Raw genomic sequence first — 121,125 nt, 5'->3', positions numbered from 1 at the left:
TCGTGCCCTTCACTGGGCTGTAGGGCCTTGCAGAGCAGGACTGCTGTTCTCAGAAGGACACAGCCAGGTTTGCGTGTGGAGATGTCCCTCTGATGTGGAAAGCAGACTGAAGCAGCCAAGAAGCTTGGAGGCCTTGTCCCTGGAGACTGGAGCCCACAGGGAGCCACTGGGACAAGCTGGTGTGGTGGGAGGTGGCAGAAAGCAGAGCTACAGTTCCATCTGCCCTGGGATTTGGGGGGCCCAGGGCTTCGTACAGGGCTCCAGGCCCGTCCCCAGCCCCGGTGGGGCTCACCCTGGCCCTGCCCGGCTATCTTTGCCACATTCCCAGCGCCCCCCACCCCCCCCCCCCGCCGCCCCGGTCCTGTCTTTCCAGGTGTGCTGGACACTCTGGGTCCCTCCTTCCAGGCCCTTCTTCACAAACAGGCCCCCATGAGCCCCTTTGAGGACCCTGGTGCCAGGATGGGTCTCCAGTGGTGGGCCCAGCAGGGCACAGATCACAAAGCCCTTGTCCACCATCTCACCTCGCCTGGCTGCCGCGGGGAGGGAGGCAGGACAGGCCCCGTGGTTCCCACCTGCCCCCAAGCCTTCCCTGCAGAGGAAGTGCCTGCGGCCCCCCACCAGATTCCCACTTACCACCCGCGGCCCATGAGTGACCCCGATGTCCTCTCCTCAACCCTCCCCAGGTGCAGAGGGCCCAGTGGGGAACTGAATCCTGTGTGGACACTGCGTGGGAGGAAGGGGAAGGGGCTGGGTGGGTCCTCAGACCCCCCAGGGTAGAGCACGTCCAGCTCAGGCCCTGCGGGGGGGGGGGGGATGCTGAGAGGATGCACCTTCTTGGTGGGGTGCTCTCTACCTTTGACCTTGCAATGACTATGGGACCACGCCAAGGGACCTGGCCTCATCCACACGACTTCCTCAGAACCATCAGAGCTGGGGCCCAAGTGGTCAGCCCCTCTCCTTTCCTTGTGCACCCCCGCGCCTGTGTGTTTGCTGCTCCCACTTCCTGTCTGGGCCACCAGTGGCCAGATGGGCGCTAGGACAGTAATTGCGCAGTACTGACAATCATAAAGAGATAAGGACCGTGGCCAAGCCCAGCGGTCTGTACAATTCCACTCGCATCTCATGAGTTCTTTGTACATCTTGTGGGAGGCTCAGAGCGGCAGACAGCTCGCCCAAGCTCACCCAGCCACGAGGGGCCAGGACAGACAGCCCAGGACAGACGTCAGCCCAGGCCTGACCAACCCCCAAGCCCATGCTCCTGGACACCCTGTCCCACCTCTCCTGTTACGCAGTCTGGGCAGGGAAGGCTGGGGCCCACGGAGCTGGTCCTCCTCTCCTCCTAGGGCCCCAGCAGACGTGGGCTTAATCTCAGTCCTGTTCAACCCATAGGCATGAGTGAAGGAGCATGAGCACCACCCACATCCCTGTAGCCAGGCTTCTGCCTGGCATGTTGCAGGTCTCCTCAAACCCCAACATGGCCCTACATGGCAGCCCTGTTGCTGTATCTGCTTCACAGAAGAAGAAACCGAGGATCAGAGAGGTCCCCGGCTACTGAGGGGAGGGTCTGATTTGGGTGTGCCTGACTCCAAAGCCTGTGCTCGTCACCATTCCCCAGGGGTCTGCTTGGGTGTGGAGGCCTCTCTGGCCGCTGGACCCCAACTTCACAGCCCCCAGAAGCATCCCTGGGTGAGCTCAGCAGCCGCCTCTGTGGGCGGTCATGGGGTGGGGTGAGACAGGAACGCAGCCCAGTTCCCCACACTTGCCTTTCACAACCCAACCGGTGGTGGCGTGGAGCAGGAAGGCCGAGAAAGGCCACAGGAAGTGCTGGGGGGGGGGGGGAGGATAGGGAGGGGGGGCAGGCCACACCACAGAGACTGGGACCAGAGGGACACTCAGACGCAGGGCTCTGCCAGCGTGGGCAAGGCTGCCCAAGGATGATGACACCCAGGGTCCTGGGGGTCCTGCTTCTCTCACGCCTCCTGCTCTGGGCCTCAGGTGAGCAGCTGGTTCCTTATCCGCTGGGAGACCCAGGGAAGTTGATATGGGTGGGGGTGTCTAGAGCATGTCCGTCCAAGGAGCCCACCCCAATGGCCTCGGCACCTTCTCTCACCTCGTCCTCTGCGTTGTCGTCCTGATAAACTTGGGTCAGCGCTGGGTCTCAGGGGTCTTGTGCTCCCCACAGAGCTCCCCGCTCCCCTACTCTGGCTGTGGCTCCCTGCCAGGCCTGGCTCTGGGACACAGGTGGGCCCCGGACACACTCTTACCCAGCTGGCCTCCAAGCTTCTGGGGAAGGGGGTCAGGGTGCTCTGGAGGCTGAGGCCAGTTGGGGCTTGTACTGTCCTCCCTCACCCCCTTGTCTGGCTCCCTCCAACTTGACTCCCCCCCCCCAACTCCCCTCTCCTTGTCCCAGCAATGGCCCCCCGGTCCCCAGTTTCCCGGAACAAGACCCCACCCCAACTGTCAGCCTTGCACACACACGTGCGGTGGCTCTCCAGAGCAGTTTGAGGACCCTAGGCCTTGCTCTTGGCTACCCTTCGCCCGGGAAAGCCGAGCCCACCCCTGGCCCACCTGGTCAGCTCTCGCCTACCCTCCTTGGGGCCCTGTGATGTCGGCAGTGACCCCCTCAGGCAGAGGAAGTGCTCCCACCGCCGTGCCCTGAGTGCTCCTCCTGTTTTGTTCTTAATCCGTGAGCATCCTATCTGCTTGCCAAGCAGGGGGTCATGCGGCTCTGGGCACACGGGTCAACCTCTTTGGGCTTCAAAGAACCTTCTTCTCAGGATGCCTGGGGGGCTTAGTCGGTTAAGCGTCTGCCTTCAGCTCAGGTCATGATCTCAGTCCTGCGATCGAGCCCCACATCGGGCTCCCTGCTCAGCGGGGCATCTGCTTCTCCCCTCTCCTTCTGCCCTCCCCGCCCCCCGCTCATGATGTCTCTCTCTCTCTCTCTCTCATGCTCTCTCTCTCAAATAAATAAATAACATCTTAAACGCACACACACACAAAGAAACTTCAAATGTTGCGAGATTCGGTGAAATGCAAAGTTCAGTCCCTGGCTCAGAAAAAGGGCCAAATGGCGGTGTTGTCTTCCTGGCAGAGCCGGCCGTCGGGCAACACTTGACAGATTCAGTAACTCAGTCACCAGTGGTGGCTATTGTCCAGTCCCAGAGGGCATCATAGGGACACTGGGCCCTGCACAAAAGCCGTGAGTACACTGGTTGGGACTTCTAGGCTCCCCGAGTGACTGAGTTTACCTATGGTGATGTGGGTGTGTGGGCAAAGTGCCAGCCATTTGAATCGCCCGAAGAGCCTTGAGAGGCTTATACGTAGAGGTAAGTCTGCCTCTTTGGTGGACATTTATGGGTCTGCCCATTGGTTCATTCATTCTGAAACCACTGCTGGGGACCCCTGTGCCGTGCCAGGCTCTGTGCTGAGGTGGCTGTGGCTATGGCGGAGGGAAGCAGGCCCCTGGTGGTGAGCCCTAAGGAATGGGCAGGTACCACCCCTGACTTCTGGGCCGCTCCCCACTTGAACCTGGATTGAGGTGGTCCCTGGAGGCCAGCTGCTGGGGCAGAGCAGGATGGGGGAGGGTAGCGCGGGTCTTGAGGTGGGGACTGGCAGCATCCTGCCCAGGCCCGGGCCAGGCTCTCTCTGTCTGGGCTAAATGCTTCCAACATCTTCAAAAAATAATCACAAAAAAGATCTTTTCTGTACTTGCCAAAAGCTTCACCTATATGACTGCGCTGAAATTTCATGGTAGGCCAGGAGGGAGGCTCTGTTAACACCGGTCCGGGTGCCCACCGGCACCCATTTGTAACCCCTCGGGCATACAGAGGGTTAGGATTATGCGGAGAATGGCAACCCCCCCTTTTCCTCTCCCTCATCTCTCTCCCTCTTCCTCCTTTATTTAAAAAGCAAACGTGGATCCTATTACATACATGCTCATCTAGCATTTGCTTCTTCCCATTAAACAGTGTCATGAATATCTTCTTTTTTAAAGATTTATTTATTTATTTGAGAGAAAGAGAAAGCATGCGCACATGGGGGGGGAGGGGCAGAGAGAGAGAATCGGAAGCAGACTCCCCGCTGAGCACAGAGCCTGACTCAGGGCTCAGCCCCAGGACCCTGAGATCATGACCTGAGCCGAAAGCAAGAGTCCGACACTTAACCGACTGAGCCACCCAGGCGCCGTTTACCTACCCCTTTTTTAAAAAGGTCATACATTTTGACCCAGAAATTCCTAGGATCGTAATGTTTTCTGTGAATTCTTAACCCAAGCTGACAAAGATGTAAGCAGTGTTGTTCAAAATAGGAAAAAAAAAAAAAAAAAGAGTGATGATCCTAAAAGTCCACCAACAGAGGACCAAATTGAAAAAGTGTTACAACACCCACATAGTGGAATAGTGTGCAAGCGTATCAAGGAGGGGGATCAGTAGGTGCTGATATGGAAAGCTCCTCAAGATATCTTACTAAGTGATCCCGTTCATGTAAATTTTTAAGTGATTTACACCAAAATACTTGCCTACGTATAGAAAATGTCCCCAAGGTTGTGCATTGAGCTGCTGCAGGTGGTGAACTCTAGAGTGTGAGCTGGGAGCTGTGGGGACTTTTACTTTTCATTTTGTGGTCTTGTGTCCGGTTTAAAAAAAAAACCACTCTGCATTGTATTAATTTTGTTGAGAGAGAGGTAACTATGTAGACATATGCATACATCCAATGTAAATACACAAATATATAAATAGTTTTACAATGACATTCTCACCTCCTGGAGTAAATGATACTGGCTCTTTGAACATTTATGATGACCTATATCCTTTATGTACGTGGATGTTCCTAATCTTCCCCCAAACTCACAAGGAAGGTATTATTAGTCCCATTTGGCTGACGAGAAGAGGGAGACTCAGAGAGTTTAAGTAACTTGCCTGAGGCCACACAGCTGGTAAGTGACTCCAAGCTTCCATTCCATCCCCATACCAGGTGAAAGGGGAACTGAACTGGAAGTCACGAAAGCTGGTCTGTCGTCCTGGAGCTGCCTCCTGCTAGCTGGTGCCCTTGCTCAAGTCCCCGTGCTCCAGGGGCCCTCAGTGTGCTATGTTCTCTCCCTCCCCCAGGAGGCAGCCTGTGAGGGTCATATGAGAATGTAGGAGAAAGAGTCAAACTGAGACAGAATATGCCCAAGAGTTATACCACGAGGCCACAGTTGCAAGGGCTTTGGAATGTCTGATATGGAACAACTGTGGAAAGCCCAGCAGACTCCCTGGAGGAGGCAGTAAAGGGCAATAGGACTAACATATGAATGCTTTAATCTACAGAGCCATGTGCCAAGCCCTTTGTACACACTTTCCCCAAAGCATCCCACTGGCCCTATGAAGTGGGAGGTCATATCTCCTTCTGCCTCGGAAACTGAGGCCCCGGGAGAGTGAGTCCAGCTCAGGTACACATAGTGTGAATGGATGGAACTGTAATTCTAGCCCACATCGCCAGACCCTGGGGCCTGAGCATCTTGCCCCCAACACCCTGCCCTTACTGCCTCCCCACCCAGCCCATTCACACCTTCTGCATCCCTCCTTCAGGTATGGAATATTCTAGCAACAAACAGGAGCAAGCGAGGAGGCAACCTGAGCAACCAAGAAACGTCTGCCTGGGGCTCATCAATAAGGGCCAGTATGAATCTTTCCACCTGGAGAACACTGCTAGCTGCTTCACAAAGTGCACGCAGTCAGGGAATGAAGGCTGTAACCTGGAAAACTTGCAGAGGTAAGAGGACCCTCTGACCTAGAACAGGGATCTGGGGATCCTTCGAGGGTGGCAGGGAGGCTGTTAGGAAGGGACCAAGCTCTCAGCCCCTACGGCTTCTGAAAATGCTGCTCCTAACTCATCTTTCCACCCTCTTGTTTGACACCCACATTCCCTCCGCTCCACTCACTGAGAATTTTCTGATCCAGGGGAGGCAGAGATGAACCAGCCCCCATCCCTACCATTGTGGAAGGTCAGACATGGGTCCAAATGATGATGATTCTAGAGTGCGATCATAGAAAAGGGTGGACGAGGTGCCAGGTTCGCTCAAAGAAAGGAAGACTGCCAAGGCTTCATGGAGGAGGCGACTCACAAAAAGGCTTTGAAGACTGCATAGGAATTCTCTAGTTGGATCCAAGCAATGTTAGGGGCTACAGGTATCAGAACTTCAGGGAGTATTGGGGGAGAACGACAGTGCTTTGAAATGTGAAAAGGTGAAGTGCTGGGGATGGAGGCAATGATGGGGAGGTGGGTTGGGTAGGGGATAGGCTAGAAATATAAGCAGGGACCAAAGTGTGAAGGGTCAGGTAAGCTATACCAATGTGGGAGGGGGCAGAGCAAGGACATATTTTAAACAGAGGAAGAACGTGGTCAATTTTGCATTTGAGAAAGATTGCTCAGGTTTCAGGGAAGGGCACAAGGGTGGTGATGCCAGAGACGTGACCAGGTAGGATGCAACCACAGTGGTCTGGGTAGGAGTGAAGGCTGAACCACCACCATCACCACCAATGGGCACTGTACATCTGGTAAGGAGGGATGGATTAGAAATATCATATGATGTAGAATCAATAAGACCGAGACTGATAAGACCAAAAGGTTAAGAGATAGGGGGTGAGAGAGAAGAAGGGGTTTAGAATACAACACCTCGAAGAATCAGCTCCAAAAATATTTTTGCCTCTCTTTCCTCCTCTGCCTTTGAATCAAAGCTGGCCATGATTCCAAGATACTCGGGACAAGCTCATAGTTGGCACTCAATGCATGTTTGTTGAAAAAAATGAATGAAAACCCTGTGTTCTCAGGCTCAGTGTTCGGACAGCAATCTGATAGAGCTACATCATTTCCGTGGCCTGAAAACACTGCTCTCCCCACCTGAAACTGCTTCAGTAGGCTTCTTAGCTCTGGGAGGCTGTTCTGGAAGCTCCTCTCTGTGCTGCCTTACGGTGGGGATAAGCACTTTGGAAAAAGCGAGGCTCTGGGGTCAGAAGATGTGGATTCTGTTCCCACATCTAACATTTAACCAAATTACCTTCTTTACCTTCACAACCCCATGAGGCCGGTCTGGGCTTCAACCCATTTCAACATATGAATTTGCGGGGAGGGCACAAATATTTCGTCCCTAACAGGAGCTCTTATGAATAAAGTTGCCATGAACATTTTTGTACATGTCTTTTCCTGAACACACATGTTCATTTCTCTTGGGTAAATACTCCGAGGTGGCATTGATGTCAAAGTCAGACGTATGATGAATCTTAATACTCTCCCTGCCAACCTGTGAGAGTCCCAGTTACCCCACATCCTTGCGAAGCTTGGTATTATTGGTCATTTAATTTTCGCCATTCTGGAAAGGATATAGTGGTATCTCATTTCTTTTTATTAACTTTGATAGCTTTATGAAGGTACAATTTACATACTATCCAGTCTATACATTGTTAGAGGACAGTTGAATTGGTATATGGTACCGTGTATGGAACCATTAAGACAATCATTTTAAAAACACTGACATCAGCCCCCAGAGGACCCTCATGCCTGTTTGCAAGCAATCCCTGCTCGCATACCCAGCCACAGTCAAGCAGTGATCTCCTTTCTACTCTATAGATTTGCCTTTTCTGGGTATTTTCTATAAGGGAATCATACAACATGCTGTCTTTTGAGTCTTGTTTCCTTCACTTACCATGTTTTTGAGTTATAGTCATGCATTAGCATGTATCAGTAGTTTGTCCTTTTTTATTACTGAGTAATATTCCATTGTGTGGACGTACTACCTTTTGTTTATTCATTCATCAGTCGATGGAAATTTGAATTGTTTCCAGTTTGGTGATTGTGAATAATGCTGCCATGAACATTTGACTTCAAATCTTTGTAGATGTATGTTTTCATTTCTTTTGGGTAAATGCCTAGGAACAGAATTGCTGGGATATCTGATATGCTTCGCTTTATAAATAACGCCCAACTGTTCCTCAAAGTGTATCATTTGCTTTTCCATCAGCATGAAAAACGGCTGTAGTTCTATTACATTTTTGCAACATTGTCAGTCTTTTGACTATTAAGCCCTCCCGGGAGTGTCAGTGGTAGCTCACTGCGGTTTTAATTTGTGTTTCACAAATGACCAGTGATGTTGAGTATCTTTTCATGTGCTGATGAACCATTTGTATCTTTTCTTTGGTGAAATGACTACTCAAATCTTTCCCTCTTCTTTTAAATTGAGTTTTGTCTTCTCACCACTGAGTTTTAAGAATTCTTTTTTTTTAAAGATTTTATTTATTTATTTGAGAGAGAGAGAGAGAGCACAAGCAGGTGGAGGGGGGGCAGAGGGAGAGGGAGAAGCAGACTCCTCGTTGAGCAGGGAGCCCGATGCGGGGCTCGATCCCAGGACCCTGAGATCATGACCTGAGCCGAAGGCAGATGCTTAACAGACTGAGCCACCCAGGTGCCCCAAGTTTTAAGAATTCTTTATGTATTCTGGAGGCAACTCTTTTATCAGATGTCAATTTGCAAATATTTTCTCTCAGTGTATGTCTTGTCTCTTTGTTTTCCCAATGATGTCTTTTGAAGATCAAAAGCCCTTAATTTTGAGGAAGTCAAATTTAAATGTGTGTTTGTGTTTGATATCATATCAAAGAAATGTTCATCCAGCTACAGATTTTCTAAGTTTTCTTCTGTAAGTGTATGTGGTTTTAGCTCTTATAATTTGGTTATACATTTGGAGTCAATTTTTTATACACAGTGTGAGGTAGATGTCTAACTATATTATTATTATGATTTGCATTTGGATGTCTAATTGTTTCAGCACCATTTGTTGAAAAGAATGCTTTCTCCATTTAATTGCCTCTGGGAGGGCATTCCATTGATGGGCTAAATGGAAGCTCCTGGAATGTCTTCTTACCAAGATAGTAAACAGAAACCAAAGTACATCCCTGGGGACAACTGCAGAGAATAATGCCACCAATAAAGGACTTGAGAGATTCAGGGGTGGTGATGCCTATGACCGTCTATCTTAACTCACCAGAAGTTAGGCGGATGTTGGGGAATGGCTGTGAACTAGCCTACACTTAATCAGGTGGTGAGTCCAATTGCGGCTGCTGTCCCAGAGGAAATCAACACAACCCCCGGCAATCGATACATTCCATGGCTAATGCACTGTTCTCTAAACCAGCTTTCAAGGGCTCCTGGAAATGGTTTACTTTGACCTGGCAGAGTCAACAATAGACTGTCACGGTTTCCTGTGGGCTCTGTCAATTCTCCTGATCTCTGTCATCACTTAGTTCACAGAGACCTTATTAATCTTGACACTCTACATAGCATCGCTCTGGTCCACTATATTGGCAACATCATGTGGATTGGAGCTGATGAGTAGAAAGTGGCAAGTAGTTAAGATGCCTTCGGACAACAAATGTGAACTAGAGGATGAGAAATAAACCCCACAAGAGTTCAGGGGCCCATCACCTCGGGGAATTTTCTGGGTGTTCAGAGATCTGGAGAACATCAAGATATCTCCTCCTAGGTAGAAGACAAGTTGTTGGATCTCACACCACTTACAATGTAAAAAAAAAGGGACAGTGGGGACAAACGCATATCATGGAAACAGGAACCAAAGATACCTGCGTAGCTATGTCAGACAAAGAAGATGATGTTTAAGTGGATGTCAAATTTCTCACTGAAAATTCAACTGTACATCTATGCCTTAGACTTTCTGACTATATGTTCCATTTCACAACTAAAACAATTTTTTAAGTGCTCTGAGAACCAGATCAAGAAATCTTCCCTCAAGAAAGGGCATTGTGTTGTTTTGTGAGGCCAAAGAATTTTTTAAGTGCATATATCTATGTGTATATATATATATATATATATATATATATATATATATGTCTGTGTGTGTATCTATATATAGAGAGAAATACAATTAAGTACATATATATATACAGTTATAATTCACTATATTTGGTGAAAGTCACAATAGTTTGTTTAGATTTTTAAAAGGTAAATAAAAGCTGGACTCTTCATGTAGCTCAATCAACAGATTTCAACAATCTCATCCTGCTGTTTCTGGCTGGATGGTGTTCTAATGGTCCACCCCACCCAAGCACATTTGCACATATTTGCATGGTTTACTCTTTATACTGTAGAATATTTTTTCTGTGGTTTCTTTGGGTTTCTTCCCTTGGTAACTGCGACTGTTCAAAAAACATGAAAATACAAGCCTCCCTTTTGCCTCCCTGTCAAGCCCTCCATAGCCACTCCTTTCCAACAGCCTTGATCTGGCTGTATCTGCTTTCTTCCCCTTCTTTCCCATTGCTACCTCAGCCCTCACCTGTTGAGAATTGCTAAGGGGAGGTAGGCGGTACATCTTAGGATCCTAGCTTGGGAAAAGGAACTCTGGCCACGGAGAAGTTTCAATACCATGGAGAGCAGGGTGGAGGGTGGGGCGTGGTGGGGGAGTGTTGCTTTTAGCTGATGGCACAGGGGCCGTGATAAAATAAATGGCAAATAGCTTTTGTGTTCCCTGTGCTTCCACCAGTTCAGTTGCCGTAAGTCATTTGCCGCAGAGTTCAGCCTTCAAAGGGTGAATTCCCAGTATGCCGTTAGCACTCAATAAGTGCAAGTTGGCACTCATATCACACAATTATCATCCCACAGTTGGGGATACTCAGAGGAATATATAAAGGTATATAAAGGCCAATCAGTACATGAAAAGATGCTTGATATCATGAGTCATAAGGGAAATGCAAATTCAAACCACAATGAGATACCACTTCACAATTACTAAGATGACAGCAATTGCAAACAAAACAAGACAAAATGGGGAACGTCAAGCGTTGGTGTGGATGTGGGGAAACGGGCACCCTCAAACGTGGGTGGTGAAAATATCAATTGGTACAGCTGCTGTGGAAGGCAGTTCGACAGTTCCTCGAGAAGTTAAGCATAGAATGACCGTGTGACCCAGCAATTCCACTCCTCAGTATATGGCCCAAAGAATTCCAAACAAGTCTTCAAGCAAAAGCTTGGACTTGAATATAAGCAGCCCTGTTCAGGACAGCCAAAAAGCAGAAACAACCCAAATGCCCATCAGTGGATAAATGTATTCACAAAGTGTGGTCTCTCCACACAACGGCGTATTCATCCCTAACAAGGAATAGAATACCCACACGTGCTTATGCAACCGAGATGAATCTTGAGAACATGCTAAATGCAAGAAGCCAGACACAAAGACCAGAGACCGTACAATTCCATTTATATGAAACTTCTAGAATAGGCAGATTCATAGCTCGGTGTTTGCCAGGGGCTGGGGGAGGAGAAGAAAGGTGACTGCTTCATGGGGTCAGGGGTGATGAGGATGTTCTGCAATTAGATAGTGGTGATGGTCACCCAACACTGTGAATGTATTCAATGTCACTGCATTGTACAGTTTAAAATGGCTAAAATGGTAAACTTTATGTTATATATATTTTGTTACAAAAAAAGACAAACACAAACACTATTCAGAGGGACCCCTGGCTGAAATCCCCCCAAACCAGCCTGGCTTGCTCCCATGCCACCCTTCTGCAGTGATCCCAGGGTCCTTCCTTTGATATTCTGGGTCACCCCTCCTACCCCAAGAGCCTGATGGTGGCTGCCCATGGCATCTCTTCTCCCATCATCCAGGCTGGGGGCCAGGGGAGTGGGTAACTCAGCCTGCAAGACCCTACCTGTCCCCTCTTCCCCGGCCCTTTGCAGGTACTGGCTGGAATTTGAGCACCATCTGCTGGAGAGTCAGTCGGGCATAGTGAACATGTCTTTTTTGAAGGCTGCTGTCCAGAATGTCAGCACCAACGTCTCAGAAGACCTGTTCTTCTCTCTGACGCCCTCCCAGGTGAAGAGTTCCCGATCCCTGTTGGCGGGTTCTGGCTCCATTTCCTTCAGACGTATTTTTCCGAATTCTGAGAGACTCCTGGTCTGCGCTTGGTGCCCACCAAAACTTATCCCTTGCATGTCCCATTTGATAGTGCTCTGCCACTTTGCTAACAGGTGCTACTGAGCTGCTTGGATGGGTGGATCCGGGTGACAGACGACCCAGGGCACGAGGCTGGTACAATTTGGAAGATCACCAAATTGAGAGTCAGGGGATCTGGATTCCAGGCCTGGACTGGTGTCTTCCAGGAAACCCCTTCCCCTTGCTGGGCCCCAGAGCCCTCATCCGTAAGATGAGCTCTGGATTTACACGGGTCTGGATTCAAGTCCCAGCTCTGCTCCTTACCAGCTAATGTGACGTTGGGCGCATGACCGAAATTTTATGAGCCTCGGTTGCCCCCTCTGTAAAATGGTGCCGGTATTGCCCACCTTCAAGGTTATGGGAGTTAATGTACAGGGAGTGCTGGGTGCAGGGAGGGTGCAGCCCCCCTTTAAGGGGTGAAGCTGAGGGTGGAAGTTCAGGCGGCAGGCGAGTTGGCTATCATCGAGGTCCTTCTAGGTCTGTCTGGAAAAGGGGACATGAAAGATAGCGCCTTTATTGATGTGACCCAAGGGGCTGAGCCCTCTGCGTGGGGGCACCCGTTGGCCGCAGAGACAGTCCCACGTCCTTTGACAAGGGTCCAGCCTGGGAAGGAGGAAGTTGGGTCCCTTGCCTCCAACCTTAGCTCCTCCTGTTCCAGCGCCCATGGGATGCCTTTGAGGCAAGACCCGGTGGGACCAGGCTGCAGCCCCAATGTAGCAACGAGGTCAAGAATGAACAAATTACCAGTGAGATTTATTTTACTATTTTAACCATTCTTAGCTTTTACAAAATTTGCTGTTGGGCGGAGGTGGAAATCACATTCCGCGTAAAGTTTTGTCATTTCTGCCTCTGCTCTCGCGGTCTCTCTTCCTGGGAGCTTTATTATTTCCAGTTATTCCCAGGTCAGAACCCAGACACCATGACCCTAAAGCCCTGTGTAAGCACAGGGGCTGGCAGGATGCTGGCCTAAAGTGCACCACAGCTGACCCTCCCCCCACACTTGCAAACTGACCTTCACAGCCCACTTTGAGCCTGACCCCGATGCGTAGTCATGCAGGCACCTGGTTAGCCCCATTCTCCTTAGTGGGAAAACTGAGGGTCCATGAGCACTGTGGTTTGTCTAGGGGCTCACAGCCTGGAGAGAGCTGAGCTTGCAGTGTGCCCCCGAGTGTCCTGCCTCTCAGAGTGATGCTCTAAGGTGCTGCCCCTCCACCCAGTGCCTCAGTTTCCCCTCCCAAGTGGGGGAATGGCAAGAACCCTGTGTCGGGGGCTGGAACCCTGGGGTAAGATGGGAGCTCCGGGGTCTGTGGTTCCAGGTTCCAGGGCAGGTGACAGAGGATGAGCGTGAACACCCCGACAGAGTCCGGCTGCCCAGGAGCCTCTTTGAATCCCTGCAGAGCAACAGGTCGGAGGTCTTGCTGGCCATCACTGTCCTGGACACCAGTCCGGGGAATCTCTTCAAGGTGAGGAGAGGACTGGAGGAGGCTCAGGGCAGCTCAGTGGATCAATGCTCAGTTCACCAGGGACCTGTGCCCCAGCTTGCTTTCTCTGGAGTCTTCACTGTGGGTCCCCATGCGGATGGAGGAGGTGATGAGCCTGAGGAGAGCGTTTCTAAATCAGCCCGAGGTCACCCCGGACTTCTGTCTCTGGAGTCTGTGCACTGCAGACTCACACTGGTCACACACACTCAGATGTTTGGATCCCACACACCAGTGTCCTTGGACTTATATGTGCATCCCAAGCGTTCGTGTCCCCTTGTGTGTCCTTGTGCATGGACAAACATGCATATTCGTTCATAGTCCTGGAGTACATGCAGTCATGTGTGTTCCTGTATGACCGTGACCTTGCAAATGTGTCCCAGGCAGGCATCCCCAGAGGTGTGTGATCCACTCAGGTGTAGATACAGTGCACCATGAGTGCTGGTGTAGGCACCCACTGCCCTCCATTTGGGGCTGATCTTTCTTCCAGCCCTGCGCTCCTCCAGCTAAGAGGGCAGAGGAGCTCTGGGGCCAGCAAAGGAGAGCTGTTGGGTGCATGGCTTTGCGACCAGTCGGCCTGGGGTGTAGGGCCCACAGTGATCCAGCCTGGGCAGGAGACTGCAGGGGGCAGCAGGAAGAAGGTTGCTCATGACCCCTTGGTCCCCTGGTCCCCCAGCCACAGACTTTACTCTCCAGGCAAGGGCCATGGGTCCTGGAGGTTCCTAGGAACTCCCAACAGGACTGGGTTGGGACAGTGCCTTCTGAAGCCTGACCCCTCCATCTCCCTCCACAGGGCCCCCAGCTCAGCCTGGAGGATGGCAGCCGCGTGTTGAACAATCGCCTGGTGGGCTTGAGTTTGGGAGGAATATCTGTCAGCAGGCTGGCTGAGCCTTTGGAGATCACTTTCTCCCACCAGCACCTACCCTCCGTGAGCCCCCGACCCAAGCCTGGCAGCTACTGAGGGGCAGACAGGCGGGTGGTCACCCACAAGCATATGGGCAGACAGGTGTAGGATTCTGCACCTCCCAGTCTTCCACATCCCCCCGGCCATTAAGACCATACACACAGGTGCACCCAGGGACACATGCCACCTGCCCACGAACGTCCCCTCAACCCCCAGACACCCTCCCACTTGTGCTTACAGAGGCCCACCGAGGACCTGGCAAACCCATGAGTGCGCACACGGGATCACACACCCACCCACGTACATGGTCCCCTAAAGGCACGCATACACAGACATGCTACCCAGCCCCCTGCAGCCCCACACCATGTCCACACCTCTCATATGCTGATCCATGCACACCAAATGGGGCACTTCATGTTCCTGCGTGATCTACGGGGTGAGCCTTGCTTTCTACCCAATGCACACTCGGGGCAGGGGCTGGGCACGCTGTCCTCTCCCTTCCCCTCCCCCCACTCTCCTCTCCTCTCTCCCAACCTCCCCCTGCCTCCACCCTGACTCCCACTCTCTGGTTGCAGAACATGTCCCTCAGCTGTGTGTTCTGGGATGTGACTAAAGGTAGGCAGAGCCTCTCCCCTCCCTTCCTTCCTCTCCGGTCCCGTCTACTCCCCCACATTCCCATACACTCTCCTATGTTCCCCTCCCTCCCCCTCTAGGGTCAGCAGGAGACTGGTCTTCCACAGGCTGCTCCACGGAGCTCAGAGCCAAGAGGACTGTCTGTCGCTGTGACCATCTGACCTTCTTTGCTTTGCTGCTGGTAACAGCCCACCCACCCTGATCCCAGCAGTTCTGGAGGCACTGAGGCTTCCTGGCAGGGGCCAGGGCCTCTGGGATGTGTGGGACCTGGCCTCCAACTGATGGGGTCCCGGTTCGGGGGGGGTTGCCCACAGAAGCCGATCTTGGACCGGGCCACCGTGCAGTTCCTCGTTCGCATTTCCCAGGCTGGCTGTGGAGCCTCTATGATCTTCCTGGCCTTTACCATTGTCCTCTACGCTGTCCTAAGGTGGGTGATCCCCCACCCCCACCCCGCGTCTCCCTCTTTTCCTCAAGGGTGGGAGCAGAACAGGCCGGAAAGCCCCCTGCTTGTGCAGCATTATACCAATATCCTCTCCAAAGCTTACTTTCCTCATCTATAAGATGGGGTTGGGGGTTGAAATGTGTCAGAGCCATTTCAGTTGGAAGTGGCAGAAACTGAACTCAAATTCACTTAAACACAATGGGGAATATGTGGTTTATGGAATGGCGCTCCCTTCAGGCATGGCTGGATCCAGGGGCTCCAAGGATGCCCCCAGGCCTTGCTGTCCCTCTGCTTCTCCCAACTTTGCTTTCTCCTTTGTCAGCCATGTCAAGCAGCTTCTTCACCCTCAGGGGCCTTGGGGAGCCCTGGGCTTGCCTCACAGCTTCTTAGCTGCCTAGGCGGCGAATTTTCTAAATGAAATTCCAACATTGAAGCCTTTTTCTTTTAGCATTTTATTTTGAAATAATTATAGACTAACAGGAAATTACAAAAATACTGTATAGAGTCCCCTGGCTCCTTTATCCAGCTTTTCCCGGTGATAACATTTTCTATAACTGTAGTATCATATCAAAACCAGGAAATTGACATTGGTACAGTGCTAGTAACTAGAATACAACTTCCATAATTTTTTACAGGCATTTGTGTGTGTGTGTGTGTGTGTGTGGTTCTATGCAATTTTATCCCGTGTATACCAGAGTGGAGTTTTGCTGGTCTAACTTGGGTCATGTGCCCATGACTGAACAGGCCACTGTGGTCAAGGGATGGATTACACTGATTGGCCAGGCCAGGTCATGTGCCTGCTTTTGGGTTTGAGCTAACAAAGGGCCGACCTCACCCAAACATCAGGGCTGTGAGCAGGAAAGTGTGCTCCTCGGGGAGACCCAAGTCTGTTTCCAGAAGGAGGAGCAGGGGCAGGACAGGCAGAGATCAGTGTGGCCTGTGCTCAGGCTGTCTGGGTCCCAGCCAGGGCTGAGGGACCCACAGGAACGGCCAGCTTGAAGGAGCCTGTGAGAGCAGCCCCATGCCCTAGGCGGCCTTGGCCCCCCGGCTTCTGACTCGGGGCTGAATAGGGCAGCCCTGGGATCTCCTGCGTTCGTCTGGAGCTCTCCCACGGCCTTTCTCCACGTGCCTCTTTGCCTCTGTCCCCATCTGGCCCTGGGCTGCAGCCCCCTCTAGCCTCACCCCCTCCATCTCAGACTAAAGTATGAGTGTGAGCAGTGCCACCCCTGCCCCCCACCAAGCCCGGGCCTGGAGCAGAAACCCCACCCCCAACAAGCTGAGCATGACTTGCCAGCCGGCCGCACTGCTGGACCTAGCGAGCCGGGCTTGGCGTGCCGGGAGGACTCATCACCGACTGTCACGGGTGGGCCCTGGCATCTCAGGTGAGGCGGACACGAGCCCTCCGCTCCCGTCCAGGCACCCGGGGCTCCCATCCCTCCAGTGAGAGCCGTTGGGATCCAGTTTGCTAGGAATTCTGACATACGTCCCGGCCTCCTGCCTCTCTGCCCAGTAGGTAGGTCCGTCCACTCACTCAACCAAGGCACACAGGGCCGATTGTACTAGCCCGAGGTCACAGCCAGAGGGGAGGGGAGGGGGCTACCCTGCGCTGCAGGAAACTTCCAAATCAGCCTGGCTAAGTGGCATTCAGAGACAGCTCCCTGAGAAGGAAATGCCCAGGGAAGTTTTGAAGGCATTGAGAGCGGAGAGAAGAGCAGAGGCCAAGTCTGGGAGGGGTGGAAAAGCAGAATGCATTCAGGGACTTGCAAAGTGTGCGGTTTGGCTAGAGCATGGAGTGGAGGCATACGGCCGGCAGCATGTGGGTCCCCCAGGGCCGTGTGGGCCAGGAGAGAGAGCGCTCCTAACCCTGAGCCTGACAGCACTCACCCGCCGGCTGCTGGCAGGGGCGGACCAGGGGAGGTGGGGTGGGGACGCTGGGGTGCAGGTCCTCCCCGAGAGGAGCTGTGGCCCAGCTCTTGCCGCCTCTCATCAGCCCTTCCCACTGCAGGTTCTACCGGCAGAGGTTCAAGTCGGAAGATGCCCCCAAGATCCACGTGGCCCTGAGCATGAGCTTGTTTCTCCTGAATCTCGCCTTCTTTGTCAGTGTGGGGCATGGCCCCGAGCAGTCGGATGCCACCTGCTGGGTCCGGGGAGCCGTCTTCCACTACTTCCTACTCTGCACCTTCACCTGGATGGGCCTGGAAGCCTTCCACCTCTACCTGCTCGTCATCAAGGTCTTCAACACCTACTTCGGCCACTACTTCCTGAAGCTGAGCCTCGTGGGCTGGGGTAGGTGCAGCTCGGGTGGGCGGAGAGCATGGCTGGCCGTGGGAGGGGTGGGACAGAGAGCTGCCGACGGCCCGGAGGGGTCTCCCTCTCTCACACAGGCTCAGGGCTTGAGGGGCGGGCGGCTGGAGGGGCTTTGGGAGGAGGGCGTGCCAAGGGAGCCCCAGCGATGCCATACCTCCTCCCGCTGTGCCCAGGCCTGCCTGCCCTAATCGTCTTTGGCACTGGGAGTGCAGGCAGCTACGGCCTCTATGCCATCCGCGACGAGAGCGACGTCACCACGCTGGAGCTGTGAGTGGGGGCTGGGCGAGCAGGGGTGGCGTCCGGCTCCTGGCCGCACAGGTCCGGGTCAGCGGGGTGTGGGGAGAGGCGGGAAAGCTGGGAAGAGAGACTACGTCAAGGCAAAGGGTCCTCCAGCCAGCTCATGGTCTGGAGGGGTAAACTGAGGACCGGAAGGAAAAGGTGCAATGAGACAGGGGGTCTGAGAAGGGAGAGAGCGAGCTGAGGCAGGATGCCTTGCTCTAGCCTGGGCCACCACCAGCCCATATGGCACCTTTGGGCAAATTTTAGAAGATACCCCCACCCCCCCCGACTCTGCCAACCTGCCATGCCAGGGGCTCAGCCTGGGGAGTGGAGGGCGAGCCGGATTCCAGCCTCACCTGTCCCCTCAGCCAGGTGCCCTTGTGCAGGACACAATCTGCTCAGCCTTGGTGGCAGGCCTGGTTCTAGCTAGGCTAGGCTTCTGAGTTTGCCGTGTGGGCTAGCCTGGCCTCTCGCAGGGCCTCAGTCTCCTTATCTGTACAATGGGGGGTGACGGACATACTCTTTCAGGCCTTTTGCCCTGCAACGCAGGAAGCATGGAGCTGAGCTGAGCCTCTCCCAGGGTGCCTGCCCCGGGCCCATGGCTCTGTGCTGAGGGAAGCTGGTGGGGTCTTGGTCCTGTCCCTAGGGCCTCAAGTGCAGGGGCCACAGGGGCTGGGGAGGTAACATATGTGCACATGGTGGCCCAGGTGGGGAGTGTAGTAGACAGGCAGTCACATACCCATCTAATGTCCCTCGGGAGGGCATCCATAGAGCTGCCAGGTGTATGCTTTTATAAGAAAAGCAAAGGGACGCCTGGGCGGCTCAGTGGTTAAGCGTCTGCCTTCGGCTCAGGTCATGATCCCGGGGTCCTGGGATCAAGCCCCGCATCCTGCTCAGCGGGGAGTCTGCTTCTCCCTCTGCCTCTCCATTCCCCCACCCCCACTTCCCGCCACTCACTCTCTCTCAAATAAATAAAATCTTAAAAAATAAAAGAAAGCATAAATCTGGATGCTTATGCCAAACCTCCCACTTTTTAAAGGGTGGTCATTAATCCAGTTGTTTTACAACATGATATAGGGTAAACAAAACATGTCTTGGGGGCTAAATTGGCCCCTTTGCACTCCCCGGTCTAAAGAGATGGCAGCCTGGAGCCTCATGACAGCCCCTTCCCAGGAGAATGGGGGATTGGTGGGTGGCAGTGAGGGGAAGGGGTCTTTTTGGTCACAGAAGGTCGGTTAGGGAAGACTGCCGGGGGCTGGCTGGGCGGGGGCACGTCTCCAGCCCCGGCAGCCATCTGCCTCCTCCAGGTGCTGGTTCCGGGAGAAGGCAACTGCCTCTGCCCTCTACACCACCGTCCATGGCTACTTCCTTGTCACCTTCCTCTTCGGCGCCGTGGTCCTGGGCCTGGTGGCCTGGAAGATCTTCACTCTGCCGAGTGCCACAGCAGGCAAGGGGCAGGGACCGAACTGGAAGGGGGTCTTCACGGTGCTGGGCCTCTCGAGCCTGGTGGGTGTGACCTGGTGGTTGGCCATCCTCACTCCGCTGGGCCGGTCCACCATCTATGTCTTCGCAGTCTTCAACTCCCTGCAAGGTGAGGCTCCTGGGCCAGGGAGGTGATGGGTGGCCTCGTCTGCGAGGGGGTCTTTTGGGGGTATGGGGTGGGGGTGGAAACAGGATTCCACTCAGGCTGGCTCGAATCAAGGGTACCGGCTTCAAATATCCAGGGCTGTCTCAAGGACCCCAGGGCGGGAAGGCTGGCTGACCTCTTGGCAGCTGATACCAGGGCCAGGAAAAGCCACCCAAACCAAAGCAGATACTTTATTTTTGCTCTGGAGCTGTATGTAGTCTCTCACCTTCTTCTCTCTGTGGACTCTCCTTCCTTCTCTCTGCTGGCCCCTTCCTACCCAGGCTCCCAAATGGCTTCTTCCATTCGACATGACCTTCTCTAGCTGGGGAGGGTGGTCTGATTCAGCCTGGTCCATGTTCTTAGGAGAGTCAAGAATCGGATCAGGCCATCGTGGGCAAGGTGTCCATCTCTGGTCCAATCAGCTGTGACCAGGAGGGCAGGGGCACGTGACATGACGGCCACATGACATGGACAGTCTGTAAGGAGTTGGGTTTGCAGAGGGACGTGATTAGCGGAGGAAACGATCAACAGGGGTCCTCTCTGACCCTCTCAGGGGTGTGGGTGATGGCTCCCCCTTCTTCGTTCCTCTTTGCTTCCTGTGTCATACACACTGCTTTAAGAAGCATCACAGCCTGACTAAGAGAAACTGCTGAGAAGGCAGGGACAAGGTGCGTTTTGCCTTTGAGTCAAAGTCTCACAGCCAGTGGGTGGGGGCCCACCCAAACAGGGCTGGCTCCCAGAGCCTCGTGAGGCTATGTGGCATCATGGTTTGGTAGCCCTGGGGATAAGCAGACCCAGACCTGAACCCTGGTTCCACTTACCACCTCAGCAAATCGCTCAGCCCCTCTGATCATCTTTTTTTTTTTTTAAGATTTTATTTATTTATTCATGAGAGACAGAGACAGAGAGAGAGAGGCAGAGGGAGAAGCAGGCTCCCAAGGAGCAGGGAGCCCGATGTGGGACTCGATCCCAGGACCCTGGGATCAAGACCCGAGCCGAAGGCAGATGCTTAACCATCTGAGCCACCCAGGCTCATCTCTGATCATCTTTAAAGCTGGGACAACGCTGGTATTTTTCTCACCAGATTTTGTGATGAGTAACCAAGCTAATGCTTGTGGGGGACATAGACGGTCCCCGGGGGAAGAATCATGAGTCCACATCCAGGACATCCCGGGATTGGGGAGGAACGCATCTTGAAACTAGACTGTGTCGTTGTTCTTCCAGAGGTCACCCTTAATATTTAAGCCTGAACACTTCTTCACTCTACTGAGTTGTCTCAACTGCGTGTGAGGGCTTCAGTACATCTCTCTTCCTCCCAAACCCGACGGTCCTTAGTACACTTGAACGCGTCTCAATAGGTCTATGGTTGCTTCAAGTTTGAGTTGTAAATTCCTTTTAAGCCCACACGGCGTTTTGACTTTTCTATCGGTTTCTGTGCTTACTGTAATTTTTCTACCTGCCACCTTCCCGCTTCTCCCTGCTGGCGCGCGTCCCGTAACAACCCTCTCCTTCCCAACAGGTGTCTTCATCTTCTGCTGGTTCACCACGCTCTACTTCCCCAGCCGGAGCGCCAGAGCCTCCTCTTCTGGCACGGGCCGAGCCGACCAAGTCCACACCATGTCTCACGAATAGGAGGCCTCTGTGGGGTCAGGTTGGGAGCCGGCCGCACATTCCGGACTCAGCTCTGACTCCCCGTGTGACCTCAGGCTGCTCCCCGTCTCCCTCTGGGCTTCAGTTTCCGTGTTTGTACAATGTGGCTGGGGAGGGAGGAGATGGGGACCAGGCTGGACCACCGGGCCTCAAAGGTTCCATCCAGATACTTCGATCGGTGCTAAAGTCTACAAATCCAGGAGAGCAGGAGTCTAAGGTTCCGAAACCCCCAAAAGCCCTGACAGCGCAGAGCGGTGCTCCCGCCCCACCCCTACCCCCACCCAAAGACCCCTGCCAGAACCGCCCCCTTTCCCCACCCCCACCTTCTGCCTTCATAGCAAAGCAGCTCATGTCTGCCACTGGCCACCCCCTGGTCTCAGTACCCGCGGAGTCTGTTGCTGGCGCTGCCCCTTGAAGGAGCCCAGCCTCTCCCCTTCCTCCCTCTGGCCACTGCCCTCCCACACCCCCACCCTCTGGCGGCCTGCCCTCATCCCCTCAGGCACTGGGGCAGCTGTGGACTAGAGCTTTGGGCCTGTCTTCACGCATGAGCCCCCACCGTTCAGGGGGCTGCCAACACTCTGGCTGTCCGGGGACACAGAATTTCAGAGAATGCCACTTCTTCAGTAGTGGGGACTAGCAGCCCCCTCCCCACTCTGACGGCTGCATGTGTGGCCCGACCTCTCATCTGCCGTCACCGTCACCGTCACCGTCGGCTGGAGGGCAAATGTTCCAGAGCTCTGCACACTCGAGGGCCGAGGGGCAGGGCAGGGGGGCAGCGGGCAGGGCTGAGCAGAGAGAGGGCAGGCTTTCCCCCCCGGATCTGAGCTCCAATCGAGGAGGCAGATCAGCCTCACTCACCAGTTCAGCCCAGCCCGAGCCTGGTACTGTTCAGGCCCTGAGTAAACACCTGTTGGCTGAATAGCTGGAGGAGTGAGTTTGGCATCGGCCGGGCAAGGTTCTGAGCCAGGGGAGTGTCTCAGGCCAGACCCGGCGGGGGTATGTGTCACCTCCCGCGGCTGGGCCTCCGTTTCGCAACATCGTGTTGGTTTCCTCAGTAGGAAACAGAAGGGGCAGAGATAAGAGAGAGAGAGAGAGAGAGAAGGAATGAATAGGTAAACTAACACAGGGAAAGAAAAAAAGAGTGGAGGGGACAGAAAGACAGCAGCCCCCTGGCTGGCCCCGCCCCACACGATCATGCCCCACCTCTAGCCTTAAGTTCCCCACCACTGGGGCCATCTCACCTTCCCTACTCACCCCTGTCCTTGCCAGTGTGCTTTGCCGAGGTCAAGCACCTGCCGAGGTGAGAAGCCACTATTACGAGACCGTCCCCCACAGCCTCTGGGCTTGCAGCCCTCCTCCTGCTCCCCGATGCCCGTGCCGAGTGAATGCCCTCTCTTCTTCCTTCTCCCACCCAGCAAACGGATGCAAGGCAGGAAGGCAGAGGCCCCTGCTTTATGCAAGTCGAAGAGAAATTCTAGGGTGTGGACAATTGCAAAAGTGGAGCCACATTGTATCAGGTTTTGTGGACAAGCTTGGTGGGTTTGGAGACTTACTTTTACAGACATCTATTTCTCACGCTGGAGGGCTGGGCTCCCTTACCCCAAAGTCTCAGAGTCTCTGAACACAAACCTGTGTGGTCCACAGCTGCTTCTGTGTCTGACAGGCCTGGGTTCAAATCCTGACTCTGCTACTTAGGGGCTGTGTGATGCTGGGCATGTCTCCTCACCTCTCTGAGTCTCAGTGGCTCCGCCCATAAAATGGGGATCATCAAGTTTTTGCCTTGACCTGAGAGCTTTAAGTGAGGTGACATAAGTAAAGAGCCTGGTATTAGAGACCCCCATGGCTTAAAGAAAGAGTAGGTGGCCCCTTTGTGTGAACCATGGACCTTTGAGACCTGTGTGTAACATGGAAGGGGTATGAAGGGTTAAAGCTCCCTTCCAGATTCCTTGTACAGCCCTGCCAAGTGGGCCAGCCCTGTGTGGGAGGAGGAAATGGAGGCCCAGAGAGGTCCAGCAACTTGCCCAGGGCTACTCTGCACGGGGGCTGATGCAGAGCTGGGCTTCCCTGGGCTGCCCATGCTTCCTCCCAGAGCATTTCCTGGGTTCTAGAATTATTGCCTCAGCCCCGAACCCTGAGTCTCCAGGGAAACGCTGGGCTCTGGCTTTCCCAGTTGGATGCAGGGGCAACAAAACCACAGCGGCTGAATGGCCTGGGTTTCCTGGTGCTGATGGAGAGGGAAGATGGGGAGATGTGGTTAATGGTGGGGATGTGTCCATTTCCACTGGCTGTCTAGTCCAGGACCAGGCAGGGGCAGAGGGGCTGGCATCCCTCATTACCTGGGGTCACCCTAAAAGTGGCTCCGAGTGCCAAGCTGAGCACATGCTAAGGCGAGGTGGAGCTCTGGCAAAAAAACACCCCAAGGCCCAGTGCGGATGGATGGGGTTCCGCTCTCGCTGCACGACCATAGCAGCAATCTAAGAGGTGGGCAGCACCAGCCTAAAGGCACAAACTCTGAGGTCAGCCTGTCTGGACCACATTCTTCCTCTGCAACTTGCATTGGGCCAGTTCCTCACCTACTGAGCCCAGAAAGCAGGCATAGCAGTAACTGCCCCACAGAATGAATGAAGGCTTCAGGGAGATCCTGGCTGGGAGGGCTGCCTGGTGTCTGGACCCCTGGCCCAGCGTGAAAGTGACTGAGCCACAGGTTTGCTCCAGACTACCGTGGTCATCTGCAAGGAGGACCCCCCACCATGCCTCCCTGCCTGGTTCTTTCTGCTCCACCCCATCTTCTTCATTCCTTGTATTTTTCATTACGTTATAACAAATGTACAGGAAATAAGAAGACTTACTGGCTCTGTGCTCCCAGATGGATAACTTAATATCAAAAGACAACAATTCTTCACAAATTAACCTATGAATACAATGCAGTTCCAATAAAGATTTCAAATGATTTTTTTTTTAGATTTCCCCAAAATGTACTTGAACTTTCGTACGGAGGCATATCGGCCTCAAATAGCTAAGTCAACCTTAATGAAAGGAGTAGAAAGAAGACTTGACCTGCAGATGTAAAGATATTATGAGGCCATAGTGGTAAATCCAACATGGGGTCTGAGCAGGGATAGGCAAGAAGACCAGTGGAACAGAACAAAGGGCTCAGAGGCAGATTTATACACACCTAGGGTCTTATGGCACAACAATAGTGGCATCACCAATAAGGGACAGATAGTCTGATGATGATGGTGGAAAACTGACTCATTATATGAAGGAAAATAAAACAGAATCCCTACCTAACTCCTCATTCAGAGATGGGCTCCAGGCAGAGTAAACGTTCTCGATGGAATGGCAAAACGATAAAGTTAATGTAGTAAAATATTTTTGTGACCTAAGGACAAGGAAAGACTTCTCAAACAAAAAATCACAAGCACAAAACATCAGACCAAAAGCTGGTACATTTAATTACATCAAAATTAAAGTTTTCTGTTCCATGGAAGACACCATAGGCAATGTTAGCAGGCATGGGACAGAATGGGGGAAGGTATTTGCAACATCTGAAACCAGGGATTAACATCAGGAAGGCCTGCAAATCAAAACAAGGGTACTTCCCTAATAGAGAAAAATGGGCTGAGGTTTTAAATGGCAATTTCAGAGAATGAACTTTCTACATGTAACAAGCTAGCCCATGAAGACACACTTAAAATCATCAGCAATCACAGAGTTGCCCTTTAAGATGACAGGGGGACCTCACTGTATCTTCATTGTATGAAACCGGCAAAGGGCAGGTTAGGAAGCTGGATAATGTCAACTGCTGGGTAGGGGGCGAGGGTACTAGGCTCTCTCAGGGCTTGAGGAAGTTGGGTAGAGTGTAGCTTTCATGGCCTGGAGAAAAACGGGGTGCCGCCACTCACTTAGCAATCAGCTCCTGGTTCTGTACCCCAGAAGAACTTTTTTTTTTTAAAGATTTTATCTGTTTATTTGACAGAGAGAGAGAGAGCAAGAGAGGGAACACAAGCAGGGGGAGTGGGAGAGGGAGAAGCAGGCTTCCCGCTGAGCAGGGAGCCCGATGCGGGGCTCGATCCCAGGACCCTGGGACCACGACCTGAGCCGAAGGCAGACGCTTAATGACTGAGCCACCCAGGCGCCCCTCCCAGAGGAACACTCTTACAGGTCTAAAAGGGACATGGCCGATGACATGTGTGGCATTATCTGTAGTGGAAAAGAAGGGGTTGGTGGCAAAGGGGTTTGGGGGTGGGGTCCATCACTGGGAGAAGAGAGTGGGTCCCTACTGTGGACACACAGCAACATGGATGGATCTAAAAACACAGTTCTTAGTGAAAATAAAAGAAACAGAGGTGGTATTAACACAATATGCTGTACACGAGTTAAAAACAGCAGCATGCAAAATAGTGTTCATTTTGGGGAAAAAAAATGGATCAGAATGGGTGCCTATGAAGGTCAGAGAATGGGATTGGGTATAGGGATAAAAGGGAATAAATAAATATACAGAAGAATGAGATCAGCCTGACACACCACCCGCTTACCTTTCCCCCTCCTTGTTCACCCTCACCCCAAGGCAAATTCCCAGAAGTAATCGTAGGACGCACTGCCCCGTGACCTTTCCCTCAGTTTAATTTAGCCTTCACACTGTCTTTTTCATGACTGAGTAATATTCTGGCCAGAATTTAAAATCATTATTTACTGTTGAGAATTGAGGTGATTGCCATGTCTCCCCTAAGTAGCAGCAACTGTCCGACCTTGTCAGGGTGGTGTTTCTCCAGACACCCCCTCCCACCACACCCCACAGGGCTGCTTTACGACATTCATGGGCCCCTTCCCCCGGTAACAAAAAAGTAAAAAAATATATTTTTTTACTGCATTGGTACAATGATGAATATAACCCAGGGTGGACTCATAATTATATACTTATCATTAGTTTATTCATTTTTTCTTCTGAATTTGAAAGATTAAAATTAATTTCCATGGGCCACTAACCTTCTGGATAAGTTTTCTCTGTCTCATGAGTTATAAACGAAATCAGAGGCCCAGCCTGGAGGAGAACACAAGACTCCACCATGATAAACAGATACGCTAGGACCCACACTGGTTTCCATCCGTCTTGATGAAGGCCACACAGACCATGCATGGGGCAGAGGCAGAGGCGTGTCCTGGTAAGTGCTTAACAATGAGCTCAGTGAGGGGAAAATCCCTGGTCTATAACATTTGCTTATTTTATTTTTTAAGTAGGCTCTATGCCTAGCGTGGAGCCCAACGTGGGGCCTGAACTCACAACCCTGAGATCAAGACCTGAGCTGAAATCAAGAGTCGGACCCCCAACCAACTGAGCCACCCAGGCATCCCAACATTTGCTAATTTTAAGTTATCGACATGACATCACTGAAGAGAAGCTGGGAAGAAATTCAGAGTAGCTCGCCATTATGTAACATTTCCACTATACAGATACAGTAGTCATGAGAAACTTCAAGAACATACCTGCTGGTAAAATGTAGTCAAATATTTAACAAGTGATGAGTTTTAATTACCTTTGCTTTTAACATCATCTATTTATTTATGTTTTTATAATTTAATGAGTGATCATGGCAGTTTGTCAACTGGCTTGCAAACATTTCTGAAATTTTAACAATCAGCTCTTGCAAGTGGGCACAAACTGCCTCCAGCCAGTCACTTGCTGAGGGACCTACCACAGATGGTGTTCTGGGCCCAGACCTGGACAGTGACAGAAGACTACATTTCCCAGAAGCCTCCTCTCCCAGAACCCGCCCTCTGCTTCGAAAGCTGTTACCATGGAGATGGGCTAACAGATGGCACGGGCTGTCCTCAGAGGGGTGAGGAGGGAGCAGAGGACCTGAGGTAGCTGGTGGCAGGGTAAGAAGTAGGGTGGAGGTGGGAAGGGGTTTTTTTTCTGATTGGGGGCTTCCAGCCCTGATCTTTCTGGGGAAGGCGTGTGTGTGTGTGTGTGTGTGTGTGTGTGTGTGTGTGTGTGTGTGTGTGTGTGTCCATGTGTGTGGGAGGGATTGCTGCTAAGGAGGGGTGCAGAAAAGGGCCTGTGGGGTGGGGAGGGTCTCTGGGCAGGGTCTGTCCTCCCCAAACTGGGCTGTAGCGGACAGGGCAGCCTGGTGTGGGGAATACGTGTGGCAGGTTCGGGCCCAGCTCCACCTCTGATAAAGGTGTTCTGTGACCTTGGGCTCGGGGCCCGTCTCAGTGCCTGTCACAGCTGTAACCCCCTGCTGCCCACAGACACCTTGGCCTTCTCCCCACACCCTTCTTTACTTACCTCTCCCCTCCCCCCCCCTTGTAGGGCTTCCCTATGTCAGTAGGCCCTGAAGTGTGTGGTTTCCAGAGCCATAAATATATGGGCTCAAACTCCAGATCTGCTACTTAATAGCTCTGAAACCTTAGGCACTGCACTTAACCTCTCTAGGTCTCAATTTTCTCATCTGCAAAGTGGGTACCAAAGCAGTGACTGCCTCTTAGAGTCTGTAATGGAAGAACTCAGTTCAGTGTCTTATCGCCTTTACTTCTCACACAGGACACTTCAGCCCTGACACTTCTGGTCACCAAATGTGTGGGGGTTTCTCCCCACACCAAGCCATTCTCTGTGACCTCTGTCCTGTGGGCCGACACAGGGCTTGGCCTGACAGGCTATGTCAATCCCCACACACCTGCCCCTTGTCCAGGTGCCTGGTGGCAACCTGCCCTTGCCTTCTCCGTGTCTCGGTTCCAAGTTTGGTGATGTTACCTTTCTTTCCTTCCTTTTTTCTCTAATCCCTACCGCATTAGTGTCACTTGCCATAAAGGGAAAATACTGTTGAATGAATAAAATAAATAAAGCAGCGTTGGTAAGTTTGGGCCACCTGCTCCAGCCCTGACCATAGCTTTCAACCTGCCGCCTGCTCTGTCTTTGTCTTAGCGGGAGATCTGCAAATGTCAGAAAGGTGTTACAGACGTGCTGGCACCAAGCAAGACTTTCTGCGTGATGGAAGGAGAGTTTCAGAGGGGCTTGCTTCCCCCCTCTAAACCGCCTCCCAGAGACACAGGTGGTCTTGGTGGCAGAAGGGGGCCATTCTGAGTGCATTTCTCCTTCCCACGGGGACTCTGTCTCGAGACAGCCGGGGACGTGCTGGGATGGAGGTCCTGAAGGAGAAAGTGGAGGAGGAGGAGGAGGCCGAGCGGGAAGAGGCAGCCGAGAGGGGCGAGAAGGTTATGAGGCCCGTGGAGATGCGGAGGGAGGAACCGCCCATGACGCAGGAGATGCTCAGAGACCTAGAGAAGAAGCTGTCAGAGATTGAGATCGTCATCCCGGAGCAGCCCTCGTGCGTGTCAGGGGTGGGGGTGGGGGTGGGGGTGGGGGCGGGGGCTCTGGGCCGGGTGGCCCTGCGGAGAGTCAGACCAGGGCCAGGCAAAAGAAGAGCCAGATAGAATAGTGGCTCCAGGGTTGGGAGGCAGGATTGGATGTAGAGGGAAGCAGATTTGAGTGAGGGCTCTGCTTTCCATCTGCCTGGGCTGAGTCCCCTCTCTGCCCCTCAGGAGCTATGTGACCCCGGGCGAGTCACTCAGCCTCTCTGGGCCTCTGTTCCCTTCTCTATTTAAAAGGGCACATGATAATAATGCTATCCCTTCTGGGCAGTTGTGAGGAGTACATGAGGAAGGGATAGAGCCAGCTACGGTGGGCGGATGGTTGGCTCCCTGTGAACCAGGCCTAGCCTCACCTGGGCTAATGCCTCCCCTCTTGCGGGCACAGGATCATTACCAGGGACACTTTCGACATCTCCAAGCTCCCCCTCTCCTACCAAAGCAACACGCTCAAGGAGGAACACTTGCTGCAGGTGGCAGACAATTTCGCCCGCCAGTATAGCCACCTGTGCCCGGACCGTGTGCCCCTCTTCCTGCACCCGCTGAACGAGTGCGAAGTGCCCGTAAGGCTGGGTTGTGGAGGGGAGGGCAGGGGCCGGAGAGCAGAGGGTGGAGGGAGGTGGGCCAAAGCTCGTGGGTCAGAGCTTATATCTGGGGATGGCATAAACTCAAATGCCAGTGGGCCCCAGCAGGCTCGATGTGAATCACCCCGGGGGGCTTGTGGTGGCCTGGAGACCCCACGTCCCACGAAGGGGCGGCTGGACCCCTGGCGCAGTTTCCAACCCCCGACACCAGCTGTGTCCCAGGAAGGGCAGAGAAATAAGATGAAATGGACCGGGACCTGAGCACTGGCCTCCTTCCTTCCAGCCCTGTGACCCAGGCACGTCCTGAGTCTCTCCGGGCCTCAGTTTCTCTCCATCAGTAGATGAAATGGCAGAGGATAAAAGCAAGGTTTGCAAAACAGCCGCCCATAGGCTGACAGGGACTCACAGCCTGTTTTCCTTGGTCCACATGGTGGTTTTTAACATTTGTATGAGCTGCCAGCATGTGAAACTCAGCGACTCCCATACAGGTCCCTGCTCCCCACTTCTCTTGAGCCGGTAATCCCGCATGCGTTTCCCCTGCTGCAGTCAGCCGGCCTGCCCGGGTGGGGCCCTGGGAGCTCCTGTGCCGGCAGGCCTTCCTCACATCTACAGGGAGACCCTGGAGGTGCCGTTTGGGACCCCAGACCACAGGGCCCGGGGGGACAGAAGCCCCTCGAGGGCCCTGGTAGCACTAGTTCTCCCACCCTGGGTGGCAGTCGAGAGCCAGACAGACCAGTGCTGCTATTGCCTGTGAACCTGAGCAAGTCAGCTCACCTCCCAGAGCCTCAGTGTCCCCACCTGCCAGTGGGCCTGACATACAGGGCCGTTGGGGTGTGAGGAGGTGGTGCCTGGTCCGGCAGCGCTCAGTAGGGCACAAGTATGAATAAGAATATGAACAAGCTGGAGGGGTGTTGAGGGAGCCCTTTCTCCAACTCCTGAGGCACTGAGGGGAGCCTGAGGCCCAGAGAGGCCTAGAGAGCCGTCTCCACTCCCTCCCCACCCAGGGCCCCGGCTTCCAGGGAGCACCGGCCTCCCCCGGGTAGAATGCCCTCTCTGGGGCCTGTGGTCTCTCCCCTTGCAGAAGTTCGTGAGCACAACCATCCGGCCCACGCTGATGCCCTACCCCGAGCTCTACAACTGGGACAGCTGTGCCCAGTTTGTCTCAGACTTCCTCTCCATGGTGCCCCTGCCTGACCCCCTTCAGCCGGTAAGTGCCACCCCAGGCTGCATCCTTAGGCCCTTGAGGCTTAGGATGAGAAGCCAGGGAGGTAGGGAGAAGGAGGCTCAGTGAGGCTCAGGCCACAGCCCATAGTCTATCTGGTCTGAGTCCCTCAGAGCTCACCCCCCACGGGGGTGGGGAGTGGGGAAATGGGCCCAGAGAGGGATGGCCACTTGCCTGAGGTCACACAGCAAGCCTGGTCTCCTGGCTCCTACCTCTTTGCCTCCTTTGCTTCCTTCTGCCTTCGGAGTCTTCCTTTCAAGACTTCAGGAGATGGGGAAAGGAGAGAGGGGGAGGACCCTGCTGCCCGGGTCCCCTGGCCCTATCTTTGGCCTTCTGTCCAGCTCAGTCTGTTTCCCAACTGAGAATGGAGGGAGCAAGGGAGAAACGGATAGGTACACAGTGGAGAGCTGAGAAAGGGAAGAGAAGGAAAGGATCAGAAAAGAAGGTGAGGAGGACTTTGGAACAAAAACCATTAAATGATCAATCAGAGAGCATTAGACGAGAAGCTTCCATCATCCAGAGGGTCTTTCCCATCAGGAAGTCCATGGCCACTAAAAATTACAGGCAAATGTGGAATGTATTTTCTACACACGGGCCGTGGCTCCCCTCCCATTCTTAGCAGGCTCCCCAACCTGACAAAGCAGGGGAGCCCGGGGAGGGGTGGGGGTCCAGCCTGCGCACTGGCCCTAGTGCCCAGCTGCTGGCTGGTGGGGAGGACGGCTGGGGGCCGCGGGGCTGGCCGTACTGACCAGCCGTCTGCGGCCAGCCCTCGCACCTGTATTCCTCGACCACGGTGCTCAAGCACCAGAAGGGGAACTGCTTCGACTTCAGCACGCTGCTCTGCTCCCTGCTCATCGGCGCCGGCTACGACGCCTACTGCATCAACGGCTATGGCTCTCGGGACCTGTGCCAAATGGACCTGACGCGGGACGTGTGCCCGCTCACCATGAAGCACAAGGAGGTACGCGGGGCTCGTGCTGCCCTGGGAGGGCGCAGGTGCTCTGCTGGAGGGAGGCACCAGGGGGGAGTCTTGCTCCCTCAGGTCCATTGTCCCAACTCCTGTCCCAACAGGAGTTAACTCCTTATCGCAGTGCGTCCCCGCGGCTCCCGGCCATGCGCCGAGCACCTGCAGGCTGCCCCGGTGGGTCTGTCCCGGGCACCTAGGCACACAGAGCCCAGCTCTCCAGACCGCTGTCCCCCATTCCCTTGTCATACCCCACCTTCAGCTACCGTTCCCCACGGGGTGCATGCTGTCAGTGCTGCATGGCTTGTCTTACTTCTGTCAGTCTGGCCCACATTCACCCGACTTGTGGGATAAAAATCCACGCAGCCGCTTTCATGTAAGGAAAAACCAGACAAATAGACAGACATTTTTGTTTGCTCCTTTTTCCCTCCACCCCCTCAATTTAAAAGCCCCCCTCGCTTTAAAAAAAGCTTTATTTATTTATCTGAGAGAGAGTGGCGGGGGGAGAGGGGCAGAGGGAGAGAGAGAATCCCAAGCAGACTCCCCACTGAGCACGGAGCCTGATGCGAGGCTCAATCTCGAGACCCTGCGACCATGACAGCCAAAAACAAGAGTTGGATGCTTAACCCACCCAGGCACCCCCTCAAAAGGCCCCTTTTTAAGAGCAAAAAATTATCACCAACCCTCCAGCAGGTGCAGGTCGTGTTTTTCTCTCTGCTGACCGACAGCCCCGAAATGGCCAGAGGCTGCTGTGGACACAGGAAACACTTCTTTTAAAAAAAGATTTTATTTATTCATCTGAGAGAGAGAGAGCACGCATAAGCAGGGGGAGAGGCAGGCAGAGGGAGAAGCAGACTCCCTGCTGAGGGGCGCTCGATCCCAGGACCTGGAGATCATGACCTGAGCCGAAAGCAGATGCTTAACCATCTGAGCCATCCAGGTGCTCCAAGAAACACTCTTAAATTAATTTAATTTTAGGAATCAAAAAGCAACTTTTTGCATTTGAGAAAAAGCCACAGTACAGACAAAAATGCTGTTTGTGGACTGGACTGACTCCAGGACTCTGTGATCAGAGTCAAGCCCCTGGAGGTGTCTGCATCTCAGGGCAGATGACCCAGGGGCCTGGGGCATCCAGCAGGTTGCAGGTGCAACTGTGTCACACCTGGGTGAGCACCCCGGGGGCCCTGGCGCAGGTGCTCTGCTGGAGGGAGGCACCAGGGGGGAGTCTTGCTCCCTCAGGTCCGCCTCCCCCAGGAAGATGGAACAAAACCTCACTGCGTTTGGCTGCACTGTGAACTCACACATGGGCCTCTTACATCAGCCAAAATTTTAATAACTCAAATGATATAATAGCCACTAGATGCCAAGAACTTTCGGGTTTATAAACCACTTTTGTATCCATTGACTTGGTTGGTCCTCCCAATAGCGCTGTGTGGTGGGTATTATCACTCCTATTTTGCAGACGAGTATGTAGAGATTGACAGAGAGATGGGACAACGTGGCCGAAGCTGCCCAGCTGGTCGATGGAGACCCACGGGCTGAGGCCCCACCTGGCTGACTCTAAGCTGCAGAGATTCACCATTTTCCCCTCCTCACTATCACAGGCCCCCGTGACACCTGCAGCCTCTGTGATGTTCTTCCCTGGACACTTTTCTTGCCACCTAGCACACGTTCGTATGCACATGCACGCACACACACATGCACACAGGCTTTCTTCTCCTTCCTAGCCCAGCAAACTCTAAGTCAGCATGTGAAACCCTCCAGTGACAGAATCTGGGAAATCCAACTCCCCACAATTCGCCTGCTTTCTAGGTCAGATCCAGACCGTAGTTTGTAAGGGCCGTGGGCAACAAAGGGGAGAAAATCACATCCCCCGGTCTCTGCTGTGCCTGGCACCTCACATGGGCGTGTTCCTGTCTTTGCTTCTCCGAACAAGCCTGGGGAGAAGGTTCTTACTGGTCCCATCCCATTCTACAGAAGGGCCTGAAGTTAGGTTAGTGGGAGCTGAGACTCCTGCATTTAGGGCCAGAAAGCCTGTTGGGGGTGGGGTGTTGCTCCAGAGCAGCTGTGACCTCCTGGTCTGAGGGGCGGGCGATGCAGGGCGGCTGATCCTCTTCCTCTCGTTGGGTGACAGGTGGTCCAGGAGGAAGAAAAGGTACCACCTAAGAAGTACGCCATTAAACCGCCCAGAGACCTGAGCAGCAGGTTCGAGCAGGAGCAGGAAATGAAGAAGCAGCAGGAGATCAAAGCGGAGGAGGAGAAGCGGCGGAAGGAGGAGGAACAGCGCCTCCTGGTGGGTCCACATCCTCAGCCCCTGGGCTCAGCTCCCCAGGAGAGGCGGCTCGCGACTGACAACTGACACAGGTTGCGGAGGGGATGTGTTCGTGGACCCCAGGTCCAAATCCCAATCCCCCCTCCTCCGTACCCTGCCATCCCCCCAACTCTGCCCAGCAATGTGGGGATCTCTCACTGGTGGTTAGCCAGCTTCTGCGGTGGATTTCTAATATCAGCTCTGTTTCCTGAGGCTGCCCATTCATTCTATGCTGGGCTCTGATATTCTCCTGGTTCCAGACTCTCTCCCTAAAGACCTACCTGCAAACACTCCCCATCCATCCTCCCAGCTCTGCACCCTCCCCTCCATTCTCCCGGCTCTCCTTTCATCCATCCATACTCTCCTCTCTCCCCCTCTCCCACTCTTTTCCTCCCTCCCTCCCTTTCCTTTCCTTCCATGTAGTATTTGCTGAGCATCTCCTCTCGTCCAGGCTCTGTGGATGTAATAATGAACAGGACACAGTCACCCTTCTTCCGGAGGGAAGCAGACAAGGAAGCCACACAGTGCCCCCTACCTTCCTTTGGATAAAATCTCACCCAGAATGGCAATGCAGAAAGCCAGTAAATCCCAGATACTCTAGGGCTCCAAAGGGCCCAGTTTGTAAACTACAGATAAACTCAGACTCTCCCACTGTATCAATAAGACGACAGGCTCAGAAGCTGGGTGATGTCCTCAAGGTCATGCAGCCAGCCAAACCTGCACCCTGGACCAGAACTCAGCGCTCCTGCTGGTTCCCCAGCCCTGGGGAGATGTTTGTGCCCCTGACACCCCCCTTCCCACCCATCGGCCCATGGTCACCCACCTTTCCTGTGCAGGAGGTGGAGAAAGCAAAGATCGACCCCTTGCATGGCCTACGGGTACACGCCTGGGTCCTGGTGCTGTCGGGGAAGCGTGAGGTGCCTGAGAGCTTTTTCATCGATCCGTTCACGGGGCGCAGCTACAGCACCCAGCATGACCACTTCCTGGGCATTGAGAGCCTCTGGAACCATAAGAACTACTGGGTCAACATGCAGGACTGCTGGAACGGCTGCAAGGTACTGGGCCTGGGGCGGGGCGGGTGTGACAGGCAGTCCTGGGGTGGGGATGGGGGGGTCCCCGGTGGGGTGAGCTGGCTGCCACAGAGTTCCAGACTTTCCCCATAGCTGAGCCCCATAGCCCACTCCTTTGTCCATACATAACGATCTGAATATGATTAGTGTCTCTCTTTTGATGTGTGTAGCCTTATAAAATGTGGATTGTTAGTTTGTATGAATGATTTTTTTTAAAAAACAATGTATTGAAGTGCAACATACATGCAGAAAAGTGCACTCATCCTAAGTGTACATTTCAATGAATTCCCATAAATTTATATATGCATGTACACATACAATGTGTCTGTGTGTATACATATATATATATAAAACTCAGTCCACTTAACATACATTAGAAATACACGCACACGTTTGGGGGAGGTCATAACTGGACACAAGAGGGCTTTCGGGAATGTGGGCAATGTGTTATTTCTTGATCTGGGTGCAGGGAACCAGGGTGTGTCCAATTTACGGAAATTCATTGAGCCGTACACCTGAGTTCAGGTAGGCTGGATGAAAGGCAGGTGGGAGCCCCACCCCACGGAAGAGACATTCCCACCTGCCGCCTCCGCGCAATTCCTCGTGTGCCTGCCTACTTCCCTCCTCCCCGGCACGGGTAAAAACCGTGAGGCGGCCCTTTTTCAAACCCTCCATTTCCCTGTCGCGTAAAATCCTGCTGACTTCCATCTGCTCTGAACACTGCTTGCGACGCTCCCCTGACCATGCAGGATAACCTCCACACCCAGGCCTGTCTCAGGCTAGAGAGTTGTCAAGTCTCACGGAGAGCAACAGCAGGATTTCTTCACGGGGAGTCTGGACGATGGGGTGGGCCTCAGTTTCCCTGTTGAAATGAGGAGGATGGGCGTGGGCTCTCGGAGGCTGCCAGGAGCCGACATTCTGCTCCTCCGAGACCCAGGCCCGGGTCCCTCCTCTACTCTGGGTGCGGCTGTTCCTTGTGGAACAGGAGGGGGTGTGCTGGCTGTGGGGCGCGCTCAACTGGTCCTTCCCCCATCAGGACTTGGTGTTTGACCTGGGAGACCCTGTGAGGTGGGAGTACCTGCTCCTGGGGACAGATAAGGCCCACCTGTCTATGGCTGAGGACGAGGAGGACGGAATGAATGATGATGAAGATGTGGAGAACCTGGTGGGTCTCAGCGGTGCGGGGCCGGGCAGTGGGATGGGGCTTTATACCCTGTCCCGCTTCAGGCCAACCTGACCAATTCCCCACCCTGTGTATGTGTATTGGGGGGTGGGGGGATGGGCCAGAGAGACTGATTATAGATTCCCCAAAGCAGAGGGGCCTGGACCATGCTCTCATTTTATATAGATGGGCAAACTAAGACCCAGACAGGTCCACTGACCTGCCCAGGACCCCCCCCCCCCAGTGGGGTAGGGAAGGGCTGGGGACTTGCATCTGGGTCTCCAGGCCCACATAGAGTCCACCCTGGTTGATGGTTGCCCTGTTTCTGTAAAGAGCAGGTCGCCAGCAATAGGGGTGCTAAGACCTTGACCACAAGCCCTGGGCTCACTTCCAGGCCTTCCTGCATAGCCACCGTGGTCCCCCTCACATGCTTCCAGGCTTTTGTCTGTCCTCTCAGCCCTTCATTGGCCTTGGGCCTTCCGCATGGCATCAGCATCCTTCTCCTATCTCCTAGTCGGGAGCCCTTCCAGGAGGTCCCCTCGAGAACCTGTGCCTGGGGGTCAGGGGCCCAGAGGCCTTAGCTCTTGGCTATGACATCTTGGGCAAATTCCCAATCACGGAGAGCTTCATCATACATCATCTGTATGTAAAATGGGAGGGGGGGTTGGCGAATGGGATCAATTATATCCACAGGAACAGGACCAGGGGTATCAGGTGGCTAGAGTTGCCTTAACCAAGTGCCACCCACTGAGGGGCTTAAACAACAGATATTAATTTTCTCATGGTCCTGGAGGCTGGAGGTCCAAGATCAAGGTGTCAGCGTGCTGGCTTCTTCTGACGTACCTCTCCTTAGCTTGCAGATGGTTGTCTTTGTTTCTTCACATGATCTTTCCGTGTGTCTTAATCTCCTCTTCAAGCAAGGACACCAGTCACACTGGATTATGGCCCTAGTTAAAATGAGGACAGACCCTAATGACCTCATTTTAACTTTACCTCTTGAAAGATCCTATCTCCAAATATAGTTACCTTCTGCAGTCCTGGGGCTCAGGACATGATTAGGGGGACAAAATTCAGCCCAGTAGGCACTTAACCTGAATTAGCAGGAGCTTAGCCTGAATTAACTTGTCCAAATCTTTACAACCACCTGGTGAGGGGGGTGTTAGTATTATTGTTTATGATTATCATCATCCCGTTTTACAGATGGGAAGACTTACACACAGAGGGGGAAGTAACTTACCCAAAGGTCAATGGCCAGTGAGTGGCAGAGCTGGGGCTTGAACCTGAGATCTGACTGGCTCCCAAGGCTGGGTTCTGAACAGTGACTCTGTTCTCTATCCTTCGGACAGCTCGGGGATAAAATGAGACCATTGCTGTGGGGAGCTTGATGCAGCGTCCTCATTTCTGGAGACCAGAGAGCCTCCCTGGCAGTAAATCTCAGGGCACAGGCGCCCCCTGCTGGCCTCCAGATGTGAGCAATGTTTGTGGAACAGTTTTAAATTGGGAAAAACTCTTCGAGGTTTCTGTGGACCATTTGTGTAAAGCGGGCCTTATTTTACAGATGGGCAAACTAAGGCTCGAAAAGGAAAACAAAACCAAAAAAACAGTAGCAAGGCAGTGTCTCAAGTGGTTTATATACGTTCTATCAGTTAATCCTCCCCTGGGTCTGGTTAACAGGTAGGAAACAGGCTCGGGGCTGTTGCGGGACTTACTGGCCCAGGACCCCTAGCTGGCGTGGGCTGGGTCCTGGAGGGTGGGGCTTGGGGGCACCTGACTCCAGAAGCCTCTGTCTTAAGGAAGGACCTGTGGCTGTGCCCGGTGCCCATGCTGACTGACCGAACATTGGGCATGCAGGGCAGGGGATGGCTGTCCTAGTCAGGTGGGTCAAGGGAGGGCTCCTGCGCCTCCTCCCCTTCCTCCCTACCAGGTCAGAACTGCCCGGGACCTCTGGCTCCCCTGGGGGAGCTGACAGCCACCCGTGGCTTGGCCCTGGGGGGCAAGACAGAGGCTCTGCCTCTAGCTTCCCCTGCAAGGCCCAGCCCTGACAAGAGCCTGCCCCCTCCCCACCTCTCCCAACAGGGCAAGGAGGATGAAGATAAGAGTTTCGACATGCCATCCTCATGGGTAGAGAAGATTGAGATCTCTCCGGAAGGTATTTGTGCATTTGTATTCCCCCGCCTCCCCAGGACCAGTTCAGGGGGAGTCAGCAGAGGCTGCCCCAGCCCCTCATTTCCACCCCTCCTGCCTTCTGTTGCACCCGGGTGCACCCTGGTCTGAGTGGGGACTCTGTTCCACCTCCTTCCTGCCTCACGCACTCAGCCCTGTGGCTGAGGGCCTGACACGGGTCTGGTGTGCAGGAGGGGGCTCGGTTAACCTGAGCTGGGTGATGGGGTGTGGGTAATGAGGGAGGACCAGGACATGGTCATTCCCCTCACCAGGAGGAGGCCAAGCAGCGTAGTACCCAGATGGCACAGGTGAGTGGAGGTGTCAGGACCAGGGAGGAGCGGGCCGAGAAAGCAGCAGGGCAGCGACACTGGAGTTCCATGCCGGCATCTACTGGCTGTTGAGGCTCCTGTCTGGGAGTGCCTTGGCCCACAGGGAGGGCACAGGCTATTCCAACTGAGTGGGAAGAGCTAGAGAGGGCATCATGGGAACCAGGGGAGGAGCACCCAGCCCAGCCCCCTGCTTTCGGGGGGGGGGGGGGGTGCTGGGCGTAGGTGGGCAGGAAGGGCTTCCAAGAGGAGGAGGAGTCTGAGCTAAGTTTTGAGGGATCAGAAGTCAGCCCAATAAGGGCAGGAGGGGATGGTGTTTCCGGCAGAGAGAGCTACCTGGGCAGAGGCTAGGCAGTGAGTGAGTGCCGTGGTCGGGCACTGCTCCTGCACTCAGGCTCAAACCTGAGAACTGCCCCAGGGCAGGAGCTACCCTGCTGGCCACCTCCCTCTGCCGCCCTGGGGCGGGCCTAGGGCCCGGAGGAGTTTAGCGCAATGATCGGATGAGCGGCTGGGTGGGGTCGGCCCTCCGGTCCCCCGATGTGGGGAGGAGGGACCCCAGCCCACTCTGTGTCTGCAGTGTTCGAGACCCGCTGCCCAAATGGGAAGAAGGTGATCCAGTACAAGAGGGCGAAGCTGGAGAAGTGGGCACCGTATCTCAACAGCAACGGCCTCGTGTGCCGCCTCACCACCTACGAGGACTTGGAGTGTAAGGCAGGCAGCCCCGGCTGCGGGGGCAGGAGAACTGGGTTCCCCAGCACTCTGTGTGACCTTGGGCACGTCACTGCCAGTCTCTTGGTGTGAGTGTGGGCCCCACTGGCCTCCGTGTGCTGGGAAGCGCGGGGGGAACGGAGGCTGGGGGAGCTGGCCTGGCTGCAGCAAGCACCGATTGGGCCCCACAGGTACCAAGACTTTGGAGATAAAGGAGTGGTACCAGAACCGGGAGGACATGCTAGAGCTGAAACACATCAACAAGAGCACGGGCCTGAATATCGACTACTTCAAGCCAGGCCATCCCCAGGCTCTGCGTGGTGAGTGGGCCCCACTGCCAGTCCAGCTGGGAGCCCAGGATGTGGCAAGCAACAGAAACCGCCCCACCTGCCTAAGCAAATCAGATGTGTGGGAGGTGAGGGGAAGCGCAGAAAATCCAGGGAAATGTGACAAATGTCCCTCCAGGAAAGTCAAAAACCAGGGCCACATGCCCATTCTGTGGTTAGGGCTGGGCACACAGTAGGGGCCACATTTAAAGGGGTCAGAATGCTGAGCAACAAAACCAACAAATGTCCCCACGAGGGCGATGCAGAGGGCAGAGGTGTGGCCATGAGCCCAACAGGCAGGGAAGTGAAGGAAGGACATGTCTTGAGAGAGAATCGACAGCCTTAACCAAGGATGCACAAAAGAAAAACATAGTGTCAATATATATCTTAAAAAATGATCAGTCTCACTTGGTGGTTGAAATATAAGGAAGGAACGAAGGAAGGAAATCGGTAAGGGACCGTCTCATAAGCCTCATGTTGCAAAGATGACAAAAGTAGTCTCACAAGGCATGAGCAAAGCAGCAGAAGGCTGCTCCCTGGCCCTACTGATGGGACAGCAAATTGGCGCAACTTTTCTGGAAAGCAGTTGGGCAAAATAATAATAGCTTTAACATATGTACGCTTTGGAGAGCCCGGGGGGCTCAGGTCATGATCCCGGAGTCCTGGGATCGAGCCCCACATTGGGCTCCCTGCTCAGCAGAGAGTCTGCTTCTCCCTCTGCCCCTCACCCCATTCATGCTCTCCCTCTCTCTCTCTCTCTCTCTCTCTCTCTCTCAAATAAATAAAATCTTAAAAAAAATATATGTATGCTTTTTGACCAGCAGCGCTACTGCCAAGAATTTGTCCCAAGCAAATAATGGGCAAGAATTTAAAAATGCGGGCGCCTGTGTGGCTCAGTTGGTTAAGCGACTGCCTTCGGCTCAGGTCATGATCCTGGAGTCCCTGGATGGAGTCCTGCATCGGGCTCCCTGCTCAGCGGGGAGTCTGCTTCTCCCTCTGACCCTCCCCCCTCTCATGTGCTCTCTCTCTCTCACTCTCTCTCTCAAATAAATAAATAAAATCTTTAAAAAAAAAGAATTTAAAAATGCATGCTGCAGATGTTCACCACTGTATTGTTTATAATAACAAAAAGGTTAGAAACAACCTAAACACCCAGCAGTGGGGCATTGGTTACATAACTCCTGCTCATCCATGAGCATTCATGGACAATGCCTTCCCCCTGGGGCTGGGGTCGTGTTCTCCAGCTAGGGGCCAGCGCGCCTGGTCTCACTGCGCTGACTTTCGGGACCCCGCCTCCCACCGCAGTGCACTCGTACAAGTCCATGCAACCTGAGATGGACCGCGTCATGGAGTTTTACGAAACGGCCCGTGTGGATGGCCTGATAAAGCGGGAGGAGACACCCAAGACAATGACGGAGTATTACCAGGGACGGACTGACTTCCTCTCCTACCGCCACGTGGATTTCGGGGAGAGGGTCAAGAAGTTGGCTCTGAACAGCGCGGAGTCAAACCCCCGGCCAATGGTGGTGAGCTCTCGTTGGGCCTGGGGACAGGGTGCCCATGCTCTCTGGCAAGCTAAGGTCACCCTGGGATGGGGACAGCTCCAACTCTGGAGCCGCATCTTTCCCAAGGGCCCTGTCCGGTTTTACAGTCCTGAGGCTGCCTGATGCCAGACTGCGCCCTCCGCCACTGGGCCAGGAGTGTGTTATTTCCTTACTATTATAATAAGGCACACTCAGAAGGGTGTCTCTCAAATATTATCATGTCTTAATAGGTTTGGTTTGGGGAGACTTTTCTAACTTATTTGAAATGTGTGTGTGTGTGTGTGTGTGTGTGTGTGTGTGTGTGTGTGTGTGTGTGTGAAGGTAGAATCCCTGTGTCACTCCCTTAACATTAAATTGTGCACTTTTTTCTCCACATCGTTACAAATGGATGGTTTGGCAACTGTGTTTAATGGCTCCTATATACCAAAGGAGCTCTTCCTAGCAGTAAGGAATGTTTAGTGATACAGCAGGGTGCCTGGAGGGGTGGTGAGCTCCCCATCTCTGGAGTTGAGCAAAGAGACTCCTGTGGAGAGAGCTAGAGAAGAAATGCAGCCCCACACAGGGCCGAGGTGGCCGGGCCACGGGAGCCCGTTGTCTGGCTAGGAAGGGCTGCTTCACATAAACTCCCCCAAAGACCCCAGAGCCCAGTGTCCCTGAGTGTCCTTTACTTCCGCCCTCAGGGGCACACACAGAAATCCCCTTTCCCACCTCCCATCCTATGATGTTCTGGCCTCCCAGAAAATCACAGAGCGGTTCTCCCGCAACCCTGAGAAGCCCGCAGACGAGGACGTAGCCGAGCGCGTGTTTCTGATCCCGGAGGAGCGCATCCGGCTGTGCTACCACTGCTGGGACGACCGCATCACGGCCTCCAAGCGCGAGTTCCTGCGGCACACGGAGGTGGACAGCAAGGGCAACAAGATCATCATGACGCCCGACATGTGCATCGGCTTTGAGGTGGGCCTGGGGGCTGGGCCAGGCAGGGTGGGCTGGGGCGGGCGGGGAGAAGGTCCCGGGGCCCTCTGTGCTGTCCCCGCAACTTGGGAACACTGGGATGGAAACGCGTGGTTCCCAGCCCGGAAGTTCACCTCCGCTCCGTGGGAAAATCAGGAGCTCCCATCCGGGGACCCTTGTCTCTGCAGCTCCTTTGAAAACCTTCCCCTTTCCTACCAAGAAAGACCACCCAGCAGGCCAAGACGACTCCTTATTGTCCCTTGCCCCCCGGTCCTGGACAGAGCCGTCCCCAGGTCCCGGGACCAACACTGGAGTAGGAGAGGGTCTTAGTCCTACCACCTCTGCGGGGCTGGCTTTCCTCATTGAAACCCTCTCGCTCCCACCACATTCCTTAGTCCCTCTGAGGCCCCAGTTTGTCGTCTTTTATTATCTGTGTTGTTATAGATGAAGAAACTGAGGCCCAGAGAGGTTAAGTCAGTTGCTTGTTGTCACACAGCTAGAAAATGGCAGCGGGAGATTTGAACCCAAGCAGTCTGGCTCCAGAGTCCGCCTACCACCTTAGCCATTGCTGTGTCCCCCATCACTGTGTCACTGTGCTTGTTGTTGTCCCAGGTGGAACCCATGGAGCACACCAAGAAGCTGCTCTACCAGTACGAGGCCATGATGAAGCTGAAGAACGAGGAGAAGCTGTCCAGACATCAGGCCTGGGAGTCGGAGCTGGAGGTGGTCCCATGGGAGTGTGGGCAGGTGGGAGATGGCGAGGGTGGAGGGTGTCTTAACCATGCCCTCCCCCACTTCCTGATTCAGGTGCTGGAGATCCTGAAGCTTCGAGAGGAGGAGGAGGAGGTGCACACCCTGACCATCTCCATCTATGACGCCAAGCGCAATGAGAAGAGCAAAGAGTATCGGGAGGCCATGGTGAGCCTTACTCCCTGGCCCCGGCCTTGGCTTTTCCTGGACCCTCCCCCCGCACCCCCCAGTCCTCCAGGGTGGTGAGGATGATTAGGGACTCTGCCAGGAAGCCCTTTATAGGGGATGATGCTCCTGATGTCAGTGTGGTCATCCATCCACAAGGTCACCCTTGTGGTCATCCCTGCTGAGTGGCCATTTCTCCGATGAACACCAAAGAGCATGCAGGATCCAGACCAGGTCTCCCCCACACCCCTGCCACCTCCAGGGGTTATGGCCAAGCCAAGGCCTCTACTGCATGGGGACAGAAGGAAAATCCTGTACCCACCTCCACCTAGGCCTCCCCTCAAGTTCAGGACCTGGGCCTGTAACCCCAGCGAGCAGACTCTGGCCACAGCCTGAGTTCTCGGGCACCTGCAGCACAGGACATCTGGGTTACACCCCCAAGCTGCAAGGCCCAGCTGGGGTTTTCAAGGCCAGCTTCTAAATCCCCTACACCAACCAAGTAGAGATTTCTAAAAATAGTTTGGGGTTGGCGTGGCAGGACAGGGCATAGATAACTGGTTCTCAGACTCCCGGGGATGGGGGCTGACCCGCCCATCTCCAACCTCACTGGCCCCTATCTGCCGACACAGGCCATAAGGGGGGCAGTGAAAAAGGAGGGGGGCTTTACTGGCAGCTTTTGATTTAACATTGCTATAACCACCATTTATTACCATTTATTGCTCAAGCATCTGCCGAGCGTGAGTGACGCGCTGAGGCTCAGGCAGAGAGACGTGAATTCACGTAAGACAGAGTTGGCTATGAGGGACAGCACAGAGGTCCCCTCTGATGCCTAGTCCCAGAGGTGCCAGGCTCCGGGATCTGGATTTAAGGCCTCGTGTGGGGTCGTCACATGTTGCGGAGCTGGTCTGGGGGGTCTCTGCAGCCTGCGCTGGCGCCCTGACTCTGCCGACACCGCCCACAGGAGCGCGTGATGCACGAGGAGCACCTGCGGCAGGTGGAGGCCCAGCTGGACTACCTGGCCCCGTTCCTGGCCCAGCTCCCTCCGGGAGAGAAGCTGACGCGCTGGCAGGCCATGCGGGTCAAGGACGAGTGCCTCAGTGACTTCAAGCAGCGGCTCATCGACAAGGCCAACCTCATCCAGGCCCGTTTTGAAAAGGTGCGGCCTGGGCCCCCCGCCTGGGGCAGGGGAGGGAACCTCCAGGTCCGCAACCAGAGAATGGACCCGGGGCGGTCTGCTCACCATCTCCAACACTTGGGAGGGACTGGTGAGGGGATGAATATTATCAGTGCTCAGAGTGGCCAAAAGGCAGAGTTGTCCTTCCTCGTCCTTGCTTGTTGGGAGGAAAGGTAGATGGCGGGCTGGATGGCATGGGTGGGTGGGTGGCAGGGGGGTACATTACAACAACTCCTAGTCTTTGTCCCATTTCTTTCCGCTACATACCATGTGATTTGCACGCATTATCCCACTTAATCTTCACAACAAGCTCTATGCTGTGCACCAGGGGCGTGTAATGCCCTTCATTTGCAGACAAGCTCCGAAAACATTAGAAACTTGTTCACAAGGCCGTCTCTGTCTTGAGCTTTGCTCCTCCTGGACACGATATCCCTCTAAACATGTCCCCACTGGCTCCCACGCAAGATATTTTGTGGCCCCCGCCTCTGCCGCTCTGGCTCCTGTGGGTGGTGGCGGCGGGGCCAGCCCTCCTGAGGCTGTCCGGGGACCAACAGGATTTCGGCGGGCAGCCTGGGTGAGGGCCAGCCCTCTTCAACCCCACCTGCTCTCTCCTCCCCTCATCCGCAGGAGACCCAGGAGCTGCAGAAGAAGCAGCAGTGGTACCAGGAGAACCAGGTGACCTTGACGGCCGAGGTCGAGGACTGGTACCTGAGTTACTGCTCTCAGGCCATGTTCCGCATCCGCATCCTGGAGCAGCGGCTCCACCGGTGAGGGGGAGCGGAGAGCCGGGAGAGGACCCTCGGGAGGCTGGGGTGGAGCTCTGTGAGCCCTCACCACCTCCTGTTCCTCCCTCTGATTTCAGCCACAAGGAGCTGGCCCCGCTCAAGTACCTGGCTCTGGAGGAAAAGCTCCACAAGGACCCACGCCTGGTGGAGTTCCTGAAAGTCTTCGTCTGATGCTCGGCCGAAGCCGAAGCTGCCAGAGCAAGAACCCGCCTCCACGGCCTGGCCCCTGTGCTCTCTACAGCCAGCAAATGACCGTCCCCTCCAGTGCCTGACCTCACTGCCACCCCGCCTCCCAGCAGCCCTGTCTCTCCTGCTTCTCATGACTTTCCTGTAAATAAACACACTTTCCTTTCATTCTTTTTTATTATGTTCAGTTAGCCAACATATGGTACATCATCAGTTTTTGATGTAGTGTTCAACGATTCATTAGTTGCATATAAACACACTTTTCATTTGCCGTCCATACCTCATGTTTCACAAGTTCTAGCGGAGGCTTCTTCTCCTTCCCTTCTTTATCTATAGCCTGAGACTCCCCCGGTCCCCACCCACCTTGGCCCCTTTCCTCAATTGCTCCCTCTCCTTTGGAATTCTCACCATTGGAATGTTCAGTCTTTGCAGCCCCCCTGCAGATGGTCCCATGGCCACCTTCAAACAACTGGTTAGATCTCAACAACGTGGCTAGGGTGGCCCAGATGACAGAGGGTGAGTGGCAAGGCCAAGGTGCATGCTCCAGAACTTGGGAGCTCCACATTAGACTGCAAAGAACAGCATCCCAGCTCTGCATCTTACCAGCCACTATTTAGCCATCTGTGAAATGGGATGGTCCTGTTGTTGTCTTAAATAAGACTTGTAGGGCGCCTGGGTGGCTCAGTCGGTTAAGCGACTGCCTTCGGCTCAGGTCATGATCCTGGGGTCCCGGGATCGAGTCCCACATCGGGCTCCCTGCTCAGCAAGGAGCCTGCTTCTCCCTCTAACCCTCCCCCCTCTCATGTACTCTCTCTCTCTCTCATTCTCACTCTCTCAAAATAAATAAATCTCTTTAAAAAAAAAAAAAAAAGACTTGTAAAGCAGTGAGGACCGGAAATGGCACGTAAAAAGCACTCAATGTTAGCTTAAAAAATGGCCAATAAACACATGAAAGTGTCAAACTCATTAATCAACCGAGATATAAAATGCCACCACACACCTGCTAGTATGCATAAAATGAGTAAGAGTTGGGAGGATGAGAAGCAACTGGAACTCTCAAATAGCTTTCCCAGTGGAAGGGTCAATCTATACAACCCCTTTGGAAAACTGGCCATATCTAGTAAAACTAAACTTTGGCTCAACAATTCTGCTCCTAGGTTCTGCTCCATCCACCCATCCATCCACCCTCCCCCATCCATTTCTTCATCCATCCATTCAGTGAACAAGAACGATGAACAACTCAACCAAGATGCACATATACATCCACTAAAAGGCATGTACTAGAATGTTCATCGGCAGCAGCGGTATTAGTACCAAGCTGGAAACGACCCAGATGCCCATCAAGAGTAGAAGGGAGACATAAATTGTGGTCTTGAGACATATTTGGTTGTCACAACTGGTATGAGAGTGGTACTGGCATCTAGTGTGTAGGGGCTGGGTGTGCTGCTAAACATCCTGCAAACATCTATAAGGCACAGGACAGCTCCCTGAAAAAAAAGTGATCTAGCCTAAAATATCAGTCATAGGTTACACAACATGAATGAACTATAACCACAAGGAGTAACACATCGGATTCCTCATATGCAATATCAAAAGATCCCAGATACAGAAAAGTACATGCTGCATGAGTCCATTTATATAGAAAAAAAAAAAAAAAAAAAAAGCAGGCAAATTAATTAACTGATGGCATCAGAATAGTTGTCTCTCTTGGGGTGTAAGGGAGCACAATGGGGGCTTCTGGGATGCTAGGAATGTTCTTCTGGACCTGAGCATGTTCAGTTTGTGAAAACTCACTTTTACACTTACGGTACATGCCCTGTGGGGTAGATGTATTATACTTCAATATGAAGGGTTTTAAAATGCTGATCCTGAACCTAATCAAGCTTTAACTTCCATTCAGCAAAAAATTCAGAGGGAAAGAAACAAGGTAAATGACACTAGCAGGAAACAGTGAGACAAAAATCATAATATAGAGCAATCTACAAGGTAAAAGGCCCAATCAATCTCTTCAAAAGATCAATGTCATTAAAAAAAATGGGGGACTGAAACAGAATGAGCTTAAAAGAGCCAAGTGTGGTGAATATTGTTTCCTAGTTATGAAAAAAAAAAAAGCTTTATATAGCTTTTGGGGATGATTGGGGAAATCTGGACTGGATTTCAGAGAATTCGGTTTTCTTTTGTGTGGGGATACGACGGTTGTGTAGGACAAGAGCCTTATTTTTAAGAGGTACATGCTCAGTATTTCGTGTCATTTAGGGGTAAAATGTCTTGATGTTGACAACTTCCAAATCGCTCAGAGAAAACCCCTACATGGTGCAAAGCAAATATGGAAAAATTAGCAAGTGTTGGGTTATCCACCAGGTGGACTGTACCATTAAACTATTATACATCATCGTAGAATTCTTTCAAGTTTCTCTGTGGAGCTTTTCACAATGAAAAGTTGAGGGGGAAATACAGAGTGGACAGGGTTGATCAGATTTTATTCTGCTAATCTAGTTCTCTTTTGATAGTGCCCACATATGTCTCTCGACCCACTCCCCAAAAGCACAACGTGAGGGGTGAACCCTCTGCCTCTCTCTGGGGGTGAGTGCAGTTCAGTGGAGAAACCCACAGACTTTGCTTTAACACCAAGGGTTCAAGTCCGACAGTATTCTTTTTGGTCGTGTGGCCTATTACAAGCGCCTTAATCTAGGCCTCAGCTTTCTTATCCGTAAATGGGAACAGGATTCCTGCTCTTAGGGTCGTCGGAGGCGTTACGAGCGATCAGGCTGCCCTGAGCTGCAGTGATAGGCTGGCAGATAAACGGGGAGCTTCGGAGGTCTTTAGGCACCAGGCCCTGGGCACCTCCTGTGGGGTCCAGTCCCTCCTAAGCGGCTCCCGGGCGGCCCAACCACGTGTGGGGCCCAGGCTCCCGCCAGTTACGGCCCTTCCCTAAGCCCACCATACCACGAGTCCAATAAAGCCGGACTTTCTCGGATTGCTAGTTGGTGGTCCTTTTAAAGGAGCAGCCCACTCATCCATTCACCGACGCCGCAGCCGTGGTGCAGCGCTCCGGGGCTCTGCTCCCGGCTCGGACCCGGGATCAGTCTCCGTCTCCCTGAAGGTCTCCTGTCAGAGCCAAAGAGGAGGGGCAAAGTCCTGAGACCACTGCAGCACCCCTCCCGACTAAAGAGAAGTAGTAGGAACTATAGCAAAGGGCGAAGACCTCGTCTCCGCCTTTCCCCACTCCAAGATGGAAGGGCCGCCGCTTCACGCTGCTCCTGACGTACCCTTTCCATTGGCTACCTGGGAATTGGTTTTCCAATAAGGCGAGCGCTTATTGGTTAAATAGGGATGGTTACAAAGCGATTGGCGCAGACGGCATCGGAGGGTCGTCTGGCGAGGGAGAGGCAAGAAAGGGGAGGAAAAGGAAAGCTTGAGACGGAGGCGGGACCAAAGAAATGGCAGCCCTCATTGGTTCATTAGAAGCCGAGGGGCGGCTCTTGAAGTCTCCTTCCTCATGATTAGTCCAATTCAGGAAAAGGGGGCGAGTACCTAGGAAGAGCGGCAGAAGCGCCTGCTTCGATTGGTCAAACCTGGCTGGAGGTGGAGCGCTCGCGGCGGCTGATTGGTGCGGGAGGTGAGGGGGCGGGGCTCTGAGCCGGAGGTTTTGTTGTGAGGGTCGGTTGTCAAGCAGCGGCCAATCAGGGCAGGGGATGGAGGCAAGTGGGGGTCGCGCCAGGAGGAGAGCCTCGGCCTCCGGAGCCTCAGCTGCAGGTGGAGTGGGCGAGGGGGCGAGGAGGCGAGGGGGACTATGGGCCTAATACTGGGCCGAGCCAGGCGGGGCCGAGCCGGGCTGTGGCGGAGAGGGCTCCGGGGGAGTGGGGGGGGAGTTGGATCCCGTGCCCCGCGAGCTGAGAGGAGTGGGAGGATCAGGCGAGGCCGAGGGACCAGCCCCAGCCTCGGGACGGGCGAGACGGGCGGCACGGGCGTGGGGGCCGGAGGGGAAAACCAGGGAAGCCGGAAGAGGAGCCGGGGGTCAGGCTGAGTGATGAATGCGGATACTGGAAGCAGGAGAGTGAATGAATGGGGGGTACTGATAGCAGAAGAGGAAAGGGAATAAAGCGGGCCTGGCGAGGCAGGAGTCAAGTTAAGGAGCCCAGGAGACAGGATGTGCACGAATGGGGGACACAGGCGGCAAGGAGAAGGGGAATGAACAGAGGACTAGAGAGGCAGAACTGGGGACCCCAGGAGAGAAGGGGCGAAGAGAGCGTTCATGGGAAAGAGGCTTGGAAGAAGGGGGTAGAGGCTTCATGAGGTGACCTTTTAGAGTTGGGGACGCATACTGACTCAGGGTTCCCAGGACTGTCTTTGGGAATTGCGGGGACCACGAGTAGTTCCCTTGCCGCCAACGGAGGGATTGGACCCTCAGGGCCCTCTTTGACATTCTTCCCAGAGAAGACTTAAATGCCTGCCTCTGGAGTGCCTCTCCTGGGCCCCAAAGCTTTGCTTCTGACTCCACCCCCTTCCCGCAGTGTCAGACGAAACAGTGACTCCCAGAAATCTCTGAACGGCAGACATGTGGTCTTCCCCGCCCCACTGCGGCGGCTGCTGCACTTCGGGCAGCCAGCCTCCCGAAACAGCCTCCTCCCATCCCATCATCCTGGCCTCTGGGAGGACCTTCCTTCCCCTGTGGTCCAAACCACCCTGCCTGAGGTGCCCCCCTCCAGATTCTCAAACACGACTTGCAGTGCAGCTCCTGGCTCTGATGGGTGGCTCTCCTCTCTCCAGTAGCTTTGGTGATCCGGGGAGCTGCGCTCTAGTTCTGCAAGCCCAGAGTTCCCCGAACTCTCACCAAGTGTTTTCTGACAAGCCATCGCCTCTGTTTGTGTTCCAGCCCAGTGCTGAACTGACATGGCTGGAGCCTGACCTTCCAGAATTCGGAATCCACACGGGCGCACACAGGCCATTGCTGTGGCTGCTGTGAATGATCTAAAACCACGAGGCGGTCCGGGGCTGAGACAGGAGGCATTCCCTCTGCCTGGATGTGTGGGAACTCCCTGCCAACTTGATTGGCGGGTCTGGGGGGGGATCCACCCCCACCCCACAAGCGAAGCACCGTCTAATTAGTGGGTGGAGCTTCAGGTGCCAGCCAACTGAAGGATGGCAACCCCTGTGGTCACCAAGACGGCCTGGAAGTTACGTGAGTGATTTTTTTTTTTTCCCTTTCTCACTCGATTTATCCTATTAGCTGCTTGTTGCTGGCTGGCCTGAACCCCCGGCTTTATCTCCTATTCTTGGCACAGAGGGAGACTCCCAGCCTTGGAGTGAGATAGACCAGGATGCAAATCATGACTTTGGCACTTCTTAGAGGGGTGACACTGGGCAGGTGACTTAACCTCTCTGAGGCTCAATTTCCTATCTGTACAATGAGCTAATCACACCTGCATTGTGGAGCTGCTGGGAGACCCACGCGGGGTGGTGAACGTAGAGAAGCACTTAGTGCAATTAGGCTGATGGGCAGGACTGGGGGAGAGATGCTGAGAGGTGTCCTGGCATTTGCAGACCTCTCACAAGTCAGCTTCCCCCCGTGAGATGGGGGAATCTTGGGCTGGGGGTGGGGGTGGTGAGAGGGTAGGCTGAGAGATGTTGGCAGTGCTCTGGAATGTCACTGAGCACCAGCACCACCCACCCTCACATTATTCTCCACTAGCAGCTCTAAACTTTCTGATCTTAGGACCTCTTTATACTTTGAAAAATTATTAAGGACCCCAACGAGTTTTTGTTCATGGGAGTTGTCAGTATTTCCATGTTAGAAGTCAATACGCAGGCATTTTAAGACACAAGAGTGTACAGTCAAACATATCATTAGAGATGGTGTCATCACATGCCTTGTATCTTCCCGAAAACCCCCCTGTATGCTTGTGAGCAAACCAGAGTGTAAAAGTCAAATACCACCTTGGTATTTTATTATGAAAGTAGTTTAGTTTTCTTGGACCCCCAGAAAGGATCTTCAGGATTCCAAGGTCCCCCGGATCATATTTTGGGAAGTGCCTTACCCCACCTATAATAACTGCTTGGCGTAAATTCGGTGTGCCCAAACTGGTCACCTTCTGCTATGAGCTGTCCCTGAGTGGTTTTCAGAAGCTGGGCAAGGCTCCTCCACTCTTTAACTGTGAGAACCTGGACAAAGCCCTTTGCTGGACGTCAGTGTGCTCACAGGTAAAATGAGAGGTTTGGGTAGTTTCAAATTGTTTCTTAGCCCTAGGGTTCTGAGAGAACCCTGTTATGGGCTCCCAAGGAGAACAGGGTGGCTTTGTATTGATTGGTGTTATGTAGTCCCTCAATAGCTGGTCTTTCCTGAGCATAGAACCAAGCACTGGGGAGATAGTTTGGGGGTGGGGAGGAGCAGGTTGCAAAATAGATGAGGTCCCTGTGCAATGGGGCGCAGAGCCTGGGAGAGCAAGAGGCAGAAATCAGGTAGCCACACCCCTCCAATTCTCCTTGTCTGATTCCAAGCTGGGACATGTGCTTTGAATCAATTAACTAGCTGCTGGCCGGTGGGGTAGGGGAGTGCTGTAGGCTGCCTAAACAGCATATACAAAGGCCCTGGGGCAGGAAGCTCAGCATGTTGGAAGGGCTTAAAGGGTCTATAGGCTGCCACACATCAGTGGAAAGAATGTGCCACATGAGGCTGTTGGGGTCTTCAGGGGCATATGTCCACAGGACCCCAGCCTTTCTGAGGCCTTGGCTCTATCTTCAAGGCAAAGGCAAGCCATCAGGGTGTTCAAACAAGAGGTAATATGATCAGGCATGTTGGACCCTGCTGACAAGTTCATGTGCATAGCAGTCTCCATGAGTATAAGCTATCTGAAGAGCCCAAAGCCAAATGACCCCTGGCTCCTTGTGCCTATAGAGTCCAGCAAGGATCAGAAGGTGCTAGGCCAACTTGAGTCATTGAAGCCTGGTTCTCTGCACCTTCCATTAAGGATGCAAATCCTCAGCACCCCTGACCGAATGCAGTGTCCCCAGCTCTGGCTGGGATGTGGGGCCCAGGTTGTACCAGGTGAGCTTGGGAAGCTGGTACAGGCCTGCAGCCATCAGCCTGGCCTGGCCAAGAGATGCTGTGAGGAATTGTGTTTGTTTGCACTCGAATTCAGTACCCAGGCCTGGGCCACTGGTGGATGCTGTCATTCAGGCTAGAGGGGGGGACTGGGGCTGGGGCCCCTGCCGAGGCCTCCTCTGCCTGGTGCCCATGGCCTACCTCCCTCTTCCCGCGGTCCCTGGCCCCTCTAGGGGCTTCAGGCAGGCTGGAGACCCTAGGCAGGCTACTTAGAGGGGAGTGATCTGAGCCCCTCTAGAAGGGCCTAGCCTACAGATCCTTCTCACCCCAATGTCTGTGGGTCCTCAGCTGGATGACCTGTCCCAGGACCCATCTGATCAGGCTGTAGCATGAACACAGGAACCTTCTCGCTGTCTTTCCCCACTGGCTCCCCAGTGCTGGGCCTAGAGCAGACACCCAGAAAACAACGTATATTATGAATTAAGGGCTGTCTCCAGGGGCAGTAGTCCTGAGGCCCAGAGAGGAGTAGCAGTGTGCCCAAGGAGGCCTGGTGAGGTGGGGCCCAGCCGGCACTTTCCCTGGGAAGGGTGAGAGCCAGGGTAGACACCCAGACCTTATAGGTAGGTCACAACTGGGGGGCAGTGCATGCAGGAAGTGTTTTCAGAGAAGGAGAGAGGGCCCAAGGCTTGGGAACAGAGTGCTCAGAGAGAAGGTGGTTTGCCCTCTGATTTGGCCAGCCAAATCTGGGGCCCAACAGAAGCTCTTGAACTGATGAGAGTCTATGGCCAAAGCCCCAGAGCACCCCAGGCATCTGTCCCTACAGTGTCCAGAGGACAGAAGGCTCCATAGTTGGGATGAGGACTAGGGAGGGGCTCAGCGCCCTTGGGTCCAGTGATGGGGTCCCCGAGGCCCCCACTGACGTTTGGGCCTGCAGGAGACTCTCACCTCTGCTGGGGCTGGGCGCTGCCCATCCCTGGCTTTGGCCAGGCCGGGCCCTGAGGTGGGGTGTCATCTGTGAGGTCAAGCCTGGGGTCTGGCCCCCTGGGCAGTTTTGACAACCCCTCTGAGCCACGCTGCCTGACAGACAGCCTTTCTGGGCCCTGTTTCCCAGTCTGAAGCCCGTGCCACAGAGACCCCCACGCAGGGTGGAAGCCAGAGCTGGAGCGCAGGAGAGGCCTTCTGTGGAACAACAGCAAGCCCTTTCCCTCCGAGTCAAGCCAGGCTCCCAGTTGCCTCAGGGTGTCGGCATGTTGGGAGTTTCCCTTTGCTGGGACGGGGAGACCTTTTTGTCCTCCCTGTTCCCAGGAGGAACTCACTTAGGGCCTGGCCTGGAGGCCTGGGCTGCCTCTTGGTTCCTTGCTCATGTCTTCTCTTTGGAGCCCTGACGAGACCCTCCGTGGTCCATGTTGGCTGCTCCCCGCTGCTTCCCCAGCAGCCCGGGTCAGGGGCCCTCACGGCTGCCCACCGTGGCCATACCACCCACTCTGTCTGGTCAGCCCTCACTCCCGCCCCTCCTCTCCAGGCCTCTCAGTCGGCCGCCTCCTGCCTCCCACCCTCATGCAGTCCACCCTCCTAGGCCTGCCGGGGTCCCCATCACCCACCGTCTGTGCCTTAGCCTTACTAACAACACCGAGCACAGCCTACAGCATGTTCTCGGTGGGTCCGCAGCAACTCAGTGAGGCAGGCACTGTTATTATCCCCGTTTACCAGATGAGGGGGAGTGACCACAGAGAGGGTGAGTGACTGGTCCAAGGCCACACAGCCTGCAGTAGCAGAGCTCAGACCAGCTCCAGCAGAGCTCAGAACCTCGTCCATGATTCTGAAGCTGTGGGCTGAAGCCCTGGGTGAGCTCACTTGGAGACAGCGTGTCGAGAGTGGACCCGAATGGTTCTCAAAGTGTGTTCCCCAAAGTGGGTTTACGTGGATAGCAAGCAGCAGCAGAGAGATGCTTAGGTGGTTACATGAGTCAATATTTTTCATTATAATAATTGTTTTTCGTTTTGTATTCTAGAAAAAGCATAATGAACGTATCAGTCTTGTAATTTATGGATTTTATTGCTTGTCTATGTAGACAGAGCTAAATACAGAAGGCAAGTCAGTGTTTTAAATTGAGCAGAGTAAGCATAATAATATTGCCGTTGACGTGCAGAGAAAAGAGCAAACCTTGTGGCCTGAGGGTAGGACAGGAATACCCGAAGTTGGGAAGTAGTCGTTCCTGCCTCGGGTGCAAGGCCTGCCCTCACAGCCGGGCTTCTGGGTCGTGCCAGCGTGTCTGGCACCAAAGGGGAGCTGAAGCGGGCAGAGCCTTCCACCTGGGCTTCGGGTGCCAGGACCAGGGGCCACGCTGGGCAGCGCCCAGCCTTCCTCCCCAAGGCTGCGACTAGCCCTCTGACTGCCTTCTCCTCCTGTCCTTCCTTGTGTAGAGGAGATTGTCGCCCATGCCAGCAATGTGTCCTCGCTGGTCCTGGGCAAGGCCTCCGGGCGGCTGCTGGCTACCGGTGGGGACGACTGCCGTGTCAACCTGTGGTCCATCAACAAACCCAACTGCATCATGGTGAGCCTCGCCGGCCCGTGGGGAACAGGGCAGAGGTCCAGGGAGGGGGCTGCAGGCGGGGTTGGGGTGAGGCGCACATGGCTCTGCAGGCTCTGTCGGGCCCAGGGCACCGAGCAGGAGGCTAGGGGGACACAACACAGCATCAGTGCCCGCAGGATGGCTGGGACCGTGGCCAGCCCTCATATATTTGGAAGTCCCCTGGTGGTGGACAGAGTTCCAGGGAGCCTGTGTGAGAAAGCTAAAATAAGCCCATGGGCCCGAGATGGAGGCTCACCCACTGGCCCATCCGCCCACCTATCAGCAGCACTTGGAGGTTACTTTGAACCATCTCCTCTCTGGTTCCACAAAAAAAGGATTTGAGGGCGCCTGGCTGAAGCTGGTTAGAGAGCTGGTTCTTTAATAGCACTTTCCCCTGGTCACACAACGAATTCCTTGTCAAAAAACTGTCTTCCAAAACAGGAAAATATAAAGGAGGAAAAAATGCAAAAATGAATTCTATCTATTTCCATCATCCAAAGACCACTACAGTTGGTATTTTGGTCTGTGTCCGTCCAGGTGCTGGTATAGATCCATGTGCGTGCACACGCGTGTACACAGACACGTGCAAACACCTACCCACGTGCACCACGTGGATGTAGAACAATATATTTTTGGAACACTGTCTTAACTCTCCTGTAGTCTGGGTTTTGAAGAGAACAATCTCTATTGTTTGCGAGCATTTTCCAGTGTCAACAAATACCCTTCTACAACATGGTTTTTAATGGCTTCGTGGTCCATTGTAGGGATGAGCCGGAATTAGCTTTGCCACGCCCTGTTCCCAGCATAAAAGTGGTTTCCAGCGTTTTGGCTCTACTCAGCCAGAGGTGAACGTCCTCATCTCCCTCAATCTTTGAGCAGATTTGTGATGGTTGCATTATCTGAGGGTGTGCACTTCTTTTTTAAAAAGCTTTCAAAACATATTGCCAAATTGCCCTCCAGAAATCAATTTTCATTCTCTCCAGCAGCATAGGCACCTGCCCTCTCCCCCTTCGTGACCTTGCCAGCACAGGGTATTAACATTCTTTTGATTCTTGGCCACGAAAGATAAAGATAAAAAAGGGATGGGAAGTGATTTTTTTTTTTAGTAGCAACTTAATCACCTCAGTAATTCTGTGAGATGCAGCCAAGGACTGAGATCCCAGCTGAACTGGGGCCCAGGTGAAGAACAGAATTGAAATTGCTTTGTTTTGTTTCGCTGCTTTGTTTTCAGGCTTCCAATGTGTCCCACCCCGGCAAAATGCCAAAGTAACATACAGATGGAAAACGAGCCAACAAACACTGGCCAAAACGGGCCCGAAGTGTCCCCATGCTCTCGTCCCACTTCTTACTCGGGGGTCAGCCTGCAGGCCTCTGAGTGCCGCAGACCCAGCGACTTCCTGCTCACCCCCAGATTTAGACATCTACTAGTCCCCTCTATGTGGTCCACGTCTAATGGTCTCTGTGTGTTCTGAGCACACGTGAGCTCATATAGCTCAGTGTCCAAGGGACACGGGGTAAGAAGTGAGAGGTCTTCTTTCCTCCACTGACCCCCACATCCCTCTCTGGGGACAGCCACGCCCCTGATTACCCTGTGTCCTTCCAGAACTATTTTCTACATCTGTGAGCAAATACGTAGATCTGTTTCCTTCCCCGTCCCCCTACCTTTTTTCTTGTTTATACAAACAGTATCCTATATACACCGTTCTCCACCTTTTTTCACCTAAAAGTGTCATGGAGATCAGTATTTATCATCTTCAGACGGTCGCCTCGTTCATTTTTATAGCCAAATAGTATTCTGTTGTGAGGGTGACTGCAGCTTAGCAGACCAGTTTCCTCTGGTGGGCATTTATATAGCCTCTGGTCTTTTGTGAGAAAGATTCCCTGTGGTGAATGACCTTGGGTCTGTTTGGCTTGCCTTGTGCTTGAGCGTGTGCGGGGTAGGCTCCCTGGGGTGGAGTTGCTGGCGTGCGGTGGATGTGGATTTCTAAATGTGGACCGATTTTGCCCAGTTGCCCCCCATGGAGTTTATACCCATTTATACTCCCGCCGGTGATGGCCGGGAGTCACGCCGCTGCTTGTGACTGGCCTTTGGGCAGTTCTGCTGGGGAGCGGTTTCCCCTACCGCCGCCCCCCCCAGAACGTTGTCTTGGCAAACGATGATGGCGTCTCTGCTGTGCTTTGGGGTGACCAGTGCTGGGCGGGGAGTGACAGATGCCATGGACTTCAGATCCCGGCCTTTTCTCCCACCCCTCTCAGGGGCTGGGCCAGGAGCTGGCTCAGCCCTGCTCCGGCTCTGGCCTGCCCTGAGTTGGGTGACAGTTACTTTTTTCCAGTAAAGTCACTATAGGATCTCTCCGGGTTCCACAATTCCCTGCCTGGGAACATGCCAGGGACCTCTACCAGGGACAGCCCCCGGGGACCCAGGCACTCCAGAGGGGTGAGATGTGTGCCATTGTGAGCCAGGCCTCGGTTCTGTCAGGGGTTCTCCCACCGAGGGGCTTGGCCAGGCAGAGTGGAGACGGAAGCAGAGCCTAGGTGAGCAGTGCTTTGGACTCAGGGCTGGAGGGTCAGCTGCTACCCCCCTCCAAGGGGCCCAGGGCCACTTTGGCAAATGATGCCCACATCAGGGGCACAGTAGGCCGTGGGAAGGGGTTGGGGCAGGACAGGGGTCTGGCCCACTTTTAACCCTGGAGGCTGAGACCAAGAGAAGCAGCTGCCCAGCCTGTCCGCAGAAAAGCCTAGATGTGGCTCCATGGAGCACAGCCTCCCTGCTTGAGCCACTTCTTGCTGATGCCCTTCCCAGGGAGCCAGAATATGGGGCAGCAGCTGGGGGTTTTTCCACGCAAGGCACTGAAACTGCTACCCTCTCTCCACAGAGCCTGACGGGTCACACGTCCCCAGTGGAGAGTGTCCGCCTCAATACCCCAGAGGAGCTCATCGTGGCCGGCTCCCAGTCAGGCTCCATCCGCGTCTGGGACCTAGAAGCTGCCAAAAGTAGGCATCTGCACTTGCCTTCCCCACATGCACGCCTGTGGCCGTGTTGTCTCAGGCTCTGCTATTGAGATGCTTCCTCTGGGAAGCCTGTCCTGACTACATGGGGTGCTTCCCTCCTGGAGACTCTGACCAGACAGTGTGGTGACTGCCCACCCCCTTGAGCCTAGCAGCAGCAACATACTCTTGCTGTCTCTGAGTGCTGATAACCCAGGAGGCACCAGGAAAGGTCCAGATGAACTACTATGGATGGATGGGTGGGTGTTTGTGTAGATTCAGAACCTGGAAGAATAACACGTGCCACCAGGGGCCATGCAGGACACGTAAACAAGTGAGGGAGCCTTTGGGGAGAACTGGGGGGGTTATGCCCTGACTTGGGGCAGCCACCTCTTAGCCTCGGCTAACTATTGCCTGCACGAACGGGGCCTCGGGTGGCCAGATCCTCTGTCTCCTTGAGCTTTGTTTGTTTTCATTTTTATAGAAGTTGTACATAGTTTAAAAAAAGTCAAATGCCAGCCATTCTACAAATAATCACGATGGAAATGAGAAGCCTTCACCCCATTCCTTCCCATTCTCCAGGCACCTCAGCCTTCTGTCTTGCTACCTCCCTTTCCTAAGCAACATGGTATTATGGCAATTCCTATCTCTTGCTGCCTTCCCCCCATGTGAGACAAGAAATTAGTTCTCCTGGGGGCGCCTGGCTGGCTCAGTCGGTGGAGCATATGACTCCTGGTCTTGGTGTTGTGAGTTTGAGCCCCACACCGGGTGTAGAGATTACTTAAAAAAAATAAAATTTTAAACAAAAAAGAAGTTAGCTTTCTTAGAGCTGCTGGCCCACCCTTGTCACCCCCAGCGTTGCCCCCTCCGTTCTCCCAATTGCACCGTGTAAACCGTCAGTATTTATAGGACCAGGCCCATAGAGCTGTTCCTCACAGCTGATTGTGTTTCTTCTAGAGTTAATAGCTGTTCTTTTTCCATCTGTCTGTGTTTTACATCTGTTACTAATTCGTCCCCAGATTCTCTGCCAGAATAGTAAGGCTCCTCCTTGAGCTACCCTCAAAGCCATCCCATAATTGAGGCGGCTCTTCTAGAGCCTCTGTCCCCTGGGTCCCAGTGGCGGGGGGAGCACCCAGGCCTGCAGCCCAGCCACCATCTTGGGGCCGTCTTGTCTTCGGGGAACTCTCTCGTCTCTCTGCTGGGCCAGAGTCCGCGTTATCATCTTTCTCGGTTTTCTGCCTCTTTTTTTGCTGGAGCACATTCTTTCATAGCTTGCTGAGAAAGGGTGTGTGCCCGGCACAGTTTTAGAGACCATTGGTGGCTGAAAATGACTTTATTCTACCCTCATCCTTTTTTATTTACTTTTTCTTAGAGTCTGTAGCGGTCTAGATTGGCAATTGTTTTCCCTCAGAATGAGAAGGTGCAGCTGCGTTGCATGTGAGGCTCCTGTTTGGTGGCCGTTGGGAGGTCCGTGCTGTCTCCTCCTCCCTCGCGTGGGACTTGCTGCTTCCATCTGTCTGCAAGCTCGTAGGCTGTTTGTCCCAGCATTCTGGGGTTTTGCAGTGATGACCCTTGGTCCTATGCTAGATCCTGACCAGGTTCTTTCTGTGTGTCAACTCGTGCCTTTGGTTCTGGGCCATGTGGGGAGTCTCGCCTTCCCCAAAACGGGGGGCTCTCAGCCTCCACGGGTGCGGCCACATGGCAGGGTGGGCCCAGTGTGGACAGGCGTATGGATTTTTCAAGAGAAGCTGGGAATCTGGACATTTAAATGGAAATCCGCCCGCCTCCCCCCCATTTCTAAATGTTGACAGCTAATTCAACATTTTTTTCAGAACACTATGCAGAGCAGCCCGTAAAACCAGTTTGCTGGCTGCTTCGTGCCGGCGTCTAGCCTGGACCTTCCAGCGCACCAGGCGGGAGGCCCTCCGCTGCCCGCAGGACGGGAGGGGAAGCAGTGGTGGGGGTTTTGCGGAGGCTGCTTTGTCCAAACGGGAGCCCCCTTGCCAGGCTGAGACTCCGAGTCTCCTCAGGCCTCTCCTGGGGTATGTGCTCTACTGCTGTTGCAGGACGGCAGGCGTCAGCCACACATGGCTAGTGGCCGGATTCTCTCTGCTCAGGGACAGCGCTCTTGCTGCACAGATGGTCCTCAAGAGAGATATCGCCCCTGAGCCTCTCGGGTGAGGCTTGCCCGCCCCCTCCCCCCGGTGACGGGTGCACATGTGAGATAGGCGGTGAGGTGACAAACCGGGGCCACGTGCTTAGCGTCTCAGCACGCCCTCCCGCTCCCTGGGCACACGTGAGGGAGCAGAAAGGCCCCGCCAGAAGGCAGTGTGCTTCCTGGGATGCCTCTGCTTGGATCTGAGTCCCCGTGGATGGCACCAGCCATTCACCACTCCCTGAGGAGCAAGGGACAAAAGAGAGAAGCCGAGGGCGCCACGCTTTCTCAGCCATGACTACTTCACACATAAGGGAAACGTGAGGAGTTCCTTGAGGCGGGCAGAGAATGAAAACCAGACACCTGTGGGATTCCTGGGCCCTGGGGTCTCAGGGTTGGCCACTCTACAAGGAGTTCGTTTCAAACACTTGGGACACACCCCACGCCCAGGGAACCTGATTCAGTAATGGCGGAGGCCCCAAATCTGGCTTTTAGTAAGCTTCCAGATGATTCTGATGCAGAGCCGGGTTGGCAGGGCCCCCTTATTTGACACATGGGCAAACTGGGGCCCAAGAAGGGCCCCCGACCTTGATAAGGATCCCGTGGCTGGGATGGTGGAAGCTGGGACGCAAATCCTGGCGTCAGGATTCCCACCCCAGTGCCGTTCGCTCTGCCACTCGAGGGGTTCGGTGACGGAACGGAGACTTGCCCTCAGCAGCCTTGGCGGGAAGAGCTAAGACCACAGGCCGACCTCCACTCCCACCCACCACAGCTTGAGTGAAAATGAGGGGCAGCTGGGCACCCAGGTGCTTAGGGGCTTCTAAAAGGGCTGGCTGAGCATCACGTGGGTTGTATTGACGGCAGCCCGTTGCTGGAGGGTTTGGGCGGAGGTCGTGACCCACTGTGAGCTATCAACTGGGAGGGTTTGGAAGTTCCCACGCGGGGTGGACAGCTCCAGGATGCCCCTCCAGCCTGCAACTCCTGGATCCTGCGACTGAGCTTCCAAGGGCCCTCCCAGGACAGAAGAGCAAGGGCAGAAGTCACACTGGAAGAATGTGGTCCTGCCTGCTTTCCACGGTGCAGCCAGAGGGCAGGGGTGGGTCAGCCCAGCCATCCCACAGGAAGGTAGCCTGCGTTTCATGGATCTGGCCCACACAGGGGTGGAACCTGCCGCATCCTCTCGGGGCAGGGCAGGATTTTGGAAGCCTTCCTGTGGGATGCAAGGCAGTGGCCTGGGAGGTGGGCACGGACTGGAGCAGGGACCAGCATGTGTGTGCCCCCTCTGGGCCCCGGACTTGGCCAGCAAAGCTGTGTGTGAGCCCCTGGTGGCGTATGACTGCTCCAGAATGTCGGGCGGAGCAGCTGAGGTTTTGGTGTGGTTGAATTAGCTACTGGACAGACGTGGCAGGCACCTCGTCACACTCTGGGAAGAATGTAAAGGCGGCTCAGTCCCAGCTCGGCAGAGGACGGGTGCCTGCTGTGGAGTGGCCCCAAGTAGGATGGGTGGATGTGGTGAGCTGTGGGCAGAGGGGTGCACTTTGTCCTGGAGGCAGAGAACCACCAGAGAAGCTCACTTTTTCCTGCCTTTAGGTGTGCCTGGCTCTGTCTTAGGAGCCCGAGACGGATGAGCTCCCTTGACTTCAGTAAAGGGTCACATGGTAAAGCCTGCTTGTCAGGACTCCGATGCCTGCTTTAAATTCCGGCTCTGGGCCCTGCTGACCGGCCTGAGGCAGGCTGCTTCACCCTCTGAGCCTTAGGCCCTTGCCCGCTTCCTGGTGCTGTTTGGGGGGGTGGGGAGCTAATGTGCTGACGTCATTCAGGCTGGCCTCCGCACCTCAGACGTGCTCAGCAGCCGTCCTGGGGACGAGGGAGGCGCCCAAATGGCCGTGGCACTGAGTAGTGGTCATCACTGGTGCCAGAAGACCGAGAACCAGGACAGGTGCTCTGAGGCCGGAGGAGAGGAGAAGGTTCGCTTTGGGAGACAGAGGAAGCAGCTCTCATGCAGAAAGGAATGACAGCAAGAATAACTAACTGGTATTCATTGAGCACTTAACTGTGTGCACGCCCATGCTAATCACCTTATGTCCCACTTTCTTGCTTAACTCTGGTCGTGACCCACTGTGAGGCTCAGAGAGGGTCAGGGACTGCCCGGGGTCACATAACAAGCGAGGAGCAGAGCAGAACTGCTACCATTTCTGTCTGGCTCCAGAGCCCTGGACCTGCGTGAGGGATGGAGACATTCGTACAGTAGAGTTTGTTTAAATCACTCAATGGTTGGAGCTCAACTCTCTTGTCCCTAAAGCATTACATTTGGAGTTCGCTTGAACACCTCCTCCAGTGGACAGCTCATCGCCTCACAAGGCAACTGTTTCACCTTGGCTCAAACCTAAGGACGGCTGGATTCCCACACCCTTGGTCCCTATACTTATGGGATGATCAGTTTCAGACAGCAGAATTATAATTCTTCTAAAAAGCGAGACACTTGAGGCCAGAGAGAAGAGGCGAACTTCAGTGTTACCAGGGAACACTCTGAGATGGAAACACAAGGTTTGCTTGTGGGCCGGGCTGGGCTTGGCCACGGAGCTGCAAGCAAAACCTGGAGGGATGGGAGCTGAGGTTTCCCAGGGCAGCAGGAGCTGACTTGCCCTAGTCACGTCCTCTGTGTGTTCTCTCGGTTCTCACAGCACCTCATCTCGTCCTCACAGCTATCCTCAAGATCCCTTGGACAGGGGGCGGGTGTGCGCACCACAGCCACTCCAGGCATGCCCTCCACGCTGCCCTCCTTGGGGCCTTTGCCCACCATTTTACTCTGCCTGGTATCCTCCCTCACCCTCCACTGACTGACATCCTGTTCGAATACAGCCTCCTCCAAAAAGCCTTCCTGGATTTCTCTTTTCAACCAAGCAGGTTCTCTCCCAGCATGGACCTCTCCTGCCTCCCTCTTCTGTCTCAGCTGCGGCGGGATGGCCAGCAGAACATAAGCTGTCTGTCTGGCCATGAACTGAGTGCAGTAGTTTTCCAGCTCTGCTGTCCAGGGCAGCACCCTTGTGAGAGCCCACTGGGACGAGCCCGGGGGCACAAGCTACAGGGGGCTCGGGTCATGACAGAAATGGCTGTCATCTCTCGGGACAAAAATAGGAAGGCCAGGTGTTGGGGTGGCAGGACTCCGGTTGAGTTGTTTCCGTGTTTCTAAAATCGCTGCTGTTTTGGTTCTCTGCTCAGTTACCATGGAAGCACACCCCCGGGGACCACCACAGCCCCCGCTCTGCCAGGTGCCTGGCTTGCCCCTCACGCCCCTGTCTCTGCTCTCTTCCTCGGCAGTTCTTCGCACGCTTATGGGCCACAAAGCCAACATCTGCAGCCTGGACTTCCACCCATACGGCGAGTTCGTAGCCTCGGGCTCCCAGGACACGAACATCAAGGTGAGACCCTGTCTGTGCCCCGTGTCCCCCACTGGGCCGGCCGTGAGCCCTAGGCTGTGCGTCCAACCTGAGGAGCGGGCCTTTTGGCGCCGTGGGAGGGCCTCTTCCCTCTGTGGAAAAGTTCGCCAGACGTTTCTGCTCAGAATGCCCAGCTTTCACGAGCAGTTTCCAGATTCCTGTCATTTTGGGGTGTAATGACCTGGGGTGCCTGGAACCCCTCTCTGCTCGTGGCCGCATACCACCCTCTGACCCAGGCTCCCAGACGGGGCTTGGCGAGGCCTCTGCAGCCCAAGCCCACCTTGGTCGTGACCTGTCCTGACTCTGCCCCCCTGCTCTTCTCCCCGCAGCTATGGGACATCAGGAGGAAAGGCTGCGTCTTCCGATACAAGGTAAGGAAGGAGGCCTTTGGCGATCATTCCGTGAGCAGCATGCAGGCGTGGACGCTGGGGTAGTGCCCAGACCCTGGCCGGGGCTGGCAGGGATCACCGTCCAACATGGGGGAGAATGTGAGAAACGAGAGTCCAAGTGAGAAGCGGGAATCTCGAGCAGAGCATGAGTGCTGTGGGTCCCCCGCTTTCCATGAATCCTCCCAGCACCGTGTTTACCAAACTGTGCTCCACGCTCTGGTTCCATAGGCAGATAACTGGTGTCGTTAGGTGAAGAGGGTTCCTGTTCCTGTGTCTTTGGAAGCGCTGAGTTGAATATGTAATTCTGGTGGTTTTTAGATCCTTGACATTAGGGAAGACCCCTAACTCTCCAAAAAGAGGCATAAGATACGTCGTTTCCCAGACTATCTGAGCAGGAAATCGGGATTTCCTGGAGCATCCTGCAGCACTGGGACTGGTGACTGCATGGGGTGGTGTCCGTCTATGACCTCTCCAGCACACAGCCGTCTGGTTCTGCCTCACCTGCTGGTCAAGGGCAGGGCGGAGCAGGGTGGGGAGGAGGGCAGCCCATCGGGCCAAGGCCCCTCGGGTGAGCTCAGTGCTCTGTCCTCTGCCCAGGGACACAGCCAGGCTGTGCGGTGCCTCCGTTTCAGCCCTGATGGGAAGTGGCTGGCATCGGCTGCGGATGACCACACAGTGAAGGTAGCTCCTGGCCTGACCTGGGCCCGGGAACTGGGGACTGGGGTCTGCTGAGCACACTCAGGCCAGGTCCTCACCTCCCTCCTGATCAGGTTCATGTATCCCAGGCCTGTCCACAGTGGAAGGCGGCTTGTAGATCAAGGGCAGGCCGGGGGCAGTGGTGGGGGGCAGGGGGAGCGGCAGGAGTTGAGGGAGGAGTGGGCAGCTGAGATCCCGAGCCTGGTCCTGACCTTCCGCCCGCCCTGCCCCAGCTCTGGGATCTGACTGCTGGCAAGATGATGTCCGAGTTCCCTGGCCACACGGGGCCTGTCAACGTGGTGGAGTTTCACCCCAATGAGTACCTCCTGGCTTCTGGCAGCTCGGACAGGTGAGGAGGAGGAGCAAGGCCTGTCACCCGTGACTGCCATCTCTCGCATCTCTGTCCCGAGGTGTTCTCTGCCCCACGATGCTATGTAGACTGACCTGATATCCAGCCAAGCCAGGATGGGGCCATGGTCCCATCTCTGCCTGAACCGGGGTTTCCCCAGCCCCAGTGTTTTGGCCTGTCATGGCGTGTCCAGATCCAAAGCCCATGTTCACCTCCCACCGGCCAAGTCCCTCCGCCTGCCGCGCAGGGTCAGCCCCTGGCCCTAAGCATTGCTCTTAGTTGTCCCAAGCCTGGGGGAGAGGCGTTTGCAGAGAAGTGGGCTTCCCGGGCCACGGGCCGGCATGGAGGCTACCACAGGGACCCTGGCTTCCCAGCACAGCCTGACTGCCTTTGCAGGACCATCCGGTTCTGGGATCTGGAGAAGTTCCAGGTGGTGAGCTGCATCGAAGGAGAGCCAGGGCCTGTCAGGTACGCAGGCAGCTGGGTGGTGGGTCTGGGTCCTCCCCCCCCGCCCCCCAGGCAGTTGGATGTGGGTATGGGCTGTGTGGGTGGGCCTTCCCCATCCCGGCCCCTGCTCCCTCTGTCCGGGGCTCCCCACAGCTTCCCTGGATTTCTCGGGACCCACGGCCCGCTCTTGCCTGGCCCAGGAGCGTCCTCTTCAACCCCGACGGTTGCTGCCTATTCAGCGGCTGCCAGGACTCGCTGCGCGTCTACGGCTGGGAGCCTGAGCGCTGCTTTGACGTGGTCCTAGTCAGCTGGGGCAAGGTGGCCGACCTGGCTGTCTGCAACGACCAGCTGGTGAGAGAGCCGCCGCCTGCCCTTCCCCTGGCCGCCCGCCACCTCCCCCTCAGGCCCCCACGCCGCCGCCCCCCCCCCAGGCCTGCTGGGGTCCTGCCCGCCCATACCCCAGCTCTGCTGCTTCCTGCAGATAGGTGTGGCCTTCTCACAGAGCAACGTCTCCTCTTACGTGGTGGACCTGACGCGGGTCACCAGGACAGGCACGGTGGCCCAGGACCCCGTGCGGGACAGCCGGCCCCCGGCCCAGCAGCCGGCCCACCCCAGTGCCCCTCTTCGGCGCATCTATGAGCGTCCCAGCACAGCCTGCAGCAAGCCTCAGAGGTGGGGTGCTAGGAGGCGGGCCGGCACCGGGAAGGCTTTGGGGGGCCCGGCCCCGGCTCACCGGGCCGGCCTCCCGTCGGCTTGGCGCCGCCCCACAGGGTGAAGCAGAACTCGGAGAGCGAGCGCCGCAGCCCCAGCAGCGAGGATGACCGGGACGAGCGGGAGTCCCGGGCCGAGATCCAGAACGCCGAAGAGTACAACGAGATCTTCCAGCCCAAGAACAGCATCAGTGAGGCCTGCCCCCTGCCCCCGACCCCGACCCTGACCCAGCCCGGCATAGCCCCATCTGGGCGTGGAGGCAGATGATGCTTTGTGGGCACAGCGGCTAGTCGCTCTGCTTCCGGGTCTGGATTCCCAGCTCACACCTTGGGCCCCAGGCTCTGCTCCCAGGTCCTCAGCAGAAGCCCAGGAGCCACTCAGTGCCCCAGCCCAGCGAGCAAAGGAAGGCCCCACGAGGGCAAGTAGATGGGCGGGGCAGGCCTAAGGGTTCTGGGACTGGGAACAGGGTCATGGGCCTGCAGCTGTGTGTGTACCTGGGAACCACCTTCCACCTCCCCACCCATGTCCCAGGCCAGCCCGGGCCAATGTGAGTCCCCAGCCCCCTTTGCCTCTGCAGGTCGGACACCACCCCGAAAAAGTGAGCCCTTCCCGGCACCCCCCGAGGATGGTGAGTCGGGGAGCAAGAGCCTGGCCTCCCAAGGTCACCAGCTCCCCAGGCCTCCCCTGCCCTGGCATCATCTCCAGCCTCTCTCCCACTAGATCTTTTCCCTCTGCTCACCCAGAAGCACCTCACTGTGCGCCGGGCCCCACACTAGGCCCTAGCGCTGGAGCCTGAGCAAGGCAGTAGGTGCTCCCCTCAGGAGCCCGCACCCTAGTGAGCAGAGAGATGGCAGACAGCCACCCAGCTGCATCTGCAGAGGGGACAGTGCTGCAGAGGCAAGGGCCGGGCAGGGTGAGTGAGGGCCGTGGAGGGCCCGCAGTAGACGCAGGAGCTGGGGAGAGCTGCAGGTGGGAAGGGGGCGGGAGGAGGGCAGGGCCTGGGGCCCAGGAGCAGGAGGCCAGGGCCTGGCTGGGGGCTTGGGTTTTGCTACCTTACGATTGGAGAAGCCAGGGTGGGGCACCCTTGTCCTGTAGATTGGCTCTCCTTTCCCCCTGGCTTTCTCTTCAAGGAGCCATCTTATTCTCCCTCCAGGTGGGGTTTCCTGTGCTTCCTACTCACCATCCACTCCCTGCCACCCCTCCCATCCCCCCACCCCCCCCCACCCCCCCGCCACACACACTCCATTCCCAGGGAGGTGATGGGATGGCCACTCCTGGGAGCTCCCTGGGTCCCATCCACATGCGGTGCTGGACATCTTTCTGCCAGGTGGTTGAGTGGGTAGAAAGGGAGGGGACAGGTCCAGCTTCCAGGAGGCCTCCCCAGGAGTCCCCGACCCCCTCACCCCCCACATACACACTGCTGATGTCTCCTTCCTCAGTTGCCCCACTGGCTCCTGCTCCATTCCCCCTCCCCCCCCCCAGTTACAGGTGCCCCCCAGAGGCCCACCACAAGCCCTGCCTTCTTCCTGCCATTCCCTTCTGGCCTGACCTGACCCAGAGATCTTTCCCTTTTGCCTCCAGACATGGTCTCAGCCAAGGAGGCGGCCAAGACCAACCCCGCCATGGACCCGCAGTTCCCGGTGCCAAATGTAGGTCTAGGTGGAGAGGTGCGGCACAGTGTGGGGCTGGGAGAGGGGCTGCAGTCCTGAACCCAGGTTGGGGCCCTCCATGCCAGGGTGGGCAGAGAGGGTGGCCTCGGGCTGGCTCCCCACTGAGCTCCGGACCCCACCAGCTCGAGGTCCCGCCCCAGCCCCTGGCTGTCACTTCCACTCCTGCGCCCAAGGCCGAGCCCACCATCATCCCTGCCACCCGGAACGAGCCCATCGGGCTGAAGGCCTCTGACTTCCTGCCCGTGAGTGGGGGTCCAGCCTGAGGGCAGGGTGGGGGCCCAGGGGGCAAAGGCGGAACTTTACCGGCAGCACCTGGGCCCTCATCACGCACAGGCCGTGAAGCTCCCCCAGCAGGCGGAGCTGGTCGACGAGGACGCCATGTCACAGATCCGCAAAGGCCATGACACCATGTGCGTGGTACTCACCAGCCGCCACAAGAACCTGGACACTGTGCGGGCCGTGTGGACCACAGGCGACATCAAGGCAAGCGCTTCCCCCCCAGGCTCTGGGCTGTCCCCAGAAGAAAGCTGCGCCAGGGCGGGCCGTGGGGCTGGGTGGCCCCTGCCACCACGCAGTGGCTGACTTCGCGTCCGTTTCTGCCATTGTCATCATCTCAAGCTGCCATTTACTGAGCGCCTCTTTATGGGCCTGGCCTCACACTCGTCCTTGTGGCTGCGGTCTTGTTAACACCCCACAACAAAGCCCGTCATCATGCCGCGCGGGCAGGGGCCGGGCCGTCCCCTCTGACAGGCGCTCTGTTTGCACAGACGTCGGTGGACTCGGCTGTGGCCATCAATGACCTGTCGGTGGTAGTGGACCTCCTGAACATTGTCAACCAGAAAGCGTGAGTAGTCGCGGTGGGCGGCGCCGGCCCGGTGGGCGGAGCCGGCTGCTAAAGGCCCCTGGCCCTGGCCCTCTCCCCAGCTCCCTGTGGAAGCTGGACCTGTGCACCACCGTCTTGCCACAGATCGAGAAGCTTCTGCAGAGCAAGTATGAGAGGTATGTGTGGGGAAGCCATACTGGCCTCACGGCAGGGACGGAAAGGGGCAGGACGCTCCTCAGGGACAATGGGAAGGACCCCCAGGGCTGGCGCCCACGTGAATGTGCGGCACCGCGGCCACCGCCAAGTCGGAGAGGCCACAGTGGAAACGAGCCTGTGCTGGTCCCGGCCCTCTGCCTACCACCTCTGTCTTTGTGTACCTTGCTCTCTATCCTTCTATCTGTGGCTCCATCTGTCTGCCCCTGAAGCTATGTGCAGACCGGCTGCACCTCCCTGAAACTGATCCTGCAGCGGTTTCTGCCCCTGATCACTGACATCCTGGCAGCCCCCCCCTCTGTGGGTGTGGACATCAGCCGGGAGGAGAGGTGAGGGTCCAAGCAGTGTGCCAGTGTTGGGGTGTGGGGGTACACAGGTGTGGGGGCCCAGCCTGCTTGCTGATGAGGAAGTTGTGCCTCGGACAGTAGCTTGGGACATAGGCTGGGGGTGGCTGAAGCCGGGGCTCTTCCGTGGCCTGGCTCTGCCCTGCGCCTTGGCGTGTGGCCTGGGTGGGTCCTGCATCCGGGGCCTCGGCCTGGGGGAGGTGTGGCGGGGAAGGCCCTAGCACCTGTGCCAGACCTCTGTGCCCACAGGCTCCACAAGTGCCGGTTCTGCTACAAGCAGCTTAAGAGCATCAGTGGCCTCGTGAAGAGCAAGTCGGGTTTGAGCGGCCGCCACGGCAGTGCCTTTCGAGAGCTGCACCTGCTCATGGCCAGTTTGGACTGAGGAGCGCTCGGGTCTGGCCTCAGCCCCCGTTCCTGTTCCCTGTGCTCTCCTGGGCCCGTGAGCCTCTGCCCGGCCCCCTCTGCAGCCCGGTGGCCATCCTGGAGGCGGCGGCTCTGGCCCACTGGCCACCTGCACAGCCCTGAGCTCTCAAACAACTTCTCCCTGGCAGCGGCTGCCCAGCTTGGCCAACTCCCGCTTCTTGGGGCAGCAAAGAGCACCCTAGGGCTGCTGCTATAATTTATAAGGCGAATTTTATTAAATTTGTAACTATTCCCTGGTTTCTTTGCCTGGAGGGGCATTCTGTGGCCGCGCGCCTCTCTATGGCCCAGGCCAGCCTGCCTGGGGCCCCTCAGAGACCAACGGCTACCCCTCCAGGCCTGAGGCAGTGTGGCCAGCAGGGGGCAGCGGAGTGCCAAGCCTGCAGGAAGAGGCAAGCTCAGGGCACTGCTGGGGGAGGCGGTGGCGGCAACCCCCCCTTTCACGGCTAAGGGAGACAGGTGAGGGGCGGGCCCCACCAGCCCATCCCCTCTGTCTCAGCCACACTCCCAGCTGTCCGGTGGACGCCTCCAGGGCCAGCCGACAGCTGTATACTTCGTGGTGCCAGGACCCCAGCCTCGCAGGCTTGGCCGCCAGAGCCCACCACCCTCCCTGCTGCCCTCCTGGAGGCCTCCAGGGACAGGGGCAGCGGCCCTCTCTTCCAGTGAGGGCTCTGACCAGCTTTCCCTCCCTGCAGGATCGCCCAGTGCGGATCCCTTCTGTTCCTGTGGCAGCAGCTGGTAGATTTGCCACAGTTGGAGGGCCCCACTGAGCCCCTGTGCACATTCCCCCCCCCCCCCCCGCCAAGGCTGAGACCAGGTGCAGGCCAGCACAACCCCCATGGCGGGGCGGGGGGCCGGCGGCGGGGAGGTGTCACTGAGCTTTGTGCTTGGGGGTCTTGTAGCACTGGGGGGGGGGGGGGGGATGCTCACCTACAGCCAGTTCACTACAGGGCAAGGCCAGGGCCTAGGGCAGGCAGGGGAGCCAGGCCAGGCCAGCCCTGCAGGCTGTGGTTCTCAAGCCAGTTTCCCAGCTATAGGATAGCGTGTTGCTGGGTAGGTCAGTCTGATAAGGGGGGCCGGGGGTTAGGGCTCGTCCCTGTGGTCTGACCAGGGGCTCAGGAGACCAACTCTTGCAGACTGTACTTGTGTAAAAAGGTTTTTATTTTAACAAGTAAAAATGGCTAAGCTTCCAAAAGTTCTTAAATAGGATTTCAGAAGGGGGAAAATGTCAAGAGGCCAGTGAGCAAGGAGAGAGCCTGGTGCCAGGCCGATGAGGGGAGCAGCAGAATCCCCGCCCACTGGCCTCCCTCCAGCCATAAATACAGCCCAGCCCTCGGCAGGGAAGGCCACGCTCCTATGTACACCTAGGAACACTATATACAAATCGATCACGGGGGCCTGCCTTGGAGGGGAGTGGGGCCAGGGCTGCCCCAGGATGTCCACCAACTGCCCCGATCCCATGGTCCCTGTGCCTCCCGGGGGAGCTCCTCAGCCCACCCGTTACAGACAGGTCTGGGCAGGCTGGGAGAGGCCTGGCCTGCCAGGCAGAGTGGGCCATCCCTGCCCTTCCAGCCCATGCCTTTTGCACCCACAGCCACTGCCAAGAGACACCATTTCCTTCTGACCAGGTTTTCTCATCTCTGAGCAGATACGAGGCAGAAGGGCTGCCTCCACTCCGGCCTGCAGCTCTTGGGCTCCTGGTGTTACAGGAGCAGGCCGGCAAGGCCTCAGGCCCCCGTCCCCGGGCTGGCAGGGGGGCCACGTCCGTCACACAGGCACCGGCCTAGACTTCCCTGCAGGAGGGGGAGAGAGCCTTCGTGAGCCTCGGCGTATGCGGACGGGAGGGAGCCAGGCAGAAGCACGCAGACAGCAGGACAGGCCCCGCCCTGAGCAGCCCTCTCCCCGGCACAGCCCTGCAACCCAAGGGGGCCAGGCGGGCGGGGGGCGGGGGGGCTGGCCCCACACTCACCTGGAGACTCTGCAGCCCCAGCCGTCAGGCTGAAATCAAAGCAACAGGTGTCTCACTGGTGGGCTTGCCTGGGGCCAGGACTCCCCGGGACCCTAAGGCCCCTGCCTCCTTGGATCCAGCCCTGGCCAGGCCCCTCTGTGAGTGGGACCACACAGGGGGCTGGGGCTCTGGATTCCAGTCCTGGGGCTGGGCTCACTCCTCACCTGGGACATGGGTGGGCCCTACCCCCCACCCTCCCCAGGAACCAAGGCCCAGGGCAGGGGTGCCTGGCCTGCTTTGGGAGATGTGTGGCTTGAGCCCAGCCTCAGAGAATTGCATTCTGGGCCCCAAGGGCTGGGTTCCTCCTCACATTACTCCCTCTCCAAGGAGCCTTTGGTTTTCCCATCTGTAAAATGGGCCTAGCGCTGCCTGCCCTAACTACTTCCCAGGGCCAGAGAAGGTTGTAAAACAGGTTCTGCATGAGTTTTTATAAACTTGAAAAGGAAAACAAAAAGTTCATTCAGGCAAGGGCAGTCCGGTGGCTATCCACCCGTTGGGGAGGCTCACCCACCACCCCCCCCCACACACACACACACACTGGCCCACTCCCCAAAGGCTCACCCAAGGGCTGCAGCTTCCTCCGCATTGAGCCTGGGCGGCTGGTGGTCCCAGAGCCGGGGGCTGAGTGTGCTCGTGCTGAGGGCTGTGGGGTCTGGCAAGCTGGCTCCCACTGTGGGCAGGGGCAAGCAGGTGGGCGGGGGCCATGCTGCCCTGGCTCCCCACCTCCACCGTGCTCCCCCCACCCCCGTTCCCCTCTCCAGCCTCCTGAAACTGCTCATCTGCAAAATGGGCATGATGAGGATAGCCCCGCCTCAGTTACTGCAAGAATTAACCTGAGATAATGTACGGAAAGAAGGGAATGAGTTACTCCTGAGCACCCGTGTGCCAGCCTTAAGCCCCGCTGATCCCCCCCGCCCCCGCCCAGCCAGCTGAGGACGGCCATGGGTATTTCTGAGGCCAAGAAGTATTGAGACTAAAGAGGCTCCTGGCTGGGACGCCTGGGGCGCCCGGGTGGCTCAGTCGGTTAAGCGTCTGCCTTCGGCTCAGGTCATGATCCCAGGGTCCTGGGATCGAGCCCCGCATCGGGCTCCCTGCTCAGCGGGAAGCATGCTTCTCCCTCTTCCCAGCCCTGTGCTCGTGCTCTCTCAAATAAAAAAAATTGTTAAATAGAGACTCCTGGGTTCAAGTTCTGGCTCCTCCCCCTCTGGCATCTTCCCTTCGGCTGTTCCCCACCCCAGACCCTCCCTCCTGCCCATGACCGGGACATGCCAGCCCAAGATGCAGCTGTGGTGGTCACCATACCTCCAGATGCTCCTGGCTGGACCAGGACCCGAGCTCTGCCCTGCGGGACCCAGGGCCCAGCTCCACAGAGCGCACCCTCTCAGCAAACTTCAGGGAGTACAGCGTCTCGCTGGTGTTCTTCTCCACGGGGGACACCTAGGGGACACGAGAGCTCACTCCCCACCCAGGCCAGCGGGCCTCCCCCTCAGAACTGGAAGGGGCAGCATGCACATGGACTTTGGAGCTGCTGAAGTTCAAGGTCCCTTCCCCGCACCACCCGGGGTATGTGAGCCACAGGCGAAGGGGGTCCCCGGTTGTGGTGCCGGCCAGCCCGCCTGGCCCGGCGGAGGGCCTCACCTGCACCACCATGAGCGTCTTGCTGTCCCCGCTAAGTGAGTCCTGCAGCAGGTAGGTGAGCTTGGAGTTGCGGAAGGGCACGTGGCCCTGGCGGGAACGCAGGGCAGCAATGACATCCCCCAGGGCTGACAGTGACCTGTTGATATGCTGTGCCTCCCGCAGGCGGCTGCCCTCGGCCCCCGACTTGCCCACGCGCTCCGAGCCCGCCAGGTCCACCAGGTTCAGCTTCCCTGCGGGGAGGGCGCCAGGCCGGTTAAGGCCGCCCCTCCGGGTGGGGGCGGGTGCCAGGGGGTGCTGCGGCCGGTGGCCTCGGCCTCACTCACCCGTGGTGCGCAGGCCCGTACTGCAGTCCACTCCGTGCACCGTCACGATGAGCAGGGCGTGCGAGCGGGAGCTGTGCTCGTTCAGGTTGGTGAACTCCGTCGTGCGGTTAGTGTGGCCAAACTCGAACACCTGGTGGGGAGCGGGGGGGCTCTGGAATCACCCCATCCCCGAGGACCCCTGGGAGGGGGTGGCCCCCAGGCCTGGGGACCTGGCAGAGGCTGCACCGGAAACCCACGCGGCCTGCTCCAGCTCAGCTTGTGGGCGGGGTCTCCCCAGCGCTCTCCTCCCCCGACCCCGGGCCCCCCCCGAGCCTTGCACCTTGTTGATGTCGTCCACGCTCTGCACCTGGAACTCGGTCAGCCCTGGCACGTACAGCTGCCCACTGCCGTCTGGGCACAGCCGGATCTCCAGCTTCTCCTGGGGCTCCTGCCCCAGCAGGTCCCTGCAGGGACAGGGTGGATGGTCACTCCCTCCTCCCACTCCTGCCTCTGCTTGCACTGCACCCCGCCCCCCCAACCTAGAATGTTCTCCCACCCCATCACACCTTCAGGAAGCCTTCCCTGACCACTGGGCTAAGCCTCTCTCTCCTCTAGCTCTTCCCCTGCACTCAGTCCCCTGAGGGGCAGACAGTGATCCCCAAAGGTCCCGTGGTGGCACTACTCCTGCCCCCACGGGGCACTGAGCTCTTGTGGGCAGGGCCCCCCAAGTCCCCACTCTCGTTTCTCAGCACCTGGTGTAGCCTGCAGGGTGAGTGGGTAGACTTGGAGGGAAAAGGAGCACCTGGGTCTAATCTGGGTGTCCCAGGTGGACTCAGAGCGAGCCCTCCTCCCCGCTGCCCGCCGGGGTGGGGCAGGGGCCTGGGATCACCCCACCGCTGGGCTGAAGCAGGACATGGGGCCCCGACTTCATCCCGCATGGCTCCACACGGCCCTGAGGGCCACAGAGGCGCCTGGGAGGACTGTGCCCCGTGCCGGGCCTCCCACCTGAGGACCTCGTTGTAGATCTCGGCCGCGCTGACCGTAATGGTGTACTCCCAGTCCGACGCCTTCTCCTGCACCTCGGAGAAGAGCAGCTGCAGGGCCCGCTGGTTGATGCCGGGGTTCTCAGGGGTCCCCTGGGGGCAGAAGCAAGGCCCCAGTGAGCCAGGCCTCTCCCAGTCCGCAAAGGGTGGGCCGTGCAGATGCTTGTGTGGGGTCTGTGGCCCCCTCCCCCTCTGGTGACCACTCAGGCCAGCCGCCCCACCCAAGGCTTCCACCTGCCTCCTGGTCTGCCCCCCAAACATCCTGTCCTAGCTGCAAGTAACGTCACCCCCTTGGGCCTCAGTTTCCCCCACTTTCCATGGCACTGCCCTACCAGAACTAGCCTGAGGCTCAGAGCAGAGGCCTGGGTTATGTGCTGGTGCGGGCCTGCAACACTAGGGCTGCTGAGCGCCAGCTGCATACTTGCTCCTGGGGGGCCCCCTGGGAGGGGGCACTGGGAACCTACGATCTCCCTGCCACCACCCAGAGGGTGGCTCGTGTCAGGGAGGCCATGAGCTGGGCTCCGTGGGTGGTGGGAGGCAAAGGCAGGGCCGCAAGTGCGCTGGGGCCAGATGGGCTGGCCAGCCCTTCTAGAAAGAAACCTGGAGTACTCACCTGAGCTGTCACCTCACCTTACGTATCACCCCTCACCCCCTTCCACTTCTGTGGCTCGGCCTCCTTGCCTCCGGCCTTGTGGCCTCAGCCCTGCTGATCCCCATGCCTGGAATGCCCTTCCCCACATGCCCCCATGGCTGGCTCCAATGTCACTTCCTCGGGCAGGTGGCTTCATCTCCCCTCCAAAGGCCTGATCCCTCCCTCACAGCTGATTCCTCATACTTGGCTTTAAGTTTCCTCCCTGGCACCTGACAGAACACAGCCTGATTTGTCGGCACTGCTGTCTCCCCACTGGCAGGCTGGCTCCGTGGGAGGGCAGACACTCTGTGGTCGCAGCGGTGCCCAGCCCCCAAACAGCGCCCCGTGTACGTGGGCCTCAGTAGATATTGTTGGAGGAGAGATGCTCCTGGGGGTCACCCCAAGAAAGTTAGGAGTCCACCCCTCCCCCCTCCCCCCCACCACCTTGCTTGGCCTGCCCCCCACTAACCAGTCTCATCAATCCCAGAACTAGGGCAAGAGCAGGGTCCAGACTGGGAAGAAAGAGCCACCATGGCAGCCTCCCCGACAGGTGCCCTGTCCAGACACTGGGACACCTGTCCTCACTCCCTCGCAGAGAGCCCCACAGCACCCCCTCAAGAGCTGCGGAAATGCTAACAAACCAGAGACAGCCCCGGACACCACCTTCCATTTTTATCTACAGTTGAGATGCTCCCTCCTCTCAATGCTCTCTCTCCCGCCACTCCGCACGGAGCGGCCACAGACCGGGAGATGAGGCCCGGCCCTGGCCCTGGGAGCAGACTGCCCTCATTCATCTTAACGCCCCAGGGCCCAGCACAGGGCAGCTATACAGCAGGAGCCCAATTAATGTGTGGAGGCAAAATGAAAGCCCGTCCTGAGAAACATACAGGTGGTCTGGCCTCGACTCGGACCTCAGGCGGAGATCCCTGTGACGCCAGAGTTTGCGGGCAGCGCACGTGCCCCGCCCCATGCCCACTGGGACCGTCTCGGGTCCTCCTGGGCGAGGTGCCCCTCTTCAGGCCTGGTGCCTCGGGGCTAACACAGACGGCTACCAGCTCTGCTCCCGTACCGCTGGAACCCCGAAGGCACGAGGGCAGGAAGGGGGCGGTCCTCGCCGGTGGAACCCCTGCCCCCTGTGGCAGGTACCCACCTCCATCGTGTACGTCTTGCCGGCACCCGTCTGGCCGTAGGCGAAGATACAGACGTTGAAGCCGTCGATGCAGGAGGTGATCAGGGCTTGCACCTCCTGGAACACCTGTGGAGCGGACGTGGGGTGGAGATAGCAAGCCCCCCCGTGGGCCCCCCACCAGCTCTAGGTCCTGCCACCTCCCCCGAGTTCTCTCCTTCAGCAGTAATACAGTGCGTATTGTTACTGGCAAAAGCCGCTCCCCGTGGAAGAATTTGTGACTAATGGGTCACTTACAACAGACCTCGGTGGGCAATCGGTGCCAAGACTGAAGGGATGACAGGGCAGTATGCCCTGCCCACCAGCGCCTGAGGAAGGGCTGCCCGGCCCTGGAGCTCAGGGACCCCACCTCTAGCTTCTCCCATGCTAAGGGAGAGCTCGGCAAAATGAAGGCGGAGGCCAGCATGGGTCTGGCGCCTCCTGCAGCCTGTCTGCCCGCCAGCAGAGGACGGGGCCAAGGTGAAGCCAAGCACAGGGACAGGAGGGGACAGGCCTGGCCGATCAGCCCTGGCAGAGAGGAGAGAAGAACGCGGCTGAGACCACGTGGCTCTGACGGGCTGAGGGCTCTGGAGGGCAGCGGGGGAATCCTAGGAAGACCCATGGGACTGAGCCCTGCGCTCCCGGCTGGAGAAGCAACGGCCCCCAGGGTCAGGTGGGTGGGAGGGGCTGTGAGTGTAGGAGGGGCTCCGCGGGTGGGAGGGGCCCTGTGGGTGGGCATGGGCACGTGGGTGGGAGGGGCCCCAATAGTAGGCGGGTCTGTATGGGTGGGAGGAGCCCTGTAGGTGGGCATGGGCACGTGGGTGGGAGGGGCCCCAATAGTGGGTGGGGCTGTAAGGGTGGGAGGAACGGTGTAGGTGCCATAGGCTGTCCTTGAATCTCTGCCCTGCAGAGGCTTCGCAGCCTGTCTTAGCTTCCCACTCTCCTCTCCTCCAGTGGAAGAAGCGAGGCATCCCAGCACCCCAAGCTTCTCCATCCTGTCTCTCGCACTCTTACATTTCTTTCTGTCCATGCCCCCATCATCTCTATGTGTACCCCCCGGCCTTCCACGGCTCTGTCCGTATCCCCACAGGGCCACACTCACGTCCTGCTGTGAGGCCCGCGGGGAGAAGACCTTGTCCAGCTCAAAGGATACAGGCTTTCCTTTGTGCAGCAGGTGGATGACGGAGTCGTCGTCGGCATCGAAGGTCACAGCATTGGTCGCATCAGGTCCTTCCCCGTCCTCTTTGGTGACTGGCCGGACACGAGCAATCACCCGGATGTTCCCTGGATTGTGTGGGGAGGATAGAAAGGTACGTACAGGCTGGGTCAAGTTCAGACTGCCTCCCCACTGGCATCCTTTGGTGTCCTGGGCAGCCTGGTGACTCAGGAAGCCCTAGCCTTCTGAGCAAGGCCGCCCACAACGCTGTTATCAGTCACTCACACTATCATGAATTCATCTATCAGTACACTTTCTTCCTGAGCAAACTGGCTGAGAGTGGGAGCTTCCCGTTGGGGAAGGGAGGAAAGGTCAATTGGGGGGCTCAGGCACTGCACCCAGTCCAGGTGGGATACCAAATGGACACTGTATCTCTGGACTTCAGTTTCCTCTATACAGTGAGGGGCGTGGGTCCCAGTAAGCCAAGAGACTTGTTCTGTCATGCCAGAAGGGCTTCGCGGACGCCCGGACAGGGCTTGGGAATCAGTTCGCAAAGAGAACCAGACAGCAGGTGGACGAGCAGCACATGGAATGGGGGCGGGCAACAAGGTAGCTCTGGGGGGCCTGGGGGCGCAGACTGTGCCATCCCCTCACTTCAAGCCCTTCCACGGGATCTCAGTGCTCCAAGAATGAAGAACAAACTCCCCACGACAGCCAGCATGCCCCTACCTTCCCCTTCACCTGTACACTGCAACCTCACTATCCAGGCCCCAGCTGCGGCTTCACTTCCTCTAGAAGCCCTGCAACACCCCCCACTGTCAGACACCGAGGGGCTCTTAGAGCCCCTCCCCTGCCCCAGTAACAGGGGCAGTGTCGGGGTTCTCCGGGTGATTACAGATCACTGTCTGTTCCCCCAGCTGCAGTGAGCACTGAGGGCAGCAACAGCACCTGTGGGCCCACGGCCATGTCTCAATGTCTGGAACACCACCGGCACGAGCAGCGCCCCCCCTTGCCCTTTGTGCCGTGAACAGACACAAGCCCCACCAGGCCCTCGGTCAGAACAAGCGGCCATCCAGCCCCCCCACCACCACCCAGGGCTTCCCTGCCCCCGCCGGGGCCTGGGGGTGGCCTGCCACGGGCACTGGGGTGAGGGCTTCAGAGTTGGACCGATCCAAGTTCAGATCCAGGGTGGACCACCTGGTAGCCGTGCGCATTGGAGCCAGCTCCCTGACTTCTGTGGGCCCGGGTTTCCCGATCTACAGAGAGTGGGAGCTACAGTAGCCCCTTAGCGACAGGGTGCAGGCTCCAAGGCGTGGCCCTAGGCTGGGGGGGAGGGCAGCATCAGCTCAGAGCCAGGTCGGGACCCTGTGCCGGGGCGCCCCCAGCCTCCCCGCAGCCATTACCTTTCAGCCGCACGAGCTCATTGTGGCACTTCTTACGCAGCTGCAGCTCCCGGCGGTACTTGCGCAGGAGCTCCTGGTTGTTGCTGTTGACCTCCTCGATGGCCTGGCCGATCTGGCAGGGGGGTGCACAGCGCTGTCGGGGGCTGGCTCCGCCTACTGGGCTTAGCATGCTGCCTGCACCCCCCGCCCCACCGCCTCCTGCCCTGGGCTGAGTGCTTGATGTGTGCTGTCACATGTCAGCTCCTTCAAACAGCCCCTGTGGGGAGGTACGGCCGCCAGGCCCATTTCACAAAGGAATAAACTGAGCCTCAGAGAGACTAAGCCAGTGGCTCAAGGTTGCCCTAACAAAGCAAACAGCCAGGACTCTGCCCTCACTCCCCAGGACTAGCACCTGACTATAATATGATTCAGCCGGAACCAAATTCCAGCTCTACCCCTGAGCAGCTGGGGGACCCAAGGCAACTAGTTCAGTCATCACATCTCATTTTTCTCATCTGTAAAATGGGAATAACACCATCTGGTCTGTGGATCGGCAGCACCTGGGCGGTAACGATCTCCAAGTCATACTTCATAGAGGAAAGCAGCAAAATGCAGACCACAAATGCAGATGCTCCCCTCTGTTGGGTAGAAGGGAAGTGTGTCTCTGCACCCCAAATACATCCACAGGCTTCAGGAGCTCAGAACGCCCGGGGCGGGGGGCCCTGACAGACACCGCCTCTGGGGAGCGCGGGCCAGGGTGGCAGAGAGGGTCCCCTTCCTTTTCATCTGATGCCCTTGTGCACAGCTTGAACTTTCTACTATGTCCATGTGTTGTTGACATAATTTTTCTACAGAAAAAGAACGATTTTCTATTCCTGAAATACATCAGTCTCTCTACCCTGCAGGGCCGTGGTACCGATTCAAGGAGCTGACAGCTATAAAAGGCTTAGCATGTAGGAGGCACTTCAGAGAGGCTGGCTATTCTCATGCTGTACAAGTACGACTTAAGAAAATTAAAACTGATGTAAGAATATATGCAGCACGTTTAAAATACAAGGATATATGTTGCATGCTTGGTTTAAAAAGTCATAGTAAGGGCGCCTGGGTGGCTCAGTCGGTTAAGCACCTGACTCTTGATTTCGGCTCAGGTCATGATCTCAGGGTTGTGAGATCGAGCCCCGTGTTGGGCTCTGCTCTGGGCATGGAGCCTGCTTAAGATTGCCCCTCTGCCCCTCCTCCCCCCAACTCTAAAAAAATAAAATAAAAAATAGTCATAAAAGAAATACTGAAATACCTGCCCCGACCAGTCTGTTTTTCAGTCTGTGTGAGTGGGGGGAGGAGAGCTGTTGCCTGGGGGCTTTGCTGCAGTTTGCAATGGAGCCCTGGGCTCCAGGGCCTCTCTGAGCCTTCCCTGTCCGCTCAGCCACGCGCTGCACTCACCTCGGCCTTGACACTCTTGAGGGCCTCCTGCAGGAGCAGGGGGAAGCCGCGCACCTGCCGCTTGAGCCCATTGTAGTCGTTGGTGAGGGTCCGCAGCGCTGGCTGCAGCGTCAGCAGGTTGGTCCGGACCCCTTGGGGGACATTAGAGGTGTAAGGTGGACAGGGTGAGGGGCTGCAGCAGGGGGAGAGGGCAGGGCCCAGCCGGCCGGCTCACCTGCCAGGTTCTCGTGCACAGCCTTCATCTCTACCTGGGCTCTGGCAAAGGCCTCCTCGATGGCCCGGTTCTTGTCTTCCTCCAGGGACTGCATCTCCTCCAGCATCTGCCCGTGCGCCCGCTCCAGCTCTGACTCGTACATGGCGATCTGACGGCCCAGGCCAGAGCCTCAGAGTGGGGCTCGGGAGGCAGGGGGGTGGGTGCCAGAAAGAAGGCCCACGCCTTACCCCACACACGCATGTGAGCGAACGGTGCCCCCCACACGTCGGCACAAACACACACATGGGAGGGGGCAGATGGCCATCTCGCTCCCGGCAAGGTCTGTGAGCTCCATGCAGCTCCTTCCTTCGTCAGCCCCAGCACCCGCCTGGTGTCCTGGCACACAACTGGTGCACAAGCCACAGGCCCCAGGAGAGCAGGGGAGAACACTTGTTATAATAGTGACCAGGGCCCCTTTCCGAGAACGCGTGTGCTGGGTCCTGTGTGAGGAGACTCGGGATTATGTCCCTGGGCACACGCGGGAGGTGCGTTCTGTGAGCACACCGGTTTACAGATGAGGAAACAGAGATGTAGACAAAGCCTGCCCTGGTCACACAGGCAGCAGGGAGAGAAGGGCCTGGAACCCAGGTCCGTGGGCCCCCTGCGTGCTGACCCGCTGCCCCGTACTGACGCCACCTCTGTGGGGCCCCCCGGCACCCTCCCACTCCGGTGCCGCCGCCCCCCCCTCCCCGCGCCTCGACCCCCGGCGGCCTGTGCACCTGCGCCCGGAGCTGCGCCGTCAGCTGGTGTGAGCTCTGCAGCTGCTGCTCCATCTCCTTCAGCACCTGCCTCTGCATGGCCACCTGCTCCTGCAGGTGCTGGTTCCGGGCCTGGGACTCGCTGAGCGCCTGCTTGGCCTTGGACGACTCCACCTCCACGGTCCTGATGATGTACTGTTGGGGGGGGGGGGCAGGCGCGTGGAGGTGCGAGGGTGCCTCGGCCTTACCCCGGGGACGCAGCTGGCCGCGGCAGGGGACCCTCGGGGACATCCCACCCAGAGCGCCCAGAAAGAAACTGGAGGAGCTTCAAGGTCCTGGCTTTCCAGGGCGCTGCAGGGCCTCTGGGAATCCTGTCATTTCAGTAAGCCCACCAAGAGCCTGGCTGCGGCCCCAGCCGGGGCACAGAATGGACAAGAAGGGCCAAGACAAGGGCAGAATCTCGCGATGCCCCACACCCATGGCCGGCAGGCGCGGGCACCTCAAGCCTCGGGCGCCGGGTGGCCGCCTACTATGTGTCTGGCCCCAGACAGCAAGAAGGGGGAGGAGGGGCAAGACCGAGCCCAGACCTGGGACGATTCCTCCAACCACTCGCCCTTTCTCATTCACCAAGACAAGCCCCCTGCTTGGCGCGGCCCCGCCCTGGGCGCCAGGGCCAAGAGGGCAAGCGCCCCGCTCGTGGCCACCGCCGGAGGCTCACCTTGATGGGCGGCGACTGGGCCCGCAGGCTGGCAATGGTCTCGTGGCTGTCCCGCAGGCGCCGGCTCAGCCGCTCCTCCTCCTGCGCCTTCTCGGCCAGGCAGTCCTTGAGCCGCAGCTCGACCTCGGCCAGCCGGTCGGTCTTCTGCTGCACCTCCAGGTTCAGCTCGGACAGCATGCCCTTGTTCTCGGCCACCTCCAGTTGTAGTTGCGACAGCTTGTCCCGGAGCTGGGCGCTCTCCTGCAGGCAGGCGGTGGGGGGGCGGGACAAGGGTGCCGCAGACAGAGGGAAGGACAGACGAGCAGGCAGGGGTCACTGCGAGGAACCGGGGCCACAGTTCGGGACCCAGCCCTCCGGGAGCAGCTGGCGCCGGGCCGGCACACTCACCTGGCTGTGCTCACAGCCCGCGCAGGGGGCCGCCGCCTTGGCCCGCAGCTCTTGCACCTCGGCCTCGAAGCGCCGCATCTCCTGCCTCAGCCGCTCATTCTCCACCACCAGCAGGTCGCGGTGCTTCTCCAAGTCCGTGCCCCCCTGCAGAGAGCCAGGGCCCAGGGGGCGCATGTGGCCAGGGCAGACCGGGGAAGCAAAGAGCAGGGAGGCGGAGCGGGGACAAGGGGCAGGGGCGAGAGGAGGAGAGGTGGAGAGAGAGGAGAGAAAGAAAAAGAAAGGCGGGCGACGGAGGGAAGAGAGCAGGAGCTCAAGGGGGACAGAAGGCAAAGACAGAAGGGAGAAGGGGCGCCGGAGGGACGGCCTTCACCCGCCCCTCTCATTCTATTTTCCTGAGTGTGAAAGTAACACGAAGGTCGTATTTATACACAGAGTTCACACTCCTATTTTACATCAGCAGATGAGAATTAACCTCCCTCCCTTTGGGGGTCACATGGCCTCTGAGGGCCTAGTGAGTGGTGACAAGTATTTGGGGAGCATCTCCCTGGCTGAATGGCAGTCTGCTGGGCGTATATGCGGCGCCCACTTGGGCTGGACATGAGAGCTCTGGAGAAATGGGTCCCACACCCCATCTGGCAGGGTCAGTCTGCACAAGGCCGGGTCAGCACCCCCACAACAGCCCCCACCTTAGGACGTCAGTGTTGAGCCTCACCAGCTCTGATCGAAGGCGGCTCACTTCCTGGGCCTGGCTAATGAGCTTCTCCTTCAGGTTTTCCACCTGCCGGCACAAAGCCACGGTCACGGTGAGCCTCGTTCCTCACCTCCAGCCACACCCAAGCCTGATCTCTCAGCCCCGGCCCTCCCTGTGTTCAAGCTTCAGGGCACCTGGGACTCCAGGTGAGAGACACCCGCCCCGTGCCAACAGCCTTCAGCACCCTCACCCGCCGCAAGACCCAGGTAGCCTGGGCTCTCGGGAAAGTGGGGAGCAAGCACAGCAGAGGAGACCCCTGCACCACTCTGAACCCACGCCAGACTCGGGAGGCCGACCCTCAGGACCCCTGTCTTGCACCGGCCCTTGCCGTGGCCTGTGTCTACTTACATATTTGTAATTTTATATTCTTTTCCTTAAAAGAACTGTATAAAGTTGACGCTGCAAAACCTAGATTGGTCTTTGCCTAGACCCTAGATTCTTCCATTCAAGGGGTTCTTGGCAAGTCAGCCTGTGGAGACAGGTCTACCAGTGACCAGGGCGCATCTCAGACCTGTGTCCCCCCCACCCCCACCCCCAGCTCCCAGTCTGCCTTGCTGGAGAGCTGGGGCCAGCAGAGAAAGGGGTGTGCACCCCATCAGGACGCAGGGGTGGCCTGGCTCAGCCGGATCCCGGGGCAGGGGAAGCCACCACGATGCCAACTCTGAGAACACACATCCCAGGACAGTGGCCCTGCCCCAGAGCTGTCCTCCAGCTGGCCGCCCTCCCTGCTGGCCCCAGACCCTGATTCTACAACAGCTCCCCTCCGGGAACCTCTCGGGAAGTAACCCAAAAATCGGCCGAAGACTTTGGCACCACCCGTGTTCCTCCGTGCATGTTTGGGGGTCTTCTCGCGGAACATCTTGTGATGCCCGTACCTGACTGCACCTCACCTTGAGAAGGCCCAGTGAGAGTCAGACTCCCTCTGTGGGGGGGCTAGGAGGTGGGTTTTACCCAAGCAGGCCACGAAGCCCTGGGTTCTTATTACCAAGCGACAGCTGACAAAGTCTGCTGCCTGCAGGGGCCGGGCCAGCCAGGTAAGGCAGGTGAGGGGCAGCGCAGGTCCCCCCGGAGGAGGCAGCCATGGCCGGGGACACCCAGGCGCACATCTCCAAACTTCTGACCTTTCAGCAGAGGCCAGATGTTGGGATGCTGGGGTGTGTCGCAGCTCCCCATTTTACATGGCTGGGATGTCATCCGAGGTCTGTGGGGCACGCTCGGTCTCCTGGGGCGGGAGAGGGTGGTCTCTGCTCCTCCGAGCCAGCCGGTGGGGGGAGGAAACGGAGCGACAGACCAGGCCTGCGCCACTCCAGCGTCCCCTTCCGTTGAGAGCCTGGCGTGAGCAGCGCTCCATTCCTCCTGCCTCTGAGCCCAGTGAGCGAGGGACAGCTCGCAGAAGGCAGCGGGTTATTCCTTAGCCGTGAAGCTGGGAGTAACCTCGATACCGAGCGTTAAGGGAATGGTTAGGTAAGTCGCGGCAAGTGCTCACGCAGACTGCTATGGTTCCGGCTGTGTCTGTCACAAGTTTTAAGTGACCTGGAGGAAGACTCCTCAACATACTAAGTCAAAAATCCCAAAACAAAATTGTGACTGCAACACCACAAAGCGGGGGTCTCTGGACTGTAGAATTATGCCCGACAAATTCCTTGTGCTTTCAGGCAATTTTTAAGTCTCAAATGATATGCATTCCTCTCACACTCCGCCATCCTGAAATAGGTGGGTCTACCTCCCTTTGAAAGGTTGGGGTGCCCCCGCCCCCCTGCTTCCTTCCCTCGGAAATCACCCTGGGAAGACCCACTTGCACTGAGCAGGTGCCCCAGACAGGCTGCTTCCTCAGCCTGGGTGTGCCCTGACCTCGCTCGTCCCTAATGCCACTGGCACGCAGGCCCGGATGCACGAAAGCGGGGTTTTCCAGTGCTCCCTCGGGGGGTCAGGATGCCCACCTGCAGCCCAGGCTCCGGCTCCCTTCTTGCATCACAATCAGGACTCTGGGTGCTCCCGGGCTCTGCCTGGAACCTCTGAGGGGTGCCCCAAAAGGCTGGGGGCGTGGGTGGGTGGTCGAGCAAGAGGCTGTAAAAGGCTCTTCGTCAGAGGTGTCAGTCATCTCCTGGCTCGTCTTGGACAGTGGGGGGGACACAGGCCACCAACACCACAGGGTGGCCCGGCAGGCCAGCTCCATTCGGGGCTGGGGAATGAGAATGTGTGCTGCTCGGGCGCAGGACGGCTGCCCTCCACCCAGAGGGCTCTGCTTCAGGAGCGGTGAGGGCAGCAAGTGGGGTGCTGGGGGTGAACTGGACCGGAGAGCAAGGCCTTCCAGGGGAGAGGGCCCCTGTAAGCATCCCTTCACACACCCTCCCCAGCTCTGAGTCAGTGGCCTGCTTACATCTGGAGGCGAGGCGGGGAGGGACCTTCTCTATTACCCCTCAGACACCCCGGCCCCAACAGGCGACCGGCACACAGTAGATACTCAATAAACACGTGAAGTAACAGAAGAGGAGCAGCGCGCACACTCCCGAGGGCGGAGAGCCAGGCCAAAGGAGAAGCAGGCTCCCGGCGGCCTGCCGGTGTCAACCCCAGGGCTGACGAAGGGGCCAGGCTGCGTTTGTGCAACATCCCTGCCCCGGCCCAGGCTCCCCGGCAGCCAGAGAAACTGGGTCACGGGCCTGGGGCAGAGGGCCTCAGCGGGAGCAGGGAGCGGGGGGCCGGGGCCTGTCTGGCCCAAAGCCGCATTCACATCTCTCAGCAGAAGCAGGCTCCGAAGAGGGTGGGGCCGCCCCGCCCAGGTCTGTGTTCTCAGCTGTCCGCGCCCATCAGCAGAGACAACCTGCTGGCGACCTCCCCACCTCCCACCAGGCCCGGCTCATGGGCACTGACTGTCTTCTGCGGAAAAGACAGCTCTCCCAATGGCAAGACCAAGGCATGGCTGAGCTGAAAAGGCAAGAGGTCCTGGGACCCAGAACACCCCAAGGAAACAGAGGCCAGAGGGGCAGCCTTGGGAAGCACCCCATCCTGTGCCCACACATGCACCCTCAAAGGACACCTGACTCGTGGCCACATGAACACTGACTGTGCCGATCTGGCCCCATCCACCCTGCCCTGCCCACTGCCAAGTTTGCACATTCGAGTCCTTCTGCCACTGAGGGGCAGTTGAGCACATGGGTTCTCAGGCCAGACTGCCCAGCTTTCTTTCTTTCTTTTTTTTTTTTTTTTTTTAGAAAAGTAAAATATTTTATTTTGTATTTATAATTTATAAATCTCCCAAAGTTTCCAAATATTTGCCATCTATCTAATCTATCATCTATGTTTATTTTTTATTACGTTATGTGAATCACCATACAGTACATCATTAGTTTTTGATGTAGTGTTCCATGATTCATTGTTTGTGCATAACACCCAGTGCTCCACGCAGAATGTGCCCTCTTTAATACCCATCACCAGGCTAACCCATCCCCCCACCCCCCTCCCCTCTAGAACCCTCAGTTTGTTTCTCAGAGTCCATCATCTCTCATGGTTCGTCTCTCCCTCCGATTTCCCCCCCTTCATTCTTCCCCTCCTGCTATCTCTTTTTTTTTTTAACATATAATGTATTATTTGTTTCAGAGGTACAGATCTGTGATTCAACAGTCTTGCACAATTCACAGCGCTCACCATAGCACATACCCTCCCCAATGTCTATCACCCAGCCACCCCATCCCTCCCACCCCCCACCACTCCAGCAACCCTCAGTTTGTTTCCTGAGATTAAGAATTCCTCATATCAGTGAGGTCATATGATACATGTCTTTCTCTGATTGACTTATTTTGCTCAGCATAACACCCTCCAGTTCCAGTTTTCTAATACAGACATCAGCCTAACCCCTGGATAACCTTGGAGAAGTCTCCACATGGCTGTGCCTCTTGCTTTCCTCATGGGGATAGGGTAACAAGGCTACCCCTGGGAGGATGTCTGGAGGATTAAGTGAGATTAAATGAGATAATACAGGTAAAGCACTTAATGAGTTCTATTGTTAGTATGAAGGCCCCTGAAGGCAGTATTTGTCTCTCGTGCGGGTGCCTAGGACAGTGCCTGGTACACAGCAGGTGCTCAGTAAACGCATGTAGAAAGAATGTTAAATGCATTCTTTTGCATTTAGGGGCCAGGCCGAGCAGAGTCTCTGAGTGAGGCTGTCAGGCAGGGCGTGGGGCAGGAGGGGTGCCGGAGGCCGGGGCACCACAGGAGAGTCAGAGGAAGGACGCTCGCTTCTGCCAAGGGCAGGAGCTGCTCTGAGCCTCCAGGCAGTGGATGCCACATGGGAATGGCAGCCCAGAGATGCCACATCTTCCTGTATTTTCTGACAAAATAGGAGGTCCAGATTTTTATGTGAACTTAACTCAGGTTTAAAAATTCACAGCTAGGGCGCCTGGGTGGCTCAGTTGGTTAAGCGTCGGCCTTCCGCTCAGGTCGTGATCCCAGGGTCCTGGGATCGAGCCCAGCATTGGGCTCCCTGCTCGGCAAGGAGTCTGCTTCTCCCTCTGCCTCTTCTCTCTGCTTGTGCTCTCTCTTGCTCTCTCAACTAAATGAATAAAATCTTAAAAAAAAAAATAAAAATAAAAACTGACAACGAATCTGATTACTAAAAAAGCAGGCCAGTTAGAACTAATAAACAAACTCAGCTAAGTCACAGAATACGAAATCAACTTTGTAAAAAACAGCTGTTCTTCAGGATGCCTGTGCGGGCTCAGTCGGTTAAGTGTCCGACTCTCGGTTTTGGCTCAGGTCATGATCTCAGGGTCGTGAGATCAAGCCCTGCGTCAGGCTCTGTGCTCAGCACAGAGTCTGCTTGTCCCTCTCTGTTCTCCTCTGCTTCTCTCCCCACGCTCCCTCTCTGAAATAAATAAAATCTTTAAAAAATTGGGGAGGCACCTGGGTGGCTCAGTCTGTTAAGCGTCTGCCTCTGGCTCAGGTCATGATCCCAGGGTCCTGGGACAAAGCCCCACACGGGGCTCCTTGCTCAGCAGGGAGTCTGCTTCTCCCTCTCCCTTTACCTGCTGCTCCCCCTGCTCGTGCGCTCTCTTTCTCTCTCCCCCTGTCAAATAAATAAAACCTTTAAAAAAAAAATTTTTTTTTAAATCAGTTGTGCTTCTACACACTAACAATGAACAATCCAAAAAGGAAATTTAGGAAATAATTCCATGTACAATAGCATCAGAAAGAATAAAATAGGAATAAACTTAATCAAGGAGACAAAAGATCTGTATATTGAAAACTATAAAATGTTGCTGGAATCAATTAAAGAAGACACTGATAAATGAAAAGACATCCCGGGGTGTCTCGGTGGCTCAGTGTCTGCCTTCAGCTCAGGTCATGATCCCAGGGTTCTGGGATTGGGCCCCAGGTCAGGCTCCCTGCTCAGTGGGGAGCCTGCTTCTCCCTCTGCCTCTGTCCCTTCCCCTGCTTGTGCTCTCTCTCTCTCTCAAATAAATAAATAAAAATCTTTAAAAAAAAAAAAAAAAAAGATGTTCCATGTCCACGGATTGTCATATTGTTAAGATGTCAGTCCCTACTACCCAAAGTGATCATCAGACTCAATGCAATCCCCATCAAAATTCCAATGACATTTTTTTGCAGATATAGAAAAATCCATCCTAAAATTCATATGAAATCTCAAAGGACCCCAAATAGCCAAACCATACTTGCAAAAGAAGAGAAAGTTGGAGGTCTCACACTTCCTAATTTCAAAAGTTACTACAAAGCTATAGCAATGAAAATAATGAAGTATTGGCATAAAGACAGACATAGAGACCAATGGAACAGAATAGACCAAGACCATTCAGTGGGGAAAGGGCAGTCTTTTCAACAAACGGTGCTGGGAAACTGGACGTTCACATGCAAAAGAATGAAGTTGGACCCTTGCTTTACACCACAGACAAAATTCACTCAAAATAGATCAAAGACCCGAACGTAAAAGCTAAAATTATACAACTCTTAGAAGAAAACAGAGGAAAACAACCTTCACAGTACTGGATTTGGCAGTGTTCTCTTGGATGGGACACCAAACGGCACAGACAACAAAAGACCAAATAGATAAGCTGGACTTCATCAAAATAAAACCTTCTGTGCATCAAAAGACACCAGCAACAGACTAGAAAGGCAACCCACGGAATGGGGGACACTATCTGCAAATCATATACTGATAAGGGGTTCAGATTCAGAATACAGAGAGAACTCCTACAACTCAACCACAAAAGCAAAAACAAAAACAAACAATTCAGAATGGGCAAAGGGCTTGAATGGACATTTCTCCAAGGAAGACAGACACATGGCCAATAAGCACGTGACAAGATGCTCAACATCACTAGTCATTAGGGAGATGCTAATCAAAGCCACAATGAGATACCACTTCACACCCACTACAATGGCTATTAATTAAAAAAAAAAAAAAAAACTCAGAAAATAACAAATATTGTTGGCAATGTGGAGAAACTGCTGGTGGGAATGTAAAATGGTGCACCCGCTATGGAAAACAGGACGGTAGATTACTCAAACAATTTTAACTAGAACTACCATATGATCCAGCAATTCTACCTCAGGGTATTTACCCAAAAGGAATTAAAATATCTCGAAGTGATATCTGCACACCCATGGTCATAGCAGCATTATTCATAATAGCTAAAATGGGGAAGCAACCCGAGTGTCCACTGATGAATGGATAAGCAAAGTGTGGTGTATCCGTACAATGGAATATTATTCTGCCTTAAAAAGGAAGGAAATCCTGGGGTGCCTGGGGGGCTCAGGTCATGATCCCGGGGTCCTGGGATCGAGCCCCATGTTGGGCTCCCTGCTCAGCAGAGGAGTCTGCTTCTCCCTCTCCCTCTGCTCCTCACCTCTACCTTGTACTCACACACATACTCTCTCTCTCAAATAAATAAATAAAATCTTTAAGAAAAGGAAATCCTGCCATTTGCAACACCATGCATGAACTTGGAAAGCATCATGGTAAGTGAAATAAGCCCAGTCACAAAAGACAAATACTATGATTCCACTTACATGAAGCACTGGGAATAGGTAAATTCGCAGAGTCAGAGAGTAGAATGGTGGGTGGCAGGGCTGGGGGAGAGGGGCGGGGGAGTGGGTAGTTGGTATTTAATGGGAACAGTTTTAGGTTTGCAAGGTGAAAAGAGTTCTGGGGAAGGATGGTGGTGATGGTCACACAACAGTGTGAATGTACTTAATACCGCTGAACTATACACTTCAAAATGGCTGCAATGGTAAATTTTATGTTATGTGTATTCTATCACAATGTTTTTAATTGTTAAAAAAAGAGAAACAAAGCAGGCAAACAAGACACATTTGAAGGCTAGATCTAGGCTGCCAGTCTGTGGCCTCTGAGCACAATTTTTTAAGGTTCTACCTTGAGGTTCAGGGGCAATGAGGGGAGTGCAGTCTAGAGCACTGGCAGGAGCCTTGGGGGTGTGGAGGCCACTGCTCCAGGGACATCCACAAAGGAGGGGGAGCTCGAGGCCACCAGGATGTGGCCCGGGGCTGCTGCTGCCAACATTGTGGAGGGTCATCCAGACCAACCACAGCCACACGTCAGTTGCCAGAATAACCACCAGTGACTTCTGTGGCCTGGGTCAGCTGGATGCCCGAGGACTGGGGACCTGTGGTCCGACTGCTCCCCACAAGGAGCACGGTGGGTGCCCAGTAAATACAAAAATCTCCATCTGACATTTATCAGCGGGTACGCCTCCGAAGACCCTCACAGCCCCCACAAGGCCAGGTCCCAGCGGGGATAACGGCAGCCCCCTTTACTGAGTCGGCTTTGCCAGCAGGGCACAGGGAACTCCTAAGATCATCACTTTGAGCCCCCCAATTCTGTGAGGTAGATACATTATCCCCACTTTCCAGGAAGAAAAACCGAGATTCCAAGAGATGAAGCCTTAGTTAAGCAACTTGCTCGAGGTCACCTGGCCGCTAAATGGTGGATGTCGGATTGAAACTCGGGTCTGTGGGACCCCCACGGGACCCTCAAACTCCACCACCGGGGCTACACTCCCTTTCAGGAAGAGCAACATGGGAAGGCAGCCACATCCGGAAGGCAGCCACATCCGGAAGGCAGCCACATCCAGAAGGCAGGTCCAGACAAGGCTGGGAACAGGGCACCGTGAGCATGAAGCAGAGTGTCCATCTCTTTTCTTAGATGAGCAACATTTAGAAGAGCAGGAGGGTCAATCTGGGTCAAACCCCAGTGAGGCCCACAGGAGACCAGAGCATGCAGAAGTGATACTTCACGAGGCGCAGCACTTTATTGTCATCCATTTTTCCGTCCAGTCTCACGACTGAGCTAGCCACTAACCACAAAGCACCATGTATTAGCCCCGGTTCAGAGAACGGTAAATGAAGGCTCAGCAAGGCAGTGACTTCCTATAGCTGCCCAGCTAGCACGTGGCATGGCTGGGACTGGACCCCTGTTCGGGTGATTCCAAATCCAAAGCTCTTCCCAGTAAAGACCACCATCTTTACTGGTGGCAGCAACACCAAGATTATCAGCTCAGCTCATCAGGTGCTCTGGTGTCCATTTTGCAGATGAAGAAACTGAGGTGCAGAGCAGTAATTAACCAGCCCAAGGTCACACAGCTAACTGAGTAGTGCCCAAAGTCAGGATTCGAACCTGGCCCCTGGTCCACGTGGTTGGACATAGCTCCACAAGGTTGGACCAAAGAGGAGCCCAGAGACCTGGAGCTTCAGGGGCATCTCCTGAAATTTTCAGGAAAGAACTGGCAGTGAGGAAACTCAAGGATAAAACTCGAGCAAAGAAGAGGAACCGTTTGGAATTCTCCCAATTGTCCAGGGGAGCTGGGGATGGGAGAGGACAGGGGCTGGGAAGGTCTGGAAAGCTGGGGCACAAAGACACCAAAAGGCTAAGATGCTTCACCTTCAACTTCCCCTGTAACAAGTAAGTAGATTTTGCTAAATGGGGGCACCTGGCTGGCTCAGTCTGTTAAGCATCTGCCTTCGGCTCAGGTCTTGATCTCCGGGTCTAGGGATCAAGCCCTGCCCTGCGTTGGTCTCCCCGCTCGGCGGGGAGGCTTCTTCCCTCCCACCCCCGACTTGTGCTTACTCTCTCTTTCAAATAAATAAATAAAATCTTCACAAAAAATAAAAAAGTAAAAGAAAAAAATTTTTAAATTTGTTTGAAGTTATGAAAGGCCACGTATTGTGATGATTTCATTTCTGTGAAATGTTCAGAAAAGGCAAATCCGTACACACAGAGAGCAGATCCCTGGTTGCCAGGGGTTGTGGGGCAGGGAGGGAAAAGGAGAGTGACTAAATGGGCCTTTTTAGGGTGATTGAAAATGTTCTGAAATTAGATGGTGGTGTTGGTCACATCACCGTCTTAATATACTTAAGACCTTAAAGGGGTAAATTTTGTGGTATGTGAATTATATTTCAGTAAAGCCCTTTAAAAAAAAAAAAAACTTTTTCAAAAATGACGTGCCAGGACAGTCTAACCTGGAGAAGGTCAGGGAAAGACGAGCTGCTGACAAGCTCTTGCCACGGGCCAGGCATGTCCTGCAGGTGTGAGCCCTGGACCAGCCCCCAGCCCCACAGGGCTACCCAAAACTTGGTTCTGCCCCTCTACTCATCTTGCTCCTCTTGCCACAGTCCCTTTGCACAGACTGTTCTCTCAGCTCAGAACCCACTTCCTCTGCTTTGTGCCAGACCTTAGCTCCAGCACTGCTTTCTCAAGGAGGCTGTCCCTGACCTCCCCGACAGGTCCTGATGTCCCGGACAAAGGCCTCTGCTACAAGCCCTCCTGCACTGTGTGTGCGCACTTGCAGAGCCCTTGTTACTCTTCTAACTTAACATGGGTGCATGTAACAAATGTCTGTCCTCCCCTAGACCTTAGACCACAGCCTCCAGAGGCCAAGGCGTGCCTGCACACCTGGACATCCCCAGTGGTTAGCTTGGTGCCCAGTGGATACCGGGCACTCCGCAAACATCTGAGAGAGGGAGGCAGAGGGACACTGCAGGAGGCAACAGAGACACAAAGCTGGTGTGTCACCCTGCCGAGAGGAGCCCCCAACAGTGAGGCAGACAGGCCCAGAGGTAGCAAACAAGGGCGTCAGTGTATTAGAGGGAGACACGGGGCACTAGGGACGCCCCAAGGAGGCCCACCTAACTCAGCAAGGGGCAGGTGGTCAGAACAGACAGTTCTTGAGAAGAGGATATACCTGTACGGTGGGAAAAAAATGCTGCATTGAAAAAATGCATCAAAGTAATCTGCTGCTCCCTGGAACCGAGAACAAGTCACGGTATTCAGTGATGTTCCCCCAAGCAGAAGGCCCACATGCTGGGTCACCACAGAGAAAGAACTTGGCCCCACCTGAAGGCAGGCCTTTCAACAGAGAGCCCTGGGCCCTGAGTTCAGGGCACGGATCCGGGGCAAAGATGATGTAGAGACAGGGTGGGGGGGCCTTGGGGAAGTGGGGAAGGTTGGACAGACACTAAAGACAGACACTGACCATGGCTGTGGGGGGAGCGGAGCCCCCGGACAGGGGCCTCAGGGCCCAGGTGCAGGTGGGGAAGGAGGGCCCAGGGTAAGCCCCAGAGGGCATGCAGCTGAGTCTGCACAGGTCCTCCTGGCCAGCCAAGGAAGGAGACAGCGCCTGCCAGCATACGCCTGAGGCCCTCCCTGGCTTCCAGAAGCCTGAAAGCTCCTCCACCCATGTGCACACCCACCGGACTCTCCTTCCCTACCAGCCTTCCCTGGGGTGACCTCTGCAGTGAATTCTGTCTACTAGGACCGCCAGGTAGTTGGACGGGGTGGACTCCGCAGCGGCTGCAGGGCTGAAAGCACCCCTATACCTCCCCACTTCACTCACATCTGCACACGTAGCCCACTTCTAGGAAGCACAAGGAATGGGGCACAAGGAAGAGCAGGAGGGGCGGCCCAGGCCTCTGGCTCATTACCACCTTGCCCTCTCGCGCATGCCTGAGCCAAGGGAGGGAACCTTATCTGTCCGTCGTGCCAGTGGCCTGGTGGGTTGGTGCCAGGGGCCCCAAGCAGTGTCCTCTGCCCTGCCCCACGGTGGGCAGTGGCCTCTGCCATCCCATCCTCCCCAGGTACCTGGTTCTGCAGCTGGGTAGATGTGGCTTGCTGATCACTGTCTCGGAGGGCCAGCCCCTCCTGCAGCCGGGCTTTCTCCTCCTGCAGCTGGGACATGGCCGCCACCATCCTATGCACCATGGGGGCAGAACCTGGCAGCCCTGCCAGGCTCGAGCACCTCCCGCTGCCAAAGAGCCGCCCACCTATGAGCAAAGTAGTGGCCAATCAGCAGGACAGCAGAGGACCCACCCTGGCTGAGGAGAGGGGGCCCGTCGGGGCAGGGCAGACCATCGGGGATGGGGCGGGGATGCAAGCTGATGGGCCGGGGGCCGGGGGCCGGGGGCTGCAGGAGCATGGATGAGCCAGGGGATCCAGGGCCTGCCCTAGAGGAAGCCACGTCCGCGGGCAGCTTCTGGAAGACAGGATCGCCCGGATCGGGACTTAGGAAAGCAGCTTTCACCCTAGAGCCCTCAGAGCGTGTGTCCTAGGTCTGACGGGCCATCTCCTCTCCACGGCCGGGCTGCAAGGAATCGCAGCTGAGAGAGACACGGCTTCTGGCAACAGCTGATGAAGAGTCTGGGGTTCTCTCCCCAGAAAACACTCTTCTTGGGAGAATATGATTTCTTTAAACCCCAACCCCCCCTCTAGAGCACAGAAGGGAGGCAGAGGCTCCCCAACCTGTCCCCTGACCTCCGCAGGGAGTGGTCACCTACACACAGAGAAGGGGTGAGGGGAGGGTGTGCGGGTGCAAGGGACAGCGAGACCAGGACACACGGACACAGACGCAGCATGTGAGCAGGACACGGCCAGGCCTGCTCCAGGCCGACACCTGCACTGAGCACAGGGACTGCCCAGGCACGAGGAAGAGATAAATACTGGGGGGGGGGCCTCCACCTGACTCCTCCTTCTGCCACAGCCTTCCACTGTCCTGTCACCAGGAGCAGGAGAGAAACAGATGGACGGAAGGACAAAGACACAGAATCAAGGGCCATGACCTGCTAATAGGGCCTGGGGTGTGTGTCATAGTGTGCTTGGAGGACACCAAGAAGGGTCACTGTCTCCTCGAGGAGCTGGGGGTGTGCGGGGGTGGGGCAGAGGAGAGGGGGTAAGGGCAGGAGATTTGCCTCTCCCCTCAGGTAGCCCAAACGGAGACCTGGCCAAAGCCCCAGGAGGCAGAAAGAAGCCTCCAAGAGTTTAGTGTGACAAGTGGCATCTGCTGACCCCAGGCCTCCACTCTGAGAGCAGCAGGGCTTCTGGGCTCCCCCACGCTACACCCCCGGAGCCACAGCTGAGAGGCAGGACTCCCAGGGGCTCTGCGTCTGAAGTCACACACCCTACTGGCAGCTTCGACCCACCAGGAGGCGGCAGATGTGCTCACTGAGACTTCAGAGAGGCCAAAATAGAGCTTCCGGGCTGGGCTGGATGTCTCAGCCCTGTCCCCAGGAGGGTGGGCCCCGAGAAGTCCCAGGTCCCGCTCTCCAGAGAGCAGGCGAAGCACGCACAGGCTGGCTTCTCCCTTTCTCCCAGTCCCTTGCAAGAGCTGTAGCTCGAGACCCTCCGGGAAGCTAGAGCAGGTGCATGGCCGGCTGGCTCGTGGCCCCGGCCATGGGGCCTGCATGTGACGCAGCAGGGGTATCACACACAGTTGGCCAAGCTTCTGCTCCCTGTTCTAGAGAGAGTGAGGTCAGATGGATGCTTCCAGGCCTGCACACGGGGCTGCCATGAGCAGCATGTGACCAGCATGGCCCTCAGCCCTTTTGCAGACTGCCATGGTGTGGTAGGGAACACACTAGACTCCAGGTCCCGAGAGCTAGTTCTGCCACCTACGAGATGGGAGGGTGGGGTCCCTGGGGTCCTCCTTTGCGGAATGGGGACACTGGTCCTTGCCCAGAGAGGCAACCTTGGAAAAGGAGTCGGAGGACGAGGGAGAGGTGAGATCAAAGGGGCACTTAGGGACGCGGGCCTGAAGGGGCCTTGGCGCCGAGAAGGCTGCATGCCCCTCTTAGTGAGCCGGTTGTCAGTGCAAGTCGTCAAAAGAGAATGTGCCTCGGAGACCCTGCCTGCACACTGCCCCTCACGGCCACTCAGGCGCAAGGACACTGAGGTCCGGCTCTCACCCCACTGAACAAGACTCAGTCCCCACTCTTCACAGGAGCTGGTCTCTTTCTTCTCCACCAGGAGATCCAACTTGACTGGCTGGACAGTGCACCCCTTCCCAAGGCCCGTCTGCCCACACCTCGGCCAGACCCCGGCACCTGCCCCTGAACGCCAGACAGGTGACCGCGGCTCTGGGACAACCCCAGAGAAGGCAATGGCTCCTTCCACCCCACAGAGGGTTCAGAAACACCAATCAACCGCTGCTGACGGGAGGAAGAAAGCAAGAGAAAGCTTTCTCTCCACACCTTCTTGGCCATCCCCTTGGGCTCCTTGAGGATGCTTTTTCCCAATTACTGCTGTGCTCAGGCTTCCCACTAGGGAACCCCACAAAGGAGGCCCGTGGACTCTTCCAGAACCAGTCGTCCTGGACAGAGAAGAAGGGAGCCACCAGCTCCTCTATCCTGGCCTTGTGGCAGCAGGGCCAACCCTCTCCTAGTGCTTTTGGGTCCCCAGTGGACCCACAGCTAAGGGGGATGGGTTCAGGCCTCTCTCTGCAGGCTGTGGCGTCTTTGAGGCTGCCACCCTTGGCCTGCTTTAGACGGGCACTGGGGAAAAGACAAAAAGCAGGGAAATTCAACCCCAGCCCCCACGGGCCTCCCATCACTGGGTGGGGCCCTGGTGGCACCGGGAGGGGGGCATCCCTGGAGTAAGGGTGGATGGGCTGCGGTCTCTGAGTTGCGTGGCCGGGTGGCCAGGATTTGGCTGGGCCACCTCCAGGTGAAGTGGATAGCGTGGGGGGTCGGCTCCAACGCCATGGGAGCCTCCCCTCCAGGGCCAGCTTCAGCGGGGGCTGTTCCAGGTTGGCGGGCAGGCCTGCTTTACCTGTTTTCTCTACATTCATGGTGCCACCAGCTTCCTGGGCCTCCCGGTCCCGCCTGGGGGCCGGCGCCTGCCTCTTCAGGAGCTTCTCCTCTTTCGTCCCCTGACTCTTGTTCTCGCACCCCTTGTCCAGGAGGGCTTGCTGCCAAGACACAACCAGAATCCTCACGTGAAGGGGACTGCAGTGGGGAGGGCACCCCTCCTGAGCCCGAGGATGCTGTGCTCCTGGAGCTGGTGAGCACCCCGGGCCCAGGGATCCATCGCTCGCTGTGTGAGTGGGTGAGGACAATGAGGCCTGGGGTCTGGAAGAAATGTGCCCAGATGCCATGACAAGACAGTGGCAGTGCATTTTCTGGGCCCCCGTTGGCAGCCAGCTATCTGCACCCATGAAGAAGGTTCTCAGGCACTTAGACATTCTCACGTGAAGCTCACTGGGCTATCCCTGCGGGGCTCTGTGGGGCGTGAGCCGCCAGGGCAGTGGCCTGCTTGCTTCAGGCCCACAGCCCCCCAATTCACAGGGCTGTCCAGCCCCACCAGGCACAACCCCCCCCTCCCAAGATGTCAGCTACCCCCACCGACAGACGGCACCAGCTCAGAACTGCCAAGAGGGGGGCACACAGATCCACATGAGCAGGGGAAGGCCATGCCCCCCACCCCCCGTCTCCTACTCAAGGAGAAACCAAGGCAAAGAAGGCTGAGGTAGAACAGGCCACTGGACAGGCAGGGAGAGAGGCAGGGAGGGTCAGAAAGAATCATCCAGAGACGATGCCGCTCACGTAGAAAGACATCCAAAGCAAGCCGCGGAACCACATGGATAGTGCAATCCCATTTGATGATAAGACAAATAAAACAGGCCTCAAAAAAAAAAAAAAATCTGGGGAACTGTATAGACAATGGTTCTCTCTGGGAGGTCAGGTGATGCAGCAGCTAGGAGGAGAAGCATGCATCGTTTAAACTTTTGGGCGAGTAAAAAGAAACTTAACCATGAGAATGTGGGAAGAAGGGAAAGGAGTCTTTATATTTCATTTTGAACTTCTCTCGGCATTTGTATTCTCAGGCTTATAAGCATGTACAGTGTTCTGTTTTATTTTTTAATGTCAATGGAAATTACCTGGGAAGGGGATTACAAACATATTTTATTTTATTTTTTTTAAGTTTTATTTAAGTAATCTCTACACCCAACACGGGGCTCGAACTCACGACCCAGAGATCCAGAGGCGCATGCTCTTCTGACTGAGCCAGCCAGGTGCCCCTACAGACACTTTTTTGCGTGTCTTTGTGCCTTCTGTATTTGAAACAAAAGACAAATGCTCTGTTTAAAAGAATGCTCCGAGAAAGGGGAACCCTTTTACACTGCTGGTGGGAATGCAAGCTGGTGCAGCCGCTCTGGAAAACAGTATGGAGGTTCCTCAAAAAGTTGAAAATAGAGCTACCCTACGATCCAGCAATTGCACTACTGGGTATTTACCCCAAAGATACAAATGTAGGGATCTGAAGGGGTACGTGCACCCCAATGTTTATAGCAGCAATGTCCACAATAGCCAAACTATGGAAAGAGTCTAGATGTCCATCAACAGATGAATGGATGAAGATGTGGTATACACACACACACACACACACACACACACACACACACACACACACACACACACACACACACACACACACACACACACACACACACACACAGTGGAATATTATGCAGCCATCAAAAAAATCTTGCCATTTGCAACCGTGGATGGAACTAGAGGGTATTATGCTAAGTGAAATAAGTCAATTAGAGAAAGACAATTATCATATGATCTCACTGATATGAGGAATTTGAGAAACAAGGCAGAGGATCATGGGGAAGGGAGGGGAAAAATAAAATAAGATAAAAACAGAGAGGGAGACAAAGCATAAGAGACTCTTAACTGCAGGAAACAAACTGAGGGTTGCTAGAGGGGAGAGGGGCGGGGGAAATGGGGTCACTGGGTGACGGGCATGAAGGAGGGCACGTGATGTGATGAGCACTGGGTGTTACACACAACCGATGAATCACTGAACTCTACCTCTGAAACTAATAATACACTGTACGTTAATTAACTGAATGTAAATAAAATTTTTTTAAAAAAATAAAAATTAAAAAAAAGAAAACAAAATAAAAGAACGTTCCGAGTCTGGAGTCAGAAAGCACCGGGTGTGAAGCCCGGCTGTGCCTTGTGTGTGCTGTGTGGCTCTGGGCAAGTTACTGTCCTTCCCTGAAGCTTCATTTTCCCCATTCCTAAAATAGAAATGTCACCAGCCACCTCATGCCACTGGCGTGAAGGGAAACTGCAGGAACTCATGCAAAGTTCTCAAAGCGGCTGGTGCACAGTAAGAACCAGATGTCAGGTTAGCATAATATTCTTTCTGTACTTTTCCATGTTGTTGTTTTTATTATGGCTTTTGTAACCCCAAATCCAACAAACAGAGAAAAGAAAGAGGAAAGCCACATCAGCAGCCTCGTTCACCATGTCTGACTCCCTCTCTCTCTCTCTCTCTCTCTCTCTCTCTCCCTCTCTCTCAACCTCACGTTCTACTTGAGAAGGGAGGGTGGCAAGCACAATCTCTTGTATGTAGGAAAACTCCTCCCCCCGGCCTTTATTTGGTCCGCCCCCCGCCCCCCCTTGACCAACTGCCACACCATCCTGAGTAGGTTTGTCAGCGGCGGCAGCAATGACAGCAGCTGGGAGTTTCCAATTGCCACCAGAGCAAAGGTTACACTATTTCTGGCCCGTTGGTCAAGCCACAGGAAGGGCACCCGGGGGGGTGGGGGCAGGGGTGTTGGGAATTTCTGCAGCACCTCCAGAGGGAGCATCTCAGGTTTTAACTACTTGAGAGGCTGGGGCAGGGAGGTGGTTCCCCAAGCCTATCAGGTCACCCCACAGTGCCTGGGTCCCTCCTTCAGCCCCACAGCCCTGACCTCAAAGCACCTATAAACATAATGGAGCTTCGCGAGGGCCCAGAAGGACACCAACATGGAAACTGGTTGCTGACAGGAGCTTCTCAGAGATTCTCAGCAGATCTGCTGACCCCAGGACTCGGCAGCAACCACAACCCAACACCCCATAATCAAAATTCAGGAAGAGAGCCACCGCCCAGCTCAAGGCAGCCGGTTTCTGACCACCTCCGGATTTAACTACCAATGGCTCAAGTCAGAGAAAAAGAAATGGGTTCTCTGGTTTCTTTAACTGTTCCCACACCAGACCTGCTTTTCTTGCAGACCGTAAGATAAAAGAAGGACCGTTTGGTTCAGTTTGCACATGAACCACACAAGAAGGGCCGAGAAAAGCCTTGGAGCCCAAGACGGTCTCTGAAGCAACATGAAACCCTGGGCCATGTTCAGATCAGGACTCGGGGCCGCACGCCACCCGGGCTCAGGACTTCCATCTGCATGAGGGAGGATATGCCCTCAAAGGACACCTAGGTTTCCTGCACTCCATCCTGCCCCCCATTTGCCCATGTCCCTTCAATATGAGCCCTCTCCTGTACCATCTTTCTTGGGCAGGGAGCCTTCGCAACACAACACCCCCAAATAACTCTGGTCCTTCATCCAGACTGTCAGGTCTATTTCTCTGCTTTGGTATGGGCCAGGACCAGGCACAGACGCACTCTGTAACTATCTGTTAACAAATGTATTCATTTAAAAAGCACAGCACCTGGACTATCCTGACATTGCTCCAAGCCATAGCTGCGTGGATGTGTAGATATTTAAGGAGCTCACTGCAATCAGAAATGATACAGAGGACTGGTTAGATAATTTATGGTAAACCCTGAAGTAGAATATTTTGCAGCAATTTAAAAGAATGAGGGAATTCTCTGTATACTGACATGCATGAAGACATTTACCAGGATTTACTGTTGAGGGAAAGAGCTAGTCACAGAACAGTATGTACAAATAAATAATAAAATTGTATAAATATAATTAAGAGGTTACATAGGAAAAACACATAAACACCTAACTCTTAATAGTGGATTTCTTCAAGATACAGGACTATAGGAGGTATTCAGTTTCTAAATATTACATCCCTGTGTGAATTCTTTACACCATATGTTAGAAAGCTCGTCATGTGTAGCTATTCATATCCCGGCTTGCTGTGTGACCAGTAGCAAGTTACTTAACCTCTCTGAGCCTCCATTACTTCATCCATCCCACTCAGATAAAAGAGTAACTGTGTCTTGAGATTGTTGAGTACTGATGTGAGATATATCACATGGTACCAGTGCCTGGTAGAAAGTCCGTGCCCAATAAATAGTAGTTATTATTACTATCACTATGTATTGTCTCTATGACCAAATACACAAATATACGTAAAATTTGTCTTTTGAAAATCACTTGGTGATAACTGCAAGAGAAAAGAACCCAAGTTTTGGCAAAAATCCTCCGTCTAGCTTTGGATTCTCACGTCCAATAGGAAATACAAGCAGTGCCCCATGGATAAACATGCTCGAGTGGGGATTAACAGCTACCCCCCAAACCTGCCTGTTTTCCTACTAGCTTTTCAGCGAAGGTCCCACATTTCTCACTTTAACACCTCAGCCAGGGTGTGGCTGAAAAGTTTCTGTCATCTCCTGTGAGATTTTCCCCGAGATAATGTAATAAAGCAAATTGCTCCATCCACGCAGGCTCAGGGCGGATGTGCCGTGAGGACCTCAGCAAAGAAACACAAGGCAGGTCCCCGGCTGGCTCCCAGGGCTTCCTTCCCCAGACGGCCTGCTGGAGACCCAGCTGCAAAAGCTCAGAGAGCGAAGGTCCACCAGCCTGGCTTGGCCCGTCACCTTTCTGAAGGCCCCAGTGCTTACCTGCACGGTCAGGTAGAGCCTGTGGGGGCTCCCAGGACCAGCCCAGTCTACGCTGAGGGCTCGGCACTGAGCGAGGGCCGGGCGAGCTGCACTTCGGGCACCGGAGTCCTCGTCACTGCTGACTGGGGTGTCTTTTCCACGCCCTGTCCCAGGACAGAGAATACAGGTAAAATGCTATGCCCCTGGCTGAAGGCTGCTGGCCAGGACCCCTGGCTAGGGCCGCCGCCGAGCTCTGCTTGCCCACAGTCCGGGCCGGCCCAGGCGCAGCCAGGAGGGACTCACACGCCCTCACACGCCTGACCTACGCGGAGGGAAGGCCTCACACCAGGCAGGGGCTGTGCTCCTTTCTTCCCAAAAGCCACCCCGAGCTTCTCTTTACCAAGGCACCCGAGGCCTCCAGGGCGGGGGGGGGGGTGCTCCCCACCCTCCACAGTGGCTTTTGGGGCTGGCACTTGCTCATGAACACCCTCTCCAGAGAGCAGCAAAGGGAAGCCCTGCCAACCGGGCTGCACTCATCTTCACCGGAGGTGCACCCCAGGGCCGTGGCTTTATTACCAAGGCCGCCTCTAGGTGGCAATTTCTCCCCTGCCTTCCTAAAGACCAACTCCTGCTTCCCGCAGCCTCCAAAAGCATATTCAGGACCAGCTAAAGCACATCCCCTCGAGCCTCTGGCACAGTGCCTCCCTCACTGGATGGGGCGGAGAGCTGATCGTGGTATGGTATCCCGTGTACCCCATCCCAACCCTCCACCAGGGCCTTACTGCCCGGCCCGATCCTCAGCTTCCTTGTCAATAATATGGGGACAAGGAACCAAGCTCAGAGTCCTGGGGTGAGGGTTACATGGAATGACACACATAACATGCTCACTCTGCACCAGGCACACAGAAAGTGGCCACGGATGCAGGCCCTTACGGCCACAACCAAGGAGGGTTAATAACGTGCCCGGTGTCACACTGAGCCAGTACTGCAATCCCATGGGCTAACCCACCCTCTGCTTGCCTATCCATCCCTCTGAAGGCAGAGGTAAGAGGCGCAGGGGGTGGGGGGGCAGGGGTGACCAAGCTGGCTGAAACCCTACTCAGTGTTAGGCATTCTGCTTAGCGTTTCACTCACGGGATTTCATTTGACCTTTGTCTTAAATTGTAAAAGTGGATTAGTCTGTATGGTCATATAATCTTCATAATACTCACTTAATAGATCAGTATGTGTGCATGCCCACATACACAAGATCAGAAGGAACGATAAAAAAATGTCCATTTAGAAGCTTATGGGTGACTTTTACCTTCTTTTTTATACTTTTCAGTGTTTTTTCTTTTGAGTGGTTTTTTTTTTTTTTAATTTTTGAGTTTTGTTTTTTGGTTTTTTGTTTAGTTTTCCAAAGGAACATGTTTTTGTCTCTTGCTTGTTCTTTACCCTTTTCTCTCCCTTTCTGTTTACCAGAAAGGCAATGCTCATTCATATTACATCTGCAATCCTTAGGAAAACCTTGTGGAGTACAGACCATCTTCATCCCCTTCCAGACAATCGAGGCTACCTGACCCAAAAGCCCAAGCTTTTCCCAGAGACCCCAGGGCCATCCCCAGGCTCACTGTCCCCTGCAGAGAGACTTTGGAGGGTATCATTCCGGCGGCCACCAGGGGCACAAATGTGGTGGGGGAGAGGGGACTGAACAGGAGTTTGCTGTGTGGCCTAAGCCTCAGTTTCCCCTTCTGTACCGGGGGGGGGGGGCTTGGATCTGATGGCCCAGAGGGACTCTGCTAGCTCAGACCAGCTGGTCATCTAAACCCCTTTCTCTGTAGGTCAGGAATAACAGAGAGTAAGCCCCCCAAGACATGTTGACTGAAGACCCCTCTCTCCCTCCACACTTCCAGGAAGATATGCCCAAGCCCAGCTCAGGAGACAGTCATGGGGCAGCTCCCCAGACCCGAAGATCCAGCCGCCACCAGGAATCAGATGTGCCACTCACTTCTTGGCGTGCCAGGTACCAGGGGACATGACCCAGAAAGGAGAGCTGGTGTTGACAGCTGCCCCAGGGGGACAACGGAGGGGGGGCGCACTCGGGGATTCCTTCACTGCCCACCTGCTGTCGGGGCCCCTACAGGAGCCGCCCCGGATGGCACCTGAAACCGAGCGCAGGGCACCTAAACCCAGCCTGGCCACGCTCCGGGGCGGTCTCAGTCGGCTCCTCGCGCCACTGGCGGGCTGGCCGGCCGCGATCAGGTGTCAGCGCCGCGCAGGGCACCGGGCGGCCCCTTCACCTACCTTGTTTACCAGCCGCCGCAGAAACCAGAGCGAGACCGCGAGCGAGACCGCGAGCGAGACCGCGAGCGCTCGGCCAGGGACCAAGGACGCGCCGCCCGCGGAGCGCCCTCCGCCCGGCCGGGTGGAGATCGCGTGGTTTGGGCGGCGTTGGCCCCCTGCTCCAGCGACCGCGTTGAAGTTTAACTCGGCGTCCAGGACCTCTCTTTACCGGCGGGCGCGGGGCAGGAGCGCCGGCGAGATTGACACCCCGACTGCGACTCCGCGCCGGCCCGCGGGCTGCCCGGCACCCTGTAATTACCTGACAGCTCTGACTGAGCCTAGGAACTTGCGAGAAAGCCCGGCCTCATCTCTGCTATCTGGAGGAAGGAAGGGAAATAAAGAGGCATTTTAAAAATGCGGACTCACCAGTTCTCAACCTCCCCGGGCCGGTGTATGGGAAAGGGCGGGCGGCCGGGCTGGCGGGGGCGGGGCGAGCCATCCCCGGCTCGGGCTCCCGGGCCCGGCCCACTCTCCACAGGCCGCGCAGCGAGGGCGTGGCTCCCAGGTTCCACGGCCGGCGAGACGGGACCATGGCCCGGGGCTCAGCGGCCTCCTCGGGGCGCCGGGCGGCCTGCGGACACAACAGGGGAGGCGAGGCTGAGCCGGCTGCCTGGCACCTGGGGGGAACCGATCAGAGACCGCCTACAACAGGGCCACCTGTTACCCCCCAACTCCAATGCCACCTCCACCCCCGGCCCCCCGCAAAGGTCCCTGGGCTTGCAGGATGAAACAGAGCCCGTCATCATTTCAGGGTGCTTTTTCCCAAGTAAGGAGGCTCAAAAGTGGGTGAGGAGCCCATCAGGTGTGTCTGCAGCGCACTGTGGAGACCTCACATCTCAGCTCCTCCACTGGAAACCTGGAAGCCTGGCAGCCTGAGGACGCGCCAGGTCACAGCCCCACACGGAGGTAGCCAACAGCATCTCCATAAATCTAATCAGAAGGGGCTGACTGTGGCCAGTGACAAGATCGTCTTGTATATATCAAATTCTCTTAAAAGTCCACTCATTCTATTCAAGTAGCCTTCACTTTGTGCCTACAACTTGGCAGGCAATAAGACACAACGATTCACTGCTTCTTCATCTAATAATTATTTATCTGGTGTCTGCTGTTTGACAGGCACCTGCCAGGGGTCCTCTTTGATCAGGAGAGATGGGGCCTCAAAGCTCCCTGTCAGGAGGGAGGTAAGCACTTCAACAAACCTTCCCCATCCAAACAGGATGCAGGGAGGCACCAGGCGGTATGGGAGAAGGGGGTGGGGGTGGGGAGCACCTGTCTGAATAGAAAGCCCCATAGGAGGGCACCTGGGTATGCAGTGGGTTAAGCGTCTGACTCTTGGTTTTGGGTCATGTCATGATCTCAGGGTCGTGAGACTGAACCCCGCATTGAGGCTCCACACTTAGCACAGAGTCTGCTTGAAATTTTCTCCCCCTCTCCCTCTGCCCCTCCTGCTTGTCTCTCTTTCTCTAAAATAAATTTAAAACTATTTAAAAAAAAAAGAAAGAAAGCCGCATAGGTCACTCATGAACTGGGCAGATGAACAGAACGGACTTTAAGCATTCCCTACACAAGTCTTTATTGAACACCTATTGTGTGTAAAGCAGCTGTGAGGGCATTTAAAGTACCCAGCTACAGTCCCAGACTCAGACAGTGATGCCATTAACAGAACCAAGTCAGCTCAGAGAGGCAATGTGGTTTTAAAATGGAGTTCGAGGCACCCAAGAACTTCCTAACGGTGTTACCTGGACTGCAGATTGCTTTCTACCAGACAGTGAAGATTACCTATTTGTGAACAGTGTCCACTCCCCTGACCCTCTTGGCTCTCCAGGGTGGGGCCCACAGCACATTCATCGGTGCAGCCCCCCTCCCACCCAGCCTGGTGCTGGAACAACACCCACACCAGACCCCTGGCAATGGCCTGACGGGTCAATACCTTGAAATACATGCACACACCAGCCCGGGCTGAAGCCTGGCAAAGAGCAGGGCTGGGGACTCAGAGCTGGGAGGCTAACGAGGATCCCAGTGCCACAGGTGAGGATATAATCACCAAAGGTAACCAGGCACAGAGCTCACTCTGGGTGGTAAGGAAAGCTGCAGAAGGACGGTCCGAGGTGGCAACAACACCAGGCAGGTGCAGAGTCCTCACACGTGACCGGCTGGTGGGGGGGTGGGGAGGAGAGGATGGTCAGTTCCCAGCGAACAATGCCGCGGGGAGGCCGAACTGGAAGAAAGCCCTGGGGGCTCTGGAAGGGAGCCCATCAAAGGAGCTGGGCAGAGGGCAGACCCGGGTAGGCTCAAGAGGTGGGCAGGGCTAAAGGAAGTGGCCGCCTCCTTCTCCATGGGGAAGTGTGGCTGCGGTGAGGAGGGGAGGCTGAATTGAGACGATGTGGTATGTAGAACAGGAGGGATCCGAGCTTGCCGGGTGGACAGGGCCAGGAATGACTGAAGCAGGGAGAGGCAAAAGAAGTCAAGAGTGCAGGGACCGGTAGCGGAAGATCTGGTGACCGCAGTTCACACAGCTGAGCCCTGGAAGAATGCCAGGCTTACTGGCTAGGGACTCATGCTCTCTGCCTTCCCTCACTGAAGAAGACAACTTGGAGGAGGCTCCTGGGTACAGTGCTACTGGACGGTGGGCCAAAGGATGGGGCAGAGGCTAATCCAAGTATGTGGGCCAGCTCCACTGAGGAAATGAAGATGGACCAGTGTGGAGCAGAAGGAACCAGGGGGAACAGCCAGATGCCCTTTCCCCCAGGTTGCTTGGCATGGAGCTGGGCACACGACCAACCCCAAGGACCAGCGGCCTACTAGGGCAAAGAGGGAGAGAGACAGGCTCCACCTGCATGCCAAGCTGCTGGAAAGGTGAGGGGCATTGAAGGTCTATTCCACGTTTGAGAGAGAAGACTGTTAAAGTGATCAGCTAAGTCTGAGGGACCGGGACAGGAGGAGACAATACTTCTGTGACTTTGTGGAAGGGAAGTTGGAGAGGCAGCCAGGAAGATAGCAGGAAGAAAGAGGAAGGGTGTGTGCAAGATCCTGAAGAGGAAAAAGCAGCTGAATTTAGCAGCCAGTGGGGTGGGAAGGTCAAAAGTATCCAGGACTCAAATAAGCCCAAGGCTGGGGCTTCTGCCAACTTAGGGCTCACAGGGTGGGGCAGTGGGGACGTGGAGTGGAGTGGAGTGGCTATGACCAAAAGCTGGTTCAGACCCAGCTCTGCCACTTACTGGATGTGTGACCTTGGGAACTTGGCCTCTCTGTGCCTCATTATCTCCATCTGAAAATGGGGAGAACTCCACCTTATAGGGTTGGCATAAGAATTAGACAATGCATATGTAAAGTGTTCAGAACAATGCTGGCATATACAAGGAACTCAAAATTTTTATTTTTCAGTGATCTCCCTCCCTGCAGTGGTGGGTCAGTGCCGAGGGGCTGGCTTGGAGAGAGGGACAGATTTGCCCCTCTTTGTCTAGGTCAAGGCAATAGAGCTGCAGCCCCCGCTCTCCCCCAGACCAGGGATATTGCAATGATTGAGGACCGGATTTGACAAGTGCCCAGATACTGCTGCTGGGGAGAGCTTAGTCTCCCTGGAAGAGAAGGTCAGGGAGGTTGGACAGGGGCTAGGCCCTCCCCTGCACACAGTCACAGGTACTGGGTCTTCCAGGACAACCCAGACTTCAAAAACCTCAGCTCCCCTAAGAACAGCAGAACTCATCACCCTAAGTCTCTAAAGTCCAGTAACTGCAAATACAGGGCCCCATTCTGAGGCTGCATTCCTTGCCAATGACTCTCCCTGGCCAAGGAGACGTCTACTTTATCAAGGACATGGGGACTGCACCTGGGCAAGGAGAGGTGCACCCAGCCTCATGGCCCAGGGAAGGTGAAAGGTCAGGGACAGCAGCGACCCACAACCTTGAGACAGATATGCTGGGGGTTGGGGGAGTACTTGAGAATTTAAATACAGCTTTCTCTTTCAAATCTCCCAGGACCAGGCCCTTCACTACACCAGAGTTCTGTTCTAACTCCCAACAGGGGGTTGAAAGAGGTGGCTTCTGGCTTGCCCTCCTTGCAGGGATCCCCCAGGCTGCTGCTGTCGCCGGCTCAATTTCCTACTGCCCAGGAGGGCACCGGCCCAGGCCCTCCTTCCAACCTCAGGGCCGGCCTACCCTCCCCTGCCCTGCGAGGGGTAAAGCTAACTGCCCAGGGAACGTACGTGGTGGGAGGGCTCGAAACTGCAGCCTTCAAGGGATCCCTGGGGGGTGCGGGGCGGGGGTGATCTCTGCAAGAGGAGGGGGAGGCCCTGACGGACACGCGGTTCCCGGGGTCGGTTCCGCCTCTCCCAGGCCAAGGAGATCGGAAGCGGGGGTCCCGAGGCTGCTGCGACCCCAGGGGACTTGCCGCCCCAAGCCGTGCTGCGGGTAAGGTCCTCGGCTCCGGCTGGACGGCGCGGGGGGCGGCGGGCGACCGCGCAGGGCTGCTTCTCCGGGGCCCGGCCTTCCGCGCGCCCCGCAGCGGGTCCGGGCAGGGGAGGGGGTCCTGCGGGCAGGGCGGGCCCGGACGCGGCACCGGGAACGGCGGGGCCGGGCGGACCCCGAGAGCCTAGCCCGCCCCCCGCTCGGGTCCCCGACTCACCGGCCTGGCGGAGGCAGGATCCCAGGCGTCGCCGCAGAGCCCGGGGCTCGGCCCGACCCGGCCCGCCGGCGGGAGGCAGCTCCACGCCGCCGCCTCCTCGGCCCGCCCCGCTCCCGCCCCTCCCGCACACTTTCCACAGGAAATGATTAACTCGGGCCGCGGCGCGTTCCCATGGCAACGGGCTCCTGCCCCGGGGGGGGGGGGAGGCGGCGGCGCGCGCGCGCTCCCGCGCACTCTCCCGCGCGCGCTCACACTCACACGCGGGGCCGCCCACACCTTGGCCTCCCCGCTCAGCCCAGATGTTCCCGCTGGGCCCCGGGGGCCCCCACGTCCCGCACACGCTGGTGCACATGTGCGCGCACACCCATTGGTGCACACACAGCGTCATACGTGCTCGCGCTTTCGTGTACGGGCTCTCGCACGCCGGTACACACGTCTCTCACACATGCCTACACACATGCTCTAGTCCGCACACGAACGCATCCAGTGTTCACACACGTGCCCACGCCGGTCCTACATACGTGCTTTTGCACTTAAACTTACATTCCGACGCGCACATACGCTAACCCTGGTACAGAACTTTCGCGCACGTTCGTTACTCACACATACACTTCTCGCCGGCTGTCCTTCACACGCTCTCACACACTAGCTCGTTTCCTTGACCTTCTAACACACGCTTTCACACACGCTCTCACACACTCTAGATGGTACGTGTATACACTTCCACATTCTCACACACTTTGCACATGCACTCACGGTATGGTCAGGCGACTCACACGTGCTTCCCCACACGTGCTCCGCGTGCAGTGGTTCGCGTGCTCGTTGGTGCACACATACACTTGCTCTCCCCCACACACATTCTCGCACACACGCTACACCTCGTTCTCCGACACTCTAGTATACACATCCTTTAAAACCCAAGCCCGCGCTTTCGCTCACGCTCTCTCACACTCCGGGTAGCATGCGTAACACACACATGCGTGTCACACGTTATCACTCATGTTTACACACACACACGCTCTCACTAGCTCTAGTAGGAATACACAGGCCCGGCTGCCTCCCCAGCCTCGGCACCACCCCGGAATTAACAGCTTCCAGGGCTTAGGGTTTTTTAAGGTAAAATATTCCTTTAAGCTCCAGGGAAGACATGTCCAGAGCGCAACCACTCAGGAGCAGGCAGCAGCTCCCAGCCCAGAAGTCCCTCCTTGGGGGACGTCCCCGAAGAGGCACAGGGGAGGCCGGGGAGCCGGCCAGCCAAGGAGAGACAGCTGACCCGGAGGAGCCACTCTGTTCTTTGTCTCCCACACAGAGGCAGCATTTTACTCCAGAGCCTGCAGCCATTGCCCCTCCAGGGTGCAGGAGGAGGGGAAAGAAGCTCAGAAGCCAGCCCAGTGCAGGCTGATGGTTCCACAGATAGTCCGAGAAGGGTGGGAACTTGACTCTTCCCTGCGTCGCAGGGCATGGCCCAAGAGGTGCAAGGAGGGGACTGGAGGGGTAAATGCAGATCAAAGAGGGTTCTATCTCCTGTCTCTGCCCAGGCACCGGGCTGGCAGTCAAGAATCTCAGCAGGAAACAGCCAAGGTCCTGGGCCTCAGATTGTTCTGGATGCCAGAACAGGATACTCGCAATCCCCCTACTGGAAGTGGGCTGATGTGTGTTTTATTTTCTGAGACGCCCAAGTGAAGGCCCAATAGAGGATAAACGTCCTTCTCCTGGAATGGTTCCTTGGAGAGTTACAGAGTTCCAACTAAGAACCCCAGATAACCCTCCCAACAGGAGAGAAGGCCGTAATTTGAGAGTTCCCTTCTCTGAACCCCCTGCCCCCTCTCCAGACAAGAGTGGTCAAGGGGACTACAGGGTTGGATGAGGGCAGAATGTCTCTAGAATCTTGACCAAGTATCTCCCTATTGTTCGATTGTGGCAAGTTGTTTGCCTATAAAGTCCTGGTAGAGAACTGGAAGCCTGGTCTTACTTGCTGGCTGGTACTGTCACATTAACTGCAGGTTCCTTCCGACAAAGCCAAAGCCAGATTTTTAAATTAATAATAACATTTATTGTTCATTTTCTCTGATTACAAAAGTAATAGATGTTCATTGTAACCATAATCCCACCCACTGGAGATAAATGCTGCCAACATTTTAGTACAGTCCTTTTTTTTTTTTTGTATGCACATAATAGCTACCATTTTTCCAAAGCTAACACTGTGCCAGGCACTGCACTAAACTTTTTATAAACAAGATCCCATTTAACCCTGAACACCCTACGAGGTGGACACCAGTATATCCCGTTTTCAGGAGAGGAAACTGAGTCTCCCACAGTTCATTCATAAACCCAGCGTGGGATAGAGCTGAGATATGAACCCAACCAAGTGTGTGTGTGTGTGTGTGTGTGTGTGTGTGTGTGTGTGTGTGTGTGTGTGTGTGTGTACACATAGTACATGCAAACAGATAGTCCTATCATGTAATGAGTTTCAGATGACAGATGCAAGCATTTATTAAGATCAAAGCATTAGTGGAGAAAAAAGAAAACTGAGTTATTAGATGGAGACATTTTTGAAGTTCTTGCAAAACTCTGACTTGAAATGTAAGAGCAAATTGCTTTATGATTGTCGGAATTTAGTGAAGAATGTACAATGTCACCAGGAACTACATACTAATGACTTCAAGGTCATTTCTATCCCAGAAACTTCACCGATGGCTTGATGTGGAGGCTGCCAACTGTCTCCTGGCCACAGGGAAGGTAGAGATTGGCCAGAAACCTGGCCATCCCAACACTGAGGTCCTGAATCCGTAAGTGAGGACTCTTGGGTTCAGCCTTTGGCCTTGACCTTTTGCCCACCTTCTGGCAGATATACAGAAACATAGGGACAGCCACACAGGAGGCAGTGGACAGAACACTGCAGCTCCATATCCACATCCACCCTGTCCTCGGGGGGCGGGGGGTTCAAAGAGCCTGAAACCCCTTCACTTTCAGGCGTCCATCTGGGAGGTAGCCAGGGGCCCAAAAGGTCTATCGCCCGGAGGGAAGTGAAGAGGTGGGGAATAACACAGACTGTGTTTGATCTGATTCTCACAGTAACCTAGAGTAAAGCACCACATAAGATTTACATGATTTTCCAGTTTTAATTATTTAACTTGAGATCTGATCACCTCCAGGCCTTTGCAATGCCGTTTTCCCTGCCCAGAAAGCCTCTCTCCTTCCCCCGTCTCCCACCTGCCTCTACCCACTTTTACCTGGCTGACTCCTGCTTGTTCTTCAAGTCCTTCAAGCTTAGAGGTCATGCTCCTTGACCCTCCCAGGCACCATTTCTCCCTCCCCCACACCCCCCCCACACACTGGATTGTTAATGGCCTCTTCTGTCTACACCAATCGCTCCTGGAGGGCAGGGCACTCTCCTGACTTGATCACAAGGAAATCCTCGGCAAGTGCCCAGTATCATATAAGTTTCCATTGACTAAATAAATAGATCGTGTATAATTCAGAGGGGGAAGAACAGGTACATTAAAGCATATCCAAACAGACTTTCTTCTTTCTTTTTTAAGATTTTATTTATTTATTTGAGAGAGAGAGGGAAGGAGAGAGAGCGCATGAGCAGTGGGGAAGGGCAGAGGGAGAGGGAGAAGCAGACTCCATGCTGAGCAAGGGAGCCCGCCGCGGGGCTCGATCCCAGGACCCTGAGATCATGACCAGAGCTGACGCAACGCTTAACCAACTGAGCCACCCAGGAGCCTCCAAACAGACTTTCTTCTTGTGTAACTTAATGATAATTCTTATCAAAAGTAGGTAAGAAACAGATCCTTAAGCAATTATTTCAGGGGCGCCTGGGTGGCTCAGTCGTTGAGCGTCTGCCTTCGGCTCAGGTCATGATCCCAGGGTCCTGGGATCCAGCCCCGCATCGGGCTCCCTGCTCGGCGGGAAGCCTGCTTCTCTCTCCCCCACTCCCTCTGCTTGTGTTCCCTCTCTCGCTGTGTCTCTCTCTGTCAAATAAATAAATAAAATATTTTTTAAAAAGCAATTATTTAAAATGTGGTCAGTAAGGAGCACCCTGCAGTCGTGAAAACTATATATCCTTGCACGACTCTGGGTAACAGTTTCTTGAAGTTGGAGAGCGACATTCTGGGGGTAGGAGTCGAATGTTAAGTAATCCCGACTCAATTAGCCCCTGTTTTGAATCCACATACTGCAGTACTCCTGAAATAGTTGATTATGGACAGTGCAGAAAAAGCTGGGGAGAATCCCATGGAGGGAACAGGCAGGATTCCGAACTCAGCCCTGCAAGCGTGCGTTTGACTCCCAGCTGCAGAACTTGGCAGCTAAACCTCTGAGCGTATTGGGGGTGGGAAGGAAGGAGGGGCATTGGCTCTTGGCTCACACCTGCCAGCTTTCAGGAAACCACGCTCTGCAGTGGACATGAAGGGGTGGGCTATTGGACAACCCTTGGCTCGTCTGTAAGTTCCTGTCATTCTCATCTGCTACCCACTGCGCTCTTCCAAGTGCTAAGTGCTCAACAGATAAATGAACAAAAGATATCTTTCTCTCTCCTCTTCCTTCCCTCTGTGCCTTCCCCATCCCTGCCCAAAGAGTGCCTGCCTCCTTTCTAAAAGCTGTATTAACAGGAGAAACAGTCCTCCTATTTACAAAGGTCTCTGCAGGGCACGAAACAACCCTCCCCTCGAAAAAACCACCTTGCCCTAAAATCTCTATAGACAGTGACTACCTTTCTGCATTTGCCAGAGAGACTGGATTCAGCAGTGCTTCCCCAGGCTCTCAGGTGAGGGAAACCTGAAACCTCTTCATGACCTGAGAAAGAATTTGGCAGATAGCTCTCCGAGCACTCCTGGGTAGAAAGCAAACAGAGGGGTTTTTTCCGCCCCCTGTTATCATTTCCTGTAGTCTAAAAAAATGAGAGGAATGCAAACACTGAGAAGATACGTACTCAGGCACCAGGTAATAAAAAGATTTAGTAAGAATGGCCATGGGAGATAAGCCCTACCCCTGCCCCTCCTCCCTGAGCCAGAGCGTCCCCCCAGCCTGCCATCCAGAAGCCGCCTGGGCTCCTTCACCCAAACACTCTCTCCCTGGCTTCCCTTCTTACTCCCAAATCATTCTATCTCCTTGTTCTAAGCCAAGGCATGCATTATTAACATCGTTCCCACTTTTTTTCAACTTCCCCATTCATTTCTACCCATCTGCTGCAAATTCTAGGTGGCTGGGTTTTTTGTTTTTTTTTTTTAAGTTCAATTTTTCTTTTCCTGCACAAATGTAGTAGAAACCAAAAGAGGGGGAAAAACCCAAAACCCAGATCCCACCACCCTTATCTTGTCCCTGGCCCAGATTTTCCTTTCAGTATTTGACCTTGAACAGACATGACTTCCATAAGGAAAGGCATTATAGGAGAACGGTTGAAACTGGGTTTAGGGGTCAAGTGGTCCTCGGTTTGAACCTTGGGTCAAATCACTTCCTCGGTGCCTCAGTTTCTTCCTCTGACAGTGGGAGTAGCCTTAGCACCTAACCCACTGGGTCGTTGTAGAGAGAAATATGAGCCGAGCATCCAGCACAGGGTCAGTCATCCACAAACACTAGCTTGGGTGTAGTGGGAGGCAGACAGTGAAGGCCATTTTCGACTGCCTTTTCTCATTTTAAATTGTATAATAAGCATTTTTCCAAGTTACTTCTTTCTGCTGTGTCCTGTTCTTTTCTGAACTGTAGGCCCCAGACTGAGGATAAAGCCAGGTCCCACTCAGCTTTGGGATCCTAGTATCTGGGGACACACCCAGCACTGAGTAAAAATTACTGGAAAGAATAATCATTCTTTTTTCTTTCCTTCCTTGCTTCCTTCCTTCCTAATTTGTACACCCAACGTGGGGCTCAAGCTCATGACCCCAAAATCAAGAGTTGCACGCCCTACCGACTGAGCCAGCCAGGAGCCCCAAAAGAATAATCATTTTAAACAGCTCTGCCCTGAGCTGACCATTCGAAGAGGTCAGATACATGTGTAGGTCCCATTTCTTCACTTTTACGAACAACTTGGCTGTTGACATCTCCCCACACGCAGCCTGTTCATTCCCAGGGGAAGGGGATGTTGTTAATTTCATAAATTCTTTCTGAATAAAGAATCTGAGCACTTTTTTTACACTCTCTAAACATGTTGCCAGATTGCCATCAGAAGGGCTCCACCAAATTTACACTTTACACTGTCGTCGGTAGCAATTTGACGAGAACGACTTCTTGCGCTGATTTACAGTTTTTCTCTTGGATCTGGAATCCGGGCCCGGCTGGCTCCCCTGCTCAGCAGGAGGCATATAAAAAGAGAGTCTGAACGATGGCTGTCAAGAGAAGAGGGAGGAGTGTCTGGTTTTGTTAGTCTGTGTTTCTGTCGACTGGGCTGGGCCGGGTGCGGCTGGGAGCACTGAATCAGAGCACCCTCTCCCTGCCTGCTCTTTGGCCCCCAGACACCTTCCCAGGTGGGTTCTGGAACATTCCACAACCCTGGAAGATTCTCTTCCAGTGACCATTAGTCTTCCTAAGGTTATCCCTGCTCTGACACCAGCCTGGCACTTCATTCTGGCTTCTTGCAGTAAGTCAATCCGTTACTCCTGGAAAGAGAATCCCTCAAGAGGCTCTGGCATCTGTCGTCGGCTTTCTGTTCCTGGCGGGGCGAGGCAGGCGGGGGTACAGGGCAGCCTCCAGGTCTGCAGCCGCGGCTCTGGACCACCCTGCCAGCCTCTTGGCACTGCCTGCATCACTCACCCAGGTGCTGTGGCAGCCCCGAGGCCTCTCCCCCTGCCCCCTTGACTCTGGCCCTCCTCCTCTGGGGGTGGCCCTTGTTTGCAAACAGCCACGGGAAGTTTTGACGCGGCTGATTAACCAGACTCCCACGGCTCTGGGTTCTTAGTCATCGTGGCAAGTCTCAACCTTCCGCCTGCCCGGCCGACATCACCAGCTTCCAGGGGATGGGGAAGAAGTGACTAGGAGCTCACTAGTTTCAGTGGCTTCCAACCGTCATCATGGGGGTGGGGGCGTGAAGGGCGAGAGAACCTCCACCCATCCCAAACGACTGGAAATCCACACAAGGCCTGAATGCCACAGCAGGAATTTAAAATAATTTGATTTAGCTTGCCTTGGCTGAGAGACAGCTATGTGCGATTAAAACGAAAATGACAGGCCCACAATGTAGTCACTCGTGTCAGGGGCCCTAGATCAGTAAACCAAGACCTAAACCTGATCGAACTGTAGTTTCAACCCTCCCACCCAAGAATGTAATCCTTTTTTTTTTTTTTTTTTAAGATTTTACTTATTTATCTGAGAGAGAGAGAATGAGAGAGAGAGAGAGCACATGAGAGGGGGGAGGGTCAGAGGCAGAAGCAGACTCCCCGCTGAGCAGGGAGCCCAACACGGGACTCGATCCTGGGACTCCAGGATCATGACCTGAGTCGAAGGCAGTCGCTTAACCAACTGAGCCACCCAGGCGCCCAAGAATGTAATCTTTAACCAGTCAATGTGGGAATTTCCTGGTCGGCCCTAAATTTGCTGATAGACCCCTTCTGAGGTGTACAGAAGGGTGACCTTGCCAAAAACGATGTTCTTTGCTAATCATTTCCTTTTTTCTCATTCCCTCTCTGCCTTTAAAAACCTTTCTTATCTGTAGCTCGACAGAGTTCGTTTCTATTTGCTAGATGGGATGCCGCCCGATTTATAGATCAATCAATAAAGCCTCTTTGATCTTCGTATTTACTCAGATGAATTTTGTTTTTTAACAGTGCCAAGCACTGGGCTAACTCTTTACAAGCAGGTTTGGTTGCCTTGGGTTTTATTTAATCCTCTCAACCACATGTGCAATGTTATAATCCCATTTTACAGATGGAGAAACTGAGGTACTATGTTTTAAGAATGGCTAGGGGGAGGCCCCTGAATGAGTAGGGGGCAGCTGTGGGCAGATGGCTTTGGGGTATTGGAAAAGGCAGGTGCTCTGGGCCAGGAGCCCTGTTCCCAACCCCTGAGTGATCTTTCGCAGATGTCTTCCTCTCTCTGGGTCTCCTGCCCCTCCCTGAGTAAATGAGGAGGGTGGGCTGGCAACCTTTCCAGCACCAAAGCCACGAGGCAGTGAGTGGACAATATGGAAGGAATGACTCTTGAGATTCTGCCTGCTGAAGGCCTGGGCCAGGAGCGGGTAATTCCAGCCTGAGGCTCTGGCTTCACTGTCACAAAGGAGAGCAGCAAAACTAAGGAGATTAGTGGTTGGGGGCAGGGGTGGGGATTGGGAGTGACTGCTAATGGGGTTTCTTTCTTGGGGTGATGAAATATTCTATAATTAGATTATGGTTATGGTTGCACAATTCTGCAAATATACTACAAACCATTGAGTTGTACACTTTTTTTTTTTAAGATGTATCTATCCATCTGAGAAAGAGAGAGAGAGAGAGCATGAGCAAGAGGGGCAGAGGGAGAGGGAGAGAGAAGCAGACTCTGGGCTGAGTGTGGAGCCCGCCGTGGGGCTCAGTCCCACAAGCCCAAGATCACAACCAGAGCCAACACTGGAAGTCGGATCCCCAGGTGCCCCACATTGTACACTATAAATGGGTGAATGTTATGGTGTGTTAATTATATCTCAATAAAGCTGTTTAAGAGAGGAAGTAGGAAGGAAGAAAAGGAAAGAGGGAGGAGGGAGGGAGAGGGAGGGAGGGAAGGAGGGGAGAGGGAGGGAGGGAAGGAGGGAGAGGGAGGGAGGGAAGGAGGGAAGAGGGAGGGAGGGAGGGAAGGAGACCTGCATAAACCTTGGGTCAGAGCTGCCTTTGGGATTTCCCTCCTGGGAGTGGGGATGCTTGGCACCCAGCCCTTGGCTGATTCTCTCTCCTCCAAGCACCCACCCAAGCTCTTCTCCCAGAGCCTAGGGAGGGTGTCTGGAAAGACACCGAAGTGGCAGGCGATGGCTCCAAATTCTGACCAGAAGTGTCAGGAGCTCCTGGTGTCCTTGAAGGCCGAAGGGCCCAGGAATCAAAAAGCAGGTGTGGGCCTGGGGGAATGGGGAAGAGGGGTGGGGGTGGCAAGAAAAGGGATGAAGGCCAAAGCAGGGGCAGCGTCCCGGAGGAGGCCCCGAGCTGCGGCCCAGTGCTGCCCCGTGTTTGCCAGCCAGGGGCTCTCTCGGTTGCTTGGAGACATTGTGGCACGCCAGAATGCCCGCACAAGAAATCCCTGCCACTCCTGAGGGCCCCCCCTGCCCCCGCAAACTGGTACAGCTGTCTTCTTGGCAGCAGTGGGGGGCTGGGGGACACAGATCGATGCAGCTGTCCCACAGGCCACGTCAGCCCAGACTTGACCCCAAGCCAGGTGCACAGGTGCAGGGGACCCAAAATGAGGGCCAAACTGGCCTGTAAGAAGCAGGAGCTCAATCCACTCCTGCTGTTAGGGCAACTTAAAGAGGAGACTCCCAGAGGGTCTGGGAGGCACAGCGGCCCTGTCTAAATCTCTCCCTTGCAAGCGACTCTCCCGGACAAACCTCACCCAGCGCACATCTTCTTTGCTCAAGCCCCCTGGGGCAAATGGCACTGGACGGCCCAACCCTAAGGGAACCAAGGAAGCTACCTCCCTGAGACGATAACCACATTCTGAGAGTCCTAGCCTTCAGGTCAAACCTGCATGCCTGCCAAGCACCTGCTTGTCAAGAATTAGGATTTTGCTCTGCTCTGAAGCAGACCTCCAGCTGGGCATCCTGCTCATGACCAGAAGCTCCTGGCTGCTGGGAACCTCTTGTTCAGGTGGGCTCAGTCGTCTGCAGTGGACTTCTTCACAGGGAAGAGACCCGAATACTCCCTTGGCATAAAAGCCACGCTGTGCCTGGCATACAGGCTGGCAGAGGCTGAGGGGATACACCCCAGCCCCAGACTGAGGGCTCTTGCCTTCTTTCTACTAGGGGTGCATGTGCTATTGGCCCCACTCTGTAGCGCTGGCCCCAGGCAGGCTGGCTCTAGAGTCCAGGTCTTGAACCACCGCACCATACTCCCTCTCCAGGGGACTGCAGTGGGGTCCTGGTCACTCTCAGCATGCATTCAATGCTCTTCAACCCACTGGCTGCTGACCTGCCCAGCCTTCTCTCTCATTCACGCCCCCCCAGGCACCTGTCTCTGTTCCTTCAGTCTACCATGTGTCTGTGCCTTCCCACCTTTGTACCTCCGTGATGACAGCTCACTCTCCTTGGGAGGCTCAATGGAAAGACTCCTCCATTGGGCCTTCCTGACTCTACCCAGCCAGATTCCCCACAGGACCACCGACCCTTCCCTTAACTCACGTAGTACCCTGGGCTGGAGTTTGTGGGGGACTTACCATTCTCCTCCATTAGATTGGAGCTCCCAGATTCAGGCTCCCATGCTGTGTGAACTTGCATAAGGCATTTGACCTCTCTGAGCCTCAATGTTCTCATAAATGGCAGCCATTATGGCTAATATTAATTAAGCACTTATTGTGTTCCAGGTACTATGTGCTAAGTACTTTATGTACATGAGCTCATGTAATCCTTACAAGCACCCTGGGAGGTGGCTACTACTTGCCCATTTTACAGATGCAGAAACCATCACTGTTGTCCGGATCACCACTGTTAAATTTGTCCTGAAGCCTAGCACGCAGCAGATGCTCAAATCCTGTTCCTTAAATTCCGATGTGGTGAAACTGGGAGGGGACTTGGACAGAAGAGAGTTCCAGCAGAAACAGCACCCTGCGTGCACTCTAGAGTGCTCAGGCCTGGCCCTGTCCTGGCTGGGGCGATACCATCTTTGGAAGCTGACACCCCAGACAGTGAAGGCTGGGGACCTGGGGTGCTTTTCGTGCTCCAAGCTCAAACCCCGGAGGTGGTCATACTCTGTCACCAGCCATTTGAGCTGCTACTAACAGTCGTTCATAGATGTGCCTGGTGCTGTGGGGCAGAGGGGAGGGAGGGCACCCGCCACTTCCCATAGCTCCCCAAGTCCTCAAAACATCCCCATTTACAGGTGAGAAAACTGAGGCCCTAAAAGAGAAAGAGGCCAGTCCACGAAAAGTGCCAGAACCAGGCATCCTGAGGCCACTTCTCTCCGCTGCCCACTTGAAACCCAAAGCCTGACTCTCCTTGCCCCGAACTCAGAAGCTGGGCCCGGCCCCCAGCGAAGGCAGGGTCCTCATCTCAGAGGCCTGTCTCACCCTCGATTCCCTCCGAAGGAGGCCTCAGAGGAGCAGCCTTCAGTCACTGAACAGAAGCTGGGCAGAAGGCAAGGGTTCTGCCTGCTACGGGGGAACCTCTGGGCTCAGTGAGTCACAGCTGACATTCTTCGTCTACGAGTTACAAAACCACAAGGGGCTGTGGAGTGACAGCCGACTGCTCTGTCGGAAGAATGTTGCTGCCAGACAGGTTCATGAGGCATCTGCCGAGCTGGGCTCCAGAAACCGGACCTGGGCTCTTGCCACACCAGGTGGCTCCCAGGAGGCCTCGGCCACGGGGCAGCCACCACCCCTCCCCACAACAAGCGCTCAGGGAGACCCACCCCCAAACCTCGTCATAACCCCCAAGATGCGCACAAGCCAGCCACCCCCGCCGCCCACGGGCAGCCAACCCATCCAGGCAAGGGCTTTCGGGGACCGTGGCCTGGACAACCACCCCACCCCACCCCACCCAAGCCTGGAGGGCAGAGGGGTGGCAGGGTCTCCCCCAATCAAGTCTGTAGCCAGCACAGAACCTTCCTTGAACCATTATTACAGAAATGATGAGCATGATAACAATAATACTTTGCCCAGATGCCAGGGACTGCCCTGGACACTTTTTTCTGGATTATCACCTGTATGGATTTCCCGGTGGTTGCTGTAACAAATTATCACAATCTGAATGGCTTGAACAACAGCAATGTAGTCCCTCAGAGTTCTAGAGACTAGAGGTCCAAATTCAAGGCGTTGGCAGAGCCATACCTCCTCAGAAGGCTTTAGGGAAGAATCCTTCCTTGCCTCTTGCAGCTGTTGGTGTAGCTTGGCTTATATAGAGATCACTTCAATCTCCGTCTCTGTCTACAACGCTGTTCTCCTCTTTGCGCATCTCTTTGTCCAAATTTGTCTTTTCTTTTAAAGGCATCAGTCATATTGGATTAGGGCCCATTCTCCTCTAGTATGATCTCATCTTAACTTGATTACCTCTGCAAAGACCCTATTTCTTTAAAGAAGGTCACATTCACGGTTCCAAAGGGACATGAATTTGTAGGAGACACTGTTCAACCCAGTACATCACACATAATTCTCCCAACAACCCCGATACTGCTCTTACCACCATCTTACAGGTGATAATATTGAGGCTCAGAGAGGTTAAGCAACTTGCCCAAGGTCACACAGCCAGGGCTGGAACCCAGTCTCTCTGATTCTACAACTCACACCATACTGTGCCAGACATCATCCTCATCATTGACTCCTCACTGGGT

General features: G+C 55.4%; 4 protein-coding genes across 15 annotated transcripts; 3 read left to right on the top strand and 1 right to left on the bottom strand.

The window, feature by feature from the left end:
* Nucleotides 1-1,833: 1,833 nt before the first annotated feature.
* Nucleotides 1,834-24,251, top strand: ADGRG3 (adhesion G protein-coupled receptor G3). Of its 3 annotated transcripts, none has more exons than XM_027617479.1 (12): nt 1,834-1,995; nt 5,568-5,751; nt 11,722-11,857; nt 13,294-13,440; nt 14,249-14,383; nt 14,935-14,974; nt 15,073-15,173; nt 15,307-15,419; nt 17,536-17,720; nt 17,915-18,008; nt 19,328-19,611; nt 21,167-24,251. In XM_027617479.1, exons 1-12 carry the CDS (start codon nt 1,935-1,937, stop codon nt 21,277-21,279), a joined length of 1,593 nt encoding a protein of 530 aa, XP_027473280.1. In that variant the 5' UTR covers nt 1,834-1,934; the 3' UTR covers nt 21,280-24,251. The 3 variants fall into 3 exon arrangements, with proteins under 3 accessions (XP_027473280.1, XP_027473279.1, XP_027473278.1); XM_027617478.1 differs by having other exon boundaries at nt 17,440-17,720; XM_027617477.1 differs by having other exon boundaries at nt 17,425-17,720.
* Nucleotides 24,252-27,101: 2,850 nt separating this feature from the next.
* Nucleotides 27,102-45,796, top strand: DRC7 (dynein regulatory complex subunit 7). 3 transcript variants are annotated; one of them, XM_027617093.2, is made up of 18 exons: nt 27,102-27,177; nt 28,422-28,625; nt 29,054-29,228; nt 30,331-30,456; nt 31,238-31,432; nt 33,570-33,728; nt 34,583-34,801; nt 35,853-35,981; nt 38,055-38,127; nt 39,045-39,173; nt 39,367-39,495; nt 40,807-41,027; nt 41,784-41,999; nt 42,609-42,719; nt 42,804-42,914; nt 43,873-44,067; nt 44,713-44,852; nt 44,948-45,041. In XM_027617093.2, the coding sequence occupies exons 2-18, from the start codon at nt 28,438-28,440 to the stop codon at nt 45,039-45,041; spliced, it is 2,610 nt and encodes an 869-aa protein (XP_027472894.2). In that variant the 5' UTR covers nt 27,102-27,177; nt 28,422-28,437. The 3 variants fall into 3 exon arrangements, with proteins under 3 accessions (XP_027472894.2, XP_027472896.2, XP_027472895.2); XM_027617095.2 differs by having other exon boundaries at nt 27,113-27,162; XM_027617094.2 differs by lacking the exon at nt 27,102-27,177 and having other exon boundaries at nt 28,438-28,625; nt 44,948-45,796.
* Nucleotides 45,797-48,700: 2,904 nt separating this feature from the next.
* KATNB1 (katanin regulatory subunit B1) lies at nt 48,701-70,047 on the top strand. Of its 3 annotated transcripts, none has more exons than XM_027620273.2 (20): nt 48,701-48,812; nt 49,933-50,238; nt 54,522-54,652; nt 57,547-57,664; nt 63,135-63,235; nt 63,583-63,624; nt 64,240-64,323; nt 64,572-64,687; nt 65,084-65,155; nt 65,335-65,485; nt 65,637-65,806; nt 65,905-66,035; nt 66,423-66,473; nt 67,427-67,494; nt 67,638-67,757; nt 67,849-67,998; nt 68,283-68,359; nt 68,440-68,514; nt 68,764-68,880; nt 69,145-70,047. In XM_027620273.2, the coding sequence occupies exons 2-20, from the start codon at nt 50,199-50,201 to the stop codon at nt 69,275-69,277; spliced, it is 1,947 nt and encodes a 648-aa protein (XP_027476074.1). In that variant the 5' UTR covers nt 48,701-48,812; nt 49,933-50,198; the 3' UTR covers nt 69,278-70,047. The 3 variants fall into 3 exon arrangements, with proteins under 3 accessions (XP_027476074.1, XP_027476075.1, XP_027476073.1); XM_027620274.2 differs by having other exon boundaries at nt 65,616-65,806; nt 67,689-67,757; XM_027620272.2 differs by having other exon boundaries at nt 65,616-65,806; nt 69,145-70,044.
* Nucleotides 70,048-70,214: 167 nt separating this feature from the next.
* Nucleotides 70,215-108,822, bottom strand: KIFC3 (kinesin family member C3). 6 transcript variants are annotated; one of them, XM_027619850.2, is made up of 22 exons: nt 108,698-108,822; nt 104,441-104,645; nt 101,774-101,916; nt 96,953-97,091; nt 93,995-94,176; nt 82,849-82,914; nt 82,137-82,280; nt 81,750-81,989; nt 81,053-81,226; nt 80,295-80,442; nt 80,081-80,211; nt 78,662-78,773; nt 77,205-77,386; nt 76,088-76,192; nt 74,269-74,399; nt 73,604-73,727; nt 73,285-73,414; nt 72,962-73,191; nt 72,626-72,760; nt 71,885-71,993; nt 71,285-71,313; nt 70,215-71,108 (listed from the first exon to the last, which is right to left on the bottom strand). In XM_027619850.2, the coding sequence occupies exons 2-21, from the start codon at nt 104,604-104,606 to the stop codon at nt 71,309-71,311; spliced, it is 2,796 nt and encodes a 931-aa protein (XP_027475651.1). In that variant the 5' UTR covers nt 104,607-104,645; nt 108,698-108,822; the 3' UTR covers nt 70,215-71,108; nt 71,285-71,308. The 6 variants fall into 6 exon arrangements, with proteins under 6 accessions (XP_027475651.1, XP_027475650.1, XP_027475654.1 ...); XM_027619851.2 differs by lacking the exons at nt 71,285-71,313; nt 104,441-104,645 and adding exons at nt 100,630-100,693; nt 104,334-104,391 and having other exon boundaries at nt 70,216-71,108; nt 108,698-108,802; XM_027619849.2 differs by lacking the exon at nt 71,285-71,313.
* Nucleotides 108,823-121,125: the final 12,303 nt, after the last annotated feature.

This window comes from Zalophus californianus, chromosome 17 (genome assembly GCF_009762305.2).
Source record: "Zalophus californianus isolate mZalCal1 chromosome 17, mZalCal1.pri.v2, whole genome shotgun sequence".
Taxonomy (NCBI): domain Eukaryota; kingdom Metazoa; phylum Chordata; class Mammalia; order Carnivora; family Otariidae; genus Zalophus; species Zalophus californianus.
This window is presented reverse-complemented; position numbering and strand designations above follow the sequence as displayed.

Bases quoted from the DNA above. Each gene is read 5' to 3' on its own strand.
- ADGRG3 (XM_027617477.1), top strand. From the start codon at position 1,935: ATGATGACACCCAGGGTCCTGGGGGTCCTGCTTCTCTCACGCCTCCTG. The intron at 5,752-11,721 runs GTAAGAGGACCC...GGCCCTTTGCAG, and splicing joins AACCTGGAAAACTTGCAGAG to GTACTGGCTGGAATTTGAGC. The intron at 13,441-14,248 runs GTGAGGAGAGGA...CTCCCTCCACAG, and splicing joins GTCCGGGGAATCTCTTCAAG to GGCCCCCAGCTCAGCCTGGA.
- DRC7 (XM_027617094.2), top strand. From the start codon at position 28,438: ATGGAGGTCCTGAAGGAGAAAGTGGAGGAGGAGGAGGAGGCCGAGCGG. The intron at 33,729-34,582 runs GTGGGTCCACAT...TTTCCTGTGCAG, and splicing joins AGGAGGAACAGCGCCTCCTG to GAGGTGGAGAAAGCAAAGAT. The intron at 38,128-39,044 runs GTATTTGTGCAT...CTGTGTCTGCAG, and splicing joins GATTGAGATCTCTCCGGAAG to TGTTCGAGACCCGCTGCCCA.
- KATNB1 (XM_027620272.2), top strand. From the start codon at position 50,199: ATGGCAACCCCTGTGGTCACCAAGACGGCCTGGAAGTTAC. The intron at 66,036-66,422 runs GTGAGGCCTGCC...TTGCCTCTGCAG, and splicing joins CCAGCCCAAGAACAGCATCA to GTCGGACACCACCCCGAAAA. The intron at 68,360-68,439 runs GTGAGTAGTCGC...CCCTCTCCCCAG, and splicing joins AACATTGTCAACCAGAAAGC to CTCCCTGTGGAAGCTGGACC.
- KIFC3 (XM_027619849.2), bottom strand. From the start codon at position 104,606: ATGGTCCCGTCTCGCCGGCCGTGGAACCTGGGAGCCACGCCCTCGCTG. The intron at 77,387-78,661 runs GTAATGGCTGCG...CACACAATCCAG, and splicing joins TGAGCTCGTGCGGCTGAAAG to GGAACATCCGGGTGATTGCT. The intron at 73,192-73,284 runs GTGAGTGAGGCC...CCCTCCCCGCAG, and splicing joins TACGGGCCTGCGCACCACGG to GGAAGCTGAACCTGGTGGAC.